At 43.0% G+C, this 134,864-nt stretch overlaps 3 protein-coding genes, 1 long non-coding RNA gene and 1 other non-coding gene across 7 annotated transcripts; 2 read left to right on the top strand and 3 right to left on the bottom strand.

Moving 5' to 3' along the window:
• Positions 1–10,451: 10,451 nt before the first annotated feature.
• Ripply1 (ripply transcriptional repressor 1) lies at positions 10,452–15,326 on the bottom strand. Of its 3 annotated transcripts, none has more exons than XM_050124054.1 (4): positions 13,316–15,326; positions 12,400–12,454; positions 11,758–11,822; positions 10,454–11,273 (listed from the first exon to the last, which is right to left on the bottom strand). In XM_050124054.1, the coding sequence occupies exons 1-4, from the start codon at positions 13,414–13,416 to the stop codon at positions 11,018–11,020; spliced, it is 477 nt and encodes a 158-aa protein (XP_049980011.1). In that variant the 5' UTR covers positions 13,417–15,326; the 3' UTR covers positions 10,454–11,017. The 3 variants fall into 3 exon arrangements, with proteins under 3 accessions (XP_049980009.1, XP_049980011.1, XP_049980010.1); XM_050124053.1 differs by having other exon boundaries at positions 12,379–12,454; positions 13,316–15,325; XM_050124052.1 differs by lacking the exons at positions 12,400–12,454; positions 13,316–15,326 and adding an exon at positions 11,938–12,372 and having other exon boundaries at positions 10,452–11,273.
• Positions 15,327–40,920: 25,594 nt separating this feature from the next.
• Cldn2 (claudin 2) lies at positions 40,921–43,707 on the top strand. The gene has a single exon (XM_050124040.1). The coding sequence runs from the start codon at positions 41,189–41,191 to the stop codon at positions 41,879–41,881; it is 693 nt and encodes a 230-aa protein (XP_049979997.1). The 5' UTR covers positions 40,921–41,188; the 3' UTR covers positions 41,882–43,707.
• Positions 43,708–50,102: 6,395 nt separating this feature from the next.
• LOC126489668 (small nucleolar RNA SNORA73 family) lies at positions 50,103–50,306 on the bottom strand. Its single transcript, XR_007588976.1, has one exon. It is a non-coding gene; the product is annotated as a small nucleolar RNA SNORA73 family (small nucleolar RNA).
• A 3,331-nt stretch (positions 50,307–53,637) lies between these two features.
• On the bottom strand, positions 53,638–110,376 carry Morc4 (MORC family CW-type zinc finger 4). The gene is made up of 17 exons (XM_050124015.1): positions 110,016–110,376; positions 109,814–109,886; positions 103,211–103,343; positions 96,382–96,600; positions 95,319–95,465; positions 92,683–92,815; positions 92,248–92,376; positions 89,888–90,007; positions 88,374–88,474; positions 78,341–78,430; positions 73,730–73,858; positions 72,374–72,439; positions 71,861–71,912; positions 70,377–70,549; positions 56,597–57,272; positions 55,811–56,094; positions 53,638–55,500 (listed from the first exon to the last, which is right to left on the bottom strand). Exons 1-17 carry the CDS (start codon positions 110,115–110,117, stop codon positions 55,347–55,349), a joined length of 2,781 nt encoding a protein of 926 aa, XP_049979972.1. The 5' UTR covers positions 110,118–110,376; the 3' UTR covers positions 53,638–55,346.
• Positions 71,893–89,881, top strand: LOC126489641 (uncharacterized). Its single transcript, XR_007588972.1, has 3 exons — positions 71,893–72,002; positions 79,369–79,407; positions 89,739–89,881. It is a non-coding gene; the product is annotated as an uncharacterized lncRNA (long non-coding RNA).
• Positions 110,377–134,864: the final 24,488 nt, after the last annotated feature.

Raw genomic sequence — 134,864 nt, forward strand, 5'->3', positions numbered from 1 at the left:
AAGAAGGAGAACCCAAAGAAAAACATATAGGCATCCTCCTGAACATTAACCTTCATCAGGTGATGAAAGGAGACAGAGACAGAGACCCACATTGGAGCACTGGACTGAAAACTCAAGGTCCAAATCAGGAGCAGAAGGAGAGAGAGCACGAGCAAGGAACTCAGGACCGTGAGGGGTGCACCCACACACTGAGACAATGGGGATGTTCTATCGGGAACTCACCAAGGCCAGCTGGCCTGGGTCTGAAAAAGCCTGGGATAAAACCAGACTCACTGAACATAGCAGACAATGAGGACTACTGAGAACTCAAGAACAATGGCAATGGGTTTTTGATCCTACTGCATGTACTGGCTTTGTGGGAGCCTAGGCAGTTTGGATGCTCACCTTACTAGACCTGGATGGAGGTGGGTGGTCCTTGGACTTCCCACAGGGCAGGGAACCCTTATTGTTCTTTGGGCTGATGAGGGAGGGGGACTTGATTGGGGGAGGGGGAGGGAAATGGGAGACGGTGGCGGGGAGAAGGCAGAAATCTTTAATAAATTAAAAAAAGAATACAAAAAAAAGAAAAAAAAATAAATGTTTGTGAGAATCCTTGTTCCTATAGAGGATGCAGGCTCACTTCCCAGCTATCACATCTCCATGTCAGATGTAAAAATTCTCTTCAGATCTGGAATTTATTTTAGCTTTGTTGACTGCAACATGCTTCTTCCTCTTGGGCTGGTTCTACTCCCTGTTAGCAACTTTCCTTGGCAGCTATCCCATGGCCTTGGCATTTCCAACATCTTGGGGTCTCCAAGGCTATCCAGGCTTCAACCTCACAGCCTCACACAACGGCCTCTCTAGTCTTCCTATCAGTAGAGGGCACCAGATCTCATTACAGATGGTTGTGAGCCACCATGTGGTTGCTGGGAATTGAACTCAGGACCTCTGGAAGAACAGGCAATGCTCTTAATCTCTGAGCCACCTCTCCAGCCCCAGTACAGAGTTTTAATGTTCCTAACATAGAAGAAATCTTTGTAGGAGATAGGTAAGCCAATTACCGTGATGCTGTCTTTACTTGGCGTTAAAAAAGTACCGGAATCCCCAATGATAGCGTGCACCATTAGTGTGTCAGTTTAAAAGGTATTAACTTATAAAAAGAATTGGAATCAAATTTGAATGTATGCTCCGGTTCCTCAGAAGTCAGTGATGGATGAGAAAGATGAATATGTGCCCCCTTTCTGCCTACGGTGGACACAGGCTGAAAGAGACTGAAACCCTAGGTGCTGTGGGTTCAAAGTCAAGTTTTCATACCGGAGTCTTAACACCCGCCCTTCTCTCCAATGAAGCAGAACATACTAATAAAACTTGATTTGAGAGTCCAGCATCGGCTTGTTGACCTCTTCTTTCCCCCCATTCTTTCGATTCCAAGGGGATTCTGATTTTGAGGAACTGGGAAAAGGCAGCATAAGGACCCTTCTTTCTGAGCCTGAGAAGCCAAAGTCTTCCAAATGGATTTGGCCTGACCTAATAATCTAGGAGTGGATGGACTGTGTACTCACAGATGGGTATCAGTTCTTGCTGTGATGACTCTGCTCACTAATGACAGGAGACCCAGTGCTTGATCTCCAGCTAATCCGATTACTAACTCCCATGTAGAAAGCCTGAAGATAGGGATATATGAAGTGCCTGGAATTATGTGTGAAAGTATTTGCCCTCTGCCGTGGACCATGGCTGAAGCACGGAGAGAGGGTTGCAAACGTTCTGCTTCCCCTAATATTAGACAGTGTGCGCTTGCTGTTCCACAAATGCCTATTGGTAAGGCATTGATCTCAATGCTGGCTCCATCGCTTGGGTTGTCATGGTGATGAGAGAGTGAAGATCAAGTGATAGCACAAAGAGAAATTCTGTCATTCAGAAATACAGCAGGAGAAAGTAACAAGATTTCCCTCTCCACAGAGCCGTGCTTGCCAGGGCTCCCATGGCAAATAAGGGCTAGGGAGGGGGTCTTTGGGCTCGGTATTTCATCTCAGTCCTGCTTGGATGATTGCCAGTGTGTTAGAATAGGAGGAGACAGCCTCTAGTACTGACTGTCAAGCCTACATTCTCTGCCCCTGAGTCATGTCAAGTGACACTGAGAGCTTTGGGTTGTTTATTATCATTCCTCTTCCCCCACCCCCATGCCTGCAAAGAGATGCTGCCACCAGGATTCATGCTGAGGACAAACATCGGCACTTTGCAGTCTTTGCATGGGCTAGAGACAAGTTGCCCTTCTGAGACCCAGTGGTTAGTTCTAACACGAGACGAGAGGCTGACCCAAGCTGGCTCTGAGCACAGCCAATTGCTCAGAAGTGCAGAGTACTCAACCGAGGAGATAATGTTCACGTCGCTTCAGACCTGTCATCTAGCCGTTGAGTGTATTCTTGCCATGGGCTCGAGATGTGGCTAGTTTTGCTCACCAGGCCTGACAACATGCTGCCATTTCTTTTATGTGAAGATTTGTAGTTTGACCGTCTACCCGGAATACAACCTCACCCTCTGTGGAGTATCAGAGTCCAGTGCTGTAACTTTCAAGAGTCAGTCACGTCCTGGGGTAAAAATGCCTCATACCTGGGCAGAACTCAGGGCCATGGGTGAGCACAGGGGCTGGTGGAAAATGCTGAGCTTGGCATGAAGGCTCTGGGCACCGGTCCTGACTCCTGTGCAGTCGTGAATACAGCATTCCCTTTCTCACCACCCTCCAGTTCTTTAGTGAGCATGAAAAGAACCAAACGAGAGCGTGGATGCAAAAGTACTCTAAAACAGAAAGAGAAACACCTGTGGGAGGCAATAGTAACACAGGCAAGAGACAGGAGATGCGCAGCTGAGAGTCTTAAAAATATACTTGGAGAAAAACAAGCGTGCTAGCCGGTCTGGCCCACATGTGCTAAGTCAGGCATCTGAAACGGTTTCACTCATAACCCCTTTTCATTCAACAAAATTTTGCATAGCCCTGGGTACGCAAATATATAAGATAGTTAGACACATCAAAACATTTACCTAAAATAAATCATAAAGATCTGTTGTTTTTTAATTCTTTGGTAGATATATAATTTTACCATTTATTAAAGGGGAAAGCAGCGCTGGTTTTTTGGGTATAGACTCAGGAGGTAAAATACTTGCTGTGCAAACCTGATGATTTGAGTTTCATACCCAGATTCTATGATGAAGGGAGAGAGTTGACTGTGACAAGCTGTCCTCTGACCTCCACATGAGCACCGTGGCAGGCTCCCCCACACAGACATCATGCAAGCACACACAAGAACAGCAACAATAGGAAATATAGAACAAATAAACCTTGCTCACAGGTGAGATAGATGTGCTTGTCTGTTTTTACATAAAGCAGGAAACCTTAGTGGAACATGTGGTCCTACAGGCTGGAGAGCATCTTTCCCATTTTGCAGAGTTGGCCAATACATGTGGATTTCATAATTGTGGGTGCTGAGAATGCCGCTTCACCTAAGTATGTAGTTCGAAATGGTAACATGTTTCGGACCATTGCAGAAATTGTTGGAAATGCCATATTAATTCCAAGCCCAAGTTAATATGATGATTGTTTTACTGCACCTCAAGTCGGCAGCACCAGCCACAAATTTTAAAATCAAACATTAATAAAATTCAAAATAAGCGCTAACTTGCTGCAAGCTGAGAAACAATGGGAAGAAGCTGGTGAAAGTCTGTTGACCATAATCAGACAATAATATCTCTGTAAGAACAGAGAACGCTTTCTGGATTGGAGAAGCACTACAGTTTATAAATGCAGTAATCTTGGATCTGACCCAGGGCGCTTCAGACCGCAGTCACTGGCGCTGCATGGTGTGCCAGCATGTGCAGCGGGAGGGTCACGTGTTAACAGTGACACTCCACAATGCTTTCCTGTGGGCCCTGCACAGAGCACCCCCGACTCGTGCCGTGTTTGATCGGGGAAGTAATCTTCCACTTCTTTTATTTCATTTTTTTTTCTGGCAATGTGTTTCGATGGTGTTCCCTCTCCTCTAATGCCTCCAAGATCTTCCCCTCCTCCCCACCCACCCAACTGGATGTTCTCTCCCCTTTATCTTTCTCCCTCTCTCTCAAGAAAAGAACAAAAATGAAAAGCAAAACGAAAAGAAGCCCGATAATACGAAAAATGTCAAAACAAAAGATGCACATAGACACGCACATACGTATGCGCGCACACACATGCGTGCACACACAAACAGTGGTAACAATAACAACAAACCACAACCAGGAAGTTCCTTTCAGATTGACCCTAGGACCTGCCCTGGAATATGGTTGCTATTTTCAGTGACCCTCTGCTGGGAGAAAACTGATTTGGGGAATGACATGTTGATATACACATTCAGAAAACTTTTATTGTTGCCTAAAAAAAAATTTCTACCCCCTGATTCAGTTACATAACCGCACCCAAGGTCAGGTCCCACAGTTCAAGAAGCTATGCCTTACATGATCCTTGGCAGTGAATCCTTTGGGCCCACTGGAGACATAACAGAGAAAAATGAAGACAGTCACCAAGGTGGGGGCGGGAGAGGAAGTCAGAGATGTGACGAAACCGTCAGCCTGGTATGGCAGCACATGCCTGTGATGCCACCAGAGTACTTAAGATGAAGTCAGGGCGTCATGTTCATCACCTATGTAGTGAGTTCAAGGCCGGCCCAAGCCCCCTGAGATTGTCTAGAAACATGTGTGCATGTGTGCCATATGTGTACATGTGCATATGTAAGGTGTGCGTGTCTAAAAGGAAAGTCAGAAGGGAGGAAAGAAGGAAAAGAGGAAGGAAGGAGAACTAAGCCTTAAGAATTAATGTCCTAGTGACTGCTTCGCTAGAGAAGAGTGTTTGACTGAGACTTATTAAGTGACACAGCCCATCTCCATAACAAGCAGGCACTGAAAATTGCTGCCTGGGTCCAGTGGCGCCTTCCCATAGTCTCAGCTTTTTAAGTGTCTGACGTGGAAGGATTGCTTAAACTCAGAAGATGAAGTCCAGCAAGGCCCACAAGAGCAACAAAACAACTTGCAATGAGGTGACTTACTCTTGTAGGATTTGTTGAAATTTGATGGATGATGTATTTTTATATCAAACCACATATTAAGCCTTTCTACGTGCATTTTAAGCTGCCCTGGATCTATGGACAAATTGAAAATAGGCTAAATTTTATCTTGTTTTTGAACCGTGTCCTACTGAACTATTGGAAATGACTTTCGTCAATATTAATGGTTCCGTTCTAGTCTCATGTGGCAAGTTCTTAACAGTTTGTGTAACCCTTCTTTTTCATGGAGACATTTTAAGTGATACTTTTTCTTTTTATATTATTTTCGTCAGTTTTCATGTAGACCTTATTCAAACAAGATTTCTGAACACGTTTCCTAAAATTTTTGCTGTTGCAGACTTGTAGATGTCAGCTTTTTTTCCCATTTACTCAGAAAATACACGCTGTTTTTTTTTTATATCATAATCACAGATACAAGAGCAAGTTAGAGCCCTAAAACTGTAGGTTTAGGACTCAGCCACGAGAGGGCGCTGTGTCTCTTTCTGGTAATGAACACCAGTTGAAGAGAGAGCTCAGGGTTCTTTCTGTCTTGTGATTCTAGTTTGTTCTAGGGTTGTCTCTCAGTCTTTTAAAATCTGCACTCCTCCTCGGGCTTCGGGTGTCACCAATGACAGGGTATAGGCGACAGTTTACACACTTTTTCTTGTAGTCTGTGGGAGGCAGCTTGCCTGCAAGGCTCTTGGGGCTTCTCTGGGGAGTAGAGGGAGGACCCAGCAGTCACAAGTCATGACTCTATAGTTGCACTGTCGCAGGTCTCCAGCTGTCCCATTGCGTGACTGTTGCCAGGGCCACTCCACTTCTGTGAGTCAAAAGCATGTGTGCATGAGGACGAGCTCGCACACTCTACCGGGAAAGGCGCTTCCTGAGCGGAGTAAGAAGGATGAAAAAACACCACGCTTATTGTCTAGGGAGCACTCAGCAGCCGGTAGTTGTGCATAGCTTCCCAACCCAGCGGGAGCATGGTCTGGGCAGCTAAGGCCTGGCCCATTCCCAACCAGCATAGCATCTCTCATCGTCAGTACCCCACCCCGGTAGCACTGTGCCTGATAGCTAGAATTGTGAGCGCTTGCTTTTCCCCACCCAGCACCAGACCCCCAAAGCCCCTCCTCCTTCTGTGACTCCTTTCAGTGGCCTTCAGGGTTTTTTTTTTCTTTTTTTTCTGGCGTCTGGCCCAGAATTCTTCACACCCTCTGACTCACTTTCCTCCGGGCAGCACCTAAACCTTTTCTTCTTGGCCCTCACACAGAACTAAACCTTTGCCAACTCCTGTTCATTTTCTCCTTCTAGACATAGAAAGCTTCAGACCTGAGGAGCCTCAATTCTACTACCACTTCCCATCACTGTAACCGTGGGCCAATGCTGTCGTTTCTCAAATCTCTGCTTAGCCACTCAGTATATGTGTAACTGTGAGTAGGCGCCATATTATCCCTGAACCTCCACTTCCTCATTAATAAAATAAGGATGGGTCAGGTGGTGGTGGCGCTCGCCTTTAATCCCAGCACTCAGGAGGCATAGGCAGGAGGATCTCTGTGAGTTCGAGGCCAACCTGGTCTCCAAGAGCTAGTTCCAGGACAGCTAGGGCTGTTACACCGAGAAGCCCTGTCTCGAAAAAACCAAATAAAATAAAATAAGGACAACAGTGGCTGTTATACTCAGGGATGTTGGAAGGATTAAACGAGGAGATTCACATGAAGACCTTGGCATTTACAAGTGCCTAGGTTATTGGTTCTTCTAAAGCCATGCTAAGCCTCAGCTTCCCTAACTATCCATCCCTCGGAGATATATGAAAGTTTCATGTCAAATCTCCAAGCCTACTGCTTAGCAACGCTTCAAGAACTATCTGTGGTTCTGCCACGCCTCCCAGTCATTTTTGCACCTGAGCCCTTTGGGGTGCAAAAGAGTTGCCTTTTCTGTCACCCCCAGACTCTCAACTGGACCTCTGCGGTTAGAGTGAACAGTTTGTCACCTTTTCTCCTCAGTCTCTGGTAGTAAAAATTTGGGCCTTGAGACCGGAGAGATGTCTCAGTGGTTGAGAGCACAGTGGCTGCTCTTGATTGGAGTCAGATTCCGTGCACACAGAGTGACTCACAACTTGTCGGTACCTCCAGCTCCAGGGGATCTAATGCCCTCTTCAGGCCTCCTCAGTTACTGCAGCCTCATGGTGCATTGATATAAAAGTATGTAAAAATCCATACATATTAAAATTTTTATTATTAATTTCTTTTTCATATTATATATTTTTATAATATTAATTCCCCTCTCCCAACAACTCCTCCTAGCTGTTCTCCACCTGTATTTTTTTTTTGTTTTTGGTTTTTCGAGACAGAGTTTCTCTGTAGCTTTGGAGCCTGTCCTGGAACTAGCTCTTGGAGACCAGGCTGGCCTCGAACTCACAGAGACCCACCTGCCTCTGCCTCCTGAGTGCTGGGATTAAAGGCGTGCGCCACCACTGCCTGGCCTCCACCTGTCTTTTTTTTACATCTCCCCATTCACTTTGTTTTTATACACGGCATCCTTCGTTGTTTTAATCTCTCTGGGTCCTGGCATTTGTTGAACCATTGTCCATATTTCAAGGCCCAACCCAAATACAGCCTCACCTTCCCCAAATGTTGTTACCCAGTAGGGGACAATCCATGCTGGGGTGATGGTAGATGGAGCACTAAGGGTGGAACAAGCAGAAGGCACTAGACATCCTCTGGGATTGTGTGGACATTTTCCCCGGGGTCAAGGAGGTGGCATAGAGTTGCTAGAAAGTGGGGATCACTGGCTCTGCCTAGTTAGAACAGAAAATTCCAGTCACTAGGCAACTGTGCAGGGGGAGAAGGATTGGAAGCCATATCAGGACACGAGCCTGGGAGGAACATAAGACAAAATGTCAGTCTAGTAAATGGCATGTGAGGAGGGGGGGGGGAGGGGGACGAGGGAGAAGTGCTCCCTCGGAGTTGAGAATTACTATTCCACGGGATTTAGGGTCTTTAAGCCCATGAGGATTTAAGGATTTGTAATTCTATGCTATATAATACCTTAAAAGCAAGGATATTGGGATTCCAAGGATTTTAAAGCCCTATAACCTATGGTAGAAGAAGAACTTAGGCAATTTATGAGCTATGCAATGCTAGGAGCTTAGGACTCAAAACAAGGGCTTTAAGCGAAACATTGGACATGTGAAATTACTAATTAATCTCCTTGGGTTTCAAATCATTCTTGACTTAACTCTTGGGTCAGTGTTTCCAAATTGTCTCCCCACAGTCTGGGGATCCTTGAAGGTGTTTCTCACAGAGAGAGTCAACTTACAAGAGATAGTACCACTCAGGGAGGGGGCTTCTGCCACCCCACCTCACAGTCCAACTTTTGGCTTCCCTGGGGCAGCTCTATTTTTATCTGATTTACATGCTAGTCTTTTGCGTTCAATTTAGATGAAAGGGTTTCTTGGTAAAGACTATGAAGTTTTAAAACCTCTGTCCCAGGATAAAGGAACCTCAGACCTAGAGACCACTTGAATGTAGAGTGGTCCAGCAAGTCACAGCAGGCCTTTCTTGTGTCTTCATTGTCTATAAACGCTGCCATCTTTGCTTTGGCTGGTGAGACATCAAATGCTGACAAAGGTTAACCAAAGAGACCTGAGACATACTCATTAGTTCAGTAAGTCAGTCACCATCACACTCCAGTCTGGAAACCAATCTCGTTTATACTATCAGCAATTTCTAGTTACACATGCTATCCCTGTGAACAGCTCTGTCTTATGAGCAGTCGTCCGATGTGCCAGGGCCAGTGCTGTTTCTTCGTTCCCTCTCACGTAATCGGCACAGCCATGCTGACAAAAACTCTCACCCGTCTCTTCATCACGATACACAGAGAAAGAGAATGGAGCTCAGGGTGAAGAAGCAACTCACCCAGGTTCATGCATCAAGCTCCCGGGAGATTCTGCTTCACTTACCAGACGAAAGAAAATGGGCCAAAGGAATTGAAGGGGTCAAAGTTCAACTGCCGGCTAGCCTTCTTCCAAGAGCAAGGTTCAATTTTAACCGATAGATGGAAGCCTGTCCATCCCATTTAGGGAAGTCCCAACTAGGGCTCAGAACGGGAGCAACTATCTTAGGTTGAGAGGGAAGGGCAAGGGAAGGAGGCACCATTTTGCTTTTCAATAAGATGCCCTCACAGTTAAGGTAAGATTTGAGAAAGTAGGCAAGTTGATCAACAGTGCTTCTCCTGAGAACTGCTTTGAGAACACCTGGGTGATTTTCCTTTATGATATTCTGAGCCATCTTGTTGTGAGGGGTGCTAGGCTACAAAGTTGCATGGGATAGCAAACGCAAGTTCCTGCAAAGGCAAGGAGAAGGCAGGCGCTGTCACAGATGAGACCTTGGGCGTGTGAGGATATCCATCCTGGACTTGGGGGCGTGGAGATGCCCCCCCCAAAGGTAATGTAAAGCACTTCTGTTGAATGAATCAGAGCTTAAAAGGCTCAGGAGAGTGGAAACCCATCTCAGGCAGGAGCTTAAAGCCACAGAAGAGCTAGAAAGCATGCTACATTCAAGGGCAAATGAAACAAATTTTTAAGGGCAGAGAGATGAATTTAAAATGATAGTCAGAAGTTGGATGACTAGCACCAGGCATTGGGGCAGACACCTGTAACCCCAGCAGTGGAGAGTTAAGACAGGAGGATGGCTGTCTTAACAGCAATAGTACCAGAACAGCTAGGGATACATACCAAGACCTTGTCTCTAAAAAAAAAAAAAAAAAAAAAAAAAAAAAAAGCCACAAACAAACAAACACACACAAAAGCAGATGATTAAAGAATCCAGAATACCACAGTAAAGACTTGGTTCATGAATGTATAGTGTTGGATGTCCACATGTGTTTTCCTAAAAAGTTGTACTGCCTCATGATAATCCGTCACCACATCCAGTCCCCCCAAAAAAGAACCAACCATAAGTCTAGCTGTTGGTGAGGCTAGACCATGACCTGATTTGGTGGCCCGTGTGCAGACAGATTGTGAAACAAAATGCTGGAAGTAGGAAAATTCGTTGAAGAGGAATTGGGATAGAAGTAAACATGAAGGCCCAAGCTATGGTTGCTACTGAGGGAACCAAAGAGATACAATTGACAGTATTTAGTGGGTGCCCAAGCGTTCCTCCTCATTTGACAGCGGCCCCCAATGACTAAGTGAGAAAATGCATCTCACCTTTACCCCAGCCCTCACCTCATCCTCTGATTTCATAAGTGAACAGAGAGGCCTGGCATTTTGAGGCTCTGTCTCCAACATGACATTCTCCAAGGAGAAAAATCTTTTGGCTGACCTCAGGTAGAGCAACAAACTGACCTCCACCTGTGACTTCAAAACATGGGCAGAGTTCAGTTAAGAAATCAGCACAATTCCAAGAAAAAGGCAAACATCATTCCATTTATTTTTCTCCTGATTCATCTTATGCCAATACCCAGACTGAATGAATAGCAGGCAACGAGGATGCAGGTCCCCAGACAAGCAGATTCTCAAGATGCCTTCTTCTGTTCCCTTCCCTTCCCTCAAGGGGCTCCAGTATTGCTTGGATCTGGTGATGGGATCTCTGGAGAAGAAGCTGGAGGCCAGCCTCGCTCCCCTCGAGACTGGTTCATATGGCTGCTACCTTCAAAAATTGGGGGATCAAACGGCCCTGGAGGAGTGACTGCTTTCTTGTCCAAGGGCATCCCTTGCCCTGCTCTACTTGCTGAGGCCTTCAGCAATCAAGTCTTCCTAATCCCCTTCCGGGTCTTAGGAACCTCCTACTGTTGGCACAAGAGCAGCTCAGACAAGAACATGCCAGAGGCCTAACCTTGTAAGCCCATCAGAAAAGCCAGGGTGTGCTAGACAGCCTGAGGACACTGGTTTTTGGTCCAGAAAATTTGTGTCTGGAGACTCTTTGCTAATGGATGCCCTTGGAAACCTGCCAAGTGTAACTAGGATTGCTTCAGTTTGGACAGGTCAGGGGTGGGTCAGCGGAATGAGCTGTGGCCTTGTGTGGTGTGGCCTCTGGTGCCCTCGCACACCCTTCTGGCCCTATTTCATTGACCTCTTCCTCTACATTCTTCTCCTTGTCCTCTCCATCTTCCTCACTGTCAGAATCCTCATACAAGTTGATGGTGGCCTGGACGGGGAAATTCTGTAGTAGCATCTCCCCAGCACTGTACAGGTAGTCAAAGGAGCGGGATCTCGGCCAGAAGAGCCTGCAGGCAAAGGAGAAACAGGGCGCCTAACTTAGGCAACTCTCAGATGTAGAGGGACCAGTAGGGGCAAGAAGGAAGAAGACCCTTAGAGCTGCTTGCTAGCTTCAGGAAGGGTCTTAGAGGGAAAGGAAGAAGTAACTCTGGCTCGGAATATTTGCAACTGTTACAAAATGGTTCCAGGAAGGAATGTCACCTCTGACAGACCTAGAACTGTGGCAGAGGGTGAGCCACCTCAGCGTCTCTCGGTTCTAGCGCTGACATCACTCACCACTCCAGCCCTTCTTTTCCTATTAAGGAAGAATTCTGTGATTGCTCAGGGTCCCAGGATTTTACCCTTAGGTCTCAGTGACGGGGAAGTCCTCTGGGGCAAGTCACTTTGGCCTCCTTTCATGGTCTCTTTCCTCCTGAGTCATGGCTTCGTCAGGAGCAGGCACAGTGCTCGGGGCTGTTTGTCACATTCTGAACTCGAACACCAGAGGCTTACCTGACAGGGTGACGGAACCCAGCCTCGGCCTTGGTGACCTCCGCAGCTGTTGCCCCAGCAGCAGCCTGTCCAAAGCAAAAGCTAGTATGTGGTTAAAGTGCCTCTCCCCCATCGAGGGGCAGAGATCTGCCAGTTCGGACAAACTGCAAAAGACTCTAGGCATCTCTTGAGATCAGTCACCTCCCAGCCCGGCCCTGCAGCAAGGGGGTCAGTCTTAGATCTTGGTAAAACGTAAGCAGAGTTGTGGGGCTGGTTTTCTTCCCTGTCCCTGTTCCCGGGCCTGTTTGGAGGCTGTCCAGGGGACAGAGTTCCCTTAGAGGACAAAACATTCACGGAGCAGCGTGGGAGAGCAGGGGGGCAAGGGATCGAGAGACCGGAGTCCAGCATCAGTGAGGAGTCCAGCCCCGGTCCCTTACCCACTCGAAGCTTTGCTCTCCCAATCTCGTTTGTTGTGGAAACCTTGGCCCTGCCCTCCTCCCAGAGCTGCAGTGGCGATAGAATGTTAACAGAGTGGGCATGGTGCTGCCCCAGATGAGCAGCTTTGGAATGCAGGCAGGTGACGTCTGAGAAGGGATATGGCTGTAAGGCTCATGTAAATATGTCACGGGGTTTCAAACTCACCGAGTCCACCGGCATCCTCACCTGCCTCGGTTGGTCATTGGCGGAGGGCAGCCAGGGTCTCCAAAGACGTGTTTCTCTAGAGCAAACAGAAAAGATCAATTGGTAGAGAAAGAGGCCTAAATGTAGGCTTCCTCTGGTCACAGAAGTGGCCTCCTAAAAGCTTAGCTCAAGCCATCTGCTCCAGAACACCTTTTGTCCCTTGACTACTAAATCAGTACTCCTATCCCACAGTTCTATTATTGTCTGCCTGCGCCCCTTAGGCTGGAACATATGTATGGGTATGTCTGAAACCTCAATCCCTACTAGGATGCCCCGTACACAGGAGGGACTTAAAGTGTTTTGACTATGAATGTGAAATGTGTGGAGGAGAGAACACCCATTTGATGGGGAGTATCTTGCTACCCTACTTCCTGCACCAAGTAGTAGTGCACAGAATTGTGCTGTTTTCCTAGCTGGAGAAAAGACCCAGAATAGTCCTGGGCCCATTGCTTCTTCTCTAGACTTCTAGAGACAAGGAAAAGGAAATACGAAACGTGTGGCATGCAAAGGACATGAGGCAGCACCCCAACCAAAGGCCTCTTTAGACTTTGTCCCTTTCACCTTATGTCACCTGCCACCATCTAGGTCCCAAAGTCCAGGCTGCACTAAGCCCAATTTCCACGGCAACTTCTCCTGTTCCCTCAGGGAATTGTAGACTAACCCATGAGGATCAGGCTACTTGGCTTTCTGCTTTGGCAATGTCCACTGTCTCTCAGCCCACTCTTGTCACCTGGAGTGATGAGTGAGTCCAGCTGAAGGTATAGAGGAAGGTTTGAGGCTCTTTGGTGTCTCCCCCTTCAAAGAGAACAGGGCCAGCACCATCGGGGCCGTCCTAACTTCTCCCAGCTTTATCTCCCTACGCCTGAGTTCAGGCTGTCAAAGGCCAAGCTCCACTTACCTTTCATTCCCAGAAGCTTCTCGTCCACCGATTTGTGCCTGGACGGGGGCTTGGGCCGGGGCCAGGCCAGGGGGAGCAACAGCAGGAGCAGCAGGATCCATCCTTGGGACACCAAGCCAGGCGACTGTGACTCTTCCAGTTCTCGGAACCTTCTGCGCGCTCCTTTGCCTTTTCCCCCAGAGACCCTTTTATAAGGCCCGCCTTGACTCATCAGTTATTCAGGCGGAGCAGGGGGTGGGGGAATGTGGGCAGGTTGTGAAAATTTAGGGAGGGGGCTCGTGGAGAGAGAGCTACGTTCTTGGGTGTGAAATCTCTCCCAGTTCAATAAACAGGGTCCAGGTGAAGGTGAGGGGTCTGCTTAGCTCCAAGGCAGAAAGGAAAACAAAGAAGGGGCAAATTTCACACCATTTGTGTTATTTCCCCAGGCAGCATCAAGGCCCCAGGTGGGAAGGAGGGGTGCTCATTAGCACCCAAAGGCACCCAGGCTCGGCTGGGACAGGGGGCTGAATACTTGGGCCTTTTAGCAAAGTTGGGTCCCAGTGAGAAAAGAAGGCTGCCAGCTCTAAGGAGAGTGAAGGACTCACCCGGTATTTCAGCTCAAATCCCAAGTAGATTTGCCAGGTGGACCTGATACAGGGTCACTGCCATGAAGCCTGCCACGTGGCTTCAGATAAAGAGGGGTTCTGGGGGGAGGAGGTCCAATCTCTTGCAGAGTGGACCCCAAGTCACCTTTCAATGCCTCCCCACACCCCTCCTCACTGCTCAGTTGACTTGCAAGAGTGTTTAAAGCCCCTCTCTGGCCTCAGCAGAAAGCTGTGTGGTGTGGGGAGCAGGCCCGGGGAGTTTGCAGGGCAGATTCCAAATGGCACAGCTCAGCTTCTGGTTTGGGAGCCCAGGTGCTGGAGACTGGGAGGGTTTCTGCCCAGCACTGTGCCGCCAAAGGACCATCCCAGGCCTCAGTCCTCTCACGTGAGATGCGGCTGCTGGTCCCCAAGGACCTGCCAGCCTGAGCACTCTGTGACAAGAGCTGGGGAATGAATACTGACCCCAGCAAGCCAAAAGGTTGGAGCAGAGCGCTTGGTGTTCGCCACCTTCTGGGCCTTAGCCAAAAAGCTTCCAGTTACACCAACTGGCAGGCACTTTATGCTTAGAGGTTTCAAAAATATTCCTCCTGACCTCAGTGGCCAGCACCTGCCTAGATTTAGTGTCTTGGATGTTCATCACAGCCTGGTTTGTAATGTTCAAAAATTAGAAACAACCTCAGTGTCCAATTATAGGAAACCCGTTAGTTTTATTAATTGTAGTCAATCCTTGTAATCACACACTAAGCAGACAGTCAAAATCGGGGTACCAATGCAGCGAATTGGGAAAGGCAGATGCTAAAGAGTATGACTCAGCTCCCACCTCCAAGCCCTCGGAATTCCAGCCACACTGTGATCTGCACAGAAAAAAGAAAAAAAAAAAAAAAAAAGTCCGGTCCAGAGCTGAGGATACGGCTTAGTGGTGGAGCATGGCCACAGCAGGGTTTGACCCCTACTCCAGAAGAGCAATGAAGAAAACAACTCCATATGAAGAAGACTGCCTTGGTGGAAGACTCTGTAAACAGCTAATGAGGTCAAGAGTGAACTACGTAAGTTTCGAAAACGTCACTCAGGATGATCCCATTGTGATAAGGTAACTTTCTGGAATGTAGAGTATGCACAGAAAAAAACTAGGCCAGGTAGAAGGAGAGATGCTGCCGCTGTCGGCTCAGGGAGGAAGAGAGCAAGGTGGGGGCGTTCCTTTCTTCTTTTTGATGTTGTGGTGTTTGGAAGCAATTTCCACAGCTGATCTGATATTGTTTGGCAAACAAAAAGTAAAAAACACAGACACAAAGTTGAGTGGGTATGGATTGGGGACGGATCTGGAAGAGGATGAGGGGCTGAAAAATATGATGTATGGAATTCTCAAGAGCACAAGCAAGGAACTCAGGACCGCGAGGGGTGCACCCATACAATGAGACAATGGGGATGTTCTATCGGGAACTCACCAAGGCCAGCTGGCCTGGGTCTGAAAAAGCCTGGGTAAAAACCGGTCTAGCTGAACATAGAAGACAAAGAGGACTACTGAGACAACAAGAACAATAGCAAAGGGTTTTTGATACTACTGAACCTATTGGTTTCGTGGGAGCCTAGGCAGTTTCGTGGATGCTCACCTTACTAGACCTGGATGGAGGTGGGTGGTCCTTGGACTTCCCACAGGGCAGGGAACCCTGATTGCTCTTTGGGCTGACGAGGGAGGGGGACTTGATTGGGGGAGGGGAAGGGAAAGGGGAGGCAGCGGTAGGGAAGAGACAGAAATCTTTAATAAATAAATAAAAAAATTTTTAAAAAAATTAAAAAAAAATATTGAGCCAGGTGCTGGTGGTACAAGCCTTTAATCCCAGCACTCTGGAGGCAGAGGTGAGTGGATCTCTGTGAGGCCAGGAGGCGAGCCTGGTCTACAAGAGCTAGTTCCAGGACAGCCAAGGGGCTGTTACACAGAGAAGCCCTGTCTCGGAAAAAAGAATGTGTGTGTATGTATGTGAACATACATATGTCTTTATGTGAACAACTAATTTATAAAATTGTACATATTTTTAAAATATAAACAAAGAAGAAACATTTATCTGTGAAGCAGAGAAAACTCTTAGAGAGATGGCAGCCATTTTGAAATACCTGAGGTTTAGACTGAAGTGAGTTCTACTTTTCTGTGCGACTTCCAAGGCCAAGCTAGAGAGAGGCCCCAGGAAGGCAGCTACAGGAAGACTCATTTTGGCTCAATCAAAGGAAAAGTTTCTAATGGCTCAACCACCTAAAGGCCTGGCACTGTACCTGCTGTCCCCAAACAGAGGTTTATTTTATGAGATGCATGGAGTCCTGTGGGATGTGCTACCTCAAACTGGAGTAAGCTCTCTGATGCTGAACTTTGTTAAGTGGGAGCTGGAGGCTGTATCCTCAACGGGGGTGGGGGGTGGGGGGGGTGGGGGTGAGGATCCTGTAGAAATTTGCTCAAAGGAGGGAGAAGGAACCAGGAAAAGGAACAAAGCCAAAAGGACTGGGCCGAAAAGAGACAGCATGCAAAGTGAACAGAACCCAGGTTATATTATCACACCCTCGAATCACAATGACCTCTGACAAAAGCAGGAGGTCAGAAGGAAAGGGGGAGGACACACACTTCTCTGGAGATCCCAGGTCACGCTCAACCCGACTTAGTCATATCACCCACCATGCCACCTTTGACCTTGAAACTTTATTCCTCCAGCCACTTCCTTCTCACCAAAGCAGGCCTCACAGGATGCCTGTACTCAGCTTCCAGCTATGCTCCTGACTCTGTGGCAGCCTTCAGTCCTGTCTCTGCAACTCTTAGTTCTCCCTATACAAATGTTGCCTCCTAAGACGCAGCTTAGCATCACCCAGCCATGGAGGAGATGAAGGCATTGGCCTCCGTTGTGGGATAAAGGCCTGTTGCTGAGCCAAAATATCAGGGCCTGCCCATTCTCTCTAGTACCTAGTACATGTTCAAACAGATAGCAGGAAAGACCAGGATAATCCAAACAAGGGAAGTTCCAATCAAAGCAATTAAGATAACAACTAATTTCTCTATCAATTATAGTGTGCAAGGGTTATCCCTGACTGTCCGGACTTTTCTGAGAGGAGTTAGGCCCAGTCTCTGGGCCAGACACTTCATTAGGCCCTGCTTGGCATGAAGATGGGCTAGAATGAGGAAGGTGCTGTGGCTCCTGCCCCAAGGTGCTCACAGCTTAGAGGGTGGAGGAAGACAGGCTTAATTAGCCTCTGCCAAACTGGAACCCCTCCACCAACCTCAGACAGGTTCCCCTGTCAAGGCCTCAGAGCAGCCTCCACGTTTCTCTGGGCCTCATTCCAAATTTCCTTCAGTTCCCTACCATGTTCCTGCCGCACCCTTCTCCCTCCTACTTCCCTGAGAAAACAGAGGCCTTCAAGCATGGGTTACCTCAGTGCCCTGCCCCAACCCCCAAAGTGGGTTTGCCTCGCCAATGTCTTTTCCCACCCTCCACCCTAACAAGGGACAAGGTGCTCCTTTTGTTAAAGGCTAATCTTCCCTGCCCCCCCCCCCCCCCCCCCCCCCCCCCCCCCCCCCCCCCCCCCCCCCCCCCCCCCCCCCCCCCCCCCCCCCCCCCCCCCCCCCCCCCCCCCNCCCCCCCCCCCCCCCCCCCCCCCCCCCCCGCCATGGCCTGGCCTCATCCACCGTCTTCTGGGCCCTCTCTCCAGGACAATATCCTCTTTCCCTTCAGGAATACTCCACTTCCCTACACAAGAGTGTAAAATGTCTGTTGCTGCGACTCACCCCTGTTCTCTCTCCATCACTTCCTTTCTCTTCCTGCCTCCTTATCACCCTCTTTTCTTTTCTTTCCGTGGCTCTCAAGTGTGTTGAAAGGAGAGCCTAACTTCTAGGCTTTCCTCAGCTTCCCAGTCACACCTCAGCCAATGGCAATTTGGCTCCAGTTCCATCATCCCAGTGAAGAGGCCCCGACAAAGGTCACCAATGACCTCTTAATTGGCAAATCTGATGAAATCTCTGAACTGTAGCTCCTCTTTTTAGTCCATCCCCTTGCTATGCAATGCCCAGCAATAGCCACTGTTAGACAAGCAAATCCATCTTCCTCTTTTGACCTCCATGACCAACCACACCCCCTTCTTTCTCTCACTCCCTCATCCCCTCTTCTCCTTCCTCTCTGCCATCTCTCTCCTGGAAATTGAACCTCAGTTCTTCTCTTCTTATTGTTTTGGAATTTTTGAGTCAGGCTCTTTCTCTCATAGCCCATACCAGCCTAGAACTCCGGTTCCTTCTGCTTCTGCTTCCACTTCCTGCGCTGATTCTGGGCATGCTCCAGCCGGACTGGATCAACCTTTGAAGCTGACCACTCTTTCTCCACTCAGTGGCCCTCAGATCCCTATAATACCATGATGCTTCCAACGGGTCAGAGCAAACTTCACGAGGAGAAATTTCACCAGGAGAATTTCTCAACAGTTTAAAGTTACTGAATTCCAAACAACTGGCCTTCATTCGAAGATTCTATCCTTCCCAGTTTGGGGTGATAAGCGGATCCCTTTTTCAAAGTGAAGGTTATCGTGAATGCTAATTTATTTCGTTACTGTTCACGCTTGGCAGAGGGAAACATTAATTGCTCAGAATTGATTTTATAAATATTTATAGGCTGAGTGAAAGAGCAAGAGCCATATTTCTAGCCTGGAATTTTCCCAGTGGGCATCTCAAATTCATTCCAAAGTTGAACAATTCTTCTCCCCCAACAAACCTCCTGCATACCCACCTTACAGTCAGCATCATATTGAGCCAGTCACTCCATCTAAAATTCTCCACCTCTGTGTGTTGTCAGTTTTGTTCCTTGTTCTCCTTCACTATCGTCTCCCCCAGCACATCCATTCGTTGTGTGATGGCTCCCCCTGTCTAGTCTCACCTGGACGGTGGTTTACTATAAAAGGAGCTGTGGTTTTTGCATTGTAGAAATTTGCCATTTGATGTTAGAGTAATACATTATTTTTTTTCTTTTTTCCTTCTTTTTGGGGATTTTTTTTGAGATAGGGTTTTTCTGTGTAGCCCTGGCTGTCCTGAAACTCACTCTGTAGACCAGGCTGGCCTTGAACTCAAAACATCTGCCTGCTCTGCCTCCCTGAGTGCTGGGATTAAAGGCGTGCATCATCACTGCCCAGTTGACTAATTCATTCTTAAATAAGTGTGGTTATGTCATATACCATTTTAACGTGCATTCTTTCTCTATGTCCTTTTGTTGATGACTTATTACTTGTTATCTATTTTTATTTTTATTTTTGAGACAGGGTTTCTGTGCATGTAGCCTTGGCTGTCCTGGAACTCACTCTGTACACCAGACTGGCCTCAAACTCACAAAGATCTGTGTGTTTCTGCCTCCCAAGTTCTGGGATTAAAGACATGTGCCACCATGACCAGCTATTTGTTTATTTCTATTAAAATTTATTTATTTTTATTTTATGTGTATGTTGCCTGCATGTCGTCAGCCAGTGCCTCACATGCATGCAGTGCCCATTGCGGCCAGAAAAGGGCGTCAGATTCCCTGGAAGTGAAGTTATAGATGGTTGTGAGCTGTCACGTGGGCACTGGGATTGAACTTGGGTCTTCTGGAAGAACAATCTGTGCTCTTCCACTGACTCATCTCTATAAAGCCTTTCCTTGGTACTTATTTTATGTTTATCTTATACTCTACAAATGGTGTTAGACAAAAAGCAAATTTTAGTGATTTTTCTTAGACAACTTCAAAATAATTGTAAAGGAGCAAAGGCGACTCATAACATAATCAACACATTTAGCCTAGGAATGGCTAAGAAACATGTGGTGCAGTGGTGGTTCCAGAAGTTTTACAGAGAGCAGACAAGAACTTTGAAGATGTACATGATGGTTGGCTACCAGAAGCTGCCAACAACTAATCAGAGCCGATCCTGTTCTAACTACAGTAGACATTGCCAAAGAATTCATCATGGACTGTTTAATAGCCACTCAGAAGAGGAAGAAAATGGGAAGAGTGTAAATACTCAATGAGTGGATGTCTAAAATATATTTGAAATAATCAATCTTGACTATCATCTTCCCTTATTATTCTAGTCAACAGCAATAAACCATTTTTCAACTGGCTTTGTGATGGACAATAATCTTGGTGATTGGAGTGATAAGTTTGAAACTTCTTCCCCAAACCAAACTTGTACCAGAAACTGAGCCATAAGCACTGTTGGGTGGTGTGATACCTGCCAGATGCTGTACAACTATCTGGCCCTCTCGTGAAGCCATTACATCTGAGCAGTGTGCTCAGCACAGTGATGAGATGAACCCAAGACTACAATGTGTGCAGCCAGTATCGTCCGAAGAAAGGGTCTAGTTCTTCACAACAATACCTGAAGCCATGTAACGCAATCAAAGCTTAAAGGAGGCATGGATGGAGGAGGGGTATTGACATGGGTGGGTGGGGAACCAAAACCAGGATGAAGAGTGAGAGCGCTGTGAATGATGCATTGTCTATGTGTATTAAATTAGCACCAAACAGATGCAATTAATAAAGAAAGAGAATGAGAAACCTGAGCTTCTCAATCTCGCTGCATCTGGCATTTTCAACCAAGCTCTCAGCAACTGGCTACCACATCTTTAAGCATCTAGACATCATTCTGCAGAGCAAATACTTCCCCAATCAGACAGATGCAGAAAATGCTTTCTAAGGGTTTGTCAAATTCTGAATCACAAACTTTTATGCTACAGGAATAAACATACTTCCTTCTTGTTGGCAAAAATAAGTTGATAGTATAGTTTCCATGAAGATGTTTGGGATTAGTTTTAATCATTAAAAACTATAGTCTGAAACCATAATTCTTTTTGAAGCAATGTAGCTTCCTGATTGTCCTTGATTTAGCTTTGCTATCGTAATGTCCTCCCAGGTATCCCATAATCTTCCTATAACCGTCCTGCGGATGATCTTCCTCTGCTTAAATACTTCTAATCACACCCATTCTGAATGGGAAAAAGCCAAATTCCTCTGTATGGCAGTCCCTTGTCACTGGATCCCAGGCTGCCTCTCCAGGCCCCTGCCTCTTCAGCTCCCGGTGACTATCTACTTCGTTTCACAAACAGGCCATTCCTCTGGAATCCATTCACACTTTGCATCCTATGGAAATCTTGCTCTCATTCTGGAGTGTATTAGAGAGTCTCCAGGTTATCCCTGCGGCTGAGTTTCTCAGACCTTGGGTCATACTCATGGCAAGCTTCAAAGCCAACTTAGTAGGCTGAGATCCGCACTTAAAGAAATGCATAGCAAACCTAAGAAGGAACCCCACCTGGGTGTGTGGTGTCGCATGCTCTCATTACCAGCACTCAGGAGGGAGAGGCAGGTGGATCGCTGTTTGAAGCCAGGTTAGCTTACATAGTGAGTTAGTTCCAGGACAGCTACATAGTGAGACCATATCTCAATATGTATTAAATCCCACTTAACAAGGATGAGTAGTGTTATTCGGAGAAACTTTTATTTTACACACATGGATAGACGATAGATAGATAGATAGATAGATAGATAGATAGATAGATAGACAATAGATGATAGATACATAGATAGATATAGATATATAGATGATAGATTTGTGTACTGAGTTGTGCTATAGAGTATATTTCTTATTGCGAGTCACAGTAAAAAGAAACGGCAGCATTAAAGCAATAAAGATGTTATTCTGTAGTTCATTTTCTTTACATAGTTCTTTGCTCTTAACAATAGAATGGTTAATTCCAGAAAACCTATTGGGCGAGGGGGCAAGTGAACTGAGCTGCGTTTAAGGACACCTCAAGGAGGAGACGTGATGTTGGGAGGGAGAAGCAGTACAGCGCAGATGCTAAGAGCAGAGAACATTGGTTAAACTTTGATTGCTAGACAACATTTTAAGCACTTTTATGGGGCTTAATGTGGCCTCTCAAGCAACCTTAGAAGAAAGATATTATTAAAGGCTCCATTCTGAAGGCGAGAGATTAGACATTTGCCTAAGGTCAACAAGCTCAAAGTGACAAAGCTGTGCTGTGAACTCAAGCACTATGCTCAACACTGCCCTACAGTGTCGCCACAGCGGAGAAGAGGGGCTACCAAGGATGCAGGAAGTGCCTCAGTCGTCAGGCACGAATAATGCAGCCCCCCCAAGACTGAGCTGAAAGTCCCCAGAACCAGTGTCCTCTCACATCTGGAAAACGCATCCTATTCTTTCTTCCCAGTGTCTGTTTCTTGAATCAGCACCTCTGGCAGAGGATACAAAACCCAGATGCCCAGCTGAGGGCGCCAGGCAGTGAAGACAAAAACCGAGGCAGGCAGGGGCTGCTCGGAAAGATGAGAAAAGAAGGTCTGTCCCCCAAGCCAAGCATGTTCCCAAAGCACAGATAGCAAATGGTGCCTGGGACCTCTGCCCTCAAGTCCAAATGTCCCAAATGTGCCAAGTCTTAGAGACAGCCCCTCAGGTTGCTGGGACAAGGAGTTCCCTCTGGAGAACAGTTTGTTACTACCCTGTTCTCCTTCTGCAGCCGCTGCCAGCGGCCTGCCCACCATTTGAGTCAGGGCTACGGTCCAGGTGGTGTTGCTCTCTTGGCAGAGCCTCTTGCGGCTCCCCCATTTGCTTCTCATTTGGACTGCAGAGGCCTAGAAAAACAAAGCTATATGGTAAGGAGGAGGCTAGACTGGAGAGGGCCCACAAAGGTCACACCTACCAGGGCTCTCTCCCTCTTACTCTTTAACAGGTTGGGTCGAGGCCTGGCTTTTCCATCTCAGCTTCCCTTCTACCCCTTCTGATACTGCCTCCTTTCCCTGACTAGCATGAGGCTTTCAGGTGGGGCTGAATTCCCTGTGGTACATTCTCTTTTTCTTGTCTTTTAAATCTTCATATCCTGGTAACCACTGACAGATGCCTTCCTGCTAATAAAAATGGCAATAACAGAACTGTTAACCAGCTTACATGGTTAAGCACTTTATTATCTTATTTAATTTACTCCTTCTACAAATCTTTTGAGAGATTATTGCTCCCACTCAAAATTAACAGAAATGCAGGCTAAAGGTGAGGAGTGACTTAGTGGCAGTTTGGTTTTAGGCCCCTATCATCTTCTGCCTGTGTTTCTGCAGGAAACCTTCAAGCAGGAAATGTTGGCTCCCTCGTTAGACTTGGGTATGAGGATCTCTACCTCAGATGCCTACAGAGAAGACTAAACAAACAGTACATACATTTTCCTCAAAGTCTGATGTGGGTCCATGATATGGGAGTGATTTCTTCTGAATAAAGAAACTGCCTAGGCCCATTTGATAGGCCAACCCTTAGATGGGTGGAGTAAACAGAACAGAATGCTGGGGAAAAGAAGCTGAGTCAGGGAGTCGCCATGGTTCTCCCACTCCAGACAGATGCAGGTTAAGATCCTCCCTGGTAAGCCACCTCGTGGGCTACACAGAATATTAGAAATGGGTTAGAACAATATGTAAGAGCTAGCCAATAAGAGGCTGGAACTAATGGGTCAGGCAGTGTTTAAAAGAATACAGTTTCCATGTAATTATTTCAGGGCATAAGCTAGCCATGTGGGCATCCGGGTGCCAGGAACGTAGCCCGCCACTCTAATTTCAACAGGTCCAGCACTCAGGATACAGTGACTCTTTCCATTTTCGTTATTCCATTTTCCCTCCATCGCTGTGGCTACTCAGAGCTTAGACAGTGAGGGCAGAAATTCCTAGTTTGAAAGAATTTCCCTGTAGGTTACCATTGGGGTGACTTGAAGTAAGTTGGCCCAGCTCTCTGAGCCTCAAATTCCTGCAGACGAAAATGCCAAGGTCCATCTCCCAGGGCTGGAGTGAGAAGGAATAAGGTGCTGGAGATCGGCTGCTTCTAGTTGCTTGGCTCTCACACACCTTCGGGTGTTTTCTGCATGTGGGGCCACATTTGGTAGCAACTAGTGCCTGGCCCCCACGATTTGTTCTCATACTTTCGGTCTGATGCTCAGCGCCATACAGCTTCCTCATCACTCCCATGATTCTCATTAATACTCTTGCTGCATAGTCAAAACGGTCTCCCTCACCTCTCTAACGAGAAATCAGTCTCTCCTACGAGCTCATCCGTGAACCCACGTAGATTCCAGGAAGCCTTCAAGTCACACTAGTGTCTGCCTTCCCCCAGGGGCCCCTCATCTGAAGCCCCCTCCCATGAAGACTTCCCTCTCCTTTGAGTGTGTCCTCTGTGGTTGTGAAGTAAGCCTCCTCATGTAGGTGTTCTGCCAACAGCCAATGGCTTCCTCCCTCCCTTAGCACCTGGCACTGGATTACTTCCATAGCAAGCGCTTGCTCTTCGTGAGTAGAACGGTGTTCGACACAGGGCATTTACTTGGTCTGAGAGACAACCAGCTCTAGACTAGCAGAGCCACAGGGGACAAGGGTGGACTAGCAAACAGCTAGGGCAGGTGCCCGGGCCACAACAGGATGCCCTCTTGGCTTTTTGGCCATTTGATACAGAACATGTAAGGTCTCAGGATGCAGGCGGCCTTAGAGGGCAGCTATTGCCTTCAGACACAAGGTAACTCGGGAGTAGGAGAGGGGCAGGCTGCAAGTCCGTGGGAGAATGAACCTAGAAATGTTTTCCTCATTTCCTTATAGCCAGCCATTTAAAAATTTTCTTCCCTTCCCTCCTTGTCTTGGCTTAGACCAGCAGCCCTAAAAATGCAGTCTAAAGAAAAAGGGGGCCCCTGAGATCGTGAAGGTTCAATGGACTTTTCTAAGGCTCTGACACTAGTTGCCTTTTCCTGTCAAAAGCGCAAACAGTGGGAGCAAGGGGGTAAGAGTTCCATTGTCTCAGCGTGGATGAAGGCAGTGTTCTTACTCAGTCTTCATAAGCAATGCACTTACTTCTGATAGAGGAAATGCCTTTGGCAAAATGATCCAAATTATTGCATTTCACCCAGGTGTGGTAGCCCCGTGCCTGGAAACTCACTACTTTAGGGGGTTGAAGCAGAAGGATTGGGAACCAAAGCCAGCCTAATCTCTTCAAACAAATATACAACATGGTCTCCAGGGCTCCATAGAAAGACTCCATCCCTTAAACAAGCAAAAATAGAATGGAGCGAACGAGACAGCTCAGTAGGTGGTGGTGTTTGCTTCACACATCTAGTGATGTGCATTGGATATCTTGATCCCACACACAGGTGGAAGTGAAGAAAAACAAACAAACAGAAAAACAACAACAAACCCCAAACAAAGCCAAACGTCCACAAGGTTCTCTTCTGGCCTCCACACTGGCACCACCGTACTCCCATCCATGCGCACAGACGTACAATAATAATAAATGACTTTTAAGTTAGGTTTTATTCTATGTTAAATCATTAAATATATCTTTTTAAATATTGTGTGTGTGTGTGTGTGTGTGTGTGTGTGTGTGTGTGTGTGTAAATAGGAAAGAAGTATTTGCACCTCTCACTGAAGTATTTACGCAACTAACTGAAAACCACCCTGGCAAACTTCTAATCCCCGCTTCTGAAGAAGCACTATCCAACTTTTCCTGGAGCATTGTCTTTACTTGAAATCAATAGACAGGCTGTGGTTATTCAGAGTTGGGTATTTGGCTAGTGTTTTGTTGAAAATCAACAGTGATCCTGTCACCATAAGGAAAACAACGGGTGGTATTTGCTGTCAATCAGAAAATTTAAGCCTTCGGGTAAAATGTACAAGCCTGAAAACCTCTATCTCTCACTGTGAGCTTGAGAACTTCCTTATACCCTTAAAGACCTTTATGATAAGATTAGTAGTGATATTAGGTGAGCCTAAGCTGTTTATATTGTTTAGTCAAGAATGAGTCAACAACCGGAAGATCTCTATAACCAGTGAACTGATATTTTTTTAATGACTAATGTACGATGTTCTAAAAAACCATGCATTGATAATTGATCCATTCAAAGTACAAGATAAACCAGGGGATTTTAATGTGACAGGGTACAAAAGGTTCGTTGATCGGGTTTTAGTTTCAACAGTGCAAATAAATATTAAGAAACTACCACTTGTGGAATTTAGTTATCATAAAGAATCCCACACAATTCATTTCTATTGCTGCCATAAGAAATTACAACAAACTTAACAACTTAATACAACACTATTATCTCATAGTGACGTAGGTCAGAAGTCCAGATGGGTTCGTCTGTGTTCTCTGCTTAGGGTCTTACCAATGCTGAAGTCATATTATCAGCTGGGCTGGGCTCTTATCAGGAGAATCTGAGAAAACATTTCCTTCCAAGGTTGTTATCAGAATCCACTTTCTTCTGAGCCTGTTTTGAGGTCCCTGTGGCCTTGCTGGCTGTCACAGGGAGGCAGTTCTCAATATCTAAAGACTATATGCATTTCTTCTCGTATAGAGCCTGTAGTTTGAAACCATCAAGGACACATGAACCACTTCTCACTTTCAAAGACCTATGACTCCCTTGCCTGCTACTGGAAAACTTATTTAAAGTGAGCTTATAATTAGATGATTTCTATTTGTTCTGTAACTAATACAATGGTAAGAATATCTCACTATAAATACCTATTCTCGAAGGTCAGAGATTCTTCATAGTTAAGAGTCATCTATAGGTCAGTGCTAGAATTGTTGCTGGAAAGGGCTGCAGTGCCCCTCTTGGTCAACCACCTATCCTTATGAGGCCTGACTTTCCATCTGGACTCCAGCCCTAGACAACATACAGCGTCAGCTGGAGTGTAAGAGCCAAGCTGAGCATCTGGCTGCCCTTCCTTCATTCAGCAAATTTACAAGCATGTCATATAATGCAATTTTTGTTCTGATAAATACAATGATTTTTTTCATGGATATGTGCTGTTTATTATGTAATAGATTTGTAATATGTAAGGACACACACACTTCACTCTTTTTGCTGGTCAGCTCTGTGAAGCTTTTGTTTTGAGACAGGCTCTCAGGAAGCCTAGGCAGGCCCTGAACTCACTATGTAACTGGGGATGAACTCCTCATCTTCCTGCTCCCGACAGCCAAGAGCTGGGAGTACAGGCAGGTACCACTATGCCTATATCCTAGAATGCATAGAGTTGTTGCAGCAACAGTTAGCGGTCCAATAACTAAATCAACTTCCTATGTATTTCATGTCATTCAACTTCTTCCCCATTTCATCCCTATAATCCTGTCACTCTGAGAAGGCCACACAAATGTAAGCACCCTTTGGAGTCTGACTGCCTTGACTGAGAAGAACACATTTGAGCTTCATTCATACAGTTGTGGGGATCCGTAATACCATCAGTAGCAGTCACTGGAGATGAGCTACCTTTCAGCTAACATGTTTTTGAATTAATTTGCATTAGACTTAGTGAAACCCCACTGCTCTGAGATGTGGATCAGCTGACAGCTGAGGAACACCGGCTTGGCCTTTCATGACGCCTCAATAACATGTTCCTTGTTCTACAATTTGGTGCACATGGACATGATAATCTTGCCAATGTCAACCCTAGCCACTGTGCCCTGGGGCTCTCCAAAGACACCCTGCATACCTGTCTGGAGTTTATTGGCCCCAGCACAGGACAAAAGATTGTGGATGAATTCCCCGGGGAAGACTGATGTTCTGCCTGTAAGCAGTCTTTAATCGCATATAGCTCTTTATCTAGGGGTGAGGCCTTGTGAGAGCTCCAGCTAGGTTCTCCTTCCTTCTCAAATCTACATATCAGACAACAGTGCGCTATAACCACCTACTCCACACCTCTCTGCCTAGACCTTCATATCCATGTCCTCAAATGTCCTCAAACACCATTATACTCTCTTGTCTCGCAAAGATATCTGTAGACTTTTCTCTTGTACTCCCAAGAAGTCTTCTCCATGTGTGTTTCTGTTACAGAATCCTCTTATATCTCCCTCTTCTCCCAACGTCCTCCTATCCTGATATATCCCCCACTTCTCTTTCTTATTACATTGCCTTCTCAGTTCAATTGACTCTGTCCTATGGAAACCATACTATATGCTAATGGCTGTAGAATAGATGAATGCAAATGATGAATAAAAGCCACGCTCTCTGGGCAATTATAGACTAGTGTGTGGGAGGGGAGCAGCCATTACATCCCAGGAGGACTGGGAGTGGGGGTGAGGGGACCAAACGGGGATCACAAAGTGCTTTGAGTGTAGAAAGGAAGGATAACCAGCAAAGGGTCACCAAGCATCAGGTGAGCAATGTGTAAACTGAGAACTAAAGGAGAGCTTTTCTAGACAAAGCAGGAGTTCCAGGCCAAGAGAATCGGGGTTGTAAAGATCTTCTGCTGAAGGAGTGTGTGGCAGGCTTGAGAAGCTAAAAGAAAGAGGTGGCAAGTGTCTTGAGGGAGAGAGACAATCAGTGTGGCACACTAGAACATTCAGAGGTACTGTAGTCAGAGCTGACAGAGGGCCACAAACAGGAAGCTGTAGCTTTGTCTAGGCAGGAGACACTGGCAATAAAGGCAGGGAGTGGAAACCAGCTGGAGGAACGAAAAAGCTACAGGTGGGAGACAGGATGAGAAGGACTTCCAGATGAGATGAGCAGAGGAAATTAAATCAAGGCCAACTTTGAGGTTTGGGGCTTAAGAAACCATTTTTTTCAAATACAGAATCATGAAGGAGGAATGGTTTTAGTTCAAAGAGGAATTAAGGGCATAATTTTGGGCCAGCCGTGGTTGCCCTTACCTGTAATCCTACCCCTTGAGAGGCTGAGGCAGCGAACGGTGAGCCAGAGGTCTATCTGGGCTACATATTAAGATTACCTCTCAACAAAAAGGGACATGATTTGAGGCACAAGGCACTAAGAAGATACCAGTACAGAGAGATGTAAAGCTCAGAAAGATCGGATCTGGCAGTGATGGTGTGGAAGCCATCCAATTGCACAGGGTAACTGAGACCATTCAGGACATGGAAGGCGGCTGAGATTGGGAATGCAGAATCAGAGGAAACAGCTTGAGCCAGGCTCTTGAGAAACACCCAAATTTTATCAATAAATGTTGTTATTTGACAATTTCAGGCATGTATATAACACATTCCAACTATTTCCTCCACCCCCTCTTACTTCCCTCCCACTCTTGCTAGAAACACCCATCTTTTAAAACAATTTTAGAAGTATTAGAAAAGGAACCTTGGGCCATACGTATATTAGGCAAGCAGTTTGCCACTTATATAACCTCAGACCCCTAAAATATTTTGAAATATTTAATTGGCAGGTAACATGCAACACAGTGTGATGTTTTGATGTATGGTACAGTGTGTAATCATTAGATTAGGATAACTGATATGACCATAACCCTAAAGGAGTCTTTAAAATTCCTCTTTAATGGATGTATGTCTATGCACCATATGTGTATAGTGCCTTTGGAGGCCAAAGGAGGCATCGAACTCCCTGTAACTGGTGTTATAGATGGTTGGAAGCAGCCAGGTATATGCTGGGAATCAAACCAGGGTCCAGTGCAAAAGCAGCCAGTGCTCTTAACATCCAAGGCACCTCCCCAGCCCCACCTGAAATAATTGTTACTTACTTATATGGGAAACATTCAAGATCTTCCTCAATAGCTGTTTTAAAATATTGTTATCAAGCCTAAGTAACCTATGATACATTAGAAGCTATACAACTGCGTTAAGGTCCCCATTAACCATTAACTCCCCATTGCCCTCATTCCATGTCCTTCTGAGGCTCTGACAATCACTCTTTGGCTCTCTAATCTTATGAAACACAAATTCTTACTGTCTGAAAGAGGAGAAGGAGCCAAGGAAAAAGGGGTTCAAGAGGTAGGGTGAAGAACCATGGGGGTGTTGTGTCAGAAGCCAAGAAGAATATCTCATGAGGATACTTATGAGGTTACAGGAAGCTGTAAGGAAGTAAGGGAAGCTAAGGCCTCAAAAGTAGCCACTGGGTTTTTTGACATGGGGTCACTGGTGACAAGAAAGTCTTGGTTTGGTGGAATGATCAGGTAGCACTATCTCAAATCTTTCCCCTGACACAGACCCGCCAACTCTTCCCAGAGTCCTTTTGTCCTTATCCCTGCCTGAAGTTGCTGTTGTTTGTCCTTCTAGATTCCTTTAATCTTGTTTCCTTCTTGTTGTTCTGTGAATTATTGTTATCTGAAACATAGTCACTGTAGTCCAGGTTAACTTGAAATTCACCATGTACCACAGGTTGGCCCTGAAGCCATGGCAATCCCGCTTCAGGCTCTGATTGTATAAGGATCGTGGGCACACGCCATGTCCAGCTTTATGCCATGCTTCATAGAACCCCTGGCTTCCTGCACGTTAGGCAAACGGTCTGCTTATTAAGTTATATCCCCAGCTCTAGACTTCTCTTTCTGTCACACCATCTCATCCCTCTCCAAGACCTTGCTTTAGCTAGATGACTTCCATCCTCTTCCTCAAACACTGCTCTCACCGCTTCCGCCCTCTTCTCCTCCTCTCCTTTCAGACCTTCCTTCCTCCCCCACTTTGTTCTCATACTCACTCACTCTTCTCCTTAGCCAGCGCCTGCTCTCCCCAGACTGCTGCTCTCCCCCTTTCCTCTGTATTCTTCTCCATCCTCTCCCGAGATAGGCTGGCTGGATCTCAGCCGGGGGTCTCAGCAGAATCACCACTAAGATCCCTCGCAACCTCAAAACCCAGGGCTTATACACTTTGGCAGGGGGCCACCAGGATCTGTCAGTGCCGACCTGTGTGAAGCATTGTTAGAACCTAGTCCTTGAATGCTTGCCAACACAGTAACCACATCCTTCGAACACAGTGCCCTCATCCGCCCTGGCGCCTGCCCGTAAGATTTCTGCCTTTTCCCTATCCTCAGTTGCCCAGTATCACTGAGAGCTGATAAGCTGCCCCAGCACCACGAAGTCAAACATCTTGCCTCCAGCCAGCATTTTTGAAGTGTCAAAACACTTTCAGATTCATTAGTCTGGGCTTGAAGAGTCAGCTGTGGGGAGCCTGGAAAAAAATATGGAAAGATTTGCTCAGGGTCACAGAGCTGGTTAGAGGATTAGCATGTTGTCCTTATTGCCCCTGTGGCCTTGCCTGCCTTCATACTGAGTCCCCAGGCCTGGTGCAGGCCTCACTGACCTTAGCTTGCCCCAGCCTGCCAAGGGGGACAATCCTGAAGAGTCTCTTGGGCAGGCATATTTGGCGGGGTGGGGGTGGGGGAGTCAGTGTCCCATTCATACCTTCAAGGCAGGGATGGGCCATCTTAGAAAAGACGATGAATTCTGCTTTGCTTCACTGAATTCTCCCTAGGCAACAAATCTGTTTGCTTTGATATTACTTAAAAAAAAAAAAAAAAACCTAAAGTACACTGATTCAGAGTCCAAGTCCAGAGTGGGCCAGGTTTAGTACTCGGGTGTGCTTCTGCTCTGCATTAGCTCAGTGAGAGCATGCGTGAAAAAAGTCTCAGCACAGTGGTCTGCAGAGTGGTCCCTGACCTGCAGACCATTTCTATATGGGATTCTCTAGGAATCACAGTGTGTCCGCCCAAAAGTTTACTCAACCAGACCTAGATACCAGGTCTAACTCACCTTGAGTTGCTAGGTAGTTTCTTCTTTCACCTCACTGGGCTTATGTTTCTTCATTGGAGACAGCAGCAGCCATCTTAGTTTCATAATATATTGTGTTAGCCCTTCCAAGTAAACACTCTCTAGTCAAGTAATTCTAGACCTAGGGATTTGTTGCAGTTATATGGAAGGGTGAGATTTCTTCTTTTTACTAGCCAAAAAAAATGGTATATGACAAAATGTCTGTTTATGGTTAAAGAAATCATTTTACATGATGGACTGCATCGCAGGTATTGGAGATTTTCGAAAGCGCTGATATTTAATTGGTTTGGGAACAGCTCCATGGTGCAGTCTTTAGAAGAGATGAAGTGCAGGGTGAATTTGAGGCTAGCCTTGGCTACATAGATAACCTGTCACAATTTTTAAAAAGAGAAGGGGGGGAATGATTGTGTTTTACTTGATGAGGAACCCTAATCATTGTGCTATACAGAACTTTTAAGGGTGCTCAAACGGCATAGCATTTAGTACTTCTGTGTTTGGTGGTGGGCCGTAAGAGGCCTATTATCATGGCAGCCTTGTCAGGCTCACTGTGCAGGACCTGCTCTGAGCCCACAGGGACTGCATCTGTAATCTCTCTTGGTAAGAGAAAAGATATTCTTTTTCTAGGAGGCACAAAGAAAAGAAAGGAGGAAGGAGAGAAGACGAGAGAGAGGGAGACTACCCTCATATAGTCAACTTTCTTTCTTTCTTTCTGTAGAGCTGAGGTCTCATATAGCTCAACTGCTCTCAAACTTTCTGAACCGCCTGCCTCCACCTCCCATATGCCGGGGTTACAGGCCGGGGCTCCATGCCCAGTTTTATGGGTACTGAGAATCAAACCAAGCTCTCTATCAGCTGACCTACATTCCCTAGCCCAGAGGGCATATGTTTAAAAAGAGATGTTTATGTCTCTCCCTTTGACTATCAAACTGTTGAAAATAATCACAGAAAGAATTAAAATTCCCCAGGAATCCCATGCTGGGAGAAAGGCAAGGGGGGAGCCTGGTGGGGGATGGGCAAGGGTGGAGCCTGGTGGGAAAGAAGCCTAGTCCAGGCAAAGGAGGAACTTGCTTCCCAGGAAGAAATTGCACATGAGGTATCAGACCACCTTGCAGGCCAGAGGGAAGGTAGAGATACAGACAATCAACGATGGCAGAACTGCCCCATGGCCAGGATTGCTCAATCACTGCACACCTTCCTTCCACAGAAACCTAATCCTCAGGTCAACACCCTGAAGATGAACTTGCAGGATCCCTGAGCCCCTTTATTTATTCTTCCTCCCAAAGTCCCCGTATTGCATGAATCTCCTTTTTTCTGCTTTTTGCTATTACTTGGGTCTTTGACGTAGTACAGGCAATGGTGAAGCCTAGTTTGCTGGGTCTGTGAGAGCCCAGGTTTTCACCCTAAAAATTCTGATAACAAATATCTGATATGCATGTTTTCCCTTGGGAAGTTGGCCTTGGAGGCAAAGTAGGGCTGGGAGCCTTACCAAAGAGCCACCGTGAGTTAAAGAGTCCCTGGAGGCCTGGCAGCACAGAACTGTCGTGCCAGGCCACTTGGGCCCTAGTCCACCCAGGCCTGTTTATGAGGGTTACTTCCTGCTGAGCCTTGGGGCTGCAAGCCAGGGACACCTAATGGGCATAATAGAACACCCTTCTCTTCCCTCCCCCAAAGCAGGAATGTTCTAAATTCCTCCTTGGCCCCAATCCCCCTCCCCAAAGTTTTCCCCTGGGCTCACAGAGGTCCACCACACAAAAGCGCAGCTGGAGTTTTTGACAGGGTAAACATAAAACCCACCAAACATTTTTGAAAGAGTACCTCAATTTTTTCCAGCCTCCAGGGGTTTAATTCTCATCTGTAAGAAGGCTTAGACTTACAGGTGGATTTTTGCAAAGCTGTGGCTAACAATTAGAAATCCCTTACCACACAGTCTGTGGCCCCTTGGAACCAGTTTGCCTTCCTCAGGACCCAGGCCTCAGTCCCCAGGGCCATCTCTTCAGCAGGACCTCTTCAAAAGAACAGCTTCTCTGTAAGTATCCTGACGTGGGTGCTGTCCTTCAGGGTCACTTAGCTGGACAGTTTCAAACCTAGTTGCACTCACTGGAGCCCATGATGGAGTCAGGTGGGCTACCTTGGGATGCGGAGAGAAGGATATGGAAGTGGGCACATGGGTTAGCGCTATGTGCTGTCTTCAAGTTGCAACACACTTTGCTGTCTTTTAAGGTGAAGGGCCAGAAGATCCTTTCTTCAGACCAGCTCATATGAAATGAAGGAACCCGGGAGAATACAGGAGGAAGGGGGCTGGAACTTTCCCTTTGCCGGACCACAGGGGGTTTAGCAGGATGGGAAGCAACAATGCCCTCCTGGACATAAGAGCTTGAGGGGCAACACAAGGTGGGTTCCCCTGTGACTCTCCTTTCAAGCCCCTCAATCTCTTTCCACAAATGCCCCCATCTCAGACACTGTTTTTTTTCAAGTGTTCTAAAAATAGAGTTGGAGCCAAAACACTCACAGCACCTATAGGTAGGGAGACAGTGGTGGGGCTTTTTGTCTCACAAATCCTTCCTTTCTGCTTTGAATTATGCGCGCTTTTACTTTGGTGATCTGGACAAAAATAAACTTCTTTTTAAAGGAAATTATAAAATCCCTTCCTCTAGGTGTAATTCCCATAGCTGTCATCTGTCGGCTCATGCAGAAAGGTTGAGCCCTTGGGATGTGGGAGTAGGGTACAGGGGAGAGAGAAATGGTCTTGGATTCCTCTGGGGAGCTGTGAAATCAAGGGATGACTGGCAAACAGGCTTTGATGGCTTCCATTCTTAACAGAGGCTGCATCAGGTCCTTCCTTGAGCCAGAGACTCTCATGGTCCTGCTACACCCATGTTTCTGAGCATATCTCCCATAGAGACACACCAGGCACCATAGATGGGGAGACTATCAAGGCAACTGCCCTGGTGAGAAGGAGTTAAGTCAGGCGTGACCCTCTTAATCCTCTCCTGCAGTTCCAATCCCTCCCCTAAGGAAGATTAGGTAAAGGGCCAGGGGGAACTTTCTTGGTCAGCTTTTGGCCATGGAGGATGCTGGCTTCACTCCCAGGAGCCGAATTCAGCTAGCAAGGCCTAGAGTCTCTGAATCCTCAAGGTAGGTGGTACTTGACTTTCAGAAGGACCCCTGAAAAAGGGGTTTCTTTTAAAGCCTTCTGCTTCAAAATAGCAGCTTCCTAGTCTTCTGTGTATGTAAAAATGGCCTCCTCTCTTCACTACCTAATTCTACTGCTGAACAAACTCAGGCATAAGAAACTCGGGGGATTTCCTCAGCAGGTTGTAGGTACCACTGAGACAAGCGACTAGAATTCCCGACACCCGGGGAAGGATCCTTCATCTTCACGGTGTCTGTCCTCAGTTCTGCTACTCACCATAGATGAGTCCAGCCGGGCTCACCGCACCACCCAATCCCGGGTTAGTTTGCCAACTTTGTCTTCCTGACCGGAAGGAAGAAATAACTCCCAGGGAGCCACTTTTCCCATTTGAACAAACTCCTACAGTGTCCCTTCCTCCCACTCACTAGCACGATGACAAGTCCCTCTCTGAAGATCCAGCCTTCGGGTAGGGCATGTTCTTGGCTACACTCCAGATGCTTCCTCTCACGAAAACTAAGTCAGGCCTGGCTCTCAGGAGAGCTTCTCCTCTTGGAGAACCTTTGATTTTTCTTGGAGAACCTGAGGGTTGTTGTTTCGGTTATGGTTGCTTGTTTTTGAGATGGAGTCTTGCTGTGTAGCTGACAGGGACTCAGAACTCCCCATGTAGCCCATGCTGGCCTCTCACTCGCCACAAGTCTGTCTCTACCTCCTGAGTGTTGGAATTACAGGTATCTGCCACCATGCCTGGCTCAAGCTTTGCTCTGTTGCCATCCCAAGAAAGCCGGGGGTCCAAGCATCTTCTCTGAGAGCCAGTAGTTATTTCTCAACAAAATATTTAAGGTACTTCTCCACCCATCTGCATGTTTGAAAGGAAGGGACAAGGAATGGAGGATTGCCCAAGAATAATTCTCAGAAATGGATGATTCTAATACGAAAGGATAATCAGCAAGTCTCCAGGTAAATGGTAGATGCCAAGGCTTGGACACAAAGGCAGATGCTCAGATACAGCTGAATTGGTGTACACAGGTATGTGCATGGTGAGGGAGGTCAGTCTAAAGGCATAAGGCATGAAATGGGAGGTTAATGGTTAGAGATCAAACTCAGGAAAAAAGTATGAAGTCAGATGATAGAAAACCTTCCCTGGTTTCCTAGGAGACTGAACCTTCTCTCGAAAGGAATCAAAAGTTCCTAAGTCTTTTAAGAATGACAAGGGGCAGCATGACAGCTACGACTGACTGGATTTACACTTTAGAAAGCCTTCATGACTAGCTCGATAGCTGATTGCAGGGGCAGGGTTGAAGTGGAATTAGCGAGACCAATCTAGCCTATGTGATTTCCAGTAGACAAGAGATGTTGGCTGTGTAGACTAAATTAAGGTTTGGGCAGTGGATAGGGCAAAATAGATACACTTGTGTTTTATTTTGAAGGTATATCTGGCAAGACTTCATAGGATTACATGGCAAGAAAACACAAGGAAGTCAGTTGTGGTGGCTCATTCTTATAATCCCAGAATTCAGAGGCTAAAGAGGAAGGGTTGTTACAAGTTCAAAGTCAGTCTGGGCTATATAGCAAGATACTATCTCAGAAAGGAGAACAAAAAACAAAGAAAACAGAAAGATTGAAAAATCAAGGCTTGCTGCCTTGGGTTTCTGGATGGAGGATTTTACTACTGAGAGAGGGCATACTGTGTGAGGAACAGTTTGAGGATGGAAAAAAGTGGGCAGAGACTTCATCTTTGTGTGTGTTGAGTTTGGGGTGCCATTAATATATTAATACATTCGTGGGTGGTCATTCCAAATGCAGCTGTCTAGACAAAGCTTGAATTCAAAAGTGAGATCTATGGGAGAGGTATGAATTTAACAGCCATTGTCAAGCTAAGGCAAGATAATTTACTGGGAGTCTGAAGTCAGCCTGGGCTACGTAGTGAGTATCAAAGCCAGCTACAGCGCCATTTGGAAGTCCTGTCTTTAAAAAGAGAGGAAGCAGAATGGCGGCACTGGAAGTACTATAGGAAACAAGGGAGATATCAGAAGGCGAGAGGCAAGGGAAGATGGCAGATAGAGGAATGTTAGACGTTAGAATCAGGAAATGATTAACTTTGTTGAGAGCACTCTCGGTGGAGAGCAAACGGCAGAAGCAAGGCGACAGCAGAGAAGTGTGTGCAAAGGTCAAGTGGTGGCAGCGATATTCAAGGGGTTAAGGAGGCCGGCTGAAAAGAGAAAGGTCAAGACTGACAGTAATAGCTGCATAATAAGGGAGCGGTAGTGGGGAAGGGCGCTTTTAAAAGTGTTGAAAATGTGAACTCTTCACTGGGAAGATGCTTACGTCGGAGCCTTGCTGAGATGTGCCTCTGAGACCTGGATAGGCACTGTTGTGGCTAGAGGAGCAAAAGAAAACCGGTGCCAGGAAAGGACTAGCCCCTTGTCGTAGCTGTGCATGGCAAAGTTTGCTACATGGGGCTGGCACCTGCCTTGCTTTGCACAAACACCGCCATCACAGCAGCGCTGATGGACAGGGCTACCAAAGCTGTGTCTTCCACTGCGAAAGCATGTCACAAGTCTAGCATGCTTTTCCCCTTCAACTGAACAGGCAAGATAGTCAACAAATGAAGGGAGGGAGGGAGGAAAAGACAGAGGAGCGCCACTGTGTATTTCTCCATCTTGTCCTCCTCCAGGTTTCCCCTCTTCTTCGGATCCCCTTCATTCTCTGCATGGGCAACATCTTGGTAATCCTTTCTCTGCAATGTTCACGGACTCATTATTTTCTCCTGGGGCCCTTGAAACCTGTTTACTGCTTTTATTCTTTCATTAAGTGGCTAGGCGAGCTGGTGCAAACTTGTAATCCCAGCATTTAGGAGATAAAGGTAGGAGCCCAAGGGCAACCTGGATTACATAGCAAGTACCTGACCGGTAGGATAACAGAGAAAGACCCAGTCTCTGATTTTTTCCCAATAAAGCATGTTGAAACAATTATTTAGGGTTAAGGCACTGTGTAAGGCGTATGAAATACAGACATAAATAAGAGACCATTGCTACCATCAAGTACCTCCCATACAAGCAGAGAAAAATGAGTTTAAGCAGGAATTTACAATATAGCACAAGTTATGTCATGACCTTAGTTTTCTTGCCTATTATGCAGTAGAGAGTATTCATGTATCTATCATGAAATGGTTAATAATTAATCAACACATAAAGTGCTTATAATAGTCTCATGAGAAACACTATATATCCTGGCACAATGGTGCATGCCTGTATTCCTATCACTTGGATGGCTGAGGTAAGAAGACCACACGTTTGAGGCTAGTTCAGGCTACACAGTGGGTTCCAGGCAGGTCTGGCCTAGATAGTGAAATGCTGTCTCAAAACAAAACAAAAACTAACGAAAAGGAAGCAATAAGTAGTATGCGCGTTGTTGTAATTACTGCCGTTATGGTGATGATGGAAGTACATGAATATAAGGCACTAAAATAATATAGAAAGAGTGTCCTGGAGAGATGCTTCAGTGGTGAATGGCATTGAATGTTCTTCCAGAGGCGCCAGGTTCAAATCTCAGCACCTACACATTGGCTTATAACCATCTATAACCCTAGTTCCAGGGAATCCAATGCCCTTTTTTGGTACCCTGCACATATGGGCACACAGACATTTCACAGAGGCAAGACATTTACATACATAAAAAAATCTTCAGAGAAAATATAGAAGAGGGGCACTGGACCATGTCTAGAATGAAAGATATCCAAGCCAAGTCCTCAAGACATTCCTTACAGTACAGCCTGTGCTCAGAGCAAAACACCACATGGCCTGACAGAAGTGCGGAGAGCACTTTAGCTCAGCCGCAGTGGGAGTATGAGCGGGTGAATAGCAAGAGGACAACCCTGGGGCTCATGGAGCGCAAACAAATTTGGATTTTTTTCCCTTTGGGCAACAATGGGCCACTGGAATGTATTAAGAGTAGTGACTTATTGTGACTACTTATTGTGAAAGACTCGAGTTCAGAAAAATGTAAAAAAAAAAATCTGGGTGTGGAGGTGTGTGCACTCAGAGTGGGAGAGGAGGGGGAAGATGGCAAGGCTTCAGTTGCCAGCCAAAACAACAAGCTCCAGGTTCAGCGAGAAGAACAGCTCAAAAAAAAAAAAAAAAAAAAAGGCAGAGGCTGAGGATATAGCTCAGTGGGTAAAGGCACTTGCGGCCAAGTCTAACAGCTTGCATTTGATACCGTAACTCGCATGGTGGAAGAAGAGAACCAACGCCTCACAAGTTGTCCTCTGACCTCCACATGCATGCACATGTATGCATAGATGCATGATAAAATCAATTACCAAAAACTCAAAACATACTGGGCCGTGGTGGTGCACGCCTTTAATCTCAGCACTCGGGAAGCAGAGGTAGGTGAATCTCTGTGAGTTTGAGGCCAGCCTGGTCTACGAGAACAAGTTCCAGGACAGACAAGGATACACAGAGAAACCCTGTCTCGAAAAAACTGAAAAGAAAAAATTCAAAACATAAGATGGAGAAAAATCAAGAAAATACCTGAAGTCAATGTCTAGTCGCCACCGGTCTAGGCGTCAAGTGGCATCCCTCTTCCCACCCTGTGAATATTTATTTGTGTGTGTGTCCACACACCTACATGTCGGCACCTGTAGACACACACTCAGCTGACTTCTTCAGATTAATGTGCTGAAAGATCACCATGGCAACCATATGGAGACTAAATTGGAAGAGAGGACTGGAAGTAAGAGCAACTACAAAACTACTGTTTCCCGAGGCGAGGAAGGTAAATGCTGAAGCCCTGCACTAGAAAGCACTGGTGGGGATGAGAAGCGAGAGGCACACATTCCAAGAAGCTCAGAAGACAGAACTAGCAAAACTTCATAGTTGTGCAAGGATAAACAGGGGCAGGGTGTCAAGGTTCACTCCTAGGATACTGGTCTGGATGGGGAGGGTTACCATTTGGTGACAACCCAGGCAAGAACTGATCAGGAGGTACAGAGGGGAGGAGGGTGCTGTGTTCTTTTGAAAATGTCAAATGAGGTTGTCAGGAGATTTTCCATGCTCCCACTGAGCTAAATCCCAATCCTCCCGGAATTTTTTTTATTAGAAGATCCCTTTGCCTGTGCTGACTATTAGGAGAGTTTCCACAGAAAATTCAGATTTGGATAGGGAACAGTAGGTAACCGAGTAGATGTGCTTGCTTATTTCTAGAGTTTTAATTCAGGAAAGAATGGATCCCTGAGCAACTGGAGAGATTTTAAAACATTTGCTTGTTCTAGTTTATATATATGTATATATGTGCTTTGCCTGTATGTAGTCTATGTGTCACGTGTGTGCCGGCACCTGCAGAGGCCAGAAAAGCGAATCGGCCCTGGAGCTGGAGTTACAGACAGTTATGAGACCCCACGTAGATGCTGGGAATTGAACCTAGGTCATCTAAAAGAGCTACTAGTGCTCTTAACCACTGAGCTACCTCTCTAGCCCCAACCCCCAGATTTTTGGAGGAAGGTGGAGATGGAGTAGCAATGCTGTATTGGGTTGAAAAATGAGTGAGCTGAACAGTCTTGCAGAAGGTGGGGGGGGGAGGTGTGTGACCTTTGTACCTTGAGCCTTGGACAAGAGCGAGAAAGCTGCTAGTGCTGCAAATTCCCGTCTGTTACTGAATGCCCGCTTACTACCTCATGCGAAGCCCGCTAACCCAGGAGCAGTGATTTTCCCTCCTCTTTTCCTGCTGTCTCTGACAAACCAGGGACTTGGAGGACTCCTAGGACCTGGAACAGCTTTTCTCTAGAAACCTCCCATGTCATTTGAGAGGCTGGCCATGGGATCATCTGTTCGGAGAGGAGATAGGAAATAGCCAGTGTCCTATACCTTTGGGGACCCTTATCCTACCTTGCAGGGAGAGATAGATCTGGACAAGGCTAGAAAGACCTGATCTCTCAGAGAATGGACAGGAAGCTTTGCTGCTCACCCTGATCTGCCCTGGAAGTACATTATTGCCTTAGGCAAAACGATTCTGTGCTAAGCCAGTACTCTTTTTAGTCCCTTGGCTATTAGCAGCCGCTAGCAGGCTGGAGTCCAAAGCCACATTCTAAGACTTGTTCCACACGATCTAGTCTCCTGGAGTTTGGCCTCAGACTGCAGTTGAGGGGCCCCGTGGTGCAGTTGCTTGGCAATATGTTAAATAGCAGGCCTTGGAGACCAGCAGTGGCGTTAACACAGCACAAGTGCTCTTGCCATCACTACCTTCTCGGAAAGCAGCCACCTGTCTGGCCCCTGCCTTTGTCTGACTGCCAACGTAAAGCATGTGCCTACGCAGGAGGTGATGACATTTTGGCTCTACCTCCAAAGTTTTTTTTTTCCTTTCTCATGTGTTATTTTTAAAGATAACAAAGGTCAAAAGGCATCCAGCGTTTTCTGGTTTCTCATAAGCTTCTGGTCAATATTTAATCTGGTTTATGGTGTTTTTTTTTTAAGGTTTTCTAGATGCCTTCTTGAGCCTGCTTGTGGCCACCCACAGACACTTGTAAGAAGGAAAGAAGTCAGCTTGCCAGAGACACTGTGAAATGAGGGATTAGAGTCCGGGACCCAAGAAACAAGAGCAGCAGCCAGAAGACGAGCGAACGGGCTCCGAAGAGACTTATATTGAGAGGTCTGCCATGGCCTCCCTTGGCGTCCAACTGGTGGGTTACATCCTAGGCCTTTTGGGTCTCTTAGGCACATCGATTGCCATGCTGCTTCCCAACTGGCGAACAAGTTCTTATGTTGGTGCCAGCATTGTGACAGCCGTTGGCTTTTCCAAGGGCCTCTGGATGGAGTGTGCTACGCACAGTACGGGCATCACCCAGTGTGATATCTACAGTACACTTCTAGGACTTCCTGCCGACATCCAGGCTGCCCAGGCCATGATGGTGACATCGAGTGCTATGTCCTCACTGGCCTGCATTATCTCTGTGGTGGGCATGAGATGCACAGTGTTCTGCCAGGAATCTCGAGCTAAGGACAGAGTGGCTGTTGTGGGTGGAGTTTTCTTCATCCTCGGCGGCATCCTGGGTTTTATCCCAGTTGCCTGGAATCTTCATGGCATCCTTCGGGACTTCTACTCACCACTGGTTCCTGATAGCATGAAATTCGAGATTGGAGAGGCTCTTTACCTGGGCATTATTTCAGCCCTGTTTTCCCTGGTGGCTGGAGTCATCCTCTGCTTTTCCTGCTCTTCGCAGGGGAATCGTACCAACTACTATGATGGCTACCAGGCCCAGCCTCTTGCTACTAGGAGCTCTCCAAGGCCTAGCCAACAGCCCAAAGCCAAGAGTGAGTTCAACTCCTACAGCTTGACTGGGTATGTGTGAAGAACCAGGGGCCAGAGCTAGGGGTGGGCTGGGGTGGAGTCTGGGACTGCAAAAACAAATAGTGGACAATGTCCCGAGGGTCGCAGGCAAGGGATATTGCCACTGAATCGTGTGTACGGTGCTGCTGAGGATAGGCCGACTTTGGCTATTGGATGGAGTGAAGGCAGAGATGGGGACTGGTGTGACAGTGTGGAGGTGGAATTGCCAAGGACACTCACCAAGCCAGCCTTTCTAGTTCCCTTACCTTGCCTCACCAAGGCACCTCTGTACCTTGAATGCTCAATCTAGAGCCACTTTTGGCTAAACCCAGAGATGCCTTCTGATCTTTGGTTTACCTGGAAATCTATGCCCCTAACCCACTAATCATAACCCAGTGACTGAACGTCTGTGATCAGAAGACCTTCTGCCTCTGGCTAATGTTGGCTCTTAACTCAATCGCTGGGGGACAGAGAGAAGAAAAAGTGGTGGCTTCTGTGAGCATGGCTCTAGCTCTCTTCTCAAACCTCCATCCCAAGAAATGGACTGATCAGAAGCAGGCCCTGAGGCCTCTCTCCCACTTTTGTTATGAATGTAACCGCGTCCAGACTGGGCTGTGAATGAACTGAAGGAAAGCTATCTCATGGCATCCAGCAGAAAGCAAGCGGGTGCAGGATGTGAGGCCGCCTGGGACCACCAAACAATCAGAATCACTTCCTGCAAGAAAGCACAAGGCTGCAGCACTCTGACTCCACGGAGGCATGGCCAAGAAGCTGCAGTTAACAACTACCACCCGAGCCACCTGCCGCCCTCTGGGGTGTCTGGTCTAGCCTCCTGGCTAAGCCACAAGACTTGGAGCCCCAGACAAAGGTTTCCTTGGGGACAGTAAACCAGTTTTTCTAGAACTAGATACTACGCCTTAACCCTGGCCAAGAAAGAATAAGGACTTCGGTATCTAAGAAGCTGGGTGGACATCGATAGTGGCTGTTGTATGTGCTCCTACTGTTTCATAGAGGAAGCCCTATCAGAAACTTCAGATTTAACGGAAAAGGAATCCTTCGTTCGGGTCTATACCCAGAGCACTACAGAGCCTTCGAAAGACCATAGCGCCAGATAAGTTGTTGGTCACTTTTAATATTCATGTCGTCACCCATCAGAAGGTATTTTGGCAGGTATGCAAGGTCTCCAGGGTGGACATCTATGACCTGAGTGATAGGTGAACTGCTGTCTGGGATTGTGCTTGAGGTGGGGGAACAGAGAATGCTTCTCAGCCGAACTGTTTCACTTTAAAGGCCTTAAAAAGCTCCATTACCCCTGTGATAGGTGGGGACCAGAAACAGACTTTCCCCCACCAGCCTATTATCACCAGCTTCAGAAGATGCCCAGCACACCTCGTCCAAACCTCAGTGCCAGCCAGGAAGGCCCGTCTATGAGGTTTCCCCCACCATGTCTTTCCTTTTTCTACTGTGTTACCTATGTTCAAGCTGTTTTACCGACCTTGAAGCCATTTCCTCTTGACATCCCCATGCTTGGAGAACTTGCTCGGCATCACCTCCTTCAATGAGCCTTCTCGGACCACTCCTTCCTGCTCGTACGGCTCCCTCCTCAAATTCCCCAATATATAAATCGCTTATTAGTCATAATTTTGATTGATAACTAGATAGTCCTCGAATGTGCACTTGTGCGTGCGTGTGTGTGTGTGTGTGTGTGTCTGTCTGTCTGTGTGATATTAAAAGTTCACTGTAAGTACTTGAGGGCCGTTGTTATATCTTCGACCTGTCTGTATGTATACCCAAGAGTGTCACAGTGCTGGGCACACACAAGATGATCAATAAATGCTTGTTGATTGAGCAATTGTTTTATTGACTAAAAAGGGTTAAGACAGGGCACATGTGGTGGAAAGGAATTAGGTTAGGAGGGGCAGGTGGGGGCTGTTTCTCTGTGCACAAGGGTGCACAGAAAATTCTAGGTTTTCAGAATACAACCAGACTAGATGACAAGACTTCCAAAAAAGAAATGAAGTCTTCATCTTGCCCAGGCCTTGTTCTTTCTCAGAAAAACTTAATTGGAGTTGGTTATTAAATGGTCATGTGCCTATTTCCTCTCATTCTCCAACCGACGAACATGAAAAAGCTGAACCTGACCCAATTACCTCCATTTGGCATATAGGAAAATGAAGACCCAAACAAGTAGAGGTTTCCCCAGGGCTACATAGCTGGAGTTAGTGGCCTAGTCTCTTGACTCTGAAAACAGGACCCTGCTGATCCAACAATTTTCACAACTAATAAGAACAGCCTTCCAGAAATTCCCATGTAGTTTAAAGAAATTTACTTAGGGCCTGCAAAGGAACAATGAGACTTGCAGGCTCCCCTGTTCACCCAGGAAGGTGATCTTGGGAAGTGGGAATTCATAAAGCATTACTGCTTGCTGCTCCTACCATGCTAGCTGTCTCAGCAGGGGGTGCCAGGTTGTCATCTAAGATCCAGTATCTCGGTTCTAAATCCTCTGACTCTGGGGGAGTTAGGGATTCTAATGATTTGACTTTATAAGGCAATAACAACGCCCACAAAGAAGGGATACAACACTAAAAGTAGTGGGGCCTTATGAGTACGGCTTTGCCAGTCCTTGAACTTAGTAGTGGGCATCCGCATATAGCAGCTGGCTATTACAAGCACCAGCCTTGCACGTCTGAAGTGGACCCTCTTTGGTGCACAGGATTGAAGACAGCATCCAAGTCCATTTAGAAGGAAGGTCAGGGTAAAGGAGGACCCGCTGCATGGTAAGAAGTCATCTTTTGTCTGGTACCAGAATTCCCAGTGCTTGACTTGGGACAAATGGAGGCTGAAAGATGGGTTAGCTTTGACGACTCTCCCTTGATGGCTCCTGAGTATGGCTGGCTCTGATTACCCACCATGTGACAATCAAGGCATTTTCATTCTCTCAAACACCTCAGGGAAGTAGGCTTTTCACAGGAGGTGAAATGGAGGACCAAGGAGGTGAATAAAGCCTCTGAGTTTCCAGGGTCAGAATCTGGATAGAAGCTTGGCGACTATTCCCATGGTAACATGGATCTGTGATTCTAATCCAAGAAGCTATGTGACGGTATTGCTCTTCAAATTTGAAGACTCCTGCTCTCTGGTTGCCATGGCCTATAAGAGTTCATGAGGGAAGTGAGCCAACTACTTGCCCTTTGTTTAGGATGAGGCTGTCCTGGCTTTCTTTTCTTTTTTTTCTTTTCCTTCCTTCCTTCCTTCCTTCCTTCCTTCCTTCCTTCCTTCCTTCCTCCCTCCCTCCCTTCCTTTTCTTTCTTTCTTCTTTCCTTTCTTTTGCTCTTTCTTTCCAAGACAGTGTTTATCCATAGCTTTGCTTGTCCTGGAACTTGCTCTGTAGACCAGGCTGGCTTCGAATTCACAGAGATCCACCTGTCTCTGCCTCCTGAGTGCTGGGATTAATGGGGTGCACCACCACTGCCCAGCCCTACAGCCTTTTTAAATCAAGAGAGTTTAAATGAGAGGAATTAAAAGTTCATCCTCGGCTAGAAAAATCACAGCCCACCTGGGAAAAAAGCCATGGGTCCCTTTGGTTGGTTGAGCAAGGAAAGCCTTGCTCTGAATGGCTTCCTAGAAATGTCCTGAGTCCTGGTCCAACTGAACAGTTTCCAGCTCCTTCATTGCCCTGCCATCCATCATAAAGTAATTTAGATTAACCATAGGCTGAGGGCATAGTAAAGGCCATTGTGTTAATGCCCCCGCCTCATGGCTCTGGACCTTGTACAAAGAGAGATGTTTTTGGCCTCTTTCTTTCCTCTGATACTAGCATGACTCATGTTTTCCCCTCTTGGGGCCCTAGTGACCCATTCTTGTGTGATCATTAATGGAGGTGGGGAGACCGAAACTGCCTTCTTAGTGGAAAGGCAAGCCCCATCCTAAGCCCTTTATCCACTCAAAGACTCATTCAAAACTGTCCAGCCTCTGAGCCAGCCAGTCAGCCAGGCCACACTGCCTGAACTTTTATTCCGTGTAAAATGTGCCAAGTCAGGGCTCTGAGGGCGACAGGAATGAACGATGGAGGAAGTCGACAGACAGCTTAGGTGGGAAGAAGAGTCATGCACACATAACTTTAGTACAAAGCAGAACAGACTGTGCCTGAAGAGATGGGGGGGGGGGCGCTAAGATCACAGGTGTCAGGAACAAATATTTATGTAAATCCTCTTAAATCCCAAGCCATTTGAAATAAGGATCCAACACTATTTGAGCCTGGGAAGGTTGAAGGATGATTGAATAACCAAGCCTATTTCTTCCAGCTGAAAGTTCTACGGGAGCTTGGGAAACAGCATGAAGAGCCATGCTGCCGAGGAAATAGGGCTTCGCTGCATTGGTAAGCCATTAACCTCCAGAGTTGTTCTCACCAGACCCTCTGCAGGGCTCCAAGAGAAGGAGTGACCCTGGGGCTCACGGGGCTCCACCTGCCCTCCTCTCTCTCCTTCCTAACTTCCTTTAGGTAGTTCTTCAGAGATTTCTGGGACAGCAGCAGAGTAAATCCAGGTATCCTGGGCCCTCTTGTCTCTAGACTAGAGTATAAACGCAGTGTGGGAGGAGGAGGAGTGGTATGGGTCTTACATAGGAGGGGTAAATGAGGCCTTGCAGGACCAATTGCTTCCTCTCTCCGGATGAGCTGAGGATCTTTTTATGCCTGTAATGGATGCCTGCCCTGACCACAGAGGCCAGACTGTAAAGTGTGTATCTTTCTCCTCAGCTGGCTGAAGCCTGGCCCTCACCCAGCCTGGTCCCTCCAAGCGGCTCCCTGGCTTTGAGGAGACCCAGTGTTATCTCAAGAAGGAGAGGAACTTCAAACAGGAAGTCCAGCCGGTTATCTCTCTCTTCTGCCCTGAGTGGTAGTTCATTTAGTTGTGGTGTGATCGCTGATAAAGGATTAGCAGGTGGCTATCAGGTACACTGCTAGGGAGACCCTGATCTGACCATGCCCGCTTCCTCCCACAGCTGACCACACTTCTGGGAACCCAGACTCTCTCTCACCATTTTCTGTTGCAAGAGTCAATGCCCTAGATGACAAGCAGGGCTTTGACAAAGCAGGAAACACGGTACGAGGGCACACACACTCATGATCTTGCAGAGAGAGAACACTAAGAGCATTCGTATACTTTAAAAAGAGTGTGCGGGGAAGGGAGGAAAGTAGGAGATGGGGAGGAGTGGAAATTTTCAATAAAAACATAAATTTTTAAAAAAAAAGAGCGCAGAGGTAGCAAGGTGGCACATTAAATGGCAAGTGAGTGGCGTGACAAACACACCATTTATACGCACTTACCACTCTAAGATACCTAAAACACTTGAGCAAGAGCCGCTGGAGACCAAGGGCAGCAGTTCAGAGAGAAAAGGCTCCTTGTAACTTTGCCTGAGTTTGCTTGGGGGAATGGGATGAAAGAAGATGGAGTAGCAGCTCCCACAAAAGACTAGCTGATGACACTGTGAACACCGCCGTCCCCTCATTTAAAGGCACCGAAGAGCTTGGTTTAAAGATCAAGTACCTTTTCTGGGAAGAGAAACACATTCAGCCACAGATCAGCCATTGACAACAGACACTGCACTCGTTTTTCGGTTTGGTCCTGAAAGGAGCCAGGAGAGTCCACTTAAAAAAAAAAACAAACAAACAAAAAAACAAAACAAAAAAAAAAAAACAGAACTCCAACAGTAACTGGGAAACACTGGGGAGCAGGAGCCCTTTTTTTTTTTTTTTTTTGAACAATGCATGCATCCTTGAAATAGATGAACCAGCAGCTTCAGAGGTGAGAAGAGCAGAGAAATAAGAAAAAGGCAGACAGGGTAAGCAAGGGGGTGCTCTCATGCCGCTGGCATTCCAGGACATGGCGCGTGGTTAATTTTACTCTTCTTTGTGTAATAATAAACCAGTATGTTCTCAAGTGTCACTTTTTCACTCCCGAGACATGCCCAACTCAGCACAGTCTGGGAAGGGGGTTCAAAGAAGCCAGAGAGCACACTCCAGGCAGAGGCCAACAAGTCCAAGACCTCCCGGAGTGTAGGAATAGGATCCCAATGACTGTTTTGATATCAGGAAAGCTGCCAAGGAACAGCCTGAGTGAAAAACCCAGTCAAGAGGAAATGAATTTCCAGGTTGTTAGGAGAGATATTCGTTACACAAGCGAGCGATTTCCGATCATGAGGGCAGTTAAACATTGTGTGTGATTTGGGACCACTCCTATCAGTGTGGGCTGCCTTTAGCCTTTTCTTACTGAAGGGAGAAAGACTAGACTGGTTATGTGGAGCAACTGTCAAATAGCTAGGCTTCTGGAGTCAGGCAAACCTCGAGTTAGATTTTTTTTTTCTTAACATTTTGGGAAAACCATGTCAATCCTCTACACTGGTTTTCTTGTCTGTAAAATAGAACAACCTCACACTTTAGCACAGTCTTGGCATATAGTAAATTCAAAATGGTTAACTGATATCTAAACAGAAATGGTGACCTAAAAGGCTGTGTCTGTATTGGTGTTCCTAGGGGGAGACACACACACACACGTTATAGTTTCTTGTCCACGCTGACTTCAACTCCCTGTCTCCTTATGCAGCTGAAAATAGCGTTGATTGAACTTCTGATCTTTCTGCCTCTACTCCCCAAGCATTCAGGTCAAAGAATGGCCACTACTGCCAAGCCTGTTTCATATGGTGCTGGGAATCAGTGAAGACCTTTGCTGCATGCCAGGCATTAACCAAAGTGCATTTTCTTAAAAAAAAATGTATTACGGTAATTTATCCCCCCCACCCCCATGCCTGCCATTTGGGTTCTGGGACTTTAACAAGTGATTAGGATTAGCAGCAAGTGCCTTTACCCACTAAGCTATGTCACTGGGTCACCCAAGTGCATTTTCTACCATGGATATGAATTTAATTTCAACAAGTTGTCTTTTCAAGGTCAAAACTTTTCCAGATTCTTTCCCAAAGTTTAATTTGCCTGAAGATCTTGGGTAAGTTTCTATTTGTAAGGTTCTATCAACAGAACAATCTGGAAAAGAAATCTATAGTAATAGATTTTACTTTACTTGTAAGAATCTGGGGTAGGCCTGGCAGTGATGCGCACGCCTTTAATCTCAGCACTCGGGAGACAGAGGCAGTCACATCTATGTGAGTTCGAGACCAGCCTGGTCTGCAGAGCAAGTTTCAGGACAGGCTCCAAAGATACACTTTCTCTCTCTCTAAGAGAAAGGGAGAGAGAGAGAGAGAGAGAGAGAGAGAGAGAGAGAGAGAGAGAGAGAGAGAGAGAGAGAAAATATAGGGTAGAGTGGTGGGGTGGAAGAAAACTAAGCACTCACTGTATGCCACTGCTAGAGGAGACCTCAGTCCTCACGCACACAGACTGGGGCTAATTTCCTGAACTTACAGATTGCTTAGGAGATTTCAACAGCCACTTTCTAATTCAGAACCTCCCAACGTTCTTTGGGATACAAAGTACTTCAAGCTGGATGTTCACTTTAACCCTTGTGCTAGCCTACATCTTCCCGTATCCCTGCTACCATAATGTGATTATTTATACTACTCCCAAATAACTGGGAAATGCTCTCCTCATTCTGCACCTTCCAATTCTTTAGAATTTCAGGGCTCATCTGGATGAGTAGATGTGGGGAGTTGGGCACCTTTTCTTATTCTTCTCTTAAGCTATCATCTATGGCTTTCAGAACACAACGGGCAGATGTGAAGAATGTGTTTTGCATGCAGAAAGCAATGAAAGCATTTGTACGACATTATCAAAAAGAGGGCTGGGGGTTTATGGCAATTCACACCAAAATGCTGAGTTACAAAACTTTTGTCTTTAGATTTTTTTCCATCACAAAACTGGGTGGGGTTTATAGTTCACTAGTACCATGTATATTTAGCATGCACAAAGCCCCACCTCAATATTCAGGGCCAATGAATAAAATTAAATTGCTACCCGTGTCTCATCTATGAACTACTTTTTGTATAGCCAAGGCTATGAGGTCAGTTCTTACAACTATTTAGTTTATTATCCAAACATGTGCCTTTATTTGTGAGACCCGATCTCACTGTGCAGTCAACACTGGATCTTCGTGCCGTGCCTCAGCCTCTTGAGTGCTGGGCTGACGAACAACTCACCCCGACTTTTTTTTTTTTTGAAAAACAGGACATTTTTATTTCATAAATAAATTCTAATCCAGTTTCCCAATCACGCAGTCTCATTCCCCTATTTCCTGGTTTAAGACTGTTTCCAGCATGGTTTGTCTCCTCAGTCACGGTCCAGAGGACTCTGAGAAGCCGTAGGAATATGCAGGCGCAGACTCGAAGCCCAGCTTCATCTCCAACGTCGTGGAACGGGACTGTACATCACGGGGCAGGGCCCTATGCTCCCCTACGCCACTAGGACAGAGCCCGGGGAGAGTGACCTCCCGGGATATCCACGTTGGAACCGACTTTTTTTTTTTTTAAAGATCCACTTGGTTATCAGTTACGTGCATGCAGCTGTCTGCGGAGCCAGACTAGGGTTCAGACCTCCTGGAGCAAAAGCTAGCGGCAGCTGGGAGCTCCCCAGCACGGATGCTGGGAACTGAACCTCTGCAAGAGCAGCAAGCTCTCTTAATCACCGAGCCATCTCTCCAGCCCGTGCTGACTTCTGAATCAGAGCTCATGTTTCCCGATATAAATCATGAGGTATGGTAGTCCTCGTGAAATGTGCCAGTCTTTAGGGGAACTCTTACTTGCCTTAGCCTGACCTTACACAGGGAATCCTCAAGAAGAGTGTTATAGTTCACTCCTCGTGTAGTGCTCCAGGAAGGGGCTTTAGTTCACAGCACAGGGTTCTGAAACATGTTTTACCTCGAGATTGCCCTGGGAACTAAGAACGCAGCCTCTTCCTCTAAATTGTTAGGTCAGACAATGTGTAAGCAGGGCAAACAGACCTTCCTGAACTCTGGTGCCACAGGCTCGCTGGTCTGGTTATTACAGGTGCTCTTTTGTTCATCCAATAACACACACGTGGAACTCACTTCCTCGAAGCCTGCTCTATTCTTAGCTTTTGGATAACTCTTTTTTGTTTTTAACAGCTGAAAGGAACCACCATCACTTGAAAAGACTGAAGAGTAATTCTTAGAATTTTTTCTGTTTAGTTCTTACTCGCAAGATCTGTTCTGTACAGTGGTCTCCTGGTTAAATTTTGTATGCCTCAGTATTTATTCAGATTGTTTGTGTAAAGACCGCCCATCTCCCTTTTCTTTTTCACAGTTGAATTATTCATACTGAAGAGTCACTAAAGAGAAACACCAGGCTACTCACAACAAGCCCACTCCTATAGCCTGAAGCACCTACTGTGTTAGCCTTTCATTTTAAGAGGTTAACACCCAGGATTGTTATCTGCCTCACTCACACTGATTTATATACCCTCCTCAATGAATGGGAAATTGTTTTAGATCAGAGGTGGAGAGATGAAGAAAACACAATTCTATCATTAAACCATTCATCAACAGTCATTCATTGCTTCTTTACTATATCCCAGGTACTAAAATAAGGAGTAGGATACAGTGGTTAGCAAACCAGTATGGCCTTATAGAACTTACTGAAACAGGTATATAAGAACAGTGCGCATTAGATTCACCACTGGGTATCACTCAGCACATAGCAGGCACTCCAAAGTTTGTTGAATGAATGAAAATGGCTAAATATATAAGCTTTGCTATGAGCTGGAAACAAACAAGGAAACTGTGGCAAGATAATATGGTAGAAATAGAGAAAAAATGCAAGGCATATCTAGGAAGAAGATAGAAGCAAGAAGAGTGAACCATGGCAAGACTGGAAACACAGCATTGCAGCTGGACAAATTGGGGAGAGAACATCTCAGGAGAAGGCATAATCTAGATGAGGGCCCTGAGTTTAAGCGAGAGCTTGGTATGTTTTAGCTGGAAGCCAAGTGTGGGGGGAGCGGGGAGGAGGGGGAATGTAAAGAGGTAAGTAATGAAGATCACTGAGACCAACGTAAGAGGTAAGCAGGGGTCTTGTAGGACTTTGTAATGGGGGGGGTGGTGATTTTACTCTAAATCAAATGGGAAGCGAATGAGAAGTGACATTGCCTTAAGCAGAGTCGCATGATTTGATTTGTATTTTCGTTTTTAAAAACACACTCTAACGATAGGACAATTAATTGTGAGCACAAGAGAGAATCCATGGTCTCTAGTTAGTTATGATCCAAGCGAAGGAATGATGGGAGTTTAGACTAAGGCTGTTGTGGTAAAAGCGAGTAGAGTCAAGATTATACACTGGAAATAGAAACAACAGACATGTTGACAGACTGGATGCAGGAAATGAGAAGAGGAATTAAGGATGACTTCCAGGTTTCTAGCTTAAGCAACTGGGTGGGAGGAGGTGCCATTTCCTAACATGAAGAACTGTGGGGGAGGAGAAGTCCTGGGGTATGGTGCTGTTTATTCTTAGCATGATTTTCTTGAAACGTCTGTGAGCTATGTAAGTGTAAATGTCAAGTAGGCAGTTGAATATCAATCTGGAGCTTTCTAATAGGAAGTTTATGACACAAGTCTTAGAAGTGGCACAAGGCTTAACACGTCCCAAGAAAAATTTCATGCCTTCCTGGGCTAGAGGAATCTTCAGAAATAAGTTGGCATTAGAACCAAAGGAAAGATGATTAAGGAGAACATTCCAGGAGTGGATTTGGAAAGGCAGAGGACAAAAACCCGAAGGTGCATTTAGAAATGGAAAGGCAGCTCATCGTGGATGGAAGAGAGCTTTGTATTTGGCTTGTTGGAAGATGAGTGTACAGAAGAGGGTGCCCCAGACAACATAGGGCTTGAGAACCACGCTAAAGAATTTGTATAACATTTTGTGGGCAAAAGTGAGTAATAGCCAGTTTTTGTTCAGAGACATGACCTGATACAATGTTAAGAGCTATTTAGTGATATTAAGAAGTGCCTACTGAGGAATGGGAATAGGAGATGAAGGAGGCCAATTAAGAATCGATTTCAATTGTCAAGAAGTGAGATAATAAGCACCTACATGCTAACTGACAAGTAAAGGGAAATATTTGTAAGGAGATTTATGTTAACCTCAGAGGAAAGCCAGGAGGAGGCACCTCTGTTTTCTTCATTGTTAGTACCTGTTTTGATACTAGATCACGGCTTCTGGTAAGGATGGGCAATACTCCAGTCTTTCCACAGTGATATTTAACATGAATTCAAGGTGTACAAGACTGCTTATCTATGATGGGTCACCTTTCAAAGTGTTTTGTCTGGAACTAGAGAATCCTTTTATTGCAGTGAGGTCACAGAATGTATCGGAGGGCAGAGTACCAGAGTAGCCTCTGAGGTTAGCTGACAGTGTGCCATGTTTCCAGAAGGAAACACCAAGGAAGGCTGCTGACATACAGGTAGGGGGTCTTGTAGGACATTTGTAAAAGGTTTGAATTTTACCATAAGTGTCTGTATGGTATCAAGGCAACCAGATAAGAAAGCAAAGGCTCTGCTACTGGAGCAGATAGACTAACACAGGCGAGTGCCGCTGGAAAAAAAATTGTGAGTTCAAAGCCATGGGCAGACAGGACACGAACCAGGGAGTTAAGTTTTCAATCTTTTCCCCTCTAGAGCTCCATTATCTGCCTCCCCCGACACATCCAACAAACGGCTACACAGGCTGAACTTTCCATTCACTGAAATTCCTCCTCGCCTGGACTCCCATTCATAGTATTCGGATTTGTGTTAAACCCCACCCTTCCCCGTCCCCATCTGACAAACAAGTATCACTGAGAAAATAATTGCATGTGATCCTTCTCTTGTTAATAAGCCCATTGAGAAAACCGAGGTCTTAGATATACTGGTGCAAATGTCGGAAACGGAAGTTAATAATACAGCCTGCTAGAGCTGCGGTGAGATAGAGTGGTAGGAGCTCAGGTATGTTTGGGTACCATTCTAATGGGGAAGCCTGGCTATGGCTTCATCATATTCTCCACAGACTCCCAGCAACATTTATTTATGATGGGCCTCCCTTCAAAGGAGATAAGGTATCCTTGGGACAGTCCTCTGAAATAAATCTACTGAGGAAAACAGAATGACTACCCCAAGTGTTTTGTTTATACTAGGGAATCCTTTTACTGCTGGTGGATTCTGCCTTCCTGTTATTATTCCTATCCTCTACATCCTAGTTTTCAATGCAGACATACACACATACATAGGTGTATTGTGTGTATGTATATATATATATACATGTATGTATACTTATATGTGTATATAATATATATTATATACCATTCACTGTTCAGCGACCCTTCAGGAGTACTTGCAGACTATATACTACATAAATATAATAAAGCAATGGATTCATAAAATACCTTATTTTCATGAGTATCACTCTGAATAGCCTAGAAATTATGCAGTTACACTACAAGGGATAGCAACTAAATCTTTCTAATCTAAAATATTTTTTGATACCTGGAATTTAACAATGTAGTGATACATAAATTGTGATCCTCATATATTTATTTTCACATATCTATTATTAAAATAATAATACCGTGGGGAATTGGTGAGTTGGTTGGTAGGTTCCTTTTATGCAAACCTACCAGTCTTACCAAACACATTTTTCACATTGTGGATTTTTGCACATTTGTTTGTGCTGTCTCTCCAGAGGTAGTGTTCAACTCAACAGAAAGTATAAATGTAAAATGACTTTAGACTTTCATAAATGTCTCATTTGACACCCAAACTCAAGCCTACTTGTTAGCTTTCAAAACAATTTATTTTGCAACGTAAGAAGAACGAGAATGTAATAGAAAATTTGAAAAGGGCAGGAAGATAGGAAGAAGGAAAACTATCAACCATAATCCTACCACTTAAGCAACAACCGTCATTAAGAGCGTTGCTATGCTCACTCTTTAACCTTCATTAGGTCCCACTTATGGTGCACTGCCTTCCTTTAAGTTGCTCGCCTCTGTCTTCCATGTCACGCTTCTACCACTCAGGCACACCATACCCTTCTTTGTATAGTTAGCTAACGTGCTGTGACTCGTGCTTCCAGCTAGACTGTTAGAACCTGGCGGGGCTGGCAGCATGACTTTTCCCACCAGGTGCATTGGACCCAACATTTGCTGACTGATTTAACCTAAATGAAGACGAACCATCAGCAGAACACGAAATAGGCCACGTATCTAGAACATGAAAATTAGTGCTTTCCAGTCACCTAACTTGGTGACTATTGCTTTTCTGTTCCTGGACTCTTAAAAGGCTATTTAATGGGCCTCTTTCTTCACACCCACACTGAATGCGAAGTACACTGATTAAGAACCAGGACTTATTCAAAGACTTTCAATATAAGGCATAAAGGTGAAAGGGAAAGGAGGAGGCTGGGGGAGGGATAGGACGGGAAGAAGAAGCAGCAGCAGCTGGGGGAGACATATAGTACACAGGCAGTAAAGAGAAAAGAAAGCCAGCAGAGGATATATAGTCTGGTGCTCAATCCAGTATGTGATTTGCCTCCAGCACTGTGTACAGGATCCCATCCACTTGTTCTGAGTCATACCCGATCTCACGAAGCTCCAAGTGAGGGAGGACAGAAGTAAGGAGATAGCTGACGTGGATACGTAGCCGCGTAAGCTTTGCCAAAGCCCTGTATGATGGAGTGAGGGGGTAGGAGAAGAGATGACAGGAAGTCATTAGGCAACAGAATAATACGAAGTCCCTTCACAATGGGCCTATAGGTCCTAATAATTAGCTCTCCATTAGGTAGGAAGAAGGCAGACAGAACCATGCCATCAAACACGGGGAGACTGGCTGCGGCTTTCTAAGGAATAATTACTCAATCCGTGGTGGTCAATGGATTAAGACTTTCTCCCCTGTCTATGACCAGTAAACTGGGGTTCTTAGTGGATAATTCCCCTTAGTACTCACAAGGTGATAACTAAACCCTAGTAATTAACCTTTCTAGGTCATCTCCCTCTGTGTTCCGGTAGGATATTTGGGCCTTCTGCAATACTTCCAGGTGTGTCTCTGTCTCTTTCAGTTTCTCTTTTAGTTCTTGCTTCTCCTCTTTGGTTCTTTCTAGCTCCGCTTTCAGAATCTGGAATTCAGCTTGGCGATAACCCATGTGCTTCTTGCTCCAGTATAAGCCTTCAGTCTCCTGGGTACTATAGGTCACCAATTCATGTTGAGCTTTCTTAAATTCAGAATGCCAGTGATTCTTCTCCTGTTCCAGCTCCTCTACCTGCATTCCAAGAAAGACAAAGTCAGTGATCCATACAACCAAAAGTTAGAGTATCCCGAACCGTTTCTACTAAATCTATCCTGTGGTTCTATTATTTATAATGCTTTATTATACTTATGCAAATCTCTTGTCAAACCTAAAATACAGAGGGGAAGCCTATTAGGGTCCTCTCAATCTGAGACATACCACAGACTGGTTTAACGGCATATCAGTACCTCAGTCCAGTGTTTCTCAACCTGTGGGTCATGACCCAACGGGATTTCAAATGATCGTTTCATAGGGATCACCTAAGACCATCAGAAAGCATGGTATTTACAATATGATTCATAACAATAGCAAAATTAGAGTTATGAAGTAATAAAACAATTTTATAGTTAGGGGTTGCCACAACATAATGAACTATATTAAAAGGTTGCAGCATTAGGAAGGTTGAGAAGCACTGCCCTTGTCCCTTGGTTACAATGACCTCTCCTTATCCCTACTGGTAAGGCATTGCCCAAACCTTTTGCTGGAACAGATTCCTTTCAGCCAAGACACGCTCCAATTTTTCTGTGGTTCTCTTCAATTCTTCCAGTTCTTTCTGGTTCTTTATCTTTGGCATGTTCCGACTTCCACTCTCCTGGTAGCCTTTTCCTTTCCCTGCAGTAGCTGTGGCAGGGGCCACAGAAGAATAAGGATTCAGGTTCCAAGGTTCCGCTGCTGCCTTTCTTCTGCCTACAAACTCCTCCCGGTTGAAAGGGATTAACTGGATGGGAGCTCCTGAATCTGCAAGTCCCTTCGCAACTCCGACCACCGCTACAAAAGGCCCTTTATTCGTGTCTCTATCCTCGCTGCTCCGGTTAGATTCTTCTGCTACCAATCTTGGCATCTGATCTTCTAATTCTTCAGGAAGCAGGGACTCCTGGTCTTGGTCCTGAGACCCTAGACAAAGTGCTGGAGCTTCCCTGTTGTGGCCTGTGCTCTTGTTTGCTTCTGGGTATTCTGGTAAGAGGTATGGTGGCGTGCTTCTCTCAGAACTGGATTTCTCAGGGCTGTCCTCTCCTCCTAGGTCAGCAATAGCGGCCTCTCCCCTCCTGTAAGGACTGGACATGGAGTAATCTATAGGAGATGGTGTCGTATCATTTTGGAACCTCCTTCGTTTCTCCACAGGCTCCTCACTTAGGATCAATTTGTATTTACTGCAGAAAGAAGAAATAAAATTGTAAGCTGTCACAGTATAGGTTAAGAATATTCTTACTCTACAAATCCCCTCTTCAAGGCGCACATTCTTTCAGGGTAGGACTATTATTACCACGGCCAAGAGATGCTTTCTTCCTGAGAGTGTACTGGATGCTGTCCCTAGCGTGTCAATGTTAACAGATGATGTGGGACTTTTACTAGGAAGCCCCTTGTGGAGATTGTTAGGTCACAGGCTGGGGGTGGGGGGAGCGTTGTGTTATCCTCAGAAGGGATTTGGGTAGCACTCGTGGGACCCTGAGTTAGTTCTCAGGAAAATCAGATGCTGTAAAAGATGTAATGGCTTGCTCTTGCACACAACCCTAATACTATGATCCCACCCACCATAAGGCTTTTACCAGAGCCAAGATGAAAGCAGCAACACCGTGCCCTTGAATCTCTAGTCCTGTGAGCTGAACAAACATTTTGTTTCTTGTAAAGTTACTCGATCTAACACATTTTGTTACATCAAGTAGTACAACAACTCAGCCCCCTCCCCAAGCCTCAACCCCTTCACTCGTGCAACTGGATGAATTGAGAGCTGGGGCTAGGAGAGAAATAAAGTTGGTAGGTTTTAAGAGTTAGCATAAAATAGCCCTGTTAGAAGAAAATAGGAGGGGACTGACCTTGGTAAAATGTTTTCAAAATGAATTTTAAACCACCCTAACTGTCAAGCTTCCTAAAAAACAAATAGAGGAAGACAAACAAAAACTAAACACACACACACACACACCACACACACACAGAATCTCTTAACACAGATGGAATAAAAGGTCATTTAAAAAAGCCTAGCGGTGTATGCAGAAAAGAAAGCCAGCTCGTTAATTTTAAAGTATCAACCCTCCAGTATCAAAGACTTAGCATGTTTTTATATTGCAATAGTACTCCACACAATTCCTTGCCAGCCAAGTGGATTATGTCTATTGCCCACTATTCCCTTGTAAAAGTTAATTAAAACACAAGGCCCTGATTAGAAACAAAGAAAGTAAACCAATCAGATCAAGTTATTTCCCCATTATGACCAACACCTTCACTTGGTCAGGCCCAAACTGGAGCTCCCTTTGTTCTTCAGGGAAAGCCAGATTCCACGGCCTCAAATCACCTTCCCTTTCTGGCTACTACAAGCACTAATGTGTTGTGGAATATTAATTTAAGATGTATTACATTTGTTTATGCTGTGGAACATTTGTTTAATGATGCAAAGATGTGTTTCATTCTTTTCCGTTGCATTTGTTTAAGTCTGTGAAGCTGAGTTACCTTGCCTGTCTAAAATACTTGATTTGTCTAAGAAATAGCTGAGTGGCCAATAGCAAGGCAGGAGAAAGGATAAGTGGGGCTGGCAGGCAGAGAGAATAAATATAAAGAGAAAAAGAGAGAAACGGTAGCAAAAGAGAGGAAGGAGCGAGGACACTAGGGGCTAGTCCCTGAGCTACACAGCCAGCCACAGTGTAAGAGTGAAAGAAAGATATACAGAAGTAAGAAAAGGGAAAAGTCCAGAGGCAATAGGTAGATGGGATAATTTAAGTTAAGGAAATCTGGCTAGAAATAAGCCAAGCTAAGACCAGACATGCATAGAAAGAATAAGCCCCCGTGTGTGATTTATGTGGGAGCTGAGTGGTAGGCCCCCAAAGAGTAAAGAGTAAAAAAACAAACAACTACACTAACGGGTAAAGAATCTAACAAAACAGTTGGTGCCAGAGAAATCCATAGTGATCTTCAATAGGCAGAAAGATTGGAAAGCCATTTCCCTTCTTGTAATCGCCCCCTCTCCAGGTGACCAAGACATGCCAAGGTAAAAAATCAGCTGTTGAACTTTGGGTGAGAAAGGATCAGGCATGTAACTAGCGTCCTCAGAGGACCTCAAGGCCACCCATGTCTGTGGCTTCGGGGGGGCAACTGTGAGACCTCTCAATCTTAACCTCTGAGGACACTCTGAGTTTCTTGGAATCCAAACGGGCCTGCCATCTTAACAGCTCCTGTGATATCCTTTTAGCAGTTTGTATAATACTACGCAGAAAGAAACGCTGGGCACAGTGGTGCATGCCTCTAATCTCGGCCCTTAGGAAGCTGACGCAGGAAGATTGATGGAACTTTGAAGCCAGCCTGGGCTACAGGCCTGTCAGGGAAGGCTACACACTGAAGCTGTCTTAAAAAAAAAAAAAAAAGAACAAAGACAAAAACAAGTTTTGTGAAAGTAAATAAAGTTGTATTATTTGTCTGATCTTCATTTGCCCAACTCTAAGGGCTCTGTTCATAACAATTTCTGATTTGACTATGATCTTTCCTCTTAGGAATCTCAGACTGTTGGCTCCAACCTACGGGCACCCCCCCCCATTCTCCTAAGTCCTAACCCCAATACTGACTTTAGAACTGCTTAGCACACCTTTCTTCCTGGAGGTACCAATGGTATCTCCAACTTGGTGTGTATAAAACTGACTCCTGACATGCTCCTTCAAACATGTTTCTTCTCTCCTGTTTCTTACTGGTGTTAACGTCATCCAACTGGTGGAAATTTTTAGAGTTTTATGTGGTGACTTACACTCTCAACATGCTGGTTAGGCTGCAGCGGCTTCCTATGACCTCCCCCCCCCCCCCCCGCCAGCTCATTCACTGTGGTAATCTCCTAAAGCCAGGCTTCAACATATTTAATTCCTTTTTTAAAACTTTTTATGTGTTGCTGCCTCTAACATAAAAGTCTAAATGTCTTAACTGGACAATCAAATCTTCCCATGCCAAAACACAAGGAACCTCTATGCTAGGTAGTGTGTTAAGCCTTATCTGATTCTCTCAATTGGAAGGCAGGCAGGAATATTATCTTAACTGCTTTAAGGGATGGTCAGGAAAAGGTTGTAATTGACTGCAGCTGCTGAGTGGCAGAGCTGGGATATATAATTTGGCCCTAGCTTTATCTTCCATTACTAGACAAACACCAGACAAACTCAATTGCTGGGTGATTTCTTATTGTGATCCATTTGGCCACAACAACTCTCTCTTTTCTAGCATTACACATTTAAAGCCTGCTTGCATGGTACTTTGACCTTCTGTAATACTGCATGTGTAGATGCACATGCATACTGCATGTGAAGGCCAGTGGTCAGCATCAGGTGCGGTTCTGCAAGACTCATCTACCTTGTTTTCTGAGACAGGGTTTTCACTGTGACTCGGGCTTGTGACCAGGCAAGGTTAGCGGGAGGGAGAGCAGGTCCCCAGGGACTCTTCTGTCTCTGTATCCCCAGTGACAGGATTACAAGCAGGCACTGCTGAATCTGGCTTGTTATGTGGGTGCTGTGGATGGAACCGGGGGCTTTGCGCTTGAGTAATAAGCACTTTATCAAGTGAGCTATCTCCCCAGGATCGCTTGGAGCAATCTTAACATTCTTTTATAAGATGTGTTACCATCTATGGGATAAGAGTGTACATGTATGTGTGCGCTTCATACTTGAGTACAGAATTAGCACCTCCTTGACAGAGAGCACGTAATGTGGTAGAAACAGAGGAACAAAACTTTCATGTAAGTGGAAATCAAAATAGGATTATTATCCCAGGTGGTGGTGACCCACGTATTTAACCTCAGCACTCGGGAGGCAGAGGCAGGCGGATCTCTGAGTTTAAGACCAGCCTGGTCTACAGAGCGAGTTCCAGAACAACCAGGGCTACACAGAAAAAAAAAACACACAACAAAAACAGAACTCTGGATTTCTGTTATTTATTCTATATTTCTCCAGAAACTCTGGTTCTGCCCTCTAGGAATCAATCCTAATACGGGACCTATACCTGCTTCTTGGGTAAAGATTAATTGTAGGTTTTATATGCTTGGAATTCAACAACATTGTTTTCTTTTCATTTTCTCTTTTTTACCACATTATCTGTTGTTACTTTATATTTTAAATCATCTTCTAAGCCTTTTACATTTTCTGACCCAGCTACACAAACCATCCTTCTGCTACTCCAAATGCTTCCTGCAGCACTTCTCTCTGGCTGTGAGTTGGCTACTTCATAAAGAACATGCAGAAGACTATATTGAAATTAGAATAGTTTAGTTTTGGACATTCATTACCTTGTTTTTGACTCTGTTTAAGACACCACGATAGGCAAAAATAAGAATCAAAACTGTGGCTTCTGTACAGTGTGTATGCACTCATTTGTGACAACCTCTTTTTAAAATGCTGTGCATTTACCCATTTAGAGTATGCATGTCTATCAACGGCAACTCTCTGCTTCAGACTTTGAACAGCTGGGATAACAAGCCCGGCTTTTCTTACCTGATCTCTATTATTTAGTGTGTTTCCAACATTTATCCAAGGTGTATCCGTATATTATTGTCTCGCTGGTGTTGATATGGTTTGAGTATGTACCCCAATAATTTACATGTAAAAATCTAATCCCCCTTGTGAGATACAAAATATGGAAACTCAATTAAAGTATTCTGGAGGTAGGGTCTTTGGGAGGTGATTAGGGTTAGATAAAGCCATTAGGGGAAAGCTCTAATGATTACTAGTGAGGGTCATCAGAACATAGGGAGAAACAGAAAATCAGGTGATACAGAAGAGGACAGTGGCAAGGGAAAGGGACTGACAGAGACTGACAACATATAGAACACATATGCAGACACAGATGTGTGCTCCGTCTCTTGCCATGTGATGCCCTGCACTGTCTCAGCACTCTGCCAGCAAGAAGGCCTTCCTTCTCCAGAGCTAGGGATGTGCTAGTTAGAGTTAAAGCTTCCAGAACTAAATTAAATACATCTGATTTTCCATAGGGTTACACACCCTAGAGCATTTCATTATAGTAAGAAAAAGTTCATTATCACCAGTCCTTTACATGGCTAAGTAATATTCCATTGTATAACTCTTTAACTTTAAATATTTTATTTTTGAGAATATTATAAAATGTACTTTGATCATATTCATCCCCTCTCCCAACTCCTCCCCTTCCTACTTTTCCTCTTCTCCTTAGCTCCCTAATTTTGAGTCTTTTTCCTCTCACTTTTCACCCTCATCAAGTACAGTTCATGTTACTAGACTAGTCTTGAGAGTGGGCCTACCCTGGAGTGTGGCTGACCTACCAGGGGCCACATCATTAAAGAAAACAGGACCATCTCATCAGATACAAAAAAGACCTTTGACAAAACCCAACATCCCTTCATGATGGAGTTTTATCACCAAGGGATGTTGGATTTTGTCAAATTTCTTTTTTTTTAATCTAAAAACTCCCAGAGAATTTAGGGATTCAAAGTCATTATCTCAACATATTAAAGATTCAACCACAAATTTCTTACATGTGATAAATATATTCAGCAAAGAAAGTATCAGGAAACAAAATCAACTCTCTCTCTCTCTCTCTCACACACACACACACACACACACACAGAGACACACAGACAGAGACAGAGACACACAGAGAGAGAAGAGACACAGAGAGAGCAACCTTTCTATATATAAACAAATAAACAACAAACATATTCAGAAGAAAATTAGGGAAACAATCCCATTCATAATAGCCTCGGAAAATTAAAATGCCTTGGAATAAGTCTAAGGAAGTGAAAGTCATATAATAAAAACTGTAAGACAATAAAGAAAGAAATTGATGAGGATATTATATATTTTCTATCAGCTTCTCAGATGATGGGAATTTCAGCTGCTTTTACCCTCTGTCTACTGTAAACAATGCTGCTATGAACACATGTACAGTTTCTGTATGAATACACATTCTCACTTTTCTAGAATATATATTTTGAAGTGGAATTACTGGATCATAAACTATTTGAAAACATTAAGCACTCCCAGACTTTTCTACTGAAGCAACTGCAATATTTTGCATTTATATCAATACACAAAAGTTCTGCTTGCGCCACATCCATCACCAACGCAAATTATCTGCCTTATTGAAGATAGCAATCTTATTGGCTGTGAAGTAAAAGCTCATTTTGGTTTTGATTTGTAGATCCTTGATGTTACTGATACTAAGCTTCCTTTCATTTGCTTATTCGTCATCTGTGTATCTTCACTGGCCCATTAAGCTGTTTCATTAGTGAGTTGTAACAGGCTTTATATAGTCTGGATTCCAACCCTTTATTACATACAACTTTTCTAAAGTGGTCTCCCTCAACTCTATGGGTAGTTGGTTTTACTTTATTGTTGCTGCTGCTATTATTTTTGGTGACAGGGTTTCACTACAACTCAAGCTAGCCTTGAAATCCCAGTTCTTCTTCCTACCGTATCATCAAGGTTCTTTGCACCTCTTTTTTGTTTTGTTTTTGTTCTTGAGGCAGGGTTTCTTTGTGTAACAGTTTTTGCTATCCTGGAAATCATACTGTAGACCAGGCTGGCCTGGAACTCACAGAGATGTCTCTGTCTCCCGAGTGCTGAGATTAAAGGTGTACACCACCACTGCCTGGCTCCTTTTGTTCTTAAAGATTTATTATGTATTTTCAGTCATGTATGAGAATTTGCCTGCACGTATTTATGTACATACACTGCATGTGTGCCTAGTACCAGCAAAGGCCAGCAGAGGGTTTCAGACTCACTGAAACTGGAGTTAGAGGTTGTTGTGGGTGCTGGGAACTGAACTTGGGTTCTTTGGAAAAGTAGCAAGTGCTCTTAATCACTGAGCCGCCTCCTCTGAGCTTCTCAAATCTTTTATTTTTTTTACAGCTATCAATTAAACTATTTTTCATCATCCCTTCCATTTTTGGTGCTATATCCAAGAAACTATCGCCTAGTCCAAGGTTATAAAATGTTACTCTTTATTTTAAAGGTTTCACACGTAGCTGTTACACTTAGATCTGAAAGCTCCTGTCAGTTACATGTGTATAGTGCGGGGTTAGGGATTCATCCTCATTTTGTTGCATTTAAATCTATTGAGCATAAATGTAAGGTTATGTGTTTCTTTTCTTTTCCACTGAAGTGTGTGCCTAACCTTATACCACTACTACGCTGTCCTGACTACTGTGGATCATTAAAGGCGAGGGAGACTCTAACTTCCTTCTCTTTCAAGATTGTTGTACTGATTCTATGTCCCAGAATTTCCATGTGAATTTTAGGAAGGCACTGCTAACTACTGCAACAGAGACATCTGGTGTTTTGAAAGAGCTTATACTGCATCTGTAGACCAGTTTGAGATTACTGCGATATTTTTTTAAAGTAACAAACCCTCTGGTAACAGAAATGACAGATGTCTTTCTATTCATTTAGGTTACCTTTAATTCAACAATATTTTGTTTTTCTTCGTGTATAGATATTATTTATACCAAGTCTGTTAAACTTATTCTAAATATTTTTAAGCTATCATAAATATAATTGCTTTGTGTTTTTTTTCTTAATTATTTTGGCTCTTTCAAAAATGTAAATTTTGGTCTTGATTCTTTTTTAATGCTTTGCTATTCTCCATTTCAGTTCCACTTTAATCTTTAACCATTTCCTTCCTTCTGTTTGGTTATGCTTAATGATTTTTTGTGTGTTTTTTTGTTTTGTTTGTTTGTTTGTTTGAGACAGGGTTTCTCTGAGTAACAGCCCTGGCTGTCCTGGAACTAGCTCTTGTAGACGAGGCTGGCCTTGAACTCACAGAGATTCACCCACCACGGCCCAGCATAGTGATTTTCTTATTATGCCGTCACAATAGGCTTTTTCATTATGAAATGTCTCTTTTTAGATCTAGAATATTTTTTAATGCACATAATTTTAAACTGTCTTGTTTTGTAGTGCAGGCTGACCTCAAAGTGATAGCGATCCTCCTGTGCCATCCTCCTGAGTGCTAGGATTACAGGTGTACACCACCACATTTGGCATTAGAATATATTTTATCTGGTGCCAGAATAACTGTCTAGGTCTATTAATTTGCTGTTTATACGGTATGCAGTTTCTCCTTTACTTTTGACTCATTTGTAGATTTGAATCTAAAGTGTCTCCTCTGGCTGACATATCTAGACTTTTAAAGGAAATCCAATGTAACCACATCTGCCTTTTGACTGAACTGTCTAACGCAGATACACTGTGTTCATTACTGATATGGTAGAGTTTATAATGGCTATTTAGATTTTGTTTTCCATTTGTGTTATGCCTTCTTAGCTCTCTGTTTCTCCAGTATTATTCCTTTTCTATGTTATGTAGATACTTTTAGTAGAATATTTACAGGTCTAAGAAGTTATTATTTTATCTTTTATTTTTCCAGCTGATTACTTATTTTGCATATGTAAGTATGCATATGTACACAAGCATGTGCTACACACAGCCTCTATACTCTCTCCTTTCATCCTCTAGATTCCAGGGATCAAGCTTCAGGTTGTAAGGCTTGGGGTCGGGTGCCTTTACCTGCTGAACCATCTAGTTAGTCCAAAATTATTTCACCAATTATTACTTTTTTACAATATTACATCATTTGATGAAATCTATAAGAAGAAAACAGAGCAAGTAAAAAATTTCAAGACAGGCTTTTCTCTGTGTAGCCCTGCCTGGCTGTCCTCTGTAGACCAGGCTGGCCTCAAATTCAGAGATGCACCTGCCTCTACCTGAGTGCTGGGATTAAAGGCGTGGTCTACAACCACCTGGCACAAGTACAATTTTCTTATATTGTCGCTGCTTAATTTTTGCTGTCTTCATTTCTGACTATGCATCAAAGGTCCTCTCTGTACTGTTACTCCAGTACAGCCTTGCTATACCATTCCCTGCCTTTGTGTTTACTATTGTCAAAAATATTTATATTTATATACAAAATAAGTTCAATGATAAAGTTCTATATACATGTAATTACATATAAATGTCTTAAGTAATCATTCCTTAAATTGGTCAATAGAATGAAGAATGACATTATATTTTTTGTAGTTCTTTACACAATTATCTTTATCAGCACTCAGATTATTGTCTAATTTCATAAGAAATTACTAAAAGACGGCTCTTGTCCTGCAAAACATCCTTTAGTATTTCTTATATGGCAGGTCTGCTATATAAGATTATAAATATACACACACACATACATTCTTACAGATTTAGTGTATAAATTTACACACCAAAGAATAAATTTATAGCATTTAATGTCTTAAAGATAATTTTACTGGAATTAAGCTTTTGGTTGACAGTCTTTTTTCTAGCACCTTAAATACTTCATCTTTCTTTAGTCTGTTTCACATTGTTATAATAGAGTACCCAAGAGTGGGTATCTTATTAGGAAAGGGGTAATTATTTGAGGTCATAGTTCTGGATGCTGTTAAAATCAGGTAGCTGATTTAGTTGGCTTCTGGAGAAAGTCTCACTACAGCCTGACTCATGGCAGAAAGTAGAAGAACATGCAAAAGACAGAGACCTTCATGATGCTCACACCTCTTAATAGTCTGATGAATACTGGTACACTAGCAATTAAATATCAAGCCAAGTTTGGCTGGGGACAAACCATATCCAAGTCACAGTAGCATTCCAATGCCTTCTGTTCGCCATTGATTTTTATGAGAAATCGCCTGTTAATCTTAATGAGACCTGCTAGCACAAGGCCGTTCACTTTTACTCTCTGTACTTCTCCAGTTATTTTTTTTAAAAAGCATTTTATATTTTATTTGTTTGTGGCTTGGAAGCTGCCACCAAAATTTAAGCAGTCTGTTTTTTTGTAACACACTCATTTACTAATAGCTTAGATCGTCCCTTTTTAGTCACCTCCAAGAGAGCACATATATATATATATATTCCAAATGATCAGGGATGTAATTTTATCTTTAAACCTGGCCTCTTAGGAATCTAAATGCAGCTTGGGTATTGGTTTCAAGTTCACCTTCTGTCCTATTCTGTTTGTTTCTTAGTGGGTGCCAGTTTGTGTTTATGCAGACCCTTGCTGACACCCAGAATAAACTGCCATCTCAAGAAACGTGCCTCGATTGTCTTTCTCTCTTTCCATTACCAAAATTCTGACTATTTTATTTTTTTGCAAGTTTTTTCATGGAGTTACAAGCACCCTCTTAATTAGTATCTATCATAATCTATGGCCTATTTTATTTCTGACAGTGTCCTTAGGCATGAAATTCTTGATACTTTGCTCTAGATAAGTCAGTTCCTTTAGGTAGAGCTATGGAGTTCAACCTTAATGCTTGCCTTTTTCTCAAAGCTGAACAACTTATGCAAAAAGTAGAAGTAAAGACAATGGCCTGTTTCTTCCAGAGATGAATCTCTTCATTATGGATGAGGACTGGGGTGAATCTGCACTTGCTCCATCCACAATGAGCCTTTGATCTATGAGCAATCTTGAGCTGGGGCAATGGAGGCCGAGTTTTGTCAGCTTGCTTTGCCTGAGTGATTGCCTCCGCCCTACAAGTTAGGGAAGATAAAGGTGGATGGGAGAAGAGAGACCCAGTCCTTTTGGGTCAATCTCTATTTACCTTCCACAATACAAAACTGGGGGAAATGGAAGCAGTCAGAGGCTTGCTCCTCCGTGGTGAAACGAGTTTTCCTGGGCAGAAGTATCTTTTAAAATACAAACTCATCAGCTCTTGTCATAACTTAGTCACAATATATACATAAACTACAATCACTAATTGTTTCCTTTGCTGACACACTTATGCCTATTTTAGTCCTTAGTTTGTAGCACTTGTAATGGAACTTGCATACACTGGAGATATTCAGTCACTGATTATTCCATCATCTTGATCCCCCATTACCCTAAAAGAATAGATTTCATAGAGCAGAATGAATGAACAGAAGTAAATTACTTTCTTTACCAGAAGTAAGCTGTTATCCCATAAAAGGTTATGCCTGACAGCTTACATCCTAGGTGAATCTATTCTTCGTTGTATTGGAATTCCAATCTCCCCGTTTTAGATGCGGAAGACTATTCACAATGTCATTTCCAAATAACCTGCATGGAGGGCCCTTCTAAACCTACACCAGCATGACTTCTTAAAGGTCTCCTGAACAGACTAGGCTTTATTTTGTATAGTTATTAAGCAGGACTACAAAACTCAAAGGCTTGTATTATGTTTTAGGTTTTTGATAATGAAGGAAAGCTTTGTAACTCTTGGTTAAACCTATTACTTCATTCATACCCTTTTGTCAGAAACTCTATTTTATTAAACCTGCGAACTTTTCCATTTCCCACTTCCAGACAAAAGCCCTGCTAATACGCTACTCTATCTCAACAAACTTGAATGGTTCTATATGTGCAGCCTTAAATAGTGTAATTATTATCATTTGCTAATTTTACCATAAGATACAGTATTAGCAGCATTGGGTATCATTTAGCTCCTAAAAGAATTTTACTCAACAAAATAGAATTACACATAAATTTTCAAAGCACTCTACAGCATAAACCTTATATTCCACAAAGACCCATACAAACTCTTTTAGCTTTTTCTAAAAGCTAACAAGGTATGCCACCCAATGGATGTAGTACAGTACTGCACCCAAAACATATATACTGTACTATCCCAAATACCATTCGTAATCCCCCTGAGGTTTCCATAAGCCACCACAGAGTTACCAAACAAATGTAGGCAGAAAAAGAAAAGTGGTCATTAAAATGTAAGAATTTGAAAACATGGTATGAAAATAGCCAGACGACCAAGAAAGAGAAGTAATATTTACTGTGCACCCCTTCAAGCCTGCAATGAATGATGAAAAACTAATGAAAGCAATAGGGGAGAGTTAGGATCAAATTACAGAGACCAGGGTGGACTATTGTTTTCTACCCCCTTGCTACAAAATTCAATTTTCTAAATTGCTCTTTCAATCTGACTGGGATTTAAACATTGCTTCCTGAGTACTGACCACGTTCCAAGCAAGGCTTGGGAAGCTTTCCCATAGACTGTCGTTTACTTCTTCTAATAGCTTTATGTCCAAAAGTTCACTTTCTCTTGAGGCCACCTGCTCATGTTCAGGAGATCTAACAATTTTTGTATTAGCTACACAGCTTAATTGTGTGTGGAAGAATCACAGTACAGGGGACTCGCAAACTTGTACAAGTCTTTGTTTATGAGACTGAAAGACTTACCTAAGAAGAACTGAGACAGCAAAGCTATATCACTAGCGGGAGAGGTTAGCTGACCCTTAGGAAATAGTCTATGGCCTCTGCCCTATGCTATGTTACGAAAGGGGCACTGAGAAACTCACAACTGTTTTGTAAGAATCACATTAATGACGACTGTAGACATTTCTACTATTTGAGAGCAATTCTCTGTTTGCCCTTCACAAACGAAAACAGCAAGGAAGAGAAATGCAAGGTGTGGCAATTAGGAGTACTGTGTTCATTGCTAGTGGCAATACAGGGGCTGCTGTATGTTTTAGTACCTCAGAGACGCCTAAGAAAATTCATAGTTATCCTCCTTCCTATTACATGGACTAACAACATTGACGAGGTAGTAGTAAACGAAGTGAAGCCCAAGAACAAACTTTTTTCCAGACAGGATCTCACTGTGTAACCTGGCTGGCCTGGAATCCACTATGCAGACAAGGCTGTGCTCAAACACATGGGAGCCTCTGCCTCGTGGACACTGGGATTAAAGACTTGTACCACCATGTCATGCAAGAAAAAGCTTTTGGGGATGACTTATTTTCTAGTAAACAGTGTATGATCATGAGGGACACATTTCTACTAGTTAATTTTACACAGAGCCAACACATCATAGACCTATGAATCCTCTGTAGATGTTAATATTAATGAAGTATAGGGACAATGATTTTCTATATAGCATTACCTTATTTATATAGCACTTAATACTTTTCAAAGACTTCAGTAGAAAACACAAGACAGTGACCATTTCAAAAATATATAGGCTCGACATAGCATTTATAAGAAGGAAAAACTAGGGGGTGCATGCAAGACACAATTCTATCAATCCCAAACTATATTTTCATGAATGAACTTCATGTGTTAAGAAAAAAACTTACCTGGAATGGTGGTACACGCCATTAGTACTAGCACTTGAAAGGAAGAGGGAGGTGGATCTCTTTGTGAGTGTGAAGTCAGACAACACATGCACATACATACATTACATATATAGTTTATATAATAGGTATTATAAGTGACATCAAATTACTCTACAGGAAAACAGACTCTGAGACTTATTTTTGAAAGCAAATGATGGTTTTAGTCACCTGGAAAACTGAAAAATACTGGAATCCAGCGACTTCAGTTGAAGAGGTGATTTGTTTTCTTCTCCACCGGATGAAAGAAGGCTCGGGCTATTGATTTGCTCATATCCAATCATCTTGTCATTTAGTTCAGTCATCTCTGGTGTAGTAGTAATCTTTGGTGGATTACTGAGGACCTAACAAAAAAGAAATAGTTCATAAAAATCCCAACTTTGAGCAAAATACCAAAAGATGTGTCAATTCTTCTGATGCTAGGAAAGAATGCTTGACCAAATAAACAGAACAAACAGTGCACAGCAATGTACACTAGAACACTGACCCCAAACACAGTCGGTCACTAATTATCAGCTAGACACCAACAGACTCTTCCCAACTCTTGTATTGGTTACTAGACCTATCCCACCCACAAGACAAACCCAGGTCCCAATCGCTGTCTATTTCGCTCTCGCGACCCAGGTGAAGGTTGGGCTTTCATCCTTCCGAGCTCTGTGTCGAAAACGTGGGTGGAGAGGAAAAGCATTGCAGCAAGTATCTGCTGGTTTAGGAGAGACACATGCCAGAGGCTATCACATGTTCACAGTGCACACAACAGAGACATGCACCTGGGATCTGGTTGGAGAGCCAGCATATGAAGAAAATATGAGTAATTAGGGTGAAAGAATAAAGGGAAGGCAAACTGAATGAGGATAGGGCAGTCCTGGAAATCCCGGTCTCTGTACAGACATAGGATATGAACCGTGGTTACTCACATGCCTCGGTTTGAGTAGGGTACGTGAAGAAGCGTTATTAGTGTTAAACTGCCTCTCTCCTCACTAGTCTGACCTGCCCGACTGGGAAAGTAAGTGTATCTAACATGCGACTAGCAGATCTCTGGGAGATAGGGTCGAGAGGGAAATCATGCAGAAAGGCAAGGAGGGGTGGGAGAGATATATGGGTGCTATGGTGGCTGTCAGGAAAGGAGTGTCCCTGAAAGGACGGCCAACCTTATTGCACCCTTCAGCGTCCGGAGCTGGGCAACCATGTCCGAGAGACAGTGCTCCTGAAAATTCAAAACAGCAGAGTCTTTATAAAGCCAGCCAGCCTGAAAGCAGGGATGGGCGGGGGCGGGGAGGCACAAAGAACCAACCCTTCTTCCCAAGAGAAAAGAGTTAGGAATGATCCCTGAATCCCAAATGAAAGGAGACCGGAAAACCAGACACTCAAGAGCAGCAGCTTATGAAGATGGCACACAACTGCTAATGACACAACGGTGTCATTCCCATTGCCCAGAATCGGGACGGATCCAAGTCTGGAAAATAAATGACGTCATTCTTCTGTTCCAGTGATCTGAACAGCAACGACGGAAGATCAACACAAAACCCAAAGAGCCAATCCGAAGAAGAGAGCACGAGAAGAAACCCTCAGCATTGCTGGGCAGTGATCTTCAACCTGAATCCTGTGGGGGCGGAAAACGGTGTGAGAAGAGGAAAAATGGACCTGACTCTCACCTGGTGCTTGTCACTTTCCATAGGCTGCTGCTTCTTCTCAACAGTTTCATCTCTAGAAGATAAAAGTGCTATTTAGATTCTGGAGGCCAACGTAGGGGGACTGCAAGCTCAAAGCCATCCTGGTCTACAGAGTGAGTTACAGGTAAGTCTAGACTGTGTACTGAGACTGTCTGTAAATAATGTGATATTTAGTGCACTCATGAAGTTCAGAGAAACTGGGCTATATTCCTGAATTATGCTACTGGAGAGATTTCAAACTCTCGCTCCGTGTCTGTGCATACGTGTGCGTGCGCGTGTGCGTCAGTGTACAGAGCAGGGAGGAGACTGACCAAGCAGACTAGGACAAGTTGAGGCATTCTGAAGGTGACAGAAGGAAGAACGGGCAGAGCACACAGGCGAGGGGGCAAGCGCGGAGCCCTGCAGAGCTATCTCCCTCCTCAAGCCTTTGTCTTGTGACAGGGAGAGTGGTTCCTCGGCTATAGGAAGCAGAGCACCGCCTCACGTATACTCAACTGTTGCTTAGCCTTGCTCAGGTATAAGTCTTCAGTGCGTTCTTGTTCTTCTGGAACAGAGCATCGCCTGTGGTACAGACAGGAAGTCATCTTTCGGAAGCAAAACATGGTTCGAGCTTTTACTCTTTACCTCCTTTAAGGGCAACTTAATGATAGAGCAGCTTGATTGGGTAACCTTCTCCAGTTTGGATCCCATTCACACCACACAAACTAGCTATACTATAGCACTGGGAAGGGAATCTCAGGAGGAAGAACCAAAGGCACGAACAAATTTATTCGGTGGCCACAAGTAATGCAAAAAAACCCTGATAAACAGGAGTATCAGTTGGCAATTGCATTATATTCATTTTGCAAGGGAGTAAAGCAGATTAGAAGGATCTTTCCTGGCCTAACTGTTAATAGATAAAAGACAGCATAGTCCAAAGAGGAAAGCATTAATGAAGAAACTTCTAGAAGTCATTTTCATAACCTGACCACTCAGTCTCATTTCCTGTCCACAGGCACATGTGGAGACCCTGGAGGTGTGCTTCCAAATTACACACCTAGCCTTCACTCACATACTTTCTTCCCCTTTGGACATTTTCTCTAAAAAGCATACTCTGTGGGACTACCTTCTATTTACCAGCATGTGGTCCGTGAAAAGAAGAGTAGGTAAGAGATCACAGCTGGATGGAAGCAGACTGACTTGTTAGGAACACACGTAACTACTGAGTTATATCGGGCACTGTTGAGACATTGCCTGCTCTAAGGAACATATGGCACACTAGGAACACAAAGAAGCAAACAAACAGCACTGACTGTACAGCAGATCCTATTTACATGGACCCTACAGAGACACAGGAAAGCTACTGACTCAATGTGCAATGTAAGGAACCTAGTCTTAAAGAACAAAGGCTCCTGTAGAATCAAACATAAATAAGAAACAAACTCCCGAAAAATACCCCCAAGTACAAAATGGCATAGGAACAAAAGTCAAGAATCAAATGCTGTGGGAGGTCAGAGTGAAATCATCGAAAATTGCTATTAAGAGGAAAAGCTGCTACAAAAGAGTTCAGCTCCTTAGACTGTTATGATTTGAAATGGAACATGGGATACAGAAAGTCATTTCAATCAAGAGAAACAACACTATCAGAGTCATGGAGGGGAGAGGAGCCATGGCATCTGTAGGGAATAGTGCCTTGTAGGAGTTTGGTAAAGTACAATGAAAAATAAGGTTAGCTATATAGTTTAAATGGGGCCAGCCAGCACAGGGGGCTTGAATGCCAGGCTAAAGAAGACAGATTTGATATGAAGTGGTTCTGTGGAATAGGAAGACAAATCAGGAGTCATCAAAAGAATACTGAGTCCTAGAAATTACCTGTACTTTGGATGGGGATTATAGTAACAAAACCATCTGGCAGGTAATGTGGATGGATCCACCTTCCCAGGAAGTTTTCTCCATTTAAGACATTCATCACACTGTACCCATGTCTGGTCGGGAATCTTCCTGGGTGAGGAAAAACAGAAATGTTATTGTATAGATCCTAGCTCTGGACTTTGTCCTACATTTAAAAGGTATGTCCTAAAAATGAAAACAAAACTTTTATGTGGAAAAAATGCCTAGAAATTGTATAATCTTGATGTCTGAAATGTGTATATTGAGAGAAATCTAGATAACTATATCAGATGTGAATACAAAACATACTGATCTACAATTATTTGTAGAGGATAATAATATTTATTCTAGAATATTTTTTTGAGAAAATAATAGGTTAGTTAGTTTTACCTCTGAGATTTATTAACTTGAGAAAAGTATGTGTATCATACATTGCTATAAAGAAATAAAGCTCACCCAATTGTTTTATTTCCTTGTCCAGTCACTGAACAAATTTTAAATGTATTTACAGGAGGCACAGAGGAAGCATTGTCATCAAAATCTCTCCCCTACTTGCGAGCACACTCCGAATTTCTCTCACTGTCATCAAAATCTTTTCCCCACTTCCCTGAACGCTTTTGCTTTCTCTTTTCGCTTTCACAACCTGCCCTTTGGGCTTAGGGATGTAGCTCAGTGTGCAGCTTGCTAGCATGCACAAGGTTCTGAGTTTGACTCCAGCATCACATCACGTGTTTATAATGCCGCAATCACATTACTGTGTTTCTATTCCCAACATCCATCACAAAAGGCAATGTACTTTGATTAAATTTCCTAACTATAAATGATGGCCCCAACAATTGGTCAAAATGATTAAGATAACTCATCCAGGGCTGACCTCTCCAAATGCATATCCACCCTCATCAATTCCAGAAGTGTGCAACCAAATCACTTGTAGATGAAAGTGAATTCATTTCCCCGTGGAAGAGAGTAGTGCGGATGTAGCCGGAGGTATAAATAGTGTGCAGAGTTGTACCGGAGAGCACCAAGGCTGATGAGCACACAGGGAGGAGAGAGGCACCTCCGGCCCACTTTACTTCCAGGGCGAGTTTTGTGTATCCCGCACATTACAGCTCTTCTACTAGACTGTTCAATGAACTGGTATGCTTCTATTATGACTTCTTTTAGTCATTTTTCATTGTATTAAGTCCTGCTTTTTTTATTACTAGTTTTAAAATAACGTTATCCCATTATGAAAAACTATAAAATAGAGAACTATATAAAGAAGAAAATAAAAGGTACTTGTGCCACTCAAATACTCTTTTTTTTTTTAAAAAAAAAATCTATTTAGCCAAGTTTTCGCAGACTTTTGGACCTCCCTATTGCTCTAGGTTGCTCCAGACTTGCAACCTTGAAGCTCTATGCTCAGGCCTGACCTCTGCTGTCTGCTACTTTCACACAGCTACAAAGCCGGAGCCCTTGGAAAGCAGTTTCAGCAGAAGTGGAGGAGGAGAGGAAAGGTTGTGTTAGCTTTGTTTTAGATGCATTTGCACAGAAGAACATCTTGCAAAAAGATGCCTGTATTACTCTTGAGGACAAGAACTCTAAGAGGCAGCAGCTACAAACAGACCACGGTGAATCCTTCAACCCAGGCAGAAAGAAGGGCTGTTGAGCTTCTGCCTGCAGCAAATACAAAGTTAAAGGATATATATATTGCCCTTGCTATATCCCTCCAGAAGAGTGTAGCTTCAAGAACCTGGGTGCTTAATTTGAACCTTAGCTCTACTGTATTCTACTTGGCTAATCCTGTGCAAAAGGTGTAAGTTCTTTGTGTGCTGGGCTTTCTATTTGCCAAGAAATAATACCTGTATACTGAGAGTTCTGTGGATTACTGAATAAATTATTACATGAAAGGAACTAAGAATAGTGTCTGGAACTTAAGTAATATTCAATAAATAATCTCTATTATTAAAATTCTGCTGCTAGAGAAGCACTTAAAGAAATGTTCAATATCCTTAGCCATTAGGGAAATGCAAATCAAAACTACTTGGAGATTTCATCTTATACCCATCAGAACGGCAAAAATCAAAAACACAAATGATAGCTGATGCTGGAGAGAATGTGGAGCAAAGGGAACATTCCTGGTAGGAATGTAAACTTGCACAGCCACTTTGGAAATCAATATGGCGGTTTCTCAATCTACCTCAAGACCCACCTATATATACCACTCTTGGGAATGTACACAAAGGATACTCAATTATACCACAAGGACATTCATTTGTTCAACTATATTCATAGCAGCTTTATTCGTAATAGCCAGAACCTAGAAACAACGTGAATGGTCCTCAACTGAAAAATAGATTTAAAAAAATGTGGTACATTCATACAATAGAGTATTTACTCAGCTGTTAAAAACTACATCAGGAAATCTGAAGGCAAATTGATGGAGCTAGAAAAAAATCATCCTGGTATGTACTAACTCATAAGTGGATATTAGCTGTAGAGCAAAGGATAACTATGCTACAATCCACACACCCAGAGAGGCTAAGTAACAAGGAGGGCCCAAGGGGGAATTCATGGATCTCCCTGAGAAAGGGAAACAGAAGAGATCTCCTGGGTGGGCTGGAGGCAGGTGGGGATGGAAACTTGAGGGACTGGGTTTGGGAGTGGATGGGGAGATAGTATTGAAAGAGATGAATGGAAAGGGGGGCTTTTGGGGATCAGGTAGAAACGTGATATAAGGGAAACTCCCAAAAATCTACAAGGATGGATGACCCCAGCTAAGACTCCTAGCAATAGTGGAGAGGATGGCCTTCTGCTATTGATGACTACCCCTATTGTCATCAGAAAGCATTCATCCAGTAACTGATGGGAAGAGATGCAGAGACCCACAGCCCAACATTAGACTGAGCTCGGGAATCCTGCTGAAGAGAGGGAGGAAGGATTGGAGGAGCCAGAGGGTCAAGGACATCACAAGAAAACCCATAGAGTCAACTATCCTGGGTCATAAGTACTCACAGAGTCTGAACCAACAACCAGGGAACTTGCATGGGATCGATCTAGGTTCTCTACATATATGTGACAGTTGTGTAGCTTGTTGTACTTCTTGGACTCCTGCATGGGATCGATCTAGGTCCTCTACATATATGTGACAGTTGTGTAGCTTGTTCTACTTCTGGAACTCCTAACAGAGGGAGAAGAGGCTGTCTCTAATGCTTTGGCTGGCTCTTGGAAACCTATTCCTCATACTGATTGCCTTGCCCAGTCTTAATTTAATACAAAAGGAGATGCTTAGTCTTACAGCAACTTAATATGCCATGCTTTGTTGATACCCATGTGAGGCCTGCACCTTTCTGAACAGAAACAGGAGTGGATTGAGTTGCAGGGTGAAGAAGAGGTGAGAGGATAGGAGGGAGGGGGAAACTGGATGCAAAATAAATTAATTAAATAATAATTTTAAAAGGAAAAAAATCTGCTGTTAGATCTTACATGCCCCAGCAATATATGAACTTCTGTCTCACTACATTAATCAGTGCTAATTTGAAAGAACAAATATCATTTAATCTTAATTAATTTTTTGGCAAAAATGGCGGATTGAAATCAGTTGAAATTTTTAGAATAATGTAGAAATATACATACAGCATTCAGACTGCATTTGAAACAGAATTTTGCACCAAACATTAATCTAGTAATTTCCATTTTAAAACGTAGACGCCTCCCCTCATATGAGAAGGGCAGTGTAATCTCTACCACGTTGATATCTAGCTTGGTGATGTTATAACTAACTGTGTGTATGTTGTTATGCAGTCTGTCTTCTGGGCTGTCGTTTTGATTTGAAAGTCCCAATCGTCTACCACCCACCACTGCTAATAATACATATCCCCTCACATCATCACAGCTCTCTGAGATCTCAAATCTACTGTTTACTGCTCCCCTACATATTCGTCAGCCTGCCTCCTGACTTCATTCCTTAGCCGGTCCTGAATGCGGGTCTCATCCTTACACATACATACAACTCCCTTGGGCATTCACTCCTCAGTCCACTAACTGTATGTATGTTGTTATGCAGTCTGTCTTTTTGGCTGATCTGTTTCACCATATCCACAAGGAATAAACTCTGCTTTTCCTCTAATATGTTTCGTTCTGTATTTCTGCTCTGAAATACCTGTTTAGTCACAATAAAATGTAGCAAGAATAAAGAGGAAGCAAGTTTGTTAGCATGTCTGAACACCAACCCTATGCCATGCACTGTTCTAAAATCATGGAGTCTAACTCAGTACAGAGGTGAAGTGACTCACTGGAGTGCACTCAACGATCAAGGAGCAGGTCTAGACTTTCCACTGAGGACTGTCTGATTTAAATGGCCATAATCCCCCACTGTCTTAGTCTCTCCTAAATTGACAGCATTAAGCCCTTCACATCTATTATCCAAACCATATACATCTTAAAACAGAATGAAGAGGTAAAATGATGTAATTAGTACCTGTGCTTTCCCTATTGCGTTAATCAACCTTCCTGATGTGAAAAACACTACATTATCCTTGTTTCTTCCATTTGATGGAAGGACATTACCCTTAATGCTTTCACATTCTATATTTTATTACTGATGGTACTGGCCTGGATGCAGGTAAGTTCTCAAAATTCTCTTGAGATGTTTTTTCCTTCCAATAAGCATTGAGCTTCTGAGCAAGCGCACTTATTGTCGACCTGAAAGAAAATGCAAGGAGTATGTCAAGGTCCAGCATTTGAATAATTTTTTATCTCTCAGAAGATCCTGTTGAACAGAACACAGCAACTTAGAATAGTCAGCATAATTTTGAATACCTACAACTTAAAAAACTAATAAAGGGTCAACTGCCTTTGATACATCCTATAATAAAACCACAATGAAAACTATACCCAAAAAATATCATAATGTTACCATCATAATTATTGATAGTCTCTGGCTGTGAAGTTAAAATGGTTGTAAGATCCAAAAAAGTAGAATGGTCTAGATGTTTTCAAGTCTTATAGAATCATGGAATGAGTATGCTGTTGTCATTAGAGACTATGACAGAATGAGGACAGAGACAAATACTGATGAATTAATAAATTTTCAGATGATTATAGGGACATAACTCAGGATCAAATAGAAAAATTAGAGGCTCATACACAAAAACTTATCTATTAAAAATCAATCAAACATTAGCTTGATCTGTCATTATAGTTCATCTGCAGATACTAACCACAGCAGCACAGTAGTAACATGGAAAATGTTTCTTCAACGTTTTTCTACAACGCTGCTGTTAGAAGCTGAATCTGAGTTTGCTTTCTTATCTGATGAATAATTTCTATTAAGTTCTATTTCCCAAGATTACAACTTAATGCAAATGTACACATACTTGGAACACTATACACTTGAGAAATTTCAAGCCTCTTTCCACCCTTGGGATCATTACTTGGCATGCTTGCGGATCTCTTCTTCCATACACCGCTTCCTTACTGCCACCTTACCCATTTCAGTTAGATTTTCACTACATCCACAAGACTAAAATCACATAGGCATGTTCCTAGATTAATTCATCCCTTTCCTACTACCCATGCTTTCACCACTCTGTTAACAGCCTTCCCTCCAGTCATATTACATGTTCTCTTTCCTCTTCAAGGTCTACTTGATAGAGAAAATGTGATGGGATCCTGGGAAGGTAAGTAGAAGGCATGTGGAATCGGTCTCCTTGCCTAGATAGCAACTGCACTGGCACAATCTGCCTGATCACAGAGAACTAAGACTAACAGGGAAAATGTTTCCTTGGCATTTTACTGCACAGCTGTTATAAGAACCTGAAACAAATCCAGTTAATATTTAACAATCAGTATTTTGGAACACTTAGGTGGTAATTGTGGTTAATTTTGGTCCATTTCTCTTTTTAGTATTCTCCACTTCTAGTGCCATGACAGAGAATCCTTCAGGTGTTCCCCAAGTCACTTATAAGAACCATGATAGGGAAAAGGGTTCCTATCCTTCAAGGATAGTGGCCCGTGTTCTCAGTGCTACTATTTTAGATCACACAATGGGCAAGTGGCCTTTTCTGTTATATTCTCCATGATTACAAGTTTCTCCTCTAACTGAAATGATGTCCAGGACGTTCAAAGTGATAAAACTTTATTTTCACCTCTTCATATTTTTTCTTGTTTGGGGAGCCAGATGTTAAAAATGAAGATATTAAAAAAAGCATACACACATATGTATATACATAGCATATGCATTCATACATATACACAACCACACATATATGCATATATAGAAAATTAGAACGTCACTTTGAATTTCCAGGGAAAACACAGGTTCAGAAAACAAGTGAGACAATCTTAAGTTTACATTCTACCAAGTCTCTGGTACAGAGATAGCTTACCACACCACTGGCATCAAATAAACAAAAACAACACAGCAAATCCTAGGAAAGGGGGAAAACCTAATTTCCAGAATTATTGTTATAAAAATCACAGTGCATACAAAGAAACTAGAAAATATGGTATGATCAAAGAAAAATGAAATCCAAATAAACAGTCACTGAAAAAGTTCTGGGTTAAAGATGAAAAAAAAAAAAAAACCAAGGAAGGTGTGAATAAAGTCAAGTTCAAAGAGGTTTTGAAAAAAAATGGTAATAGCAAAAAGGAGACAGAAAACTTTTTAAAAGGAACTGAAATAAAATGTAGAACAGACCATTCACTTGGTAGATTCAAAAGTGGTGTAGTGATGAGATTAGCAGGCCTACTTTTCATCCCGCCCAGCTCCCGCACGGCTATCTTTATACCCGAAATAACAACACACAAATTATACTCATTTAAACAATTCCTGGCCCATTAGTTCTATCCGCTTATTGGCTAACTCTCACATCTTGATTAACCCATTTCTAATAATCTGTGTACCACCACAAAGTGGTGGCTTACTGGTAAGATTCTAACCACCGTCTATCTTGGGTAGGAGAATCATGGCGTCTGACTCACTTCCCTTCTTCCCAGAATTCTGTTCTGTCTACTTTACCCACCTATGTTTTGACCTATCATGCCAAGCAGTTTCTTTATTAATTAACCAATGAAAGCAACACATAGAAAGAAGACCCACCTACATCAAAGTGGGACAGAAAGACGAATCTGGGAACTTTAAGAAATTACTAAAATTGATGACCAATAAGAAAGAAAACTGGATTAAAACCGGTCTCGCTGAACATAGCAGACAATGAGGACTACTGAGACCTCAAGAACAATGGCAATGGGTTTTTGATCCTACTGCACGTATTGGCTTTGTGGGAGCCTAGGCAGTTTGGATGCTCACCTTACTAGACCTGGATGGAGGTGGGTGGTCCTTGGACTTCCCACAGGGCAGGGAACCCTGATTGTTCTTTGGACTAACGAGGGAGGGGGACTTGATTGGGGGAGGGGGAGGGAAAGGGGAGGGGGTGGTGGGGAAGAGACAGAAATCGTTAAGAAAGAAAGAAAGAAAGAAAGAAAGAAAGAAAGAAAGAAAGAAAGAAAGAAAACTGTAGATGGAAACAAAGCCTGAAGGACATGTGAGGCACCACCAGTGGTCCATCGTAGGCACTGTAGAAGTCTAAAGCCAAAAGAAAGAGACAGAGGCATCTTATATGTAGCCTCTATGATAACTCGTGGAAAATAGCTAGATTGTGTATATAAAAGGAAACAAGAAAAGAATTTAAGCAATCCACTATAAAACATCACCTAAACATAAAACACAGCAATGTGGGAAATGAGAGAGGCTATGAAACACACTGCCAAATGACAGAAGTCTTCCCTTACCAATGATCACTTTAAATCCAAATGGCATCAACCCAAATTCACAAATATGATGCAATATGATATGACAAAAAGAATACAGGTCCTTCGATTTGGTTCAGTGGGTAAAACATGCTATCAATCTTCAGGTCCCAAGCCTGCATATGCTCACACATGTGTGCACATACACATAAATATTTTTAAAAATTCAATAGGAAAGAATATGGCAGATTGTGGTGCCTAGAAACAGAGTACTACTAGAAAAAAACAACTAAAGATGAAGAAGTTTCTTTGGAACTGAAATTTAGCAGCCTGGGACATTTCGGGGGATCAGGAGTTCAAGGTTGTCTTTGGGTATATAGTGATCTTGAGGCTACACAAGACCCTGTCTAAAAACAGAATAAAAGGAAAATAAAGAAATCTGGCAAAGGTTTGAGAAACACGCCAGAGCCTAAATCGCATCAAGCAGACTGGCAATCGATATCTGGATGGATGTTAACTAAACTGATGAGGGCTCAGGAGAAAGTGGAGAAGCATGGGAGAGAAGAAGCTAGAGATTGCCTTAAAGAATGTCTAAATCACTGTAAACAGAGTTAGAAAGACAGATGGTAAAGCCACTCTAATCAAGGCTCAGGGAAAATGACCCCACACGTTACTGGAAAATCGGAAATATGATCCTAGCTACATAGTGACAGAAAGCTTAGCAGAAACATGTCCTGTACATCCACGGAGCACAGAGCTTGTACCTGCTGAACTTGTACATCTGGCTGAGGAGACCTCCAGAAAAACTGCTCAAGTTGTGTCCTCTGGCTGGTAATGGAAAAGGCAGGAAAGCAAAGATACATGAAAAGAACTAATAATGAGAAAGGAATCAGAATTTGACCATCTGGAATGTTCTCAGGCAGTCAAAATTACGAAAGATATTAAAATGTACAGATTCGTTGTTAGGGCTGTGAGCTCTGTGACTGAAGAGTAGGGTTGGACAATCATTAGCTACTATGGCAGTCAGATCAAAAGGTCACAATATCCAGTCACATACGAGGCTCTTTGGGAATATGAAGCATGTGACTCACAGACCTTCACAACCATCTCAGCTGAGGCCAAGAAGAGAAATCAGATTGTCTAGGGAAGATCAGTCAAGAGCCTCTTGTTAAATTGAATGAATATTCATCACATCCGTGGAAGACCTACAAGATTTTTGAGATGGCGGGAGCACAAACACTTTCATCTCCAACTGAAATGAATAAATGGGGGAGAATATATAATGAAAGAATCCTAGTGAATTTCTAAAACTATATACCTATAAGTAATGTTATAAGACGGAGCAGGCTGTAATTAAGATTACATATGCATACATGCATACAAAAGTGTATGTATCAATGACTATTGACACAAGAAGTCATGAATTTGAAAGAGCAAAGAGGAGTATATGGGTCTGGAGAGAGGAAAGGGAAAATGCTACAATTATATTATCATCACAAAAAAATTAATAACTAAAAAGACTCTAATGAAGATAAAATTGACAAAACTACTCTGCTGTAAAAATATACTAGTCTTCATGAACAGATAATTTTGAGAGTCGAACCATAGCCCTGAAGGCATAGTTTTAGTGATGGGGGCAGTATTATAAGTCCCACAAAATTATGTCTTGTGTTTGCTATTTAATGGAATTTGCCTAGCTGGACTTATGAAATTGCTTGGTGCCTGTAACTCTTTTTTTTTTCTTTTCTATTTAAACCCCACTTGACACAGAACTTTTATATAACTGGTGTCCTGTGCATCTCCTGCTATTATATTTTAGCATTAAAGTGTGTATGTGTGTGTGTGAGGGAGAGAGGGGGGAGGGGGAGAGGGAGAGGGAGAGGAACAGAGGGACAGAGAGACAGATGGAGGGGGAGAGAGAGACTCGGAGGAGGCGATGTGATTACAGAAAAAGAAAGGATTTTAGCCCACTGAGATCTGAGTCAAGACTTCTAACATACTTTTGAGCTGATGACATTTAGTTAAGACTTTAGACTCTTAAAATTTTGATGATGTTGGGGTGGAATAGGGCAATCACTTTCTGAATGTGAGAAATAAATCTTGAAGCACCAGAGGACAGACTGATAAATATAATAATAGTCTTTCAAAGATGTCTAGGTCCCATCCCTAAAGTCTGTGAATAACTTAGGTTATACACAGTAAAATCTGTGACTATCTTATGTTATACACAGTAAGAGAGTTACTGCTACTCACTGACTCTCCTTAAAGTAGGAAAAGCTTCTAAATGATACAGTGAAATTACGGGCCTTCAAGTGTGGAAGAGTGAGGCAGAGGAGTCAGAATCCGAGGAGGCAATGTGATTATGGAAGCAGGGTTACCGGAATGATGCAACGCGAGGAGGATGCAACTCATCACTGCTGACTTTGAAGCTGGAGAAGAGGGCCTTGGGCCAAGGAATGCTGGCAGTCTCTAAAGTTGGAAAGAAAAGGAATCGGACTCTTCCCTAGAGTCTCCAGAAAGGAAGACGGCCTGCCAACACCTTGATTTTAGCCCAGTGAGATCTGAGTCAAGCCTTCTAACCTACAGAACTCTAACACAGTAAATTAGTGTTATATTAAGCCACTAAATTTACGGTAAATTTTTACAATAGAAGATGCTTTCCGCTGCTTGCAGACAGAAGTTGAGCATACTGTTCTTCCCTAAAATGTAAATTATTGTCTGATTCCTCTGAATCCATTAGCTATAACTTGGCACATAGTTCAGATATACGGTTCTAAGAAAAGTGTGTGCTAACTATAGCCTGAACTCACTGCTTTTTTTTTTTTTTTGTGAACAAAACTGTCCTGGAACAATACTCGCTCCTTTACTTTCTGTCAATGTATAATTTCATACTATGACAGAATTAAAAAGTTGGGTAAGAGACCGTGTGTGGCCTACAAAAGCCCAAATATTTCTCTCTGGCCTTCTCAGAAAATACTTGATAGTCTCTGCTTTAGGACATGGCCCTACATTATCCATTTTGTTTGATTTTCTTCACTCTAGTATATCACCTCATCTCCACTTCCCCTTCAGAGTTCTTGTCATGCCACAACTCTATACTAGAATTCCCTTCCTTTTCTGCATCCTCTATCCTTTTAATTGTTTATTATTTATTTATACATGTGGGTGTTTCCTTTGCACGCATGTATGTACACCACATCTGTCCCTTGTGCCCATGGAGGCCAGAAGTAGCTGCTGGATTCCCAGGAGCTATAGTTACAGGCAGTTGTGAGCCATCATGTGGGTGCTGGGAATCAAATCTGGGTCACCTGGAAGAGCAGCCAGAGCTCTTAGCCACAGAACCATCTCTCTACAGTTCTAGTCTTGTACCTTTTAGGGAATATCTCTTGTGTCTGTTTGCATTTTTTTGAGACAGGGTTTCTCCGTGTAGCCTTGACTGTCCTGAAATTAGCTCCATAGACCAGGCTGGTCATGAACTCATAGACCCACTTAAGGCTATCTTAAGTCACATCATCTACCTAAAACTTTCCTTATCTGTCTCATCAGAGCATTTTCCCTGCACAGCACCAAAGAGGTCTATGAGCCATTTTACTGCTATTTAGTTGTTTTTAATGTGTGGTGATGATCTATTATTACAAACAGAATGCAAAGCCCTTAAGCAACTCTGCTTTGAAATTCTTTGGAAGATTCTACAAAACTTAGTCACTGTGTTATGTGTTAATGGCTTGCTCAGTTAATATGCTTTGGTTGCATTTTTTAAGGTGAAATTGACTCTAAAAATGTTTTAAGCTTCAACCATGATATTTATAGCTAAAATCTAATATCCAGATGGTTCATAGTGATGTATTAAGATTATTTCTTTGTAGATATTCTAGTAGTATAATAACATATTTCCTTTATCATTTCTACTTTTGAATCTATAATAGTCACAGGAATTTGTGACAGCAATATTTTCTAATCTTCTCAAATTCAGATTTTTGACAGGGACAAAGGAAATGGAGGTTCTTATTATGTAGATGAGGCTGCCCAAGAACTCATTCTGTAGCCCAGGTTGGCCTTGAATTCACAATCCCATTGCCATAGACCCTGGGTGTTGGGATTAGCAGTCTATGCCCCCATATTTGTTTTCAAATTCCCATGATTTTATCTAAAATCTTTCTTATTTTGTATGAAGTTTACATAAAGGTCAATAGGGCTGGGGATATAACTCAGTAATAGATTTGTGCTTATATATGTATGATGTGGGACAGCCTTCTGTATGCTGTAAATGTGTTGCCTTTATTGGCTGAAGAATAAAGATGCTTTGGCCTATGGCAAGGCAGAATACAGCTAGGCACAAAATCCCAGCAGAGACAGAAGAAGAAAGAAGAAAAAAAAAAGACGAAAGAAGGTGGAGTGGAGGACAGCTGCCCAAGAAGAAAGCTAAAGGTAAAAAGCTACAAGCCTTGTGGTAAATATAGAACAGTAGAAATGGGTTAATTTAAGTTGTAAGAGCTAGTTTATATTAAGCCTACGCCAACAGTCCAACCAGTTTGTAATTAATATTAAACCCCAGAGTGATTATTTGGGATCTAGTGTGCGGGAGAGAAACTTCCAGTTACGTATGTGGGTTTAGTTCCCAGCATAAAGGCATAGGGCATGATGATTCGGTCTTTTCATCATAACACTTGTGAGCTGCAGGGCCGAAGCACAAGAATTCAAAGCTATCTTCAGCTACATAGTGAATTTGAGGCAAGCATGAACTATATAAGACATATAAACTATATGAGATCTTTAATTGGGCTAGATAAAGGAGTCAGTGGTTAAGTGTAGTTGCTGCTCTTGGAGAAGGACCCAGGTTCTGTTATCAGCTTCCATACAGCAGCTCACAACTGTCTACAACATCAGTTCCAGGGGACTTGTTCTCTTCTGCCGTGCACCATCACTGGGCACACATATGATACACTTCTACACACACAGGAAATATACACATAAAAGAAAAATAAATATTTTAAAAAGAGATAGCACAAAGCTCTATGTATGTTAGTGCTGTCATTCTGTTTGCAGTAACGATGAAATTATGGAAGCAGAAATCCTACATGCTTATAGAATGCCTGTATGTGAACTCTCTACGATCACCTCAAATTCATCATACAAAAACTAGGCATCCAAAGCCAAATGTCTAATGTATTCAAAAGAAAAAATATAGATTTTTATGGTTGGTACATTGGCAACAATAATATGGAAAGCTGCTAAAACATTTTAATGTCTAACATTTGAACTTCCCAGATATTATTTAGGGAATTATCATAAATTCATCACTTTCACTCAAAAGAAAGAATATCTGGTTTCATTAAACCAATGTTATTTCTAAACTTTCACATTTAGGAGACAAGTCTTGGTTAAAGGTCTTCATTACGGGTCAGACTCACATTTAAATGATTAATTTATTTGGCTCCAGAGCACACTGTTGCCATAACCACTGATAAGCCTGAGCGACTAAAACCCAATTGTGCTGAAATTAATTTGGAATTGCCATTCAAATTTCTATCTCTTTGTCAAATCCTGCATCTCAAATTCTTGCAGTCTCAATTAAATGAAGGAACATTTAATTAATTTTGTTGTAGCTTGGAGCACAGAAAACATTTCTGAGAAATGATTTTTTTCCTCCCACTCTTAGAAAAAAATACTGCTGGGATTTTAAATTGAATGATACTCAATGTTCTCCCATCTTCTCTTTCTTCACATCCCAAGAACATCCCTGGCTTTTCTGTGCCATTACCCATACTCTACTTTGCTCACAACAGTGGTTCTCAACCTGGACTCGCAACCCCTTTGACAAACTATCTCCAAAACTATTCACATTATGTTTCATAACAGTAGCAAAATTACAGTTATGAAGTAGTGGTGAAATAATGTTATGGTTGGGGTCACCACAGCATGAGGAACTGTATTAAAGGGTCGCAGCATCAGGAAGGTTGAGGGCCACTGCTCTAGAGTACCCTTCTCCTTAGTTCACTGAGAAAACACCAGTTTTTCCTTTAAATTTAAGCTCAAATCTAATTTGTTTTGTGAAGCTTCCCTTGATTTTCTTTAGGCATATTTAAAAGTTTTCCTCAGCCAGGCAGTGGTGGCGCATGCACGTGGATCTCTGTGAGTTTGAGGCTCGCCTGGTCTACAGAGTGAGTTCCAGGACAACCAGGGGCACACAGAGGAATACTATCTTGAAAAACAATAAACAAACAAAGATTCTCTTCAGCTTGCATATACACATTAGTTATTTATGTGTATTTAAGTTTCACATTTTCATATACCACATGTGTGCATAACAATCAAGGATTCTAATTTTTCATCCTATGTCCTTTACCTAACACATAAGAGGCATCAGATCTAGGGTCTCCTGCATGCTAAGCTAGCATTCTACTATCGAGCTGTATCTTAAACCCCAAACCTATTTTCAGCCCGATTTTAACAATTCCTTTCTTTAATTCCCAAAATATCCCTATTAGTTTAATGTAAATGTCAAGTTCCTTTCTGATCTTGAGCTATGTTGTCGTCCCCAGATGCTTCCATGAGAGCACAGCTGTCTTCCTTGTTCTAACACGTCTGAAAGTGTTCGCTGGCGTCTAGAAAACTGATGGGCAAATTTCAATTTCTCGCCCCAAAATGTGCTGTTAATGAAAGACAAGGTCCTTCACTTTACCAGAAATAGTTTGTCAAAATACTTCTATATTTGGTAATTTCTAAAGGTAAAATGAGAAAGAGCAAACTCATCTCTAATCTTGGAAAATATATTTGAAGAAGCCATTGTGAGTTAACGTCTCCGTCTGGCTTTTAGCGGCGCTTTAGAAAGTGCAGAGAGCAGAACAGTACCTGAGTGATTTATCAGAAACATCTGAGGTTGAGAGTGACTCACCGGTACTCCTTGGTATACTCAAAGTCTTGTTTGTTGTAGGCAGGTTTTAGGAAATTGCACTCAATGACTCCAATTACTCCCACACCTTCTCCACAAGTTGGCTTAGAAGAAAATGTTAATTTCAACACATTACTATTGACAGCCCAGAGGCATTTCCTTTTGATTTCAAAAAAATAATGGAAAAGGTTACACAGTATTCATGGGTAAGGAAAGGCCATGAAGATGTTGAGGAACACTTAGAATAGATTGGATCCTGACCAGTGCAACAGCAAACATTTTCTTTTCTTTTTCTTTTTTTATCCGTTGAAAATAAGACTTTTTCATGTAATATATCCCAGTTATGATTTCCCCTCCCTCTACTCTTCCCAGTCCTTCAGTTCTCCTCCACCTCCCCGCCTATCCGGATCCACCCCCTTTCTGTTTCTCAGATTGTTCAAACAATGATTCACAGATCCCTAGAATTCCTCAGCTCTAGTAACTACCTATACTTCATCCACGCAATTTCACTTGTCATGTGTCTCATATTCTAAGACTGCCAAGAGGTTCACTGGAATAAAGAACTTTCACTACTAAAAAAGCAAGACCATATACTAATGCTCTGCAGAACTGAAATGAAGCCTTCTCCAGAAACTAGAGGTGTGGTGTAATCAGCACACCGAATCTTATAACATAGGGCGTTTCCACACATAGACAAGGCACCAAGGAACTCCCAGAGTCAGAGGTGAAGTGCAAGAGATTTTTAAAGTGTTAAAGTTTTAAAGTGTGCTTTCCTCTTTCCTGACACATAACCAGAAGTTGTTTAAAGATGATGTAACAGGAAAAACCAAGGCCTCACAGTCAGCTCTCCTGGGGCTTAGACAACTGTCCTACCATGTCACACAAAGCAGTGTGACATCCACTGTGTATCAGCCACCTGATCTTCAGACCAAGAATGAAACAGTTGCTTGCGGAAATCACTACTCTAAATGATCATTAAAGCATCAAAGATAATGGTAGCATTTGTAGTATTTGGCTTAGGTAATATTTCGTATCATTTATCACAATCAATCCCTTTTAACCTTCCAAACTTAAAGGAAGATAAATAAAACTTTTTCCACTTTTCTAGCATAGAAATTGAACTTCAAAGGAATTACTTGATTTACCCAGGGATATGCTTTATAGATAGGGCACAAATCTTGATTTCCAACCACTAAATGTTATGAACCTTCCAATATACCTTTACTGTCTCCACAAGATAATAATTAGAGCTATTTGACACGTTAATAAGCTGATACACACGGTGGGACTGAATTCTACTCTTTAAGAATAGATACCTAGTTGGCCTGTCAGCACCTGAGAAATAACAGTTTTTTTTTTTTCACACAGGACTCCTTGTCTATTGATGCAGAGCTTCAGCATCAGAATCTAATAACTGACATGACATGGGGCTGAAAACCATTAATGAATCTGTCTTCCCTGCGATTCTCTTCCCATTCTTCGCAGGCCTCTATGACAAAGTGACAGTAACCACTCACCTTTAACTGGCAGCCCACCTTCTCAAAGGCCTTAATAAGGCGGTTGTTATGATACATCATTACTCCAAACTGGTTATGGTATTTGCAAGAGAATCCAAACGTGATTTTCACCTGCTTATTCTGAGAAGAAAATCATTAAGGAGACAAATACTAGAGGTTTCAGGAAAAAAGAAAAGTATTATAAAAACAAAAGTTCCACCAAATATCTCTACATGTAAATCAATGTAAACCTTCAAGAAGGTATTTAAAAACACAAGCAATCGCTTGTTCTACCTTTTTATTTTTTTGAGACAGGAACAGCCTGGCTATTCTGGAACTTGCTCTGTAGACCAGGCTGGCGTCGAACTCACAGAGATCCTCCTGCCTCTGCCTCCCGAGTGCTGGAATCAAAGGCGTGTGCCACCAGTGCTTGCTCTACTTTTTCGACTACTTTTGTGAGCTAGCTATACCATCTCTTTCTTGCACAATAAACTGAATCTCTGAAAGCATGAGCTAAAATAACCCTTTCTTTCCTTAGTTTCTCTTACTATCTGTCACAGAAATAAAAACCAAATACCTTACACAGTCTCTGTAAATGACAAGCTATGTACATCAATACCATATGATAAATGGATTAGATAGGATGGGAAATGTGATACAACTGGTAAACCTAGTACTCTAATATTTGACTCAGAACATATCAAGTTTTTGGGTTCTAGGAACTCAAGACAAACTTCAAATAGGATCTTATTCCAAAACAAAAGAAAAAGAAATAAATAAAGTTTTCTACTTTCCCAAATCAATCAAAATTCTCACACCACAAAACTGACATTTTAAAGATAGTGATTGTCAAATTTATTTATTTTTTTTTTTGCTGTACACATTTAAAATTGTGAGGAATGGGCCGAGGGTACCCTGTGGGAAATGTACGGAATTTGTATGTAGAGCACAGAGAAGAGCGATACGGCTTTTCTGATGACCGAAGAGGAAATAAATCAGGGAAATAGTTCCAGTGCTTGGGATTTCATTTCCATCACGCCAACAGTGATGCTGTTTAGCTGGAACTGTAGTGTGATAAATAGCTGAATTCACAGGAGAGGGGCTGAGAAAATCCAGAAAAGAAGCACTGAAGTCGGCCTGAGAGAAACCCCCAACAGGAAGAATCCACGCTCGGGAAAGGGACATATCGTAAAATAGAAGCAGAAAAACATGCAGTTGGAAGGACTCTGCTAAATGCACAGCACTACAGTCCTAACCTACACAAGGTGAAGTTATAAATGACGATCTCACTTGCTAGCCCTGACTCTAAGTTGAGTTTACTTAGGGCTTTAAGAGAAAACTTCCTAGTAGAGAAGGTATGTGTTTCCAAAAAGGAAAAAAAATCCACTGTGAGTACACAGTTTATTTTAAATGAACAATTTCTAATTGTGGCAGTAAGAAAAAAGACCAAGGAAAATAATGTCTTGATTTGAAAAATGCAGAGAACATGTCTATAGGGCCAAGAGTTGTATTTCTGGTTACTAGAAAATAAAAAAAACAAGTTTTCATAAACACTTGATTTCTCTGCCTTCTGAAGACTATTTCCCCCACCAACACCAATGACGATGGTTAATTAGCATAACTCATCGCAAGAATGTCCCTAGTATGTGACATCCACTTGCAGGGCAATGAGGTGTAGAAAATGAGCAAGCGCTCTTCTGGATGGCTGTCATTATGAAAAGTTCCCAGGAAGTCCATGCCGAGCTTGAGAGTGATTCATCTCCTCCTAGAAATAACTTTAATTTCCACTCACTAATTCGCATCCAAGTCTAAATCTGGACCTAGTACAACATAAACTGTAAGCTGAACAATGCCAACTAAAACTTTTTAATCAAACGTGATGAGAGTGACTATGGATGGGCTTCTCAAATCTGACTGCCTACTGGCATACAGAGAGGATTTAAAAACAAATATAGATAATAAAAAAGATTTCAAAATGAGGGGTGGCAGCAAATGATTGCGATCTTAGCACTCCAGAGGCTGAGGCAGAAGGATCACCTCAAGTTTGAGGCCAGCCTGTGCTGCACAATGAGTTCCAGGCCAGTATGGAATACTGTGAGAGGCCCTGTCTTCAGATAAATAAATAAGTAAATCAATATTAGATTTTAAAATATAACTGAGCCACAGTCTTCAAACTCATTATGACTTTTATTTCATAATCTGTCAGTTTCTGATAAAGCTGGTGCACCAACACTTAAAAAATTATTCCTTCAATGGTAAGGTTTCAGCCCACAATTTTGACTGTTTTAGCACACAACTTTGAATCGGAATAAGGCAGGGTTGTGGCTGCATACCAATAGAGAGATTTGAAGAATGAAGACGTCAACTGCAAGGAAGGATACGGTGAAGGGAGACGTATACACATCGTGCTCCACATTGGCAAGGCTCTTAGCAATCATCTGGGTAGTCACCTTCTTTTGCCGCAGAAAAATCTTCATCCGCGGCTTCATATATAGAACACTACAAAATGCCTATAGATTTGTGAAAGGCAAATTGTTATGTATATCACCAACTCTACAGATATCTCCCCAAATCATCACCAGCCAACTGGGCCCAGGCTTGCAAATACTTGGCTGAGTTTCTATACATTTTCACAATGCATTAGCTACCATTCCAAGACGGAAGTAGCTATATTCACGAACTGCTTCAGCGTAGACGGTGAAAAGAAATCCCAGCAGAGCATCATCTCTACACACCTGCGCTTCAATTCTGTTATACGATATTTTCACGTTACAGGAAATCGTACTTCTCACGGCTGAAGGACTATTCTCACTCACCCGTAGGGAATACTCTGTTTCTGGCGGCTTGGAGGGAACACCACCAATCTCCCTTTCTTCAGCATCGAAGTCTGATACTAGGATATCATATTGATCTGTATCAAAGTCCAGCTCAGACTTTCCATCTTTGTTTCTAAGTAAAATAGACAAGTACCAATTTAAAGAACTGGCTCCAGCGGGCTCGCGGGGGCAGGGGATGCATTAAGAACTCAACACAAGTGAAATATAAGTCAATACTCAGGTATATGGTGCTTTTTCTGACTGCCACTCCAAAGGAACTATGAACTATGCAATTTGAGGACCACACAGTAATTAAGTTGTTCCTGTTCTGAATCAATCTACCCTGTTTCACAGTGCTGCTGATGCCAGGTTCATAAGGAAAGACAAGAAGTGGTGTTAAATATCTGGGATCTGATGAGTAGAACGGATGTCAGCTACCCTCAAAGCAAGATCTTAAATACCAGCTTTCTGACTGCTGCCAAAGAAGTCACTAAATAGCACTTGTTCCAACTTAATGATCATATCCACCCAAGTCAATTTCTGCTGGCTTCAGCAGCAGAATAGGAACTAATAAGATGCCAGCATTTCCCCCAGATCTAGTTCTGTATCTCCCCACCCCCAAGACAGGGTCTCACTATGTATTTCAGACTGACCTAGAACTTACTTTTATAGACCAGGCTGGCCTCAAACTCTGAGAAATCCATCAACCTCTTCTGAAGGGCTGTGATTAAAAGCATGCACCATCATGATGCCTGGCCTAGCACTAGGACTTAAATGGCTAAAAGGCAACACACACACACACACACACACACACACACACACACACAGAGAGAGAGAGAGAGAGAGAGAGAGAGAGAGAGAGAGAGAGACCTACTACTACTGCTACTACAGAACACTACTTATTTTCTAGTCTCTAAAATATGGAATGATAGTACACATATAAGAACACTGGCATCCCTTTCATATGGACATTTCTTACTCTCAATCTTTTTTGGGGTACTTAGCTTTCTAAGTACTTGAAAGGCTACTTCCCTCCCCCTCCAAGACATGGGCAAGCTCTCCATTCAATAGCAGGGGGAAAACCATAAAGAATCATTTTTGTTCCTGAAAATAAAAAAAAAACTTTCTAAATTTGTTTTTTAAAAGACGGATTACAGAGACAATCGCTGTTTTAAAACAATACTTTTTGAAATTCATTCTGTGGAACAGTAGTTCCTGGAGATATTCTTAATTAAGAAAAAAAGAAATAAAAGTTATGTGAACAAATAAAATTGAGACACAACTCTTAGCTTATAGAGGCACCTCAGGCTCTAACGTTAACCCCCTTCACATTCAAATTCAAGCTCAGAGTTGCTATAGGCTGAAAACTTAGCTCCACTCTCAAAGCTGACCAGGGACCACTGTGGCATCCAGCCTGTATAAAGCCCACACCACATTAAAATTGGATCCTGGATTTTTCAGTATATCTGTGATTCTTACTATCCTAGAACACTCTAGTACAGACACTCTGAGAAAGGCCCCTATCTTCCCTGCCCCTTGCCTTTGCAAACCAAGAAAAAAGGTCTGGAAAAACCTTTTTGTTTTTTAAAAAAAATGGATATACTAATACCATATTATCTTAAATATTAGCACATGAATGTGTCTAAAGTCTTTCAAGAAAGCAATACCATAGGCTTTAAGGCAGCTTTTCTCAACATTATTTAACCATGCAAATAATTTTAATTATAACTAAGGAACAATGCACAAAGGGAAAGTGTGTTTAATATGTGTAAATCATTGAAAATACTACATCAGAACAGTCCCTGGTTATTATACACATCATATCATTAAGCTTTTCTCAATAGGACATATGAGCTCTCCTTACCTTTTATTTTTAATTATAATTACACTGTTGGTATAAACCAGTATTCTTTTAAGACACACACACACACACACACATATATAGCTAAGAAGTTAGAAAAGTGCTTGACATATAGGGAAAAAATGAACATATTTGTGAATTGTTCTATTAAACACATAATCATTCAATGCTATATTAAAAGCTATTAGGGTTGTGTGTTTACACTTTAATGCACTCTTAAATGTATCCTATTTGCCATGCCAAAATTAAAAAATGCATCATAAATTTTTTCTTAATTGTTGTATTATCTTTAAAGTTACGATCTTAATACAGCTTCATTACAGTAAAAACGACCTGCTTCAAAGATTGTCTATTCCAGATGCATAAATACAGAATTTCTTCTTTTCATGCTATCACTTAAAAACTAAGTATTTCATTATAATCTTTCTTATTAATTCATTTTAATTGGTGAATGCATAGAATAACCATCATCTGCCAATCTTAAAGCAATGTCAATAAACATGGAATGGAAGTGTAAAGGATTCTGCAGATGTCACAGTAATGCCGTGTTGTATTATCATGATCATTAGTGGCTACAACCTCAGGCTATGCATGTTTTCATCTTATATACGCACCATTTGATCACCGAGAACCACTATTTCAACAGAATCAAGGAAGTTACAGAGAGCTAACTTTCTCACTATGTATCTAATCTAATCTAGGAAATAACTTCTCAAAATGTACTTTATCATACAATGCTGGCTTATTAGAATCTAACACCCCTGGAATACCATACCTCCGGACATTCCAAATGAGAACACGGGTGCCTTTTTTGCCTGGAATGGCATCAAACTGGGATAGCAGGTCTTTTTCACTGTTGAAAATTGAATAGTTCAAGATGGCTTCTAGGCTGGGCAAAGAATCTTCAGTAACAACCATTTTTTGTAAAAATAAATCAGTCAAAGAAAATATCTTATGAGGATGATATCAAGAAGAGTCATAATGAAACTGGCTGGGTCACAGAAAGGGACATGAGAAAAAGGAGGGCTAGCTGAGAAGAGGAAGAGGATCAGTGGGAGGGGCCAAGAGAGGGTGGGGTAAATATGATCCAACACAGTATATACACAAGAATTTGACGAGACACATTATTATACAGTTATACAAACTAATAAGTACTATAAAGAGGGCCTTTGGGGTTTCATGTAGACACAAAATCGACATGAAAGGGACAGGCATTACTGCTACAAGAAAAAGGAAGTGGAGAGTTGAGAACAGCTGTTTGTTGAAACATGAAAATCAGTTATACTTGCTGAATACAGCTGCAAAGATGCGAAGGAAACAAAGAAAGTGCTTCGTCTGACCAAAAAAAAAAAAAAAAAAAAAAAAAAGGCCGAAGGCCAAAATTTTAACTATCTGAAAGCAGCTGAGTCCCATTCTTCCTGCTGTATTCTTCCATCAGAAATGAGAGTCCATCCAGGTACGGACAAATGAACCATTCTGCTAGCAGGATAATCTGGGAAGTAGGACATTGCAAGAAGCATAACCACAAATGCAGTTAGCCCTTATGGAGCAAAGGCCCCGAGAACTTTACCACAGAACAGTGTCTAGCAAAAAAGTAATTGTATAAATCAAACTTAACAGTGAGAATTTGAACACATAAAACAATTAAACTTCTGCTAATGGTCCAGTATTTTAAAAAATATTTTAGCTACGTTCCAGATGTCTGAATAGCTTTTTAAATATAAAAACATTTGAAATAGTAAATATCAAGTAACCGCTGGATTTGACCCATAGAAGAGGTTCCACCAAAACAGTCAAACTAATATTTAATCAATTACTCTCCATTTATAGGAAGGATATTGCTTTGCTGGCTGAATGGGACAATTGGTACAATAACTGCCTGGGCCTGGATACACTCCAGGTAGGTCTGTGACAGAAGTCCAACAGTGAGGGTACCCCCATTCTTGGTGAAGACAAGAGCATCTTTTCCTAGGCGCATGGAGCCCGACTTGAAACCATTACCAAAGACCCCGATGGGACACTGGCTCTTCTTTATTACTTTATCTGTAAAGCCAAAGCTGAAATTACAGAAGAAAAAAGAAATGAGCAAGGTAAAAAGCATCCTAGAATAGTTCGCAGAGAGAATGTTTAGCTTGCACATGCGGAACAGCAACAAGTTCTGTTTTCACTCCCTTTGGTACTTCCAGGCAAAACATAGGAAATTACGATTGAGCTATGATACCAATTTTCCAGTGTGGCTTGTGTGTACTTAAATATTAAATAGTTCTATATGCCAGAGTCACACTTTGTAAATGAAATGCTCCCATTGGCTAACATAACAGCAGGAGCCAGGGAAGGCCCTGTGCAGCTGCTTTTCTTGTTTAGATGAATCGGGCTGACTGCTCTGAGTTGTGGCTGTATGAAGAGAGTTGTTACCTGGAGAGGGTCATAAAAGTATCAGTGGTGCTAAGTGAGGTACTTACACTAAGCGCCTTCTCGTCTGGTCACATCATTCGCCAAAAATCTAAAAGAGATCATTTATCTTGACAATTCCAACTCCCCACCCAAAGGATAACCCTCCTAATTCTAAGCCTCTGTTTCATCGGCTGGGACAGTTCACTGGAACACTGCCAAGGGACAAAAATAGGTAGTCCTGCCTGGGAATATCTGCAGACAGCTGCAGTATAAAGTCTCTCTTGTTCTATTAAAGGCCTCTCACTGAGTCACCTCAGCAAACTCTGCAGCCCCTTGTCATCAGCCTACTCCGAGAGTCAAAATCCTTCCCTTTCTTATGTTTTCCATTTAGGTACTCAGATACACATCCAAATGACAGAATACAAAGTATTTAAACATTAACACCTACAAAATGAGCTTCCTCTTGTATCCTCCAGCACCACAAAGAAATGCTAATTTTGAGAACTGTCTATCTCCAGATTACCCAATTTCACAAAGATGTACACTGCCATTAGCTTACTATTCATTGATGCCCTATGACTTGTGCATTATGATAAGCACTGGAGACGCAAATGGTAATACGACCCATATGATTCTTGCCCTCATAGCTGATGATAGCCAACAGGACTTCATGTATTAGCTGCTTCTCCAGTATCAATGAAAGAGACACTAGCTCCATATGGCACAACCGAGCAGGCTGCTTCTGGCTTTACTCTTTCCAGTGGGAGAAGGGTTCAGCTACCTGATTTCCATTTCCAGAGGACTGTGCTTTTGTGTTTACTACCCAATAAAAGGGACCAGCCTTCAATTTTCTGTTAAAGGATGTTATGTAACAGTGTACTGATGTTCCCTAGGTCTCTGTGCATCCTACAAATAAATCTAATGTGAGCTGAAAGCAATTTTCAGGGAAGTGGTCCTCCAAAAAGAGAACACTGAGTTAATGTTATGTTTGGGCCTTAATGATTCCAGGAAGAACGGCTTATAAACTGCTAAGATTCTGATATTTTTATCTTTAATTTTAAACTGATTCTAGGATTTATTTTGAGAACAGGAATGTACTGTTCCTTATCTGTCCTCCGGATCTAATGACACATCTAAAATTCAGGGCTCTTCATAAACAGGCCTGCCACACAAAATGAATTTGTATGGTCATTTGGATTTTTTTTTAATATCACAAAACTTTACATTAGGTAGTCAAGGGAAAGTGGTACAACAGGCAATCAGTCTGTCTCTTATTTTCTAGTCTCCTCTACTTTTTGTCACCTATTACCCCCCAATGTACACAGGTATTAGATATTGTAAGGAGAACAGATGGCAATATAAGGGTGAAAAGGTAAGTAACAGGCCTGAGTCAAAACCAGGATGGAAAAGGATAAAAGAAAGGCGAAGAGACAAGGAAGCTTTAGACTTGGTTCTGTTACTAACATTTCCATGTGCTGTTTCAACTAAGGTCCCACGTTAAGCATTCTATTTAACTGCAAATACCTAAGACAAGAGCGCTCACCATACTTAATAACAGAAATGTATCAGGTTGTATAGCTTTATATAGCTAAAATAATTTCAGAAGAGCTATCTTGGCTTAGATGGCTCATCTTCACTAAGTTGTTAATCTTGTTCTATCCTCTCTTGTAACAAATACTATTGTCTATACACCAAGGGACTTGAAGACTGGTACTCTCGATGGAATACAATAATATAGCAATTTTCTCTCAAATACCCTTAAGATGTCAGGAATCTAGATTCTAGAGAGATGAATTTAAGTTGGTTTGCTAGCCGGGTGGTGGCGCACGCCTTTAATCCCAGCACTCGAGGGCAGAGGCAGGCAGATCTCTGTGAGTTCAAGGCCAGCCTGGTCTACAAATGCTAGTTCTAGGATAGGCTCCAAAGCTACAGAGAAACCCTGTCCCAAAAAAACAAAAATAGATAGATAGATAGATATAGATAGATAGATAGATAGATAGATAGATAGATAGATAGATAGATAGATAAAATTTGGCTGCTGACCAATGAAACACGCCTTAGCAAAACTCCAGGGAAATACACAAGTAAGCATTTGTGGGCTTGTTTCCTAGGCATAGTGGTGATCTAACTTGTACTATAAGTGACTGAAAGACTGACAAGCAAGCCAGACAGTGGTGGTGCACACCTTTAATCCCAGCATTCGGGAGGCAGAGGCAGGCAGATCTCTGTGAGTTCGAGGCCATCCTGGTCTACAAAAGCTAGTTCCAGGACAGGCTCCAAAGCTACAGAGAAACCCTGTCTCAAAACAAAACAAAACAAAACAAGACTGACAAGCAGGCTGTTACTCTCTGGCTGCTGTCTTGGAGCAGACAGACCTACTATGCTCTGTGATTCTGAGTGAGTGGAGGCAGCAAAGGCCTTCGATCTGACTTCGTGCTTCTTTTTAATCCTTGACCTTTGGAAAAGGCTTCCCATCTTCCTGGGAAAGGCTGCTGAATGGATATATACTGATTCCCATACTATCCAGGAAGCCAAAAAGGACAGAACAGTAGGACTTAAAAAAAACTGAATGAAAGATTTTCTTTGATTTAGTTTTGTTCTTCCCCTTGAGGTGCCTTCACATGCCAGGCAAATGCTCACTTACTCAGAGGAACTACCTATTCAGCCCAGACTTTCCTTTTGTAGCTTACTTTTCATGGGTTTCTGTGTTTATGAAAGAAGCTGCTCCTTCAGTTTTGCACCCTAGTTTATCAGCCTGAAAACAGGAAGAGTAGCAATAATGAGTCACGAAAACAGGCTCAGGATACCGATAAATGTCAGAGGGCAAACAGAATGCCTATAGGCTTAATACTTTCACATGCTTTGCACAATGACTTCTAGTATTTTTCCAAATATAAAATAAATGTAGCACAAAATGAAAAACAGAAAAAATACCTTACACAGTAATATATCAAAACTACCTCTAAAGTTTACATTTTTTTTCCTTCAAAAACTGTGGTGGGCTAGGGCTGTGGAGACCAGCTAGAGCAGTACTTGCTGGCTGTGTACAACATATTGCTAGAAAAACAATTGTGGGAAGTGAAGTCTTGGGTGGAATAGATTAGACTAAATGATCTCCTTTAAATAAACGATATACTTTAGCTAGTGTGCATTTACTCTGAGATAAAATCACAAGAAAAATCCAGTATACACACTACATAAAGTACTCATTAGCACAGTTTCCTAAAATTAAGTTTTAAATATAAAAAAAAATGTGCTCCATGAAAATCAATGGGAAATATATCTGGTGTGGTGGGGAAAAAATGTTATGGCTATGTAAGGTCCTGTTTTGGCTTCTTTGGGTGAGGCCAAAATTTTGAATGGGTGATACTGATCCTTCATATTTTACCTGAAATGTCGTTTTGTGAGCCATCAAGATGTCTCAAGTAGGCAAAGGTACTTCCACCAAGCCTGAAGGCCTGAGTTCAATCCCCCAAACACATGATGGAACAAGAGAGCAAACTATTCAAAGTTGTCCTCTGAATTCCACATACAGGCTTTCCAACACACACACACAGAGACATACACACGCACGCACATACACACACACAAGGTATTTCTTTGTGTAGCTTTTTTTTAACTTCATAGGCTAGATTCATTTCCTTCTGCTAAATGGACTCAAAATTTGTACTCTTTCTTACCACTTACCTCTGGGTGAAAGAGCTTAGCCAGCTTCCCTTTTCCACTATACTGTCGACACTTGTAGAGCAAAGATTATATCTGCCTAGGTTACCACTGGCATTTGAAATAAGGCTTTGCTTCTGATTCATTCATTCATTCATTCATTCATTCGGTAGGAATTTATTGAATGAATGAGTGATTATTCTTGAAAGTATTTTATTTTTACTTTATGTAAATAGGTATTTTGCCTGCATGCATTTCTGCACATCGCATGCATACAGTGCCCATGGAGGAAAAAACAGGGTGTCAAACTCCCTAGAACTGGAGTTACAGACATGTGTGAGTCACCATGTGGATGCTGGGAATTGATCCCAAGTCCTCTAGAAAAAGAGCCAGTGCTCTTAAACATTGAAGCATCTCTCAGGGCCCTGAAATTATTTTTAAATCATCCTCTTCTTCCCTTCTTTCTTATAACTATCAACTTTCATATAAATAGATGACAGAAAAAATGGAAGGTGTTTCTATATTTGCTGGACCTACTGTTTGGTGCTCACATAACTGGGATAAGGTGTTGTGGGAGGAAGTCAGTAAGTAAGGTGATCAGTGAGAGCTAGGGAGGGGGCTCGGTGAGTAAGCCGCTTGATGAGTGAGCAAGAGCACCTGAGTTCAGGTCTCCAGCACCCACATAAAAGCCTACACTCAACAAAGCATACCTATAACCCCATCATCGAGGAGGTGGAAACAGAGGGATTATCTGGGGATTGCTGGCATGCTAGTCTAGATGAAAGTAAAACCCCAGGTTCAATGGGGAAAAGAAGGGGGGGCGGTAGAGTAATTGAGGACAACATCTGACAACAACCTCTGGCTTTCACAACACGGGCATGCATGTACACACAGATACACAAACATGCACATACACACAAACACATACAAAAAACAGGTGACCAGCAATTTCAGAGAAATGTTGTAATGCAGAATTAGACATAAATATTAATAGTTCTATCCTATGTCGATTGTCTTCTTTTTAGCATGTACTATTAATTCTAAGAATAAAACTGATGTTTTGAATTAGAAAATCAAATCAAGTCTCTACCTCCACATTTACCACATACTGGACATACTTGGTCTCACTTCTAGAGATTTCCCTTGAGTTTTTGTTGGTTCTGTCTTATTTTGGCAAAACTCTGTAGCACAGACAAGCCTAGAACTCTCAATATGCCTAGCTTCTTCTCCCAAATTCTGGGATCACAGGCATGCACTTCCATACCTGGCACTCAAACATTCTTCTAAATGAGACTAAGAGAGTAAGGGCTGGAGAGGTGGCTCACTGGTTAAGAGAGTAAGGGCTGGAGAGGTGGCTCACTGGTTAAGAGAGTAAGGGCTGGAGAGGTGGCTCACTGGTTAAGCACACCAGTTGTTTTTCCAAAGGACCTGGGTTCAATTCCCAGAACACATATGGCAGCTCAGAGCTTTCTGTAGGTCCAGTTCCAGGGGATCTGGGACACTATATGTACACAAAACATGCATATACATAAAACAAAATATTTTTTAAAGAAAGAGAGATTAAGGTAAAAGATACACAGACTGCTGAGTAGCAAAATATAACCTCTTACTTTGACCAAATTTCATTTTTGTTTCTTTGAGGAAAAAGGGATTTCCTACAAACATCTACTAATTCAAAACACTTTCCAATAAAACTACAAGACAATGAATTTGTTTTCCAATTTTAGGATTCTGAGCCCTTTCACTCCTGGTCAGCACTGCTCCATTGTTACCCACGCTTTACATGCTCCAGTTCAGGAAGCACACTGAGAGTTAACAACCACATCTGCTCAAAAGGAAAAAAAAAGAAGGAAAGGGTTGAAGAAACACCCATCTTGCACCAAGTGATATGGGGAGACAATAAAGCACAAACATTCACCACCACAAACGTTGAAAAATAAGTAAACGAACTCAGTATGTCAGTGGGAATTTATCTTCAGCTTCACTGGTCAGAAAATACCCTTTCTTAACTCCACAGCTCTATGGTAAACCTTCCAAGACTATGTATGTGAAGCCTTTAATTCACCTTGCATGGGGTTTCCTTATGCTCAAGCACTTCACAGTTCTGACCCATGAGTCATCCCAACTCCAGTACTTAGGCCTTAAGAAGAAGTTTAGGTGAATTATGAACTGGAGAAAGGGATCAGATAAATGAAGAAATTCAGGGTTTTATTTAGAACATTTTCTCTTCTTGAACTGCCAGGCCTTGCTCCCTACCCTTTCTTACCTTGTTAAATTTGAGCCATCCTTCACATCTCAATGTGAACAGCATTCTAACTAGGAGGCTTTCAGAGACCTCTGAGATCCCATGTATCCCATGCTTTTCTATTTTTAAGCTTAGAGTCTTTTATTATGGTTACTTGCCTCAATCATCTGAATTGGCAGCTAGATTCTAAGTTCCTTGCAGGTAGAAATACTGTCTGCTTCACAGTCAGAGTCCTCACACTAAGATATGCTTCATAAGTATCCATAGTGTAAAGAGAGATAAGTTAAAATACTACAGACAAGTTATCGAGCTGCAAATAAAGTTTGTGAAATCAAGATAAAGACATCGAATAGAGACGTTTTTACCTGAGCATTCGGTGTAGTTTGTGAGGCGTCATCCCACATCCATCATCAGTAAATGTCAAACAAGGCTTATTCTTGACCTCCTCAACATCTATAAAGACTGTCCTGGCAGATACATCTGGGTCTACAGCATTATCTGCAAAAAGGAGAAATCGATAATCTACCAAAACCTCCAGTTCAGTACCAAGACATATAAATCTGTCTTTAATTCCTTCCTATGAAAGTCCCAGGAGGTAATGATGGAAACAATAACAGTGGTGTGCTTACTGAGTTACAGAGAACAGTGGACTTGATGGCAGACGGAGCCATGAAGCTGATTTCTAGGTTTCACAGAATGGATGATCCTGCAGTCTGATTTTCTCCTTATAAAAGTCAGGGTCTATGGGAAAATGGGCTATTTGCAAAGCATTTTTCTCTGATTTGGCTTTCCTACCTCTTGCCTCTAAGACACTTTACAGCTCACAAACACAGTGAAAGGTGGATAGAGTGAACAAATTGAGCCAGCACTTTGGGTAAAAAGAATGGATGTTATGTACATTACAGTTTCTTTGTAAAAAGGAATTATCTTTTGCTTTTTGATATCCTCTGGAACACGGGTATTGATGTGGTGGTGCACACCTTTAATCCCAGCACTAAAGGGACAGAGGCAGGATGATCGCTGTGAGTTCAAGGCCAGTCTGGTCTACGTAGCAAACTCCAGGACAGTCATAGATATCAGAAATACATAGTAGAGAGTCTCTCCCTCTCTCTCTCAAACACACACACACACACACACACACACGTATTTTTGCTATCCCTGTTTATAGTTATAAAGACCTTAAGGAGTCACAGGTTGAAATTAAAACATTTAATTGTCTACTTAAATCCTAGCAATGGCAACAAGCCTGTTTTGAGAGAAACAGTGATTCCGCTGTTTTTCTCTGTGTTAAATGTGAGGATTTCTAGCCCTTGAAATGGAGATCCAAATTAATGTAAAAAAAACTTCATAGAAACTTCCATGATTCCTCCTGAAGCATATCTTCACAAACAGCGAATTATTTTCAAACTTAACCATATTAAATATGTCATGTCCTCTATGCCAGAGACTACCACTATCTGAAAGGCCACATCGATTGCCATGGGCACCAGTTTACACAGTCATTAACTGGTGTGGATTACTAGTCTCAGAAGGCTTCACTAGTTCTGTTAGAAGTGTATTCTATACAAATGGTGGATAGTACTATTGCTTGGCTATGGCTTGTGCCCTAAAGGCTGCCTTTGGTGGGATGAAGAGATGGCAGGACCTTTAAGAAGCAAAGTCTAATACAATATAATTAGGTCACTGAGGATGCTGCCTTGGAAGGGACAGATACTGTCAAATTTGAAAGGACTGGATTACTTTCTACTAAAATGAGTTGTTTTAATCCAAGGCCACCCTGTGTGTTTGGCTCCTTCTGTACATGTCGAGCTCTGTTTTGACTTCTCTGGCACATTGTGATGCCTTGTGATGCAGCTAGGGGGCCCTTCCAGGAAGGCTGGCATGATGCCATTTGGAAATTCCAGGAGCCAGAATCATGATTCAAATAAACTTCTTTATTTACAATGCATTTATGCTTGGGCATTTTGTTAGAGCGACACAAAATGGACTTCTATAGCTAGGTACCTACATCATTTCAATTTCTACTAGGTTTTTTAAGCAACAGAGATCTTCCTTTCTATATATCCTTCCCTGTCTTGCTGACATTCTATATGACTTTACTGATACCATAGAGTTGGCCTGAGATAGCCATGTGGGGTCCTGATCAATATCATTGAACAAATCATGTCATTTCTCCATTGGGAACATCTCTTAGAATCAAGAAAAGTATTACACTTACTCAAAATACACATTTTTACAATATAATTATCAGTATCAGTTACAGCCACTTGGATGTGTGGAAAGTCTGCCAAATAAAACGAGAGTCAGATTAATTTCAAGCGATACGACAGTGTTGCCAGTCATTGATAAAACTGTTACTGGCTACAATCTGAAAAAAATCTGACAGCCCCAGAAAGGGGTTACGAGGTCTAGTACAGTGGATTTGTAAGATCCAAGGAGGCCCTAAGCCCCATGTAAACGTGGCATTAGTACCGGGGCTATATTTGAGCAGAAGTCACACGTTGATAAGCAAAGGAAGCATTACCAGAAATGCAGTTCTTTACTTTGTAAGAGGCAGTTTTTTTTTTTCTTAACCATCAGGAAGACCTAGCATTTTACATCTGTCAGCATTCAGGAAATTTTACTTGGCATGCAGGCTCTTATCAGTCACTCCTGCTGGTAGACAGCCAAAGCCATTGAGACCAATACAACTTGTCAACCAGCTGGATAGCATTTATGCATGGAAAATGATGACTATCAAGGACCTTTTCTAATACTTTATGGACATTCCCAGTTCAAACACACAACGCACCCTGATTCCAATTACACACATGTACACTGGGACGTGAAATGAATCAATTTATGGGCCTCAACAAAATCACTTCTCTTTTCTCTCTATTCAAAGTTTGGGCCAAACTTCACTAGGTTGTTTTTATTTGTTTGGTTGTTTTCTAGGAGTGGACCAAAGAACAAAGGCAATTCATGAGTTACATATCTGGAACAGTCACATATGAGTGGTGGCTTCATGAAGTACAGAGAATATGGGGCCCAGGAGAGGTCAGAGTCGGATAGTGCATCAGGGAAATTGAGATCAGTGGGCATGGACTGGCAAGCAAAGCTTTGCATTTAATTCCTGGCTCCATGTGGCCTTTTATGAGGCCTCAACAAATGATAGTTTAACAATATGATCAGTCCAATGGATGAACTTCTACGGTGCTGGCAAGGCAAGCAGTTTCAATCCTACCTCCTGTTGTTCAGCACGGTAAGAACTGGCCAAATGTGTAGCATATCCTATCACATCTCAGGGAATCCATCTTCTAGCCCAGTCCAGCCCATTCAGACCATGAACACATATAACGAGAGAACCCTAACTCCTTTACCTAGAGTTAGATGAGAGCTGTCCCATCTTCATCTGGATTCACAATCTACACACTAATACACTCTTACCTCTTCTCTCTTAGTTTGTGCCATCTCTTAGCGAGAGGGCCCTAGCTCCACCTTGCCTTTGGCTACCAAGTTACTTTAGCAAGAACATGAAAATCCTTACAGCCTAAGCGGTTCCACATTCACCCTCTACATGATTCCTTGTCCTTTTTTTTTTCTTTTTTCGTCTTATTTGGTTTTTCAAGACAGAGTTTCTCTGTAGCTTTGGAGCCTGTCCTGGAACTAGCTCTTGTGGACCAGGCTGGCCTCGAACTCACAGAGATCCGCCTGCCTCTGCCTCCCCAGTGCTGGGTTCCTTGTCTTCAAAAGAAAAGAGTTCTGTAAGTGAAGACTCATCCCTCATGGGAACTTGGTGGTACCTGGTGGTGGCGGTAGCAGGAAAGGAGGAGCCTAACAAATCTTTCAGTGAGAAGAGAGATAAGGAAGGAGAGCCTGCTTTGAAACTTCACAAGCCTCCATCTGTTCCTGCTTCAGTACGTGGAGATGTGCAAGGTTGCCAGGGAAAGGCTACTGCGCCACAAGGCAATTTGCAAGCAGATAGAAATATAAAAGTAAGGTAGGTCATTTTTGGTCACAAGGCTATTCTTTGCGCGCACACACACACATACACACACACACATGCCCAAAAATTCCAATGGCCAGTACAACTGGAGTTGTAGCTCCATAGAATACTTACCTAGTATGTGTGAAACTGTGAGTTTGGTATTTAAAAAGATGTTTTTCTGGAGCTGAAGAGATGGCACAGTGGTTAAGATCAATTGCTGCTCTTGCAGGGGATCCTGACTTGGCTTCCAGTACCCACTGGCACAACTGTCTACAATTCAAATTCCAAGGGATCTGATACCCTCTTCTAGCCTCCCTGGGAACTGTCCTCATTTGTGCGGGTACATTTACATACAAGGTAAAACATCCATACACATAAAAATAACAAATCTTTTTAAAGCTATTTTTAATCCATCCATCTTTCTGCTCTATACACTTCCAGGTTCTGTTACATCTTGCTTTTTCTGCTCTCATTGTCATTTTTCTTAACTTACAAGGGTTTATCCCCTCTCATCTGTATTATTGCAATCGCTTTCTAATAATCTTAAAAACCTACGTCTCTCTTCTCCAACTCCTCTCGGGTAAGATCAACCACCCCGAAGGAGCGCTCTAAGCACTAACTCTCCTTGTCAGGCTAGCAGGTCAAATGTCAAGCCTCCCAGCCACATCCTGGTTGCAGCTCACCTTTCTAACCTCATTTCCTACTTGGAATTTAAGCAAAATGACCCATGTTTGTGCCCTCAACCTGCCACTTACTTAGACATGTGACCTTAGAAATATACACTATCTCCAATCCTCCTTTTACTCGTCTTTGAAAAAAAAAACACTGCTCATTTCCAAGGATAAACTACAAGGATATGTTTGAAAGCTCTTTCTTAATCAGTTAAAAGCATGTGCTTTTCGACTGTTTATGAACTCGGTGCTCTAATTAAATTCAAGGACCAAGTAGACAGTCTTCACGCTTTTGCTCAACCACTTCTTCCTGTGAGTGGAATGTCGTCCCCCCACCCCACTCACCATATCCACATGCCCCAACCCTTCAGATCACTGCCCAAATGCCCCCTCCTCCACAAAACATTTTCTAAGCCCTCTGCTCCTGACCAGTGTGAGTCACTCCTCTTCTGTCTGTACTCCTACAGCCCTCGTGGGCATCTCTTCATACAGCGCTTGGGACATACTACATGGTTGTTCCAGAAGCTGATACATGTTTTGTCACACCTACTAATAACATGGATCTGGATTATATCCATTTTCTACCTAGCTCGGTGACTTTGTATACAGGATGTTTAATACATGTCCATCAAATAAGTGATCCCCTAAAAATTCAGAAGGAAAGAAAACTGTTGAAGGAAAAGACAAATGAAAGGTATGAATTCCCAGTAAACATTCTGATGTTCCTTTGCCCTATCAATATTTGTGCCTTGGTTTAAAAAAAAATCTGTCTTTGTGTGTGTGTGTGTGTGTGTGTGTGTGTGTGTACACATACGCGTATTTGAATTCATGATAGTCATCTTAGGCCAGGTCTTTTTTTTTTTTTTACCTCAGTGCTTTAAAAAAAATCATGATGTGAGGTGAGTGTAGTGGCGCATGCCTGTAATCCTAGCATTAGAAGGCAGGCACAGATAGATCTGTGTGCTAAAGGCTAGCCTGAGCTACACAGCAAGTTTCAGGTCAGTTGAGCTACACAGTGCGCCACTGTCTCAAAAAGAAAAGAAAAGAAAATCATATAAAGTTATTGTCATAGTTTAGTGGCAGAGCTCTTGCTTAGCATTTATGAGGTTCTGGGTTCAATTCCTCGCATCACCAAAAAAAGGGGATGGACAAATGATGTATTTCGGGATTACAATTTGAAAACATCCTTAAGTTTCCTCTCTTTTGTCTTTTTAAAATAGGCTACATGCACATAGATCTCATCCCACTACTCGAAGGCTCTCTGAAAGACAGAGTCGCCTCAGCCTGGAACTTCAAACTGCATCAATGCTACTCTCCTCCTGAACTTTCTAGACTGCAATCAGCAACCTATTATATAGCATTTTGGGTTATTGCCAAACTAATCATCAGAATTCTCCATCACCTTCCAAATAACTCTGCTGGCTCTTCCCCTCGCCCACCGACATCATTACAAAAACAAGTCTCATGGCATGGCCATAGCGGTGGCTTAAGTACTCACTGGGGTTCATTCACGTAGCTTTGAAGCCATTTTCAAGATTTTTGTTCTGTGCTAACTAGCCCCATAAATCTGTCTCCCTTCTTTGGGTTTCTGAAATATTTATAATGTGTCTGCTCTCCGTGCTGCTGAACTGTGTGCAGAACTGCTTTTCTTTTTTGCGTTCTGAGCCGAACGCCACTGCAGAAGCGGATGCAGCCAGCTCCAAGGAAGCAACTGAAAATGCTCCTTAAGCAAGCACCGGTGCACCCAGAGGTTAAGTCCTTAAGTCCTCCGGATTCATTCCAGCGGTGTGAGGGCGCTCGTGGACTACGAACCCAGCCCTCTGCAGTCTCAGGGAGCCAAATGCACTCGTGTCATCATCTCTTAAGAGATGTCCCATCATTCCTAGACTTTGTCTCTAAAGTTAACGAAGTCGGTTCCAGATCTTTCCAAGGAGTCTACACGGTCCTCTGTACTGTTCCTTTGCCAGCTTGGGGCCCTCTGTCGGCCGCCAGCCGCTGTCGAACCCAGGCGCCTCGGGGCCCGATATTTTTATGCATTGCTTTTTGATTATTTACTAAGAATCCTAAAGTGACTGGAACATCACGAACCAGACACAACGGCGCAGGAACCCTACCAAACTCTTCATACACACCTCGCTTCCTGGGCTTTCTGAGAAGGATCTAGTCCCCCTACCCCAGCCCCCGAGAGAACACGGTGGCCAAGGCCCCCCAACCCGTCCCGGGCGGACCCGCCCCACGCGCCTCGTGCATTCCTCTCGCGTCCACCGCACCACGCTGGCACCGCTGCCTCGGCTTGGGACCCCGCGGCCCGGCCCACCGTCGCCACTCACCTAGCAGCTCCGCGATGGCACTGAAGGGTCGCGTGTGACTGCTGGAGTTGCTCTGGAGGTAGCGGGGGCTCATCTGGGGGCGAGAAAAGGTCCCGTCCCGCGTGAGGCCTCGGCCCGCCGGGCCCACTCCATGCGCCCCCCGCAGCCCGGGGACCCGCGCACGCTCGCGCGAGTCCGTCCCCTCGGGGGGCCCCCGACCTACCGTGCTCAGGCGAATCCCGAAGGCCTGCGGGACACTGCCCGCTCGGGCCAGTCCGCCGCCCCGAGCGCCAGGGCCCGCGGGGGCCCCTCGGTACAGGAGCATTTTTTTGGCCGCCAGGATACTCGTTTGCCGCTGCCGGACCCTTCGGCCGGCTGTCCCACACTAGACCGCGCTGTCCCCGGACTCGCAGCTGGCAGTGGCCGTCCCGGACTGGCCCTCCCTGGTTCCCACTCGCAGCTGGCGGAGGCGGGGCGCACTGCAGCCACCTGTCCCCAGCGGGAGGGGGTGAAGCCGGCGGAGCCCAGCGTCTGCCCCGCCTTGTCAGCACCTCTCCTGACCCACCGACTGCCGGGGCTGCCCCACGGGCTGTACAGAAATATGGCGATCTCCTGACAGACGCTCCTCCATCCCCGCCCCTAATTAATTCTTGGCGTTTGCCATAGGCCAAGCGGCCGAGCGGGAAAAGCGCGAGGGGAGGGGGGGGATGGCGGTGCGTGGGGAGGGGCGGGAATGTGGCAAGAGGAGGGAGAGCGTGCATGGGATTTCTGGAGTCCCACTTAGGCTGCATGACTAACAGGCAGGATAAGACAAGTCTTTCAAGTTTGAAGGACTACAGTCTTGCTATCTATGAAGATAGGAAACTGAAGCTAAGGGAAGTCATTCCAATAGCGGCTTCGAAAGTGTATGGAAGCACCCGGAACTTTCTAGAATGCAATTGGCAAAATGCCTACCAATCCTTCAAGCATGCAGAGCGACTTTATAAAAGGAGAAACTGAATTGACTTACTGCGAAATAGGGCATCGATTAAGTTATAGAATGTGCATAAATTAATATGCAACTTTGTGTATCTGCAGGCTTGCAGCTGCACAGTGCATATACTACTTGTGTTGCTGCACAGAGCACACACCACTTGTGTCTGAAGGCCAGACACTGAAATCCCGTGTCTCTGTGGCTGGGGTGACAAGCTCGCACTACTGTGTCATGCTTGCCCTTTCCCCACTGAGCCATCTCCCCAGCCCCTAAGTAATGTGAAATTTTCATTTTAAAAAGTTTTTATTGCTGCACTCAATTATTTTGTGTGCGTTTGAGCACCTATGTTTGTGTCCTCATGTGGAGATCAACGCACAATTTGCAGAAGTAGGTTTTCACCTTCCACCATGTCATGTGGGTTTAGGGATGCAACTCAGGTTCTCAGGCCTGGTGGCAATCACCACTGAGTCATTTCACCCAGCCCAATATTCAACTTTAAAAGGACAAGCCTGTTGTAGATGAATCTACATTTACAGATGCTGTATTGGTCAACGAGGATGGTCAGCATGTTGGCTTCATATACTTATATTTTTTTCATATAATGAAAGAATAAAACCCAGGTCTTTCAAGGACACACCAGGCAAGTACCCTACCACCAAGCTGCATCCCTCATTTCTTTTTCTGCATGTGTGCATATGTGTGTGTAGGGGGTGAAAGCCCTACATTGCATGTCTTTTTCAATGAAGCTCACCAATTTAGCTAGACTGCCTAGTCAGTGAGTTCCAGGATCTACCCCCCCCCACTACCCCCACTACCTCAGCACTTTCAGGCGGGTGCTGGGGATATGAAGTCGGGTCCCCAGGCTTTGTATGGCAAGTGCTTTAAGCTTTATCGACTAAGCCACCTCTCCAGCCTCCCTTTGCGTGTGTGCATGTGTACATGTTTTCATGTGGGGAGGTTGCCTGTGTGTGTGTGTGTGTGTGTGTGTGTGAAAGCCAGAGGTCAACTCTACCTTGTTTTTTTTTTTTTGAGACAGGGTCTTCCAGTGGCCTAGAATTCACTGTGTAGGATGACTAGCCTGATTCTGTCTCTCGGGTGGTGGGACTACAAGAGGACGCCCACCCTGCTTGTTATAGAGCATGTGTTCCAAGGATTGAACTTAGGTCCTTATCCTGGCACAGCAAACACTTTCTTAACTGAGCTATTCGACAAACACCCCCCCACACACACACACACACACAGACACTTTTTTTGAGACAGACTCTTAGTTCTAAGCTCCGACAGGCCTTTATCTCTCTATCTTCCTTCCTCAGCCTGTGCTTGGAACACGGGGGAGGGCCTCCATGCCCTTTTGTTTGTGATGAAAATGTTTTTAAAAGTATAGTTATTTAGAATTGTATAGCACTTTATTGTACTCCCCAGACTCCCTTATTGTTTGGTAACATAGCAGAACTTCTTCCTTCTAACTGCACACCTGCTGCCCAACTTCTGCCGGTGCCTGCCTCTCTCAACTAGCAGTTCCTGTGGTCAGACATTGAAGGGGAATGTTCATTTTCGCTAGAGTGACTAGTACTGCAATAAACATGGAAGTGCAGATGTCTCTTCTGTAGTCACTTCATTTCCTTTGGAAACGTACCCAAGGTTGGGATTTCTAGACTCCGTTGTAACACTGTGTCTAAATTTTTAGAGGAAGCTCCATACACTTTTTTATAACGTGTGTGCTAATTTGCATTCCCGCCAACCGCTTACAAAGCTTTCCTTTTTCCCACACCCATACCAGCAATTGTTTTCTTGGTCATTTTGTCATTCTAACTGGAATGAGGTGTCCTTTGTGATATTCATTTCCGTTTTAGCTACACTGGGATTTTGGTGTACATGTATACTGAGATTGGACCTGGGGCATCACACCCCATCACACTACCACCGAACTACCTATTTCCAGCTTCCTTTTTACCTTTTCTTTTGAGATAGAGTGCCCAGGCTGGCTTTGAAATTACTTTGCAGTCCCAATAGGCTGAGCATGCAGTCACCCTTCCTTAATATTTGCAATAGCTGGAATTGCAGGCCCATGCCATCAAGGCCAATGAGTATTTTAAATTAACTTATGGGCTTTTTATGTATTTTTTTTTTGAGAAATCGACTTCCGCTGTAAGTTTTATGAAACTGGGTAAGTAGTTATATAGATAGCAAGCGATTGGTAGGGAAGAGACAATTCTTCCATGGTATAAAAATGCGCAAGTTGTCCAGGGCACTCTGGTGATACAGGTTTTGATGAGTAGTTGCCCACGCTGGAGTAATGTTTTTTTTTTTTTTTTGGCAAAGCAGCTGCCAGAATCACCCATGTTCCTCTAAGTAGCCCCTCACCCATGCCCCCAAAACCCATTGATTCATCAAACTGTATTTGAATGGAATAATTTCTTTGATCTGCTCTTGTTCTCTCTATCTGGCGCAAATAGAAAGAGACTCCACAAGTAAAGTCATGCAACACTGTGTGACATGGTACCTTTCATTGGGAAATCAAGTATATATGTATGCATTTACACATAGATCTATGTTCAGCATATTATCCAGTCAACTCAGTGTCCATGGGGCACTGGTTTCAGAACCCCAAAATACACCCAATTCTGTATACGCTCAAGTTCTGTGCATAAAATGATATGACAATTGCATATAACCTGCCCCTATTTTCTCATATACTTTAAATAATCTCTAGATTGCTTTTAATATGTAAAAATGTATATATTATGTAAATCAATGTTGTGCTGTACTGTTTGGAAAAAGTGACAAGAAAAAAATTGTGCCCATTCAGTTCAAAAATATTTTTAATCTGGGGTTGGTTAAATAAATATATATAATATATAATGTAAACTAACTAAATATATAAATATGCCTGGTCTACAGAGTGAGTTCCAGGATTCACTCCAAAGCTATACACATAGAAACCCTGTCTCAAAAACCAAATATATATATATACATATATATATATATATCCTGAGTAATATAAATATGTGTATAAGTGCAAGTAATTATATGTGTATAAAAATACATGTACATAATGAAATATATAATAAAATATACAAATATATGTATAGATACAGAACCCATAGGTACAAAAAGCTAATTGTAGACACACAATAAAAACAATATATAAATCCTTGTATTTCTATTTTTAAAACCTATCTTTTTCTTTAAAACTTTCAAAATACACAAAAGTACAGACAACAAAATGATTACTCTCTGTTGACATATTACTTAGGTGCAGAAACGATTAAGCTCACACAGCGACCCATACTCACAAATAAAATTAATACTTCTTTAAAAATGTCTATTTTAGAGATGCCTTAACAGGAATGCTTATGTCTGATGACATATTCAATCCCTTTTTCAGAGCAACGCAGGCCATCTGTTCCTCCGTAAGCAGAGCCCAGCATTTGTAAGGTCTTGTTCTCTTGGTTTTTATAGTCAAGCCTTGATCATCTCTCAACGGGCTCTCTAACTGCCTTCTTTTGAGATGTGTACTATGATCCTCCTGTTCTACTTGCTTCTGGGCATTGTGACTGTATTTTAATATTGTGGGATTTGGGGTCTGTGGCCTCATAAGCATTTAGAATCGTGATTGGCAACCGGGGTTCCACGCATTTCTGAGATGTCTCCAGCTCTCTATGTCAGAAGTGATCCCCAGAGGCAAGTGAACTGGGAAGAGTTCAGGACCTAGCGCTAGCTTTCCTGCCTCTAGGCAGCCCTAAACAAGACAGTAAATGAATCTACGCAAATTCTATCAGTGCTGCTCCATGGGGCAATCAAAGGGCCGTGACATGAAGTTCCACTGTGTCGCCCCCAAACAAGGCTTCTGTAGCAGCTGGCACATTAGTGAAGGAAGATGGATTCCAGAGTACTGGGCTATGGTGAAACCCGGGGGTTTGCTGCACTACACAGAACCAGAAAGTGCTTCTGCAGGATAGTGCAGAACCGTGGAGCATCCCCACTAGTTTCTGTCCTGGAGCTGAGCTGTAGGAATCAAGTCCAGTGTCCCCCTGCTCTGAACCTTTTATATGATCTTTGCTGTTCCATGCTGTCTGTTCATTTGGTCAAGGTTGAATGCCTTGCCCTGGAGGAATCACACACAGAAGCACTTGGCATTGTCACATTGGGTTCCAGGGTGTGCGTGAGTTTCTTCCATCGTGTCCTGACCTATTCTCGAAGGTCACATACCCCAAGTTCCTGGATGAACATGCTGAAGCCCGAAAGGTATCAAGGAGGGAGGTCAGCCAGGTGCCTTTGGAAAGCTGAGCAGAGGAAGGCACGGGTTCCTGTCCTACTCCTCCCTCCACTAAGCTGGCCTGCGATCTTAGAAACAGATAATCGTCCCAAGGAAGCACACCCAACCAGATCATGCAGGCTGAAGGATGCGGGACACTCTCAGGATAGACACCTTCAGGGAGTGAGAAAACAGTGTTGTTCGGAGAGAGGGAAGTGGAGCGAAGACGCAGCTTCAGTGACATTTCAGAAGGCTGCTTGGGCACTCCAAGAGTCATGATTTGGGACACAGAGCTGGACATTTAAACGCCATCTTTGAGCAGTCCCTGGATACAGGCTATCACCTGGGGATGATGCACACACCCTTAGGCACCTTTGGCTTGCTTCAAGCAAGGCTATTCCTGGAATCGGAATCATCATGTACTGTGACCACCAGCGTTCCCAGCAGCTGATGGGGGTTGAGTGTGTCAATAATAAAGTAAAGCAATTGTAAACATGGAGGAGGGGCTTTGGAGCTAGATTTCGGTTGGAATCCAGGAGTCATATGCTGTGAAATGTTAGAAAAGTCACGTATACTCTCTAACGCTATTTATTCATTGAGATGAATGGAATGATTGGTCTTCTCTGCGTGGTTGTTGGGAGAAGCAAGTAGGTAGGATAGGGGGGATGTCCCTGTAAAGCTTCACAGAACTTAACAATTCTTAGTTATTGTCCCTGACCCCAAACTACATCGTCCAAACAATGGTTTGAAGCCTAGTTTGTAATGAAGAAATGCAGTGTAAATTGGAATTGGTCATGCTAACTCGTAACTCTAGAAAAACTGAAGTTCCTTCAAAGGCTGCCCCATGCCAATGAAATCCCCAGTACATGTTCAAGCTGCCCCTGGCCTGCCCGTCTCTTGTTGTTCCATGCCTCTCAGTCCTAAGAACATAGATTACTTCATGTTCCCTCTGTCAGTCAACATCAGTCAACATCACATGGACATTCCAAGGAGGTGCATTCTCAGCCACCACGTGTGGGGCCAGCAGACCGAGTTCCTGTAGGTGGGTCCCAATTGTCACTGCTCTGGAACTCAGGGCTCATCATGGGTCACCGACTCTGGGGATAATTAGTGCCTCAGTTCCCTCCACCACTCTCTCATGAAGGACGAGCAAGACGTGACAGCAGACATTTAAAAAGAAAACAAGGACAATAACAGCAATACCAGAAAGGACAGGGCTTTTGCCACCAGGTCTTGGTTTTAATCTGTACTCTTTGCAACCACTGAGATCCAGGGGTAGGTTGCTGGCCCAGCCTGTGACCAGCTGGAACTTTTTCATGTGATGTAATCCTTGCCTCTGCACCAGTTCCCCCAAGTCCAGAGACCCTTGACCTTCATATCTCCCCCAGTACAGCCCTGAAGGCTGTGCTTCTCAACGTGTTTGCACCAGACCAACAGCACCCGCACCCCCTGGGGAAGTGTGTCACACAGCGCATTCTCAGACCCACCCCACACCATTTCAGGTGATTCTGATATGGGTCCGGGTTCAGGACTAGACGCTGGCTTTAGTTGCATAAGTGGCTCTAATTTGCTTGCTTTGAGGCAAGAGAGGGGGCTTTGAGACAATGTCTCCTGCAGTTCTAGATGCCTTGGAACTTGCTATACAACCAAGGATGACCCCGAAATGCAGATCCCCCCCCAGCTTCTACCTCCCAGGTGCTAGAGCTACAGTTGTGTACCACATACCAGGCTATAATTTGCTTCTTCCTCTTCACATTTTCTGGCAACATTTTCCGTACTACGCAGAAGAAATCACGGAAGACAGCAGCACACTGATGGAGAGGCTTTCTAATGCCACATTTCCTGATCAGAAGGCGCTCCTTTCCCACTTTCCTTCCGATTTATGCCCTGACCAGTGATTATGAATCAGGCTGGTGGCTGATCTGGCTTGATTTGCACTTAACGCTTGTGTCTCCAGTGGCTTGCTGCTACTGGAAAAAGCTTTGGCATCCCAAACAGAACATTTGGAATATAATGCAAACAACCATTTTGAACAGAGAGTTAAAGCAAATTCAGTACAGCCACTAGCTCGGCACGTTTTGCAGATTTGATTTTAACTCAACTTGCAAAAACCCAGGGAAAGCAAACAGATCACCAGAACAGAAAGAAGATCAAGGGCAGAGGTGAGCAAGTTCCACTCCCTAAACGACAGATCAATTAGAGATCTAAATGAATCGAGGGAGCTAAATTAGTGCTGTTACTTTACAGGAGAAAAAAGCCTGTGAAGTCCACCACACTTGGGCACAATTAAGCCTGGAACCCTCCCTGGGGAAGGAGGTCACTGGGGCACAGTAGGGCTGGCTAAGAGCCTAGGGAGGAAGCACAAGGGACATGAGGAAATTATGTGAAAAGTTCAGGAGGGCACACCAGGGCTGGGAGCTCTGGCCTAGGGGCTGGCAGTGTGAAATAGTAGAGGGAAGACAGCGTGGCAAATGGACTCGGGTCTGCTCTGGAGAAAGGCAAAAGGCTTGCAGGGAGAGGCTGGAGCCAGCAGTTTCTCCGTACCTGCCAATCCTGTGTGACGGCAATAAGAAAATATTCGATTGTAATGAAATTAGAAATTCCCTACCAGAAATGCCAGGCTGGGAGCTAACTGTGAGCCAGTCTGTAAATTCTGGCCCCTTATGCCAGGGGAGAGTCTTGTCTACCAAGGTAGGGAACTAGGACTCACAGCTCGATTTGCATGTCCATGTTTTCTGGCCTTTGCTTCAGCTTTTCTATAAATTGTAGCATTAATATGGGCAAGAAGTATACAGACTGAGATGTGAGGTTTTTTTTCCTTAATTTTGACCCAAACTATAAATTTACTCTCTTACTTACAACATGTTTAGTTGTTGGAAATCAAACAAAACTTTGCAGCTGCTAAGCGAGCACGCTCACTGAGCGAGTCCATATTGTCTAGTTTTCTCTTTTCCCTTCTGTTTGTTTGTTTTTCTAATATAAGCTTTTGTTCTGGAGTTCTCGGTGCTTTTGAATGCATGCCAACCTTCTAGTCTCATCTTCTAGAGTGCTAGGATTGCAGGCATGGGTCACCGTGACTGGTTCGTGTTTTCTTAACGTGGGTGAGCATTTATACTCAGAGCCAGACCTTATGGATGAGGGCTCCTCTAAGAGCCTCTTCCTCTCAATGTCCCCACACCCGAATTAAACGTAGCTGAGGCTTGTTTCTTCCTTTTTGCAGAGTTGACATGAAACTACAGCAGGGACTGAATTAAAATGAGTCTGTGCGAAAGAATTCTACTTGTGCTGGATGTGTATTTAAAGTGAGCCCCCTCTCTCCCTTCTCTTGGGACTTATTTGGAGACCAAGTAAGGTCCAAGGACTTGATCACTGGCTTTGAACAGAACATGTGTGCTCAAGAATTTTTTGTTTTCCTGTCATGACGATTTACGGCTGTGGTGTCAGAGTACTGTGGAGAAAAGCAGAGGGACAGTCTAACTACTTCGAGGGACAGGAAAAGGAGTGCCTGTGACTTCGGACCAGGCAGAAGTACCCTGTTGGCTCAGAATCTGTCTTTGGGAAACTTGGTGGCCCTTGGTCACCAGCTAGCCATGGGTGCCAGTCTTCATTGGATAATCAAGATTTTCTCCTGGCTGTGTGTCATTCAGAAGAAAAAAAAAACATTTGTCTTACTGGCATACAATGGCGTAGATGGTGTGTGTTGTGTGCGTGGCTTCACACAGGCAGGCTTGTTCCAGGTGAATGGGTATGTTTGGGGAGACACATGTAAATGGTAGACTAAGAAGGCTGTGTGCATTGTCAAAAACATCAAAGATTTTTAGATGTTATTATGTGAAATTTTTACCTAAAGGGAACCATGAACAAAGAAACAGTCCACAAAACAAGAAGAACTGTAAGCAAACATTGATCTCGAAAGACATGCATGCAGCAGTATTGCAGACCTTCTGTCTGCAACTTTGAAATGCATACAAAAATTAGATGGGTTGATATATGAATAGAAGAACACATGAACAAATGATGCCAGTATAGCAAATTACATATTTACAAGACATTTTTTTACTTATCAATTGCCTGATTCTTTAGACTTTTTAAAAGTTTGAAAATGGAGAATTGCACAAATGATATTGTTTTCAGCAGGAAGATGCTGAAATTAAGATCATTCTTAAAGATTGAATGTATTAGAATTCAATCTCATATCTATGTTAAATTCCTCCATTCTGATTTCTGGAATGGGGGAAAAGCTTGGGAAATCACAGATGTTGTAACAGCATCAAATTAGTGTCCTACCTTCTACTTCTGTGCTAGAGGTGGAATGTTTGTTGGAGAGGATGAACACATCGTTGGGTGTACGATACGTGGCTAATAATTGAGTCAAGGTGTTCCCTTCTCTACTATTTAGAATCGATGCTAAAGTTCAGATCCGCAGAACTTAGACACGAGTACACATTAGTGGACTCTGTCTCCTGCGCGGTGCTGGGGATCAACTCCAGTGTTTTTATATGCTGCCTCTGAGCAGCACCCGCACACTCTAGACATTTCTCATTTCTCATTCACTACATCGTTCTGTTAACTCTCTAAGCTCCTGCTGGGTAATAGTGTGAAGAAAACTGGCTTCCCACAGAATGCCACATTGATCCACCGCATCAAAACAGGAAATCACTTTCACATTGGTTGCTTAAGCAATGTACAATCACTCACAACAGAGAGGATAATCTCTGTGAAGATTAAAGGCCCCACCACATCAATAAATTTTTAGGTGCTCTTGATTAGGGAACAAAGCAACTGCAACCCATGTAAACGACAGAAAGTAAAAGATCTGGGTTTTCCATATAGGGGCCTGTCCTGATCCAGTAAAAACCTAGGATGATCCATATGCTAGATGATACAGATTCCCCATATCTTTGAGCAGGGGCCAAAACAAGAAAGCACTCTGCGGCCCCCTTACACTACCTTGTCATGCTGTTTGGAGCACGTGACCAATACACCCTATAGTGGTGAGGAAGTGGCTAAATTGAATTTATACCAAGCCTATGGGGATAATCACAATGTAGACCTTAAGGACTTAAGAAAGAGGGCATAGCACTTTCAAAGGATGATTATAAGCCTTTGACAAAAAAATGTGTGTGTGTGTGTGTGTGTGTGTGTGTGTTTGTGTGTGTTGGGGGCTGGTATAATTGGAGCAAATGAATGGGAGGAAAACAAATAAACGTGGGCCTACAGCTGTTTATTACGTCCTGACGTCAGTCATTCCCACCAAATACTATGTCAGATGGGCCTAGTAATAAGCTTTCATAAAGAAGGGGTGGATGTAGCACGACAAATGGAGACAAGTATCAGTTATAGCCAGTGGCCCAGAGTCAGGCCATCCACTATGGTTTTACCAGCATCTCTTCGAAGCACACACTTGTGGTATATAGGTATGATTTACTTCCGACCAGCAGACAGTGGAGGGAAATAGCCTGGACTTGGTCCATGGATGGACTATCAGGAGGTACAGGTGCAAGCTGGAAGTGAATGACAGCCATACTCTTCAGGGTGGCTTTGAAAGATAGTGATGAGCGACTCTGACTGGCCATTCATATGAGACCATCTTTGGGTCTGTGCAAGAGAGAAACTTCTCTATCTATCCCCGTCTCCCTTTCTCTTTCATTGGTGCTGAGTCAAAGATATTTCTTAACTATTGACCTGGTCACTAACAGCATCTAAGGTTGCTTCTTAGTTCAGAAGTACTTGTTTTTCTTTCACTTTTAAATTTGCAATATTTTTTTAACATCAGGGATATTACTGTATGTGTTACAGATACCTTCTTCTAATGCAGCCTTTATTCTTTTAACATTATTTAAAATATTTTTGGTAAGCCAGAGGCTGGGGAGGAGGGCTACGAACTGCTGTCTTCTAGTCATGATGTGACTATTGCACGCATGAGCTCATAGCTGCACACGACCTGCACAAGATCAAGCAGCCAAAATTCCAGCATTAGCAACGCTTCTTCCTTTTTCTTAGGTTACCAGCAGAAAGCCTGTGTTTCCTTATATCCCTCAGATAGAAAAGTCTAGTCCCACCACATTCATGGATTTTCTCACATACCCTGGTGCTGACTTCTGGGGGCTGGACCCTCAAAAGGTCAGCAATATAGCATAGATGGGGTAGATAACCTCTAAACCCCAATCCCTCCCGAGAAGCCATTGTCAGAGGATGGTTGCTAGGGGAAGGAGTTTCATTCTTTATTAAGGTTGTATCCCCTGGTACATCCCCTACGGTCCAGGTAATTCCAGAAACTCAAGCACACATGGGAAGCACTAACTACACTTAGTGGACTGTTAGAAAAACTTCATGAAGTTTAGAGGAGGATGTGCGTAGGTGGGCAGATATTAGGGCAGTTGGAGGGAGAAATGGTAGTAAATATGATCATATTTCATTTTATGTATGAAATTCTCAATAATAAATAAAAATTAAGGATCTTTTGAAAACCAAATAATTCAGTTTTAACTGAATATTTTATAGTCCTCCAATACCTATCAAAAATGATAACTTTTGTTTTTAGGCATGATATAGTAAGGGATAAAATCAAACTACAAGATAAAAAAATTGAGAACTTTTACCAAACCCTTTTTTGATTATAGGATTCACTAAAAAAAAGTTGAGGAGGAACTTTCTCCACTGTGTGTTTAAATGTGTTCCATATCATAGAATAGGTGTCAGCTACATATCAGATCAACAGTGCTTCCTCTTGGTGGAGGAAACCAGAGGAAGTGAGAACATGGCGTCATTATGGATATACTTCTGTTATTCTTATGAGAACGGCTTGCAGTTACGACTTTCCTTTAACCTGTTGATTTTTAAAGCCATGTCAAAAAGCCTTCAAAACTCAGGAGTAGCATAAAGCAGTTCTTGAGACATTCAGGAAGGCAGGCCTGTTTCTTGGCCAAGCCGTCCTTCTCAGCCTAGCTACAACATCAGGCATTTCCCCTAAATAAAAGGCAGCTTATCTTGGCTAGTGGTAGATGAGGCTTGTACCTATGGGACCATGAAATAGTTAACAGAGTTTCTATGTTGTTAAAATTTTGGTTCACACCAAAAATAGTTTATACAGGTTGTGTAACAGCTGCTGTTGGAATTATGTCTAATGGAAGGTTTTGATTCACACCAAAAACACTTACATGTGTTTTGAGTGGCTGAAACTTCTGGTTTCCTAGGAACTAACTATACAACTCTCCCCTGGGGACTCTGAAATCATCCTTCTTACTTTTTTGCCTGGTTCACTGCCTTGGAAACATTCAAAACAGATTGGCTGATCTGCTTCTAGGCATTGGGATTATGAGACTTGCTTGTCTTTTTATTTAGAAAAAATGTTTTTCTGATTATGCAAGTAATTACATGCTTACTGTAGAAAATTTGAAAAAGACAGAAAAGCATAAAAGAAATAAAATAAGAATCACTCATAACCCTACTTTTCAGAAGCAACCACTGTTAACCTCTTGGCACATTACCTTCCAGTATCATTTCCAGGCACGTTTTTTTTTTTTAAATAGAGTTGAGCTAATGTGGGATATGGAATTCTGTATACTGTTTTTATTATGTGGCATAATATATATAAACAATGTCTAATAAGTTATGCATTTATAATGTCTCATCTTCTTTAGATGACATTCCGATTTACTTGACAACTTCCATTTTAATAACATAAAGTTGTTTCTATTCTGAAGGTAACATCAAAGCTTCTCCATCGGGGAATACAACTACATGTGAGGGGATGAAGGGGTGGCTCACCAGATGAGAGTACTTTCTGCTCTTCCAGAGGACTTAACTTCCTCACACCCACATCAGTCGGCTCATAGCTGCATGTGACTCTAGATCCAGGGAGGTGCACACCTTCTTCTGGCCTCTGCAGGCACCTGCATACACGTGGTATGCACACACAGAAACACACATGAATAAAAACACATCATAAGGCCTTCTCACTGAAGGCACTACCCATATCTAAGGCTGAAGATGCTGCTGGCTAGCAGTTGTACTGTAATTAGAGACTTAAACAGTTTTTCTTTTTTATTTTATTTTTATTTTTTTAAATAAAAAAAACTATTTTTTTTTCACTTTACATACCAATCCAGGTCCCCATTCCGTCCTCTCCTCCCATTCCTTCCACTTACTCCCCAACCCCCACCCATGCCACAGAGAGGGTAAGGCACATTGCTTTGGGGAAGGTCCAAGGCCCTCCCTAATGTATCTAGGCTGAACAAGGCATACATCCAAAGAGAATGGGTTCCCAAAAAGCCAGGACTAGGAGTAGGGATAAATCCTGGTGCCACTGTAGTTAACACAGTACAAGTCCAGATATCTTAAGTCCCCCAACTAAGGAGGCTGACTTCCAGAAAATAGAGGACAAGGAAACAAATAGAATTATAGTTCCAGTGACAGAAAAAAATGCATATGCTATCTAAAGTCCAAATATAATGAGCTTCCCCAACAGTAACAACAATGATATCTTTATATAAAATGAAAATGTCAATGTATCTATTCTGGCATTGTGCTTTGTCCGAGGTGTTCAGTCAAAAACTGATACATAATTGTTTATTCTGGCTGAACTCTGCCAAAACAACCTTGTCTGGGCGAGCAGCCCGCTGCTAGATGTCCTAATGCCACACAAGACATCTCATTAAAATATTTTTCTTTTCAGTTAAATTGAGTGCCTTTTTACAGCTACAAGAGTTATGACAGTTGGGAAGATATATACTTTCTTATTCTGCTTTGATGTCCTTTTGAAACTTTTTGAATAACAAGACTGTAGTTGTGTTGTTTTTTGATTATTTAAAGGTTAAAATATAATTACATCACCCCCCCTTTGCTCTCCTCTCTCGAACCCCTCTCATGCCCCTCCCTTCAATCCCGCTCATATTCCTGCTCTCACTTCCTCTAAGACTGAAGTCTGTAGTTGTTCGAAATCAACGCTCTTCCCAAAGGTGTGACTATACAAAGAAAAACATGAAAGGAGGCTAGTAAAATGTTGCTAGTTTTTAGAAGTACAGACTGACTATAAACTATGCTATTCCGCAACCCTTGAGTGAGTACGCTCGGAATTTTCCATAAGACGAAGAAAGAAATGGAAGGAGAGAGAGAGAGTGAGAGAGTAAGAGTGAGATTTGGTGAGAGAGAGGGAAAGAGACTAAAGAAACTAAAAAGCATCTAGAAATGAAAAGAACAAATCCAAACAATCCATATGACTGTCATAGAAACAATAACATTTCACTTGGTTTTGAGTTAGAATTTTCTCACCTGTAAGCCATTTTCTAAAATAGTTAGGTAACTGCATAGCCAATTTTAAAGGCTACACTCAAATATGTGGTTTCTTGACCATAATATTTTAGCTGTGGTAAGCAGAAATCCTACCGACTCCTAAATAATTGAAGAACTCATATTGTGTTGACTTAGAAACTGTACTGCAATCAATCACTACCGCCTTACAGTTCTTGCAGAAAACAAAGGTAGGTGACAAACTTTACAGCTTCACAGAGGCCGGCCAGTCTTCCCACAGATAAAAGCACTACACAGAAAAACAGCTTTTCTAACAGCACACCCTCACCCCCATCCCCACCCCCATTTCCACCCCCAACCCCCATGCTGGCTGGGGACTTCCTTAGCAGAACCAGTTATTCTAGCCAGTTTTTCCAAGTCTGTCCCAGCCTCTGGCATATGATACCGTGATATTTCTCTCTGCTGATCTTTCTCCCCTCTAAAATGACAGCTATTTTGAAGTCAAGCCTCTGTCTCACCCAGTTTTTGTTTTGTTTTGTTTTGTTTTCAAAGTACCTAGGACAGTCCCTGGAAAGTCATAGGGAGCATAAATACATGGGACGTGAACAAAGGCATAAATACACAGAAGTCCCGAAACTGGAGCCTGGAAATGGATGGCTAATATCTGGGCTGGCTTCTAGGTTTTTAGCTCTTCCAGGCTTAAGAAAGTTCCTCAACCTCTGTGAGTCTCAGCTGTGAATTAACAATGCCAATGCCAAACTTTCCTCCTTCGCCACAATTATTGCAAAACTCCGAATCCACTGGAAGCGATGCATGTGAAGGTATTCCCGAAAGCGAAAGGAAAGAAGGCCATCTGTGTTGTGTTGAGAGAGACAGCTAGTGTTTGTGGTTGCTTTTCCTGGGTCCCTGTGAGACTGAAACGACCTGATGTATGTAAAACACTTGGCAAGGCACCTGGGACAAAGCAACCTTCTCAGAAATGCTGAATATTCTCTTGAATGGGAAAGGGTCCATGGCGGTGAGATTATCTAGGAGTTGGTATTGTGGACTAGATGATCTTTAAAATGACCATCTGACCTCTGATGTCATGATAGTCAATGTCTTCATGAGCCACATATATGCCATCCTAATCCACATATAGTCTCTTTACAGCCAGCTATTGCCTTCCCTGGCTCTGAGCATGGCCTTTCCCTGTATGTATACATGTGTATTGCCTATGAGAATATATATGTGTGCATATACTTGCATGTATCTGTCCATAAGTGGGATATGTTTATATGAATATATTGTATTGAGCCTGATGATAGTCACAACTGAAGTACCTCTATGTTTGTCTACTGAAATATTTGTGAGTCATTGTACATGTTTGCATGTATAAACTACATTCATAAATACATATACATAGTTAGATGAATATTTGTGTTCTTGTATCTCGACACAAGAACATGTATCTTGATAAAGTTTGATCACCCTGGCTGATTCGAATGCAGGGATGAACAGAAGCTGTAGTTCTCCTGGGTCCAGGGTTAGAGAAGGCCACAGGTCCATGCCACACTGTTAATTAACATGGCGCTGGGGTACTCGGTGGAACATTGTAAGGAAGGCTGGGCAGGCTTGGCTAGGAGGGGATGGATCTTCATGGCACGGAAGGCATAGCGGAGGCCACGGGGCGTGAAAAAGAGGACAAAGATTGGAACATTGGAATGTCAGGAAGTGTGGCCACAAGAAGGAGCAATTACAGGCTGGTGAGGAGCCTGTGCACAGAGAAACAAAAATGCTTTGCCCTGGGGCCTCCACTGAGGAATGTGGAGGAAAGGGGAAGAGCCACAGTGCCCAGGGGAATAAAGGGTCAAGGGTCATATCTGCAGCACTTATTAATTCCTCCAGAGTTCTCTCAGACTGGATCGCTCTGAGTCAAAAATCAACGCTAAAGAAAATGGCCTTGTCATGAAAGACACACGAAACAGCCGCATTTCCTTTTGACCGACTGTTGCACAGAAGGGCACAAGCAGAAGCAACAATGTTTCCGGAACCAGAGATTTAAACAGTCCAGTTCTCCTTTCCCCTAAGTTAGCCCATGGATGACTTCATTATGCTCACGGTATTTCAGAGAACCACAAACACTATGTAAAAGCTGAAGCCCTTATTGAACTGCCAACTCAAGATTTTTATCTGCTTCGCTTTAGATTTTTCAGGAGACTCAAGAGGAAGAGGACTATCCAGTGATGTAAGAAATCTTACATAGGCATTTTCTTACTGTCTCACTTGAGATGACGAGAAGGCCAGTGGAAGGCACTCTCTGAAAAAGGCTCATTTCTTCATCTCTCTCAAACCCCCTTTTCTTAAACAAATCCAAAACGTTGCTTTTTTTTTTTTTTTTAATCACCTGGGACTAGCAAATGGAGACATAGGCAAGCCCATTTCTAACAGAGTCAACTGGGTTCTGGGTCCATTGGCTCACAAACTATGTATGCTAGATTGCTTCTAAAAGATGACCACAAGCCACAGTGTCCTGTAGGTTCATTCAATATGACCAGGATGTTCCCATTCTCAAGTAGAAGGGGCTATTTTCCCTCTTTCCTTCTCTTTATTTCCCCTCTGTTATTTTGTGGAGACAGGGTCTCTCTATGTAACACTGGCTGTGCCGGAACTCAGGGCTGTAGACCAGGCTGGCCTCGAGCTTACAGAGACCCGCCTACCTCTGCCATCCGAGTGCTGGGATGAAAGGTGTGAGCCACCACACCAGGCACAAGAAGCTATTTTCAATGCAAGCCAGGCCTGGGATTGGTTTTGACAAATGGGATCAATAAGCAATGAGCTCAAACTAGATCTGAAAAGGCCTCAGTAGCTTCTGGTTTTGAACACTTTGGAAGTGTCCCTATGGAAAGAGAATCTACGGGGACAAAAACTGGGACATATTATCCAAGAACAGGGACCAAGAGGCAAGACCTGCGTGATGCTACTTTGACTCGTCTAATCCCTCAGATGATGTATGTGAGGCATTTTTTTAATTGTGTCACTTTAGATGGATAACACAGATAAACTGGTGAGATGGCACTCTCTGAAAAAGAGAGCATATGGCCCGAGTTTCTGAACCACAAGATGAGGCAAACGGACTTGATGTTGTCTTCCTCTGTTATGCAGTCATTGATAACTGTCTAGAAGAAAGAGTCCAAAACCAACCAATCGAGCACGAAGTTGACTCCTACAGGGTCTATACCAGCCACCCACTTTACAACAGTTGGTCAGACCGGCCCTGACAACTAAATAGAATGGCCTTTGTGCGTACTGCCTGTTTTTATTTTTTAAGCAATTTTGGATTTTTACAATGTTACGTGTGTGAGTGTTTTGCCAGAATGTATGTTTCTGCAGCAGGTGCATGCCTGGGGGCCTGCAGGGTCAGGGGAGGTCTTTGGATCGTCTGGAGTTGGAGTTCTGAATGGTTGTGAGTCACCATGCGGGTGCTAGGAATTGAACCTTGGTGTTCCGCAAGAGAAACAAGTGCTCTTTCTTAACTGCTGACTCATTTCTCCAGATCACCCTGCTTTCCCAAGTAATCAAAAACAAGTACTTAGGAGGCAAAGATCTCAAAAACCTTTGAAAGGCTCAGTTTAGTGACTTGAGCTTACAGTAAGTTACATACACGAAAGAGTCCCGCTCATCAAACTTCTTCAACAACCCTCTTTAAATAAATAATGCTGCTTCCATTTTACAGTTGTGAAACTTACGGTCCAATCCATCAGTCCAGCTATGAGTTAGCTGGGGAAAGCAGGCCGCTGAGACCGTGTATTTGAAGACCATTTCTTTTTTTTAATATTTTTTTATTTATTATTATGTATACAATATTCTGTCTGTGTATATGCCTGAAGGCCAGAAGAGGGCATCAGACCCCATTACAGATGGTTGTGAGCCACCATGTGGTTGCTGGGAATTGAACTCAAGACCTTTGGAAGAGCAGGCAATGCTCTTAACCTCTGAGCCATCTCTCCAGCCCCTGAAGACCATTTCTTGTCTATGGCTCCTTCCTTTCACTCGCTGCTTTCTGCTTGTCATGAAGCAAGCAGCTTTCGTCTCCCTCGCCTAACCATGGTGCTTCAGCCTACCACAGACTTGAAAATAGCAGAGACACTTAGGCATGGTTTTAAATCTGTGAAACAAGGAGTCAACATCTGCCCTCCATTACTTTATTACCTCAGCTACTTTGTCACAGAGACAAAAACGTAACACATGCACACCATTGCCTCATCCTCTCTTCGGGTTACACAGGCAGCTGATCATGGTTTTCAGGATGTACATACTATGTTCTGGTGAAGAGGCGAGAAAAGTATCAGGAAGGAAAAGTCTCATCCTCTCTTGTTCTGATCTCCAGTCCCATCACTCCAGGTGTCAAAGGGAAGATTCCCTATTCTACCTCCTAAATACGAACCCTACCCATAGTGACGTTGGTCTAGGAAGTGGTTGACGTACCATTTCTCTAAGAAGTCAGGCAGACTTCCAGTGCTAGGAGACATGCCTACGCACATCCGAGACAGCACCGCTTTCTAACTGTCAAATATTAGAAACTCTCAGGATGGCCATCACAGTTCAGAGAGACAAGTGGTGCTACGTTTGTATGCTAGAATACTGCACGGCAAGAGAAATGAACCAAACACAGGCATCTACAATAACACAGCTAAAATGTCTCAAAAATATGGAGGGAAAGAAGGTGGTCACAATAAAGTATATATAGCAAATTACAAGCATGTAAGTGTGAACCTATGTAAATCAAAATTGGATTGCTTAGGGATGCTTATGTAGAAGATAAGAAATTGTGTGGGAGAAGTAATGTCATGACTGGAATATAGTGATGATGGGGGGCATGGTGAGGATTATTGAGCTGTTCTTTTCTTGCCCTGGTCAGCCATCACGTAAGTGATAGCATTACAAACATTCTTTTGCCAAGTAGTTGTCTTCTGAATGTTTCCATTTTTTTTAATAGAATGATCACTAACTAAGAATTAGGATGGGGAAGAAGGTATAGAAGGCAGTAGATAAGGAAGGGAACGTGCTGAGAGAAGCTAGAAAGTAAATAAAATAAGGAAGTGTAGTATTATTTTCTTTTTCTTTTTTTTTGTTTTTTTTTTTTTTAAATGTGTAGCCCAGGCTGGCCTCGAACTCGTGATCCTCCTGCCTCTGCCTCCTTCAGCAAATCCTACCGGCGTGCGCCACCACTACCGGCTTTCTTTTTCTTTTCCTTCTTTGTCTGGGCGAGCAGGGTGGTGGTGGTGATGGTCGTAGGGTTTCTCTATGTAACAGCTCTGGCAGCCCCGAAACTCGAACTAACAGAGATGTGCCTGTCTCTGCCTCCCACGTATTGTAAAGGCGTGCACCAACCTCTGGCTTTAATGGCTATTCTTAACACTCAAATGTATTGTTATTTAATGTGTTATTAACCATAATTAAGACACAGCAATGTTGCATTATTTATGATTGTATAAATAATCATAAATAATATTGTATATTATTTATGATTGTATCTGGTACTTTAGAAAAGCTGATGCAGTTCATATTTACACAATATTATACAGCGATCATGTGGAGATTGTACTTTGTCCTCACGCCCCCCAATATTTTTGTTGGTTTTGGAGACAAGGACTTGTGTAGCACAAGTTGGCTTTGACATCACAGTCTTCCTGCCTCCTACTCCTGAATGCTGATATTACAGGCTTGTAACTCTACACCTGAATCCCCCCCCTCAACTTTTATCCCAAACATCTTTAGGGCTAAGCACTAAACGTTATCATTATTTAAACAACTATCCATGTTTTTTTTTACATCTCTGTTTTATTTCACGTTCTAAAAGTCATTTTTAAGACATCACATTGTCAGTATTTTAATTATTCATGCTGATATCACAGCATGAGCTATCAATATGCAGAAGTACTAGGGAATAATTGCAATCTTACATTTCACTCAGAAGAATTAAATAGCAAAAGGTGCCATATATACTATGCATACTTCTACCCTACTGCCTGCATTTTTATGTGAATCTATTTACAAAAATAATCATTTCTGTTATGACACATTTTAATTGTAGACCAACGTTCATTATTACAGAATTGTAAGTATCAAGCAATATCATGTAAATTAAAGTTTTCCTGCAGACAAATATTTAATCGGTGTAATTGTCTGGAGTCCTGGCTTGGTTCAGGCTGCCTGCAAAGTTCAGAGGGTGCTGTCTGCAATACCTTTTGTGGCCTTGCCACTTAGTTGAAAACTGACAGGTACTCTCAGTGAAAATAGTGGGGTTGGAACTTCTAGAAATTCTTCCTCCCATAAAAGCAGTGAGAATTCTGTCAAAAGAGGTCAAAGGACACGTGTTTAAAATTTAAGAATTTAACCGAAGATTTGTCATACTCCAAAGAGTGTGTATTCACAAGCTTGCTGGATTTGGTTGAGAACTGAGTGGCGCTGTGCTTTTAGCGTGGTGTTCCTCTCACTTGCCCTTCCCTCCGCCCCATGGGCGGCTTCAGAAGTAAGCATCTCTGCATCTCTTTGGAAATCAGTACCCTTAACAGCCAGTGGGACAGGCATGCGTTTTCAGTTTCTGCAAAGTTCCATATTCAGTTAACTGCCATGATTACCATGCCTGGAAGTTCCCTGGAAAATTACTTCCCCAAGGCCCATCTTTATTTGACTGGACTCAGAGTTTATTCAGTATGAAAAGCCTTTTCCCCAGAAGCATTGTCAAAAACAATCAGCAGCGATTGCTTAACACAGCAGCAGCTTGGGGCTGTGAGAACACTTGGGACAAAAACAAGCTGTCAAAAATCTTCAAATGGAAAGCCAGAGAATGAGATGTTCAAAGGTTTATTTTTTTTAAGTATCAACAAAATCCTTGGAATATGGAAGGTCATTTGCATGTATAAGGGCTGTGTGCCTGCTCCGAGCTGTGTATCTGATGTAGAAGAAACTCAAAGCAATAGAACCAATGTGAAAAAGAATTTACTAATAAATTTGCTTAGGCAATATGGAGCCACACAAGTGAAACTTAGCTGAAGGAGCTCTAGCTCCAGCACATCTCCAAAGATAAGCAGCGTACTAACTAGGCCTGTTAGAGATAAGGGAACCTTCAGGATGCTGGGATGTAAATGACAGTTCACCGGAAATGATAACCTTTAGGCCCCATTCCTGGGAGAAAGGAGACTTACACAACCAGTCATTAAACCCGTGTCCAGAGCTAAGATCATCAGGAAGCATAAAGAACCCAGTTCTCTTCCGCCAGGTGGGCAAGATGACCCTGGGCAACAATTGTTTAGCGTAGTTAAAATAATTCTGGTAAATGCAGTGTCTTTGCTGTGGAAGATTCCCATCTGCCCTAGTGGCCAGGCTTGCTGGGACCTGTCTCTCTTTAAATTGTTCAAATTCTAATCTGGAGCCCAAAAGGGAATTAAGTAATGGTGTTTGTGGAATGCATATACCAAAGGTGTACATAAGTTAGCAAAATATATTCGAGGCCAGCTCCTCTTTGAGCATTAGCCAAAGCTGGCTGGACATATAATATTAAAGAACTTTACCTTTTATGAATCTCTAAATGTGTGAAGGGATTTCTCACTAGGAAGGCCTATTCTTTTATTTCTTTTCCTTTGTTATGTTTTTGTGTTTGTTTTTGGAGACAGGGTTTCTCTGTAGCTTTGGAGCCTGTCCTGGAACTAGCTCTTTTAGACCAGGCTGGCCTCAAACTCACAGAGATCTGCCTGCCTCTGCCTCCCAAGTGCTGGGATTAAAGGCGTGTGCCACCGTTGTCTAGCAGAAGGCCTAATCTTTATAGATAACTCATTTACCCAGGAAAACCCAGAGAGGGATCTAACTTCTCAATCCTCGTTGACCATGAGCCTCACTCTGTATAAGTAGGGAAAGATGTCGAACACAGAAGTAGCAGTTGCCTCGAGGGCCAATGCACGTCCCAAGCTCTACACACAGCCCCTTGACAAAGGCTAGGAGTCTTGTTAATTTTAGACATTTAAAGAAATTGCTCTCCGAAAACTACTTGGCCAATAAATTGAAGGATCATGTTTTTCATTTGGTCATATATTACAAAGACGAAAGACTTAAAGTTTTTGGTCAGAAAAGTCACTGAGCAAACAGTAGATAGCAAGACCCACCAAGCCTTTTGGAGGTTGTCACAATATATTACTTCCAAAATTGTAAATTACATTATTGAAAACATTTGCCTTTCAAAAAAAGTTATGATACAGAAAAATAGCCCACATATATATCATGGTCAGTAATACATAGGCCAAAAAGGAAAAGAAGTAGTGAGAAGCTATCTTCAAAGAAGCCCAGACCATCAGAGTTAGACAAGAACCCTAAAAATTCCATTTGAAATACAGTAAGGGAACTAACAACTGGGCATCTGCGCCAACTGAAAGGGAAGAAGGAGTTGATTTTTGTTGCTGAAGTACAATGAATTTAGACCTGTATGGGAGGTACTTTGGATACAGAGAAAAATGAAGTATATGACAGAATTAGCAAGAAGTACGTCCTCATCAGGACTGTCAGCCCTCAAATAATGGCACAGGGACTTGTTAATTAATTATGAAAGCTTGGCCTACAGCTTGTTCCTAACTAGCTCTTATAACTGAAATTAACTCTTTTCTGTTCATCTACGTTCTATCACATGGCGTTACCCCTCTTTCTTGCACCTCCTGTTTCCTCTCCATGTCTCCTGGCATCCCTTGTGCCTAGATTCCTCTTCTTCTTCCTTTATCCCCCCAGAAAATCCACCTATACCTCCTACCTAGCTATCGGCCATTCAGCTTTTTATTAAACCAAGCACAGGGAAATATCTTTACACAGTGTACAAATACCCCACAACAACAGAATGCATTGATTGCAGCTCAGGACAAGATCTTAGTCTGTGAGTATGAGCCCAATTAGTCCAAATCCTGTCAATATTCATGTGGTCTGTTTGTGAAACAAGTAGGCATCAGCTAAGGCATTGGGAAACAACTGTCCATTCTTTTATGCAAACAATGTCAAAGATAGTCTGTCACCAGGAACTTGGGCACAGTGTGCTTTAGAATTCATGGAATTTTTTGCTTTGTGTATAGATAAAAATTAAAGCTCCGCAAAGTAAAGCTTGTAGTGCAGTATTTGTTAGAGTTGAGCCCACCATAAGAGACTTGAAGTAAACTTGGCTATTTAGAAAAAGGTGAAGAATGGTGATATCCTTCAGTATTTGTGCTGGATTATGTTGTTTAGTTTTATATGTTCTAGAGATTGCCATAGAGCAAAGACTAAAGATTTATGGAAGGTTATGGTTGAGGTCAGAAAAAAAGATAGTACAAAAAGATAAAGACCTTGTGCTGTCTGGAATAGCTTATTCTGAATTTGGAATGCATTAAAACACATTCCATATCAAAGTAATTCATGATGGAGTGGATTGTTAGTATCCCTCAAAATGGTATGTTCTAAAGATAGGATTTCTCCATTGTACAGTTCTCTCAAGATACAAAACACCACAATGACTGAACTCTCAGGATATTCATAATAACACATACAATTCCCAAAACACAGTTTTCCTCCTGTGGAAACTGTTCTAACATGCAAAGATAATGTCTGTCTGTTTGTATTCAAAACTGGTTCACACACACACACACACACACAACAACAACAACAATGACAATAACAAACAAATGAAAACCTGGTATAAAGCCTAGGAAATATGAACTAGATGGCTATAGCATTCAAGTTACCGCCTATCTCATAGATGCCAACAAGATGCAGATATGGATGTGAGTACTTACTGGAGTCATCGTTTCAATAGTCCATGCTACCCCAAACAGCTGAGAGAGTTTATTGTGATGAGAGCACAGTTCAAGATCTAACACATAGTGCATGTTTGGGAGTGACATGTTTTAGAAGTATAACATGGAGGAAGTCTGGGTAAAATAAGCATCTGAAATGAATACAAATTTTTGAAGCCTTCAATTCCCTGGGGACCTGTTGCTGGGGTTTGATCGGCTGAACTGGAAATTAAGTGGTGAGCTTGTCAAATGAATTCACACATTCAGATGTATTATTAATCTAAAAGAGGTAGTACTATACTGTATCAACATAGCATAAAGTAAAAATTAAAGAACTTGCAATATATAGATAAAACATAGATAAAGATGAAAAATGAGGGAGGAGGGTCTTCTGTCCATTTGTTAGTTTCATTGGTCAAATAAAGAAACTGCTTTGGCCTTTTGATAGGCCAGCCCTTAGGTGGGTGGAGTAGACAGAACAGAATTCCAGGAGAAAGAAAGCAGAGTCAGGCAGATGCCATGGAGCCAGCCGCCAGGTCAGACACGCTGAATCTTTCCCGGTAAGCCACAACACCGTGATGATACACAGATTACTAGATATGGGTTAAACGAATATGTAAGAGTTAGCCAATAAGAGGCTAGAGATATAATGGGACAGGCAGTGTTTAAACGAATACAGTTTCCATGTAATTATTTCGGGGGTAAGCTGGCAGGGATCCAGGCGGGAACGCAGCCTGCTGCTCCTTTTACAAAAAAAAAAAAAAAAAAAAAAAAAAAAAAAAAAAAAAAAAAAAAAAAAAA

This window comes from Alexandromys fortis, unplaced genomic scaffold, assembly GCF_014885135.2.
Source record: "Alexandromys fortis isolate MF-2015 unplaced genomic scaffold, M_Fortis_MF-2015_v1.1 scaffold_195, whole genome shotgun sequence".
NCBI classification, from domain to species: Eukaryota; Metazoa; Chordata; class Mammalia; order Rodentia; family Cricetidae; genus Alexandromys; species Alexandromys fortis.

What these genes read in the sequence shown, in the direction of transcription:
- Cldn2 (XM_050124040.1), top strand. Translation starts at nt 41,189, where the DNA reads ATGGCCTCCCTTGGCGTCCAACTGGTGGGTTACATCCTAGGCCTTTTG.
- Ripply1 (XM_050124052.1), bottom strand. Translation starts at nt 12,144, where the DNA reads ATGCTGGACTCCGGTCTCTCGATCCCTTGCCCCCCTGCTCTCCCACGC. An exon ending in CTGCAGGGCCGGGCTGGGAG is followed by an intron (nt 11,823 to 11,937) that starts GTGACTGATCTC and finishes TGCTTTGGACAG; the next exon opens with GCTGCTGCTGGGGCAACAGC. An exon ending in GGGTTCCGTCACCCTGTCAG is followed by an intron (nt 11,274 to 11,757) that starts GTAAGCCTCTGG and finishes CTTTGCCTGCAG; the next exon opens with GCTCTTCTGGCCGAGATCCC.
- Morc4 (XM_050124015.1), bottom strand. Translation starts at nt 110,117, where the DNA reads ATGCTCCTGTACCGAGGGGCCCCCGCGGGCCCTGGCGCTCGGGGCGGC. An exon ending in CTCATTTGGAATGTCCGGAG is followed by an intron (nt 92,816 to 95,318) that starts GTATGGTATTCC and finishes TATTTTACTTAG; the next exon opens with AAACAAAGATGGAAAGTCTG. An exon ending in AAACAGAGTATTCCCTACGG is followed by an intron (nt 92,377 to 92,682) that starts GTGAGTGAGAAT and finishes ACAAATCTATAG; the next exon opens with GCATTTTGTAGTGTTCTATA.